This window comes from Labeo rohita, chromosome 23, assembly GCF_022985175.1.
Source record: "Labeo rohita strain BAU-BD-2019 chromosome 23, IGBB_LRoh.1.0, whole genome shotgun sequence".
In the NCBI taxonomy this organism is placed as follows: domain Eukaryota; kingdom Metazoa; phylum Chordata; class Actinopteri; order Cypriniformes; family Cyprinidae; genus Labeo; species Labeo rohita.
Genome location: NC_066891.1, coordinates 20,940,153 through 21,084,331, shown reverse-complemented (window position 1 = coordinate 21,084,331; position 144,179 = coordinate 20,940,153). Strand labels below are relative to the sequence as shown.

General features: G+C 36.5%; 1 protein-coding gene and 1 long non-coding RNA gene across 3 annotated transcripts; both read left to right on the top strand.

Moving 5' to 3' along the window:
* The first annotated feature begins 22,766 nt into the window (after positions 1-22,766).
* On the top strand, positions 22,767-69,738 carry LOC127155034 (uncharacterized). Its single transcript, XR_007825524.1, has 4 exons — positions 22,767-22,990; positions 23,470-23,529; positions 67,952-68,188; positions 68,320-69,738. It is a non-coding gene; the product is annotated as an uncharacterized LOC127155034 (long non-coding RNA).
* Positions 69,739-87,737: 17,999 nt separating this feature from the next.
* Positions 87,738-122,263, top strand: slco4a1 (solute carrier organic anion transporter family, member 4A1). 2 transcript variants are annotated; one of them, XM_051096121.1, is made up of 12 exons: positions 87,738-87,912; positions 107,025-107,596; positions 109,088-109,460; positions 110,156-110,246; positions 111,867-111,988; positions 112,083-112,194; positions 112,811-112,965; positions 113,715-113,967; positions 115,125-115,287; positions 116,083-116,258; positions 118,755-118,968; positions 120,321-122,263. In XM_051096121.1, exons 2-12 carry the CDS (start codon positions 107,189-107,191, stop codon positions 120,486-120,488), a joined length of 2,235 nt encoding a protein of 744 aa, XP_050952078.1. In that variant the 5' UTR covers positions 87,738-87,912; positions 107,025-107,188; the 3' UTR covers positions 120,489-122,263. The 2 variants fall into 2 exon arrangements, with proteins under 2 accessions (XP_050952078.1, XP_050952079.1); XM_051096122.1 differs by lacking the exon at positions 87,738-87,912 and adding an exon at positions 102,968-103,062.
* The last annotated feature ends 21,916 nt before the right edge of the window (positions 122,264-144,179 follow it).

Here is a 144,179-nt window from a genome sequence, read left to right as displayed (position 1 = left end):
CAGAAAGAACCACTCCTTTGTTACTGTTGCTATGTCCGACAAGCCGTGGAGCTCTCACGCCACACATCATGTTTTCACGTAGTGAAAAATACATAGCGGAGCAAAGAGGAACTGACAATGCAGCGACAAACAAGACTGTACAGGTTACTTTTGGTATTAAACAAAGTCTCAGCTTTTAAGCTGTCATTTTTTTAAAGGGGTCATGACATTAGAAATCAAATTTGCCTTGATCTTTTGACATATAAGAGGTATTTGTACCATTAAAACATACTGCAAGTTTCATAGCTTAAAACATTCTTCTCATTATAAACAATGCTTTTAATCAAACACCAAAAACAGCTCGTTTGGATCTGAGGTGCAAAGTGACGTCACCGGGCACAAACATTTGCATAAACACTGCCTCCGAAGCAACACATTGACAAATAGTCATCTTCTCACCATAGGCCCAGCCCACTGCCGTTCAGTAGCTTTCTGAGCCAGTCCACGCTCTTGAGTCTTTCATTAATAGGACAAGTTAAGTGAAAGAACGTTTGTGTGCTTTGATGTGTTTAAACACATTTAAACAGCTGCTTCGCATCTTTGTATAGATATCAGCAGGATCCCAGCGTAAGGAACAAGTTGATTGTTTATTTTTAATGGTGTTCCGGATTGTATCAGAGGACTGATCGGATGATTTCTTTTTGTAAACGTGTCACAGTGTCATGGAGAGTACACAGAAAACATTGATGAAGCGGTACTAGAACTGACTGCAGCTGCATCACAAACTGTAAGTAAATGATTTCATAATGCTTTGTCAGAAAATGACCGTTTTTCTTAATCATGTTGTCAAAACACCGACAGAGGTCCCTCCCACGATAGTTGATTGACATGAGCGTCTTACCTCAGACCTGCCCTAAATCAGCTGTAACAGTCCGACCGCCATTGTTTCGATGCCGGAGCAGGGATGTAAATCAGACAAGAATATGTCGGATTGAGCGATTGAGGTGTTGTGTTGCTGGATGTAATAATGAACATAGTGGTCATCATTTACTCCCGACATCTGAGCCGCTGAAGATGCAGTGGATTACGTTTGTTTGTGAAGGGAATGCGCCTCCCGATCTACATGAATGCGTGTATGTTCACGCAAATAATCTGTGATCCAGCAGAAGTGAGTTTAAGGTTTTTTTTTTATGAATCTCTGCAATCACCTTTCCTAATAACGTGCTTTAGCAAGTTTCGTGGCTAAACGCTAAATGTGGCCAAAGTAAAGGCTCGTCACTCCACAGAGAGAAGAGAGAGGCGGGCAAGCAGAGCTCATTTGCATTTAAAGGAACAATCCATCAGAATGAGTTGATTTTTGCAGAGCTCATTTTGACAAGGTAAAAAGGGTGTTGTTTTACACGACCATTGAGAATTTTTAACCAAAGAATATTATAGACTTTTCATTAAGACCCTAAAGAATCATATCAACTTGTGGAAAATGGGCATCCGATGACCCCTTTAAAGAACATGCCCTGTAAAAACAGCTTGTTTCAGACAGAGGGTCAAAACGAGGGTTGAAAATAATCATTTTTCTACATATTTTTTTGTGCAAAAAATGTTATTAATATTATAAGTTAACCTCAAGGAATATATTAATATATATTACATCAAACAATATCAATATCAAACAATATCAATCCATGTTATCAAACAATAAATATTGTTTTGTGGCTCTTCAAAGTCGTGACAGATCACTTTAGTGCCTCAGTTTCAGTGGCACGTGAACCGATCATCTCTTCTGATTTACTAGTTATAGCATGAAATAAACATGAATGAACATCAGAAGGTATCTAGTTTCAACCAGGGAACGAAGTTAATTCACACTGTTTTCAAGTTTAGGTCTGCCGAGTGCCGACATTAATCTATTCTTCTGTCTCGTTTGTTGGACACAAATGGCACATCCGGAGTTATGATTAGAGGTCGACCGATATTGGATTTTACCGATAACAATAACTAGGTTGGACCACACTGGCCGATACAGATTAATCGACTGATAGTTTTTGCAATAGATACTGAACAGAAAATAAATAGTGCTCTACTATTAAAAAAAAATGTAGCCTATGTTTGAAAAAAAGAACCATACTTTGTAAATGAATAAAAATATTAATATTAATTACATATTGATCATTACAGTTAGTTCATTGTTCATTAATGTTAACAAAAGCAACTAAAATTTAAAATATATCAGTAAATGCTGAAATTAACACACTCTAACAAGGAACAATACTGCTATTCTACAGCTTTAATCAATCTTAATGTTACAAATTGACTCATATTGTAAAGTGTTACCATTGGATCAACTATACAGCTATCTTTAAATATCTACACAAAGGCCACAGTATTGAAATTGCATACATATGGATATTGTGTACTTTCACAATTTAACTGCTTCTACTCTAGAAAATTTGTGGTTATCTAATCAAAATATAAAAATATGTTAGTCACGCAACGGACAAAAGTGAAGCGCTGCATCTATAAGAACTCGCAGCTATCCCTTGTTTCCCAATAAATAAATAAAAAATATTAAACTGATAAACTGCTTTCAACAATGATGATAATCAAAAATGTTTCTTGATGAGCAGCAAATCAGCATATCTGAATGATTTCTGAAGAATCATGTGACACTGAAGACTGGTGCTGTTGAAAATTCAGCTTTGACATGTCAGAAATACATTACATTTTAAAATCAAAACTTTTCCACAAAATTACTGTTTTTACTGTTTTACTGTTTGATCAAATAAATGAAGCTTCGGTGAGCATAAGAGCCCAAAAACAGTAGTTTGGCTATGCATCGTGATTGATGCAACCAGCCTCTAGGGTTTCAAAACATCTTTTGCATTATGAAATTGAGAAAATAACCTTGAGATGTTTGTTGTATTGTAACATAGTACCTGACATATTCACAACAGTACTCATAACACAAAACTAAAAATCTTTGAATCAGAAGTATAAAGCTGTCAAAAAAAGAAGCTGGTTAAAGAAGATAAACCATAAAGAAGTAGAGAGAATTTCTGTAAGATCCTGCAAAAAACTTGTCACCAGGGAAATCTAACCATTCTTTGTTCTGCCGCTCTAGGAAAGAGCCAAAGGGCTGACACACACACACAGTCTTTCTCCAGCAAGTCCCATTTGAGTCGTTCCTATATATGTAACACTGTACACTATCTCTGACATGCCCAAACTACAGTATATAAACTCTCCTGATACGGCCATCATTGGACATTATAAAGCTTGTTCTCATACTTCCATCTCTCTTTAGCTGTCTGTACCCTCAGCCCAATCTTTTAGACAACTTGTGCTTATTTTCTCAGACCTACAGGGGCTGTGATCTCCGGGAAGTGTCAAAGAGAGCATCATTCCAGCAATGCACTTCCAGCCCGTTCCCTTTCCACAGCAGAGCTCTCACCACTACCCTGAATCATTAATCATATTGGTATATCAAGACACCTGAGATTAAAGAACAGAAATAAAATGGAAATATATATATAAAAAAAATAATGAAATACACATTACATTTGCTCAATATCAGCAACTCCTGCATCCTGCTTTTTTCTTTTTCTCTCTCTTTTTTGCTATTTTTCCTCCACTTTGTCTGTAGTTTCTATCTCATGCTGCGTCTCACTAATTTCAGGACCTTGAATAAAATGTTGGTGATAAATCAAAGCTGCCATGGCAAAAACACACACAGATTCATCATAGGATTAGCGCTCTGCTTTTATTCATTTTTCTTTTATCACCCTCCCTCCTCCTCTCTCAATCTCTCTGCTCCTACAATACTGAAAATACACACACACAAACATACTGTAAAGTACACACAGACAGACGCTGTGCCCTGCTCTCACCTGTCTTTTGCTCGCTGCTGTTCAACTGTAAAGGTGCGTTCACAACAGCAGCGATTAAATCACTGGAGGTCACAAAGTCACTGTACTATTAGTTTCCAGCAGAGGATGTGAGCGGATTGGAGCGCCAAAGATGCTGTAATCACTCCACTCCAAAGCTACTCCAAGTTTTTTTATTTTCTACCTATTGTTCTATATGTATTATGAATGTATGGCAAGACTTGCCTAATAAAAAGAAAGAAAACCCTATTTTTTTCCCTATTCAATATGACAACAAAAACAGTAACAACAGTGTTATTATTTTATTTAGTAGTAATTAGTAGTACTAGTACTTAGTAGTATTTAAAACATATTTATTTCCAGTTAGTTTATTAAAATTAAACGAATCAAGGAAATATAAAATATATTAAATATATTAAAATAAATTTTATAAAACATAAATTATAAATGAGAAATATCACACAAGTGATATCGGTGCGATATGGTTGTTTTGGCTTTAGGTGATCACAGCATGCTGATAAGGACATATTGCACGGCTACGAGTGTGATATTGCATTTTATACAACAGTTCGATGGCACAAGTGAGTAAATACATAAGAAACAACAACAGTGTCTTTAAAAACCCTCTTTTATGCAGAACTACTTCCTTTCACCACAGATTCAAATCTAAAGTTGACAGTTTAACAGCTGAGCCCAAGCCTCTGTTACTAATTTGAAAATGACACTAAACGAACTAGTAATAAAGGAACACTGAGCTGCTTCATTGAAAGCTTATTGTATTACAGTATTAAAAGCTGAGCGAGTGTGATTACCAGCATCTGATATAGCATTCATTCTTCAGCTCAATCTCATATTCACAATAAAACATTCATTTGAATGTCCACTGAGGAAAGCGATATCTTTGTCATACTATACTTTTATCTGTTAAGGCCAAGACACACTAAGCTGACTTTAAAGAACTAGCTGCGCCGAAAGCCGATGGTGTTGTTGCCTTGCGTCAACAGCTTCTTGACCTACAAGCTGTTTGAACACACCACTCAACCGACTACAACCGACTGCAAACTAACACGTGCGTTCTGCGCCTGCGTGCGATTTAGCTGTCTATATCAGCAGCTATCAATAGTATATATTTGTCATTCAAAAGGACAAACTGAAACAAGAATATATGAGAAATATGCAGATATACGAAACATAAACATCTCAGCGTTTGCTTACTATTTTCAATATCTGTTATGTTAATAACTTTCTTAATTTTAAGCAGCTCTTGTTGTTATGAAAATATTTGCATATTGGAATGCTTGGGTAAAATTAGAAACATCAGAACAGCCTCCTGTCTGTGCTGCCTTCATTTACTTACTCGTTTTCATCACTTTCACTTTTTCAGGCACTGACTCGTTCTACCTTGTTTACATCCCTGTTTCAGTCTTTTCCAATAAAAAAAAAGTCTCTACTGCTGACTCATACAAACACTCTTGTAACCAACTGCACGTCCTGATATTGCTGAGTTAGACGTGTTCCAGGGTCAACAAAATATGACAACATTTAAATCCAAAAATTGAATCTTGACCACATCCCCACACCTAAACCTAACCTTACCCATGAGTAATGATAGATGAATGACACTGATCGACATGCACCAAACAGTTTTTTCAAAACTGACTGGTTAATCATAATGTTGTTCCAGGGTCAACAAAGATGTTGATCCAGGAACATGTTGCACTTGGTAAAATCAGGTTCTGCTAACCAACTAATGGCGGAATAATGTAACTAAAATCACCATCATGAACATACACACTCTTTCACAATACTAAATACTATTAATAAATACTACTATTATTTATATAAAATATTATTTATGGAATAAATATATTTAATAAACTACAGTTATCATAAGTTGGTAAGCAATTCAGTCAAAAGTACAAAGGCAGCGCTCTGATATACAGCATTAAATGTACATAAAATATGTGATGAGATTTTGCCTTCAGCCAAAACTAATCGCTCTGGAACAAATAATAGATTAATGAGAACAAAGACTTAATACAAACAGTGAAACGGTTGGAGCTCTTTATCACTAGAATATTGCACTCCTCTCAGCCAATCAGATTCGAGGACCAAAAATGAATGTTGTATCAATCTAATTATATAAAATACAAATATAATTAAATAAAAATATTTTTTAATATATTAAAATACATTCAAATATTTTATACTTTTATAACCACACTGATGTCTGACTATTATTATTATTTTTATTAACCTATTAAACCTATTAAAAGCAGAAGTTGCAATGGTCCATCTGTACTTTATTCACTAACAACATTTCAGCTTCATTAGGGCCAGAGCACTGGTGGTGCGAGGACCCTATTGTAATTGCTCAGATTCTCTTTAATCTTTTTCTCCAAAATCAATTGCATTTATGAGGGAATAAACATGCTCGAAAATTATGAAACTTTGCACACATGCCAAAAGTGGTGAAAATTTACATCTGATATGGGTTTCAGAAGTGGGCGTGACAAAATGGCTCAATAGCACCACCTATAAAATTTCAAGGAAGTGCCCCTCAAGCTATGTTTCACATACATGTACGAAATTCGGTAGACACATGTAAGTCCGCAACCCAACAGGAAGTCTGTTATTTTGAATTTTCTCTGCAAGTTTTGTGCTGTTTTTGCCATTTTTAATTAAAACCAACTCCTCCTAGAGATTTAAACAGATAAACACCAAATTTGGTCAGCGTAACCCAAAGCGCTTTGTGGTGTTAAATTGTGAAGATCTTGAGTTTTCGTTGAAGAGCGTGTCCGTGGTGGCCTGACAAACTTCGAAGGAAGTTATTATAATTCAGGCATACAATGTCCAATCTGCACCAAAATTCACTTGTTTGATAAGAGTCTTTTCCTGAACACATTGACCATATTCAGTAATAGCCATAGTGTCACCTGCTGGCAACAGGAAGTGGCATGTTTTATGCTCTAACAAACTCCTCCTAGAGATTTAATGACATTAATATTATATTTGGTCAGTCTACTCTAAAGGCCTTTGCAATGTTAAATTGTGAAGATCTTGAGTTTTCGTTGAAGGCTGTGTCTGTGGCAGCCTGACGAAGTTTGATGTTTCACCATGTGAAAGGAAATTGTTGTAACTCAGCCATACAATGTCCAACCTGCCCCGAACTTCACCCATTCGATAAGAGTCCTGGCCTGAACACATCTAAAGGCCAAAATCCTGTTGTAGTCATAGTGCCACCTGCTGGCAACAGGAAATGACTTGTTTTACACTAACTAAAACATACCATGTTCAGTCTGCACCAAACTTCATATGTTTGATTAAAGTCCTGGCTCAAAGACATCTACATGCCACCAGGAAGTTTGGCACATATAAATGACTTTGACATATGTCTTATATATTTACCACTTTAAATGCATATTGCTCACTTCGCTGTTTTCCTAAAGCCACCAGGTGGTGGTGAGCCTGGGTGCGAAGGCCCTTTTAACACTGCTTGAAGCTTTAATTTGACAAAGTGATTATATCTTAGTTTTTTACTTTTGTAATGAGCTAATTTTCACACGTTTGATGCAAGTCACATTTAAGCCAATTTGTGCACCTGTTATGAATATAAAAGAAGGGCATTATCATATTAACATTAACAGTGTGACCAGTTAATTCACTTCATATTATTACAGTAAACGGTAAAATGGTTTGCACTGCAAACCAGTGTGTTCATAAGATAATACATTAAAATAATGTTAAGACACACCAATTTGCAATATCAAGCAGCAAAACAAGCTGTTTCGTACAGCTAAAAATAGCTGGACGCAGATGAGACCAGAAGCCACACCCCTGGCTTTTGGGAAAAATAAGGTCACTGTAGTTTATTTAATTTATAATATGTGAATAAGCAACTGAGAATTACACACCAGATAAAATGTGAGGTGCTCTGTGTGAACACACCGCAGTCTTTTTGTTTATTTTATCACATTTATACACACACCTCACACTAAAAGATCTTTCTTGCTTCTCCACAAAGTGTTTATTTTTTCCACCTGGATTACCTTCTACCATATCTCACTAAATGAATCTCTGTGTCTCCAGTTCCACTTTCTTTTGACAGCCCTCTTCACCACATCTGCAAACTAGACCCAAACAGCATTTTAAGAAGCTGATTAACTATACTAACAACCACTACCCTAGCAACTGCATAGCAACGTGCTAAAAACACCCTAACAACCTAAAATTGAGTTTTGCACAAACAAATACCACTGACATTTTCTTCATGAAATTTCCAGGTTTAGCCCAATCTACTCTTTCTGTGGAAGACAGAAAGAGTCCACAAGAAATGGAAGGGGGACAACTAATGGGAGAGGAAGACAACACCTCCTTGTCAAATACAGCGGTAAGAGAGAAGTGCTGCGTGTGTTGAGTTACCACAGGGAACAGGAGTCTGCTGAAACCTTTGGGAAAGGAGAAGCCCTGGCTGTCACACTGAATTATAGTCTGATCAAAACAAATAGACCCAAAATCCCTAAACACACACACAAGCTCTCACGCATGTACACCAAAAAATGGCTGGTACATCTACTTTTACAGCGAATGCGGTGTGTACAAGAGTGCTGGTGCTGGAGTCAATGTCCAATCTGCAATGTTTCCACCACTGGAAAGCCAGAAAATTGGCCGGGGAGCGAGAAAATGCCCAAACCAAGGAAAGTGACAACAATAACAACTCAGTCTGGCATAAAATCACACAAAACTATATTGCTCCCCCTATGATAAACAAAACAATCTATGTCCTGTGTATTACAAAACAATTACTTACAAATGGTATGTGTCAGCTAATTTTAATGAGTTTTATTCTTTATAACTTTAGACCAGTGTTTCAATAGCAGCTTTTTATGACATAAAGACAATGAAGCAAATTATTTTGAATGTTAAAATATGCTTCCAAATATTGTATATACCATGAACAAACATAATGAGGCATGTTTACTTGTGGCCAGGTTATTTATTAGCTGTCAACTGCATCATTACCATGTTCTCAATAATCAAAATGCAACCAACAATATAACTGTGCAAAATAAGTACACTTAAAAAACAGAGGCCTAACTTTAAGATCTGTGTATTTGAATTGCGTAGGAAATGTACATCTATTTGGACTTCACAGTTTAAAACTAACAAATAAATTAAAAAACATTAATAAACATGATACATATTTGTCAATCATTAATTAATCCAATCTGATTTAATCTCATATATTACCTAATTGAATATTGCTTGTTCCACAGCTGGTGGCATTTGCCCATGTTCATATTTTTTTTTTTAAAGGATACATTTATTTTGTACAATTTTCACAATGAACAGATTTATGCTGATTCTAAAAAAAATAGTCAATAAATACATTTTTAAAAAAATGTAATGAATTTGAGTGTAGGCTTAATAAGAAATAAGTGTCTTGTCTAGCTAAACAAAATAATTTTCTTAAAAAAAAAAAAACATATATACATATATATATATATATATATATATATATATATATATAAAACCACAAATGCTCATCATGCACTAGCTCTGTGATGCACGTCTACGACTTCAAAATTTGAGTGTAGGCTTAATAAGGAATAAGTGTCTTGTCTGGCTTAACAAAATCATTTTCTTAAAAAAAAAAAAAATAAAATAATATATATATATATATACATATATATATACATACATACATACATACATACATACACACACACACACACACACACACACACACACACATATATATATATATATATACACATATACATACATACGTATATATATATATATATATAACCACAAATGCTCATCATGCACTAGCTCTGTGATGCACGTCTACGCCTACGTCACACGTGACCTTTCCAATGTGACTGCGTAATACGTGAGGTTGAGCTAGTACAAGATGCGCACTTGTGGTTATAAAGTATATACTTTTTTATTTTTTTAGAAAATGCCCCATCATTTCACCAGATAAGACCCTTATTCCTCGGCTGGGATCGTGTAGAGCCCTTTGAAGATGCCTTGCAACTGCAATTTAGATTTTCAACCCGTTGGTCACCATTAAAATCCACTATATGAAGAAATAGCCTGGAATGCTTTCCTCAAAAACCTTAATTTATTTTCAACTGAGGAAAGAAAGACATTAAAATCTTGGATGACATGGGGTGAGTAAATTATCAGGAAATTTTTATTCTGGAGTGAACTAATCCTTTAAGCCATCATGAGAACTAAATTGAAACCACTTTTTTTTTTACAGTGTAGCTACAGAATGCAATTGGAATTTCATCTTTAGAACAAAATCAATAAATTTTAATTTTTAACACCACTAAAGGAACATTAAAGTAAAATGTAATCAAGAAAAACAGTCTATGTTTGAGAGGTAACTCGTCTTATTCTTATCATATACCAGTAGTAATAAATACAACTTTATAATACGAATATGATAGATTTAATGCGTCTTTGAACTACAGAGAAACCGTGCTTTATCATGAGCAACACCAAGAACATAGACATCTGACACCACATTTATTTGTGTTAAAGCCCCTTTTCTCAACAATAATTTTGGTGACATTTGATTAGAATTAATGTGATTAAAGTTAAATGGAAAAAGATTGTCAAATTTAATCAATAAATGGCATTTCCATCAGCTATACCGGGAAATATTTTGAAGTGCTAAATCCTTTTTCGTAAATTTAAAAAAAAAAAAAAAATCCTTAGATGGAAAGCTGGCTATGGACAGCCCTGTTCAACACTATCATTCTAGGGGGAAGAAAAAAAAATTAACAAAAACACACATGGCAAAGTACATGTAACCTAGACTGCATTAAATGCCAAACTGATCTTATACGAAAACCTGTTTTTCGAATTGGCGAAAAGGTTTCATATGAATTTGTGCAATTTGTACAAAAAACATTTTTAGAGACAAATCACCATGCATAAAGATCCACCCCTAAACCTAACCCTCAGTGCAACGTAAGTGTATCATACAAAAACATATGTATGATAATGTATGAAATTTTTACACGTTCATCACCAATTTGTCAAAATGAAAAATAGTTACTCATAGCCATGAAAATGTCATTAAATACATGTTCAATTAGAACATAAATGACCATAGTTTGTTATGAAAAAAAACTAATATTGTGTTCTGAGAGCATAAAACCATCTAAAATTAAAGAGATGTTCACCCAAATTCATTTCACAAAAATTAAATTTCTGTCATTAATTACACACCCTCATGTCGTCTCAAACCCCGTAAGACCTTTAGAACACAAATGAAGATTTTTTTTTAATAAAATCTAGAGCTTTCTGATCCTGCATAGACATTAACACAACTGACACATTCAAGGCCCAGAAAGGGAGTAGTTAAAATGGTCCATGTGACATCAGTGGTTCAACTGTAATTTATGAAACTATGAGAATACTTTTTGTGTGCAAAGAAAAAAATAATGTCATTTTACTATTGTGAACCCACATCAAAAACTGACATGGAAAAGAAGATGATGTTGAATAAAGTTATTTTTGTTTTCTTTGCGCAAAAAGGTTGAACCACTGATGTCACATGGACTATTTTAACAATGTCCTTACTACTTTTCTAGGTCTTGAATGTGTCAGTTGCGAAGCGGTCTATGCAAGGTCAGAAAGCTCTCAGATTTCATCAAAATGTCTTAATTTTTGCGCCAAAGATGAACGAAGATCTTACGTATTTGGAATGACATGAGGGTGAGTAATTAATAACAAAATTTTAATTTTTACACAGTCAGTTTTCCTGTTCAGCACATGCCATGTTAATTATTTGGCATATTATTGGGGCTAGAACATTTATGTTTCACTCAGTTAAACAGTTTTAGTTGTGTTGGGTCGTCATTTGTTGTCCTATGTGAAACACCTCTAAAAACCACTGGAATAGTGTGGACATGGTTTACTATAAGAGTTAAAGGAAGGCTTGGTGGCTTATGATTGGCGGGATGAATTGAGAACTGGACGTATGAGGGCGTTTGGCTGATACAGACAAGTGCTGTCCCACAGAAACCAGAGAGCCCCAGTGATAGCCTGAGAGATGCCGTCCTCTGCATTACAGCAGCTGTTTCCCTCACACACACACACGCTCCTGTTACTGTCATTTACTGCACTTTGATTTATATACTCACAAACCGTCATCTGTCACATCTGAGATATGCATGCCCAAATATCAGGTGACACACACATTTTTGCTGTACCTCAGTTTACTGTACCTCACAATTCCTGTTGTGTACTTTGAATGGACATTCATAGAAAAATCTATTTTTTTGCTCTGTTACAGAAGCCAGGACTATATTTAGCTGTCTTTATTGATTCAGGTCTGACACATTACACTGTGCTATTCTCCATATCTCAAATACACTGTGAGAGTCCAGACACCCCTCACAAAAAAAGAGAAAGAGAAATGAAAAATGGTTACAAAACAGCATAGCCTTATTGATTCGATTTTGCAACCGGAAAGAGATTGCGGTAAGAGAGATGTTTTTTTTTTTTCATTTCGGTCTCTTTCCTTCCCTATTTCATACGATTATCACCTCCATGTGTCAGGGTGACATTTTTGTCCACTGAAATGCTTTGAGCTGTGCCGGCGTAGCCGAGATTTATGGCACTGATCAGAAGGCAGTTTGTGACAGGAATTTGTGAACGTACGGCTGTGTGATTGTGCCGCGCATCACACTACGGCAATTTACTGCTTGATCAACAAAGGAATGGTAAATATTATTGCAGGAGCAAACATAGCGTGCATTCTTGAAACTGACATTTTTACAGCCTATCAGTACGATCCTCCTCATCGCTTGATATTAAGTGACTTCAGGGCTTTCGCACTTGGTCCTGAGTTATCTTGCTTCATGTTTCACACTGGTCATAGTTTACCCTGGGTAGATGATTTATCTTGGCCAGTCAGGTTTCAAGATTTCACACTGTACATTTGAAAACCAATCCTACTGTAACTGTTGCCATTTGCCAGTTTGGAGTTTAAAATGTTTATTTTATTTTATATAAAGAATGTTTCAACTGATTTACCTCATACAGTAAAGGTCAATGGGGTCCAAAATATCAGTGACCCCACTGACTTTCATACTATGGACAAAAAAAAAAAAACAGTGAGACAATATATATTTCTTTGTGTTCAGCAGAAAAAAAGAAATGCAAAATGTCTGGAACAACATGAGGGAAAGTTGAGTTAAATGTTCTTTGTTCAGTCAGTCTACTGTTGTGAGATTCCCTGTAACTCTTTTACAGTCAGTCTCACACACACACACACACACACACACACAGGTCCAGTATTGGCCCATAGCAGCAGTCTTGTGCGGAGTATGTTCTCAGTGGTAATTCCTTGCTCGGCCGTGTCCTCCGGTCCTGGATCATGCCCAGTTTGGAAAGGCACCTGCCCAAACCTCACTAAAGGGCAGAGAGACTCACAGAACGGCTGCAGGCTATTTAACCTTTACTGTACCAACCCGCTTCTACTACACACACCAGCTGTTTCCTCAAGACCACATGCTCTGACAGGAGTCTGGTGAATTCTTTAATTACTGTTTTACTAAAAGAAAAGAAAAAAAAACAGCCCCTTAGCACACTACAAATTACAGCATATTCTCTCACCGGGTTTGTTTCTGTCATTTGAAATTAGTTATCTTACACCCCACTGAAATGAAGTGACAAGCAGAGTTTTTTCCCCCTAATTTATTATTGAAGAAGAAATTTGAAATAGGAACAAGATGTTTTAATATAAGGGGGAGGAGCACTCTCATTCCACAGAGCATTTGACTGGATAATATCTGTCTAGTGTAGGATGAGTCATCAATATTTTTGTAGTGAAAATGCCTAGGGCTGCCCTCGACTGCCCTTTTCTGGTCGATAAATAGTCGTTCAGTTTTGCATGTTATAAACCATATAAATCATAATAATGAGCCTTAATTGCCTACATAGCCTAATAATGCGCTCAAGCGCATGCAAAAAAAGCTTGCCACAGCGGATAGGCAGATATAATAATTAATGAATGTGTCTGGGAAAAACAGCAAGGAGACTGCATTAATGTTTTGATATTTTATTGATAAACTAGCGCTTTCTTTGTTTTTGGCTTAAGAGATATAGTTGGTGACACAGACTCATCATCTCCGCAGTAGTGATGCACCTGTATGCTTGTTTCATATGGATTGCATAATCTGAGAATATTTGTTTTCTCTTTGAATTGGTTCATTTGAAAGTCATTTCACTCACTATAGATATATGTTTCATGTCTGTAAGGCAAGTATACAGAGAGTTTCGCGCTCAAGTTCACAGAGACCAAGACGGCAGAAAATGCATTCTGTTTGCTTTAACTATTTTACAAAAGCACAATGTTTCGTTGTTATTGTGAGTGCACACAAATAAACGTAGAGTCTTTACAGATTCAAAAGATGTATTAATTTTATCTGTATGAGCAAAAAATTTTTTTAAGTGCACTACTGTTCAGCTTCCACACTTCACACAGACACTTCAATAGTGCACATTTTTTCTAAATTAACATTAGATTGAGCGGCCATGTAAAGTTGCTACTACATACATCTTTCAGATGAAAAGCCATATTTGATGTTGATGAATGATAGGTGAGCATTTGGATGTCCTCTACAATGTTCTGTATTACCACATAGACCAGCCGTTAACGATCTGTCTGTCACGGAGTGTGAGACTTTGTCATTTCCTGTGTCAGGGCTTTCTTTTTTGTTAATACAACTATATCAATTATTCTCTAATTATGTTTTTAAAGTCACCTCTTTATAGGGTAGGGTACAAAATTGTGTTAAAACAAAATTAAGCCTTTAGAAACTCTATGAGAAAATAGAATTAGCTTGAGCTGTTACACATACATAAACTTAGCCCATGCATGTGCTAAAGTCAAAGAGCTCTCACAAAACACAATAGAGCAGAAATTGTTTTCTTACATTAGAAAGTCTACGGCAAGACGACGCTAAAACTTCCTTAAGACACAGCTGGCAGCCTTGTACTTCAGTTTAAATTGTGTTGTACCAGACAGACTTTGAGGACATTGAAGAAAAAGCACAATATCATCAACGGGAATAAAATGTTCGATCAGAGCAACTGATAAAAACCCTGATTTACTGCCAAAGACTTGCAAGATGACCTGATGAAAGGAGGAAAAAAACATTTCAATAGAGTATAAGGAAAACACTAAACAAGCATGACCTTCATGTCAGGACACCTCACTGAATACCTTGCTCTATCGTGTTGGAAATATCCCCTACACCAAACACCAAACTTTTGATGGCCCAAAAGTATCAAGGGGGGTCCCCCTGTTAAAAACAAAAACAAAAAAAAACGCGTTCCGGGGAGTACAATACACGTTCTTTGGTGGGGTTCCCCTGGTAAAATTAGCATTCCAGCTGCTAAATATAATGTTATTGGGGTCGCTTTAACCCGCTGACATAAAAAACAACCCGCGACAACAGTTCTTGAGTGGCCTGTCCAGACTTCAAATTAAAATATTTGCTGATATTTGAAGAAATAGTGGCAACATGAAAACCAAAGATTATCAGTGATCTGGAAGCTTTTTCAAGCGAGAAACAGGCCAAGATTGCAGTAGAAGCCTGTAAGCACTTTAAGGCTTATTGGAGGTTCTAAAAAATAAAAGATTCTCTACAAACTTTGACTTTGGGGGTTGAATAATTTTGCACATGAATATTTTGAGCCAATTAGATTTTTTTTTTAGAACCTCAATACTCAATACTATTATAAACTTCTTTAATAGATTACTAATACCTTGGAGAACTTTTAATACAATTTTGTTCACAGTGGCAGAATGTTTTGCAGGTCAACAGGGTTGAATATTTTTGATTGCAAGTGTATGTAAATGAATAAATTGGATGACAATCTAATAATCTCATACTGCATGTATACAAAGCCTTAAAACCAACAAACAGTTTGGTTCAGATCTTTTTGGCACCGACCAGTAATGAAAGTGACAACTTGTGTATGAAATAATTTCTGCCAAAACACACAAACCCTCTCTCTCAGATTAGCTCAGAGGTGTATGTGTGTGTGTGTTTGGAAAAGAGTGAATGTGTGTATCCGCACTGTAATGCAGAGAGAGCATTCATCTCTTAGACCATTACACACAGTCACTAAAGTGACATTCCCCTGGGAAAGTTAACTGCACCCTGTGCAAAAACACACACACACTTAAGCATGTTGAAAAACACTTTGTGTTTGCTTCAGTCTCAATAGTTTGTCTCTCTCACACCGAGAGGCTGTGGCTCTTAAGCTTTTCGCATGTCTCACCTTCACACTCTCCTTCAGAGTCACCTGTGTCAAAGACATACACACGTGCAACCGTGCATAAATACACAGACAACCTGAGCTTGCATTCACATGCAGCAAGCTAAAATACAAACATGTCACATAGTCATATGGAGAGAATAAGGGACACTCCATTTTTTTATACCACATATATAATTTGAGATTCAAGTACACAACAATTTGTAATCAGTCAGTGATTTTCTAAAGTTCATACTGTAAATCAAGTGCAGAAAAATCCTAATTTTGACATGCTGAAAAATAAATGCGTTGTACAAAATACATTTATTTATAAAAAAATATGTTTATTATTAATTTGTGCAAACAGTCTGACTTGAGCTTTGTGAAATTATCCTAAAAATGCAAATTCACTCTCTGACAGCAGGTAGCGCTTATGGAACAGCCACAATACACCGCTGTAAACAAACCAGCAGGCTGCACTTATAAACACTATTTTAATATACAATAAACTGAGGTCAAATGAAAAGAAAACGCCATCTGAATTTTTTTGAAAAAGGTCTGAAAACTGTTTATGTTCACCTCTGCGGTGTAGAAAAAAAAAAAAAAACACAATCAGCGTGACGACTTACCTATCTTATGCCACAGATAAATTCTCTCAAACTGCAGCATTTGAATTTTAACTGTACTGCAGTGCTTTTCGATAATCTCTTTTCCACAGAGCAAAAAGAACAAATACAGAGAGCCGTGAGCAAAACTTTGATGAACTTTATTATTATGGAAATGCTCAGTGTGAAAAATGCCATGCACAGAATATATACAAATTTCTGAGCTGCTGATTTGGTTAGTCATTTAGCCGAGTCTTTCATTCAATGTGACTAACAGGACACTAATTACATAGACAGCCACCCCAGAGCAAACCAGAATTGAATGCCTCGCTCAAGGGCACAACAGCAACAACAATCCTTTGGTAACTCTCCAATTCATGAGTCACTCCCACCTGGGATCGAACCTATGATATTTGCATTTCTAGCCCAGAGCTTTAACCACTACTCTACCAGTATTTAAGACACTGGAGGATTTGAGAGCGTTTAAACACTCACAGAAGAACAGAATCAAGGAAATTAACTTGTGTACACTTAGTGCTGTAATTTAACACTAGTGATTATAGAAGCCAGGAACAGAAGAGACACGTTGTGTAATAATAAGAATAAGAATAGATACTGGCATTGATACCCCTCCATCTCTCTCTTTCTCTGTCACTCTTTCTCTCTCTAGATGTTGTATGATATTATTAGATGTTACTCAAGGTCTGAGTCATGCTACAGACAGACAGACAGAACAAACAAATAAGCGATAGATAGAAAGGCAGTAAAAACGATCGAATGGAAGACAGAAAGAACGAATGAGCAAACAAATTAATGATAGAAAGAACAAAGTGCTTGGTATTTTAATTAACAAGTCCAGTACAAATGTACAGCAAAGCCAAAGAAATGCTCAAGAAACTGGCTGAGAGTGGACTAACCGTCTTTATATTTTAACCTTTACAAAAAAAAAAAAGACATTCTGATTAACTGTACAATGAAAAACAGCAAGAAGCCAGCAGATGAAAGGATGAACGAGCAAATGAACAAACAAACAAACAAACAAACTCAATAGATAGAACCAGGGTGATGAGAACATTGTCCTGTGGGAAAACTGTGAGGCCACAAATAAAACAATAAACAGAACGATAGAGCATAAATCCATTAGATAGATAGATAGATAGATAGACAGACAGATAGATAGATAGGAACACTGTCCATTGGGAACACTGTAAGGCAGCAGGTTATCACCAACTCTTTCATAACAGACTCAACTACCTTCACACACACACTAAAAGATAGAAGCTCACACACTGTCTGTTTCCCCAAGAGCACTTGTGTGGAGATTGCCTTTTTAAGGTGGAAATCAATAATTTTCTTTTCTTTACCTCCTCCTGCTGCCCCCCCTCAGTTGTGAAAGGATCCCTCCCTTTTACTGTCTCTATTCATTTTTCTGTTTTCGTTCGCTCCTGTTCTCTTAGCTGTCAGTCAAACCTTTTCACACTGTACAAACAAATGAATTCAATAAAACTTATATTGTATGTATAGGTTGTAGTATAGGTTTTTAGGTTTTTACAATACCAATTGTTCCCCAGTACAGTGCCTTATAATCACCAGTGAGCAAAAAGGGTTACTTCATAAAATTAAGGTTGAACCACTGATTTTAATGATGTCCTTACTATCTTTCTGGGCTTTGAACGTGTCAGTTGCGTCTATGCACGGTCAGAAAGCTCTCAGATTTCATCAAAAATATCTTAATTTGTATTCTAAAGATGAACGAAGGTCTTACAGGATTAGAATGTAGTAATTAATTGGGTGAACTATCCCTTTAATGCCCTAAATGCCCAGTGCACTTTTTCTGATCACTAAAAGCTTAGACACATCAAATCAACATCAAAAAACAAACAAACAAACAAACAGCTGACTTTGAGGAAAACTTTTTGCCCAGATGCAAACACTATAGTTAACATTCAATCTCATTCAATACAAACAGATTCAATGAAAAACACAGATGAGATGAGCTTTCTGTGTTTGCTATGTTAACTTCATAGTTAACATTCATCACTTTCGTTTTTCTTTATCTGGCTTACTAAGCTAAACATCTCTCACATGACAGACTCCACTGTCAATTCAACATGCTCAATCAGCCAAAAAGCTATAGTTGAGGGTTCGACTAGTGCCAACAGTGCATAACACATTACAAAAAACACCTGACCGACAGACGCTCAACAATGGACCAAAATTTGGCCAGTGGTGGAACATTAGCTTGATGAGTCACAGCCTTTAGAATTACATAGCGAGTGTCTGAAATGTTGGATTGAAATTCTGCAGTATAACTGCAATTTTAGAACTAACAGCACAATGTTTGTGAGAGACACGTCATCAGAGAAGGATCAAAAGGTAATACTAGCTTGTCAATGTGATATGCAACATAAACACCTCATTAACTAGCGTTTTCTTCATTTTGCAAAAGTACTTTTGAATTTACAGCCCAGAATGACCAGCCCACAATTTCCCTCCTCCACCCTGCCACAACAGATACTACAACAGATACTCCTTTTTTAAGGAAAAACATTGGTAACATTTAGAGCTGCCCTCGACTAAAGATTTTTCTGGTTGACTAGTAGTCATTCATTTTAAGCATTAGTTGAGTATTAGTCACACGTTTATTAATATACCATATAAATCATAATAATAAGACTTTATAGCCTAATAAGCACTCAAGCGCAAGCAAAAAAAAAAAAAAAAAAAAAAAGCTTGCCACAGCACACCGGCAGATATAATAATTATGAATGTGTCTGGAAAAAACAGCAAGGAGACTGCATTAACATTTAAAAAATGTATTGATAAACTAGCGCTTTCTTTGTTTTTTGGCTTAAGAGATGAAGTCGGCGACACTGACTCGTCATCTCTGCAGCAGTGATGCGCCTGTATGCACGTTTCATATAGATTCCATAATCTGAGAATATTTGTTTTCTATTTGAACTGGTTCATTTGAAAGTAGAGATTTCACTTTCTATATTTTTTATGTCTGCAAGGCAAGTATACACAAGTTCACAGAGACAGCAGAAAGCGCATCATGTTTGCTTTAATTATTTTACAAAAGCACAATGTTTCGTTGTTATTGTGAGTGCACACAAATAAACATAGAGCCTTCACAGATTCGAAAGATGTATTACTTTTATCTGTATGACCAAAAATGACGGAATATTTTAAGAGCAAGTGACTGCATCGGCGCCTCCATCTGTCATGCAGAGAGCGCGCTACTTCAGCTTCCACAGACACTTCATTAGTGCATGTTTTTCTAGGTTAACATTAGATTAAGCGGCCATGCAAAGTTGCTACCACATTCATCTTTCAGATGAAAAGCCATATTTGAGGTCGATGAACAACTGGTGAGCATTTAGATGTCCTGCCTGATGTACTGTATTACCACACAGACCAGCCGTTAACGATCTGTCTGTCACAGACTGCGTGACTTCGCCACTTCCTGTGGAAATTTTTATTCTGCGACTCAAAAATTTTGGTCAACCAAGGCTCTTCTCATCAACCAATGGTTAGCTGTCTATTAGGGGGCAGCCCTAGTAACATTACTGCATTTTATTTTATGCATCAGAACCCCACTTCAGAAGTCTACTCTGAGTCTTAAGTCCTAAAACAGGGGTGTCCAATCCTGCTCCTGAAGAGGCCAACATCCTGCAGATTTTAGCTCCAACCAGCCCAAACACAAAGCTTGGAAGCTTTGACTATGCCTACTGCCCAACTACAGTACAGTAGGTGAAACCACTACATGAGAAGAGTAGTACATCTGGATTCATAGTATTCATGAAATAGTAGGTGAAAAAGAATGACCTACTACTTTCACATCAGTGCATCTGATACTTTACAATTCTATGAGGCCACAGGAGGTGAGTTGTGAATGACAGGCAAGTGACGCAACTGATACTAGTAGGTCAAGACAATGTCAACATGGTGAATGCAGAATATCTGGATTGCATTCATACTGCACACATTCATTCTATATAGAGTATACTTTTTAATGGTCATGAAATTCATTCCTCATTAAATGTACCAACTTAGTATGTGATTTCAGATCCAGTGGCTATTCTGAACACTTTGATTCGCTGGTTCAGGTTTGACGATTGGAGATAAACTCTGCAGGACAGTGGCCCTTCAGGAGCAGGACTGGACACTCAGTTCATCATGCAGTGTATCCTGGGATCATATTGTGCAATCTGACATCAATCATATAGACGTTTCATTGCGACAGAAATATCACACAGTATGTACTGAGTTTAAGCCGTTTAAGGGAACCTAAGACTTATATGGACTAATATATTGTAAATTATGTCTCTTACTGAAATTAGAAAACCCATTAAAGATTTATGTTATTTTTAAAAATCCACATCGCTTTATACATATTTTGGACTATGGGGAGCGCCATTATTTCGATGATTTGAAATGGTTGCACTGTGTGAGCTACTGATGCTACCTGTTGCTATTTTTATCGCAATACAACTCTAAAAATAAGATACTGATATGATAACGACCACTGAAAGAGCTTACAGGCAGTGATGGATATAAGCGTAGGCTTAAAACCAAATGCCGTACCATCGATTTTTTCCCACAAGGGGTCTCAACGGTTCAGGATTTCGAGTGAAACCCACGTTGAGAAACTCCTTCAGTGGCTGCGCCGTCATGATAAGCGTCAGCATGTTTACATCCTGCCAGGATGGCATCTACCAATTCTTGTCTCTGCCATTTGTAAACTCTTTCAGTAGCTGTGGTCTACTAAAAGCCTCAAAGACATCAGGGCTGAAGTAAATAAAACAAAGACGCAGGTTTTTAGGAAGTTTTATTCGTCCACAGGCATCTTCCCCATCTTGTATCGCTAGGAAAGTAGTGAAGACTTACATTGCTTCTCTTGTTGCCCTCTGACTGAAAATTATAACCAAAAGCCACACAATGTGGCATTGTATCAGTATTTTATTTTTCGAGTTGTGTTGTGGTAAGCAATGTAGCAACATGTAGCTGTAACAACTCACCGGGTGCAACCATTTTACTTTGCTGAAATAATGGCGCCCGCCATAGTCCAAAATATGTATGAAATGATAAATCTTTATGATAAATCTAAACGTAATCTTTCATGGGTTTTCTACTACATGTTTCAGCAAAAGACATCATTAATGCTATATTAAGCCATATGAGTCTTAATACCTAAGGTTCCCTTTAAGGTAAACTGAAGAAGAAACCTCAAGAGGAATCTGTAAACAAATATACACATTTACACTGCTCTGCTACAGAAAAGGACACACTACAGACTACAAAAATCACTATACAAACGATTAAACACTGCATCAATCAATTATCCAATGACTAAATTAATAAACACACAAACAAGATTCAGTGGGGGACTCAATTTCTGTAACAAACAAGAATTCCATTCCATCAATCTGATGCACAAAAGCACTGAAGTGACTCTCTACATCTGCGGCTCTCTCTTCAATCTCAGTGGCTGACCATAGATAGCAGAGCGCACAGAGCCACCAAACTACTGGGTGGTGCAGGGCAGGGCAAGGCAAGGCAGGAACTGAACGCACCTCTTTATTTGGCCTGCCTAAAAATACCTCCCGAAACCGAGCTGTAAGCCTGGAGGTGTGGGTAGACGGCGCGAGGGATTTAAGGTGTGCTGACGGAAGGACAGGGTCGGGATTGAAATATATTAGAAAAGTTTTTTGAAGAAGGGAGGGGGAGGGAAAGAAAATAATAAAAGGTAAGGAGGTGTTCGAGTGACAAAAGAAAGTACATAATTCCCATTTGACCATTAGCTCCTCCCCCAGTGGAGGCCCCACCCACTCCAGATCAGAGCAAGCCAGCACCACTTGAGGGGCTATTTTTTGCCCTGCTTCACTAAATAAGGCCAGGCAAAGTAGGGGAGTGGGTGCAGGGCCAGGGGGGCTCCTCTTTGCCTTGACCCTCCGGGTATAAAAGCTTTGGAGCAGTGGGAGGCTCCTCCGACCAGCCCCTTCGCACACTCCCCGTCCGTCCCGTCCAAAACGTTCGGCATAAAACACGTCTGAAGTCAACATTATGACATTTAAGTATTTTTTAAGCTAACATTTGTTTTTTTCGGTGACGTGGACTCCTATCGATGACGTCATTTTTGCCCTTAATGGCCGCCGTCTCTCATGTGATAGGACAAGGACGTTTTTGGACAAAGTATGGACAGAATGATCAGGCAGGATGGAATATACAGTAAGGACAAATGGGAAGAATAACAAAGAGCCTAATCTCTTGTGTTTTTTTCTGATTTCTGTTCACAAACGCTCTGATCTTTCGCTCTTTACCTCATATTGACTTCCTCCCTGCTCTGTCTTTCTGTCTCTCTCTCTAACCGCCTGTCTCTCATTTAGTCCTGTCAGCATACTGTCCATAATTTCTCCTACTCCTGTTTTAGCCGGTATTGTGGCGTAGCTCTATACGTAGCTCGCTTTCTCTCTCAGGACAGGTGGGGAGGTCTTTGGGCCATTTTATTTGACCTGGTCACTTTCGTCCAATATTTTTGGTAACTTGCTACTCTGTTTGCGCCGAGAACACTCCTGTATCGACGCCAACGCTCTGCTTTTCTTTTCATCCCCATCTCTTTCTCATCTGTCCATCCCTCCCCCCCCCAACCCTCTCTCTCTCTCACTCTCTATTTCCTCTCATCCTCAAATTCTCAAACGCTGAATCAGCTGCTTGGGAACGGACGCTCCCCCTGCCTCTTGGATCCACAAACAAGCAGCCTCTCCCCGGTGAGTATGTGTGTGTTTGTGAGTAAATACATATACATGCACGTACTGTAAGTGTGTTTTACCACGCTTCAGCCTGTCCGGGTCTCTGGTTTTTCTGTTGATGTATCAGCGCGTGCGTGAGGATGAAAGGGGAACAATCATAGACAGCATGTGCAGCCATCCAGCTCCTGTCAAAGTAGTTTTAGCAGCAGCGTTAGCATGCAAAGCTAGCAACTCCACGCTGAGAGCTGCGACCTTACCAAATCCGTTCTACGTTAAACTGAAATTTTTACATTTCTTTCTTGAGAAGACTTTTAAAAGTACACTGCAGCGCTTCCACCACTGTTGGCCGCTGACATTGATATTTAGCCATGTGGTGGGCCAGGGAGATGCTTACTTTTCTTTTTCTAATTTTACTTTGATGGCTCGAGGACAGGCTTTAGCCCCTGAGCTGTCAGTCATGTTTAAATGCGGAGCGGACAGGAGCTGGGATGGATCAGGTGACATCAGGATGGCAGCAGCTGTTGCTGGTGGTTGGAGCTTTGTGAAGCTCTGGATGTTCAGTTAGACGCAGGAATGGTACACCTGCTTCTGTGTATGTGCGTTGATTGGCGTACGAGCCTATTTCCCGGTAATGCTGCTATCTATGGCTTCGAGCTGCCGGGGCGACGACTTGTATGAGGAGCCGGCCATGACTCTCTGTGTCAGCGTAGGGTCACAGGGGTCGATTTACACAAACCACAGACTGATATCCTATAAGGAAGGGATGATGAGAGAGGTGGGTAAAAACGGGAGGAGTGGGTTTGATTTATGATGAGGACTTTTAGTTTAATTACTCTGAGGGCAGTGCTGATGCAGAAAGAAGAGCCACGATTTACTCAGCTATTAGCCGTTAGCGACCGAACGCTGCCTCTGGCAATGCGCTGTTAATGCAGCCAAACAGAAAATGAATTTCTAAACAAAATTAGTTTTTGCTGTTGTTACTAAACTGTAATTGTCTAAGTGCATTAACAAGACTTTGTTACTTCTCATGCTGGCCAATTTTAAAGTCACACTGTGTCTAACAGCTGAACTGAATTGAATTGTACCTGAATGTAAAACGACAAACACTCTAAATCATGTTATAAAACTGTAATTGCATTAATTGTCTAAAATTGTTACCTGTTTTCCCCTCCTATTAAAACCTCAGGTTTTTAAGTCTAAATTGAATGTAATACAATAGAATTTTAATTGAATGTATCGAATGTAAAAAAGGGCAAATGGTCTAAACTAATTCAAATTAAACTGAAATTAGCCTAATTGAACATAATGAACAAAACTAAATGTTTGAATCAATTAAAGTCACAGTCTTTTTAATAGTCTAAACTGAATTGAATCTAATTGAATCATGTTAAAAAAATTTGAACTGCATTAATTGTGTAAAACTTGTCACCTATTTTCCCCTCCTATTAAAACCTCAGGTTTTTAAGTCTAAATTGAATGTAATTCAATAGAATTTTAATTGAACACATTGAATATAAACATGCCTTAGGAAAAAAAAAACAAACAAAACATTACTGGTGTCCAAAGGCACTGATATATTTTAAGATCAGTAAGTGCAAGTTTCTTTCAGTTGAAACAGCTTAGATTTACATTTACTAGGCCTTGTCTGTGAAACCAGGGGTAAATCACGTTTATTTACTTACAAAATTGTAATTGCATTAATTGTCTAATACTTGTATCCTGTTTTTCCCTTCTATTAAAATCACAGGTTTTTAAGTCTAAATTGAATGTATTTCAATAGAATTTTTATTGAATCTATTGAATGTAAAAGGCCAAATGTTCTAAACTAATTTAAATGAAATTGAAATAAGCTAAACTGAACAAAAAGAACAAAAAACAAATGCTTGATTCTATTAAATTCACAGCCTTTCTAACAGTCTAAACTGAATAGAATTTTAACCCGAATTGTACCTGAATGTAAAACAATAAACACTCTAAATCACATTTATTTGCTTACAAAACTGCAACTGAACTGAGTTTAAATTGAATGTAATTCAAAAGAATTTTCACTGAATGTAAAAGAGCTAATACTCTAAACTAATTCAAATTAAACAAGTTAACAAAATTGAACAGAATTAATAAAACAAATGCTTGATTTGATTAGTCACAGTCTTTCTAACAGTCTAAACTAAATTGAATTGATTTGAACTGTACTTAAATGTAAAACAACAAACATTCCAATTCATTTTTATTTGCTTACAAAAATGTAATTGCATTAACTGTCTAAAACTTGTTGCCTATTTTTTCCTTTAAGTCTAAATTGAATGTAATTCAATAGAATTTTAACTGGGAAAATGTGCCAAACTAATCCAGATTAAATTGAAATTAACTAACTGAACGTAATGAATAAAAACAAATGCTTGGTTTGACTAAAGTCTTTTTAACGGTCTAATTTGAGCCAAACTGAACTACACTACACTACAAAATTAACTATACGTAAAAGGATAAAAACAAATGCTCTTAAAATTACATAAAATTTAATTATCTTTACTAAATTATGATCGGAAAGTCTGTGGCGTTCTGTGTTCGTTCTGTGACAGTATTTGTCTACAGTGCTTTTAACGGTATAAACTGAATCAAACCAAACTGCACTAAAATGTATGTAATTAATAAGATCAAATTACTCTAAAATTATATTTTATCCAAATTTAGGCCTAGTTTTACTAAACAGGGCAAATTAGCGTTAGAAGCACCGTTGGGAGGGGAAAATTCTGCGTGTGATTTACTAACAATGTGCTCATTAAAGAACCTTTCCAAAATGACCAGCGCAAATAACCTCCTGCTTTAAGACATTTTTTGGGGTGTTAAATAATGACGTGAATACCAGTAATTTGAAGAGCGCGGACGTTAAACATAAAATGCATTGCGTGATTCATTTGAATACTCTCCTCCCACAAATTTTGCCTCTGAAAGGGAAACACCTACAAATGCATATTCAATAAAATCAGGTGCAAAAACTGGCCCTTAAAGTACATTAGCAACACTTTCATGATTTGTCCTTGTTCTCCTATTAAAAACAATGCATTTCAACAGTCTAAACTGTTTTTTCATGAAAATAGCATCTCAATCCAGTCCCAGAACAAATGTACTGTCAGTGCTCAAGCAGCATATTGTAGTCGCACGGAGATGACTGTGTGAACATAAGACAGACAGTGTTGGATTGTGGGACATGTGTGATGGGAGAGGCTGCTCTGATCACATGCATAAATATGTCCTGCTCTGTATGCGCGCTATGACTCGCCGAGCGCCTTTGAATTCTCATCTACAGCGCATGCAGTATGTAGGCTAGTGTGTTTAAGATAGTATCAGATCACTCACCCACAATCCCTCTTGCTCTTTAATAGTAACTATCCATATTTTTCCCTTTTGCTTATCTATGATCAAAAGTAATTAACGCTCATTCCATAAAGGATTTATCCGTATGGTGTTATAAACCACATGGTAGCAATGGATCAGAGACGCGGTCTGTTCCTCCTCTGACTGCCCTCTGCTGTAATTATCAGTCACATATCATTCACACTATCTCTCTTTTTCTCTCTCTCACACACACACACACACACACGCTCAATGAGTACAACTGCAGCCATGTATTCCTGCAGTCTTATGGTTTTCCTCATAATTATCTTATTTTTAAACAGGATGGACTGGTAAAACACTTTTCCTCTCTAACACACACAGGCATATGCAAACTAACCCTCTGCAGATTTGTTTAACACTCCTGAGAAGGGCTTCATTAGTCGAGTGACATCAGCGACGGTCTAATTCATTAAAGGGGCGAGTCAGCTGAGCAGCATTTGCTTATAAATTGGTATTGATCAGAGCAGGAAGGAGAGCAGAGGGGATTTTCAGGTGAAAGAAGCTCTCTTAACACACACACACACACACACACACACACACACACACACACATTCCTCTACATAAGGACATGCTATACACTTCTGTCGTTTTTATATTAAATTAAAGATAATCACTTACAGGCTAACCTTAAAACCATATGTTGAAGTTGTGAAGTTCTGAATTCCAAAAAATGAAATGAAATAAAATGAAATAAAATGAAATAAAATGAAATAAAATAAAATAAAATAAAATAAAATAAAATAAATTTTTACTCTTAATATCACCAAATTTTAGTTTAATTCTAGGGACAATCTTGTCCCAAAAATTATAGCTGTGTAAAACCACTTTTGTTTATTGATTAAGCTAATTGTAATATATTTGTTTTAATGATTTAGATTACGATTATTAAATTAAATAAATTGAATTGTTTATTGAAATTGTCCAATTAAGTTAACATCTGGAGACATTTACATAAACACATAAGTGAGGATATACTGCACCCATACACTTCTATTTTATTTGAATTTATAGATATAAAGGATAGATAGGTATAAATAAATAAAGACACTTTTTTAAAGGATAGAAAAATATTTTATATATATATATATATATATATATATATATAATTTATTTATATATATTATATATAAATATTTTCTATATCTATATCTATCTATCTATATCTATATATATCTATATCTATATATATATATATATATATATACACACACACACAAAAACATTTAAAAGAACATTAAATAAATTAAGATGCTACATAGCTACATAAATGAGGATATACTGCACCCACAGATTTCTATTTTATTTTTATTTATTTTTTAAAGAATTTTTGCATTTTTACATTTTTAGCTAAATAAATAAATCTAATCAAGACATTTTGTTTAAACGATAGAAAAATATAATATATAAATATAAATATATAAAAACATTTAAATGAACATTAAATTAAGATTATTAAATTAAATTAGTCTGATTTAGTTCACTTCTGGAGGCATTTGCATAGCCACATAAATGAGGATATATTGCACCCACAGACTTCTTATTTATTCATTTATTTATTCATTTACTTATTTATTTATAGATTTTCAGCATTTTGAGAATTTTTAAAAAAGTTTCTAATAGTTTTTCATTGTTAATAGCATAATTAAACAATTTATTGAAATCATTTTTAATGCACAATTCATGCACAATTTATTTATTTTTTTTAAGTAACATGCAGTTTACACACGTCAGCTTAATACCACTGTTTGAGAAAGAATACATTTTTAAATTTCACCACATATATTTGTTTTTAGTTATTTAGGATAATTAAAGTACACTGTAAGAAAAAAAAATGTGCAAAATGACCCTAAGGTGTAATACATATCCTTTAGTGATAGATATTGTATATTTCTGTCACACCGTTGAGGATGTTGTACCTTTAAAGATACAATTTCTCAAACATTTTTATCCCAGTCTACGTCATCCCACACTATTTTTATATTTTCTTTGCCCCCAATTTAACCTGAAATCACCTAAGCACTACAAAGGTACATTTGTACTTGCCATGCCAATAAAGCACTTTATACTGTAAGTGACTGAAGAGAGACAGTAAAAGGGTAAGAGACAGTGTGTGCTTGCACGTGTCAGGGGTCAGAGAGACAGAGAGAGAGGGAGGGGTAAAGGTAGCGAGTGAATTAGGAGGAGGAGGAGTGTACTGGCTGTATAGGCTGTGCATTATAGATGATGAGAGAGAGAGAGAGAGAGAGAGAGAGAGACAGAGAGAGGGAGTTGGACAGAAGAGATGTAGAGAGGGCAGGTCAGGCACGTTTATTTCCCATTCATTTCCAGGCATCAGAAGATCAGGGTGCACAGCAGCCCTCCGCTACACCTAAACTTTCTCACTACATGCATGTGAGGAGAGAAGGAGAGAGATGGGGCAGAGAAGGGGGAGGGAACCAAAAGAGTGTAAGATAGAATGAGAGAATGTGAGGTAGAGAGAAATAGACTCAGAGAGAGAGAGAGAAAGAGAGAGAGAGACTGCAGAGGCAGCACCTGGGACACTGAGAGGAAAAGCTAGAGCACTTCTTCCTGTTTGCCCTTTATTGTTTTATTCCTCCTTGTGGTGCATTGGCCCATCTGAAGCAGGGGGACTCTACCTGACAGCTACCCACTAGGTAAGCACCGAATCTCTCTCTATCTCTCTCTCACTCTCTCTTTCTCTCCTCTCACTGCAGCTGTACCTCTCGGGCTGACAGTCAAGGTGAATCGTGTGTGGCTGCGCTCTGCGTAGACTAAGTGAAAAACTGCTCTTCCAGTAAAACTAGCACATGCTGCCTGGTGTGGGTGTGCGTGTGTGTGGGTGTGTGTACAGCAATGCAGTTTTTGCAGGGTGAAGAGGAAAGAAGAAATATTGTACGAATCTATTAAATCTTGAGCATTTCTGGAGTGTCAAAACAGAGAGAGCACTGATGTTATTTTTACGGACTTGGGCTGGCTTATTGAAGTGAAATGACGTGTAAAAACCCTCAACGTTAGTGACCTGACCTGTAAAGTCACAAGACCATGCAATTTCCCAAAATATAATTGGCGGAAAAAGACACTACAGCGGTGTGACGTGAAAATTAACTGCGTTGTCCTGTGACATTTGTATGCGAATCGGATGTAAAGTTTTAAAAGTGTAAAGGACACTATGTGTGTAGATTTGTGTGTCGTTCAGTTGGTAATTAATGGCCTATAAATGCTGGATTATTAGGATTGAATCTACTTTGTCCATGTGCCCATATATCCTGCTTGGTAGACATACTTCTTTATATGCCCATATGAACAAGAGCAGCTATGGAATGTAAAGAAGTATGTATCCCAGGTGAGAGAAAAAACGGGGCTGAGGAACACACTTCCTTACTGAATATCTCCAAGGACAAGGTTTTTACTAGATTTGAATGGTAAATTTGTTGGTAAATTTAGTTTAGCGGTTGAATGTGGAATGCAAATCGAAATTTGTCTGATATGCGGTTACTAAAACTACTCTTGGCCTAATAGTGACACTGTGTTAGTGTTAAAGTGGCTGTTAACTGGTACCGGGTGACGTGATGCGACGGTTGCAGAGGCGCTTGGGTTTCCATGGAGTAATCAAACGGTGGTCGCCTCATGTCGAAAACACGCAGACAGCAGTTCAGATGGTGCAGTGAACAAATGCTTACTAATGAATAAAATCGGGGTGGAAGAGAGAGACAGTAAAGAAGAGAGAAAGAGAGCTTTCACATGGCATCAGAGTGATACTGATGAAGCCGCTGGGGTGCAGAGTCTTCGAAATAATTTATAACAAAGTCCACTTGCTTTGACTGTTGGACATTTATGTCTGTGGTTTGTTGGTGAATGTGAACATTCCAGTTTTGACACCACTGGTTATGATGAACCTCTGCTCAGCACTGGAAGCACATTGGTCGCTGGTATTATAGTGTATTTATTCTTGACAGTTAGCTGGAAAGATTTACACTGAATTTTTTTTATAGTTTCTAAAATATGTAATGTTACGATACTCCAAAAAATGGAACGCAGTTGTGTATTGCGGTTACGGGCGGCTATGTTTTTAGAGTAAATCCCGCAAAGCAAAAAAGTGTGTGGCTGAAAAATAACTACATATAAAACAACTAACTCAGAGAAAAATGAATAAATAGATACATGAAAATTAATAAAAAAATGTATTAAAATAAAAAGTGTTACAACACAATACAATCATGATATATATATATATATATATATGTGTGTGTGTGTGTTTGTTTGTAAATATATATATATATATATATATATGTGTGTGTGTGTGTTTGTAAATATATATAAATATATATATATACATATATATATATACACATATATATATATATATATATATATATATATATAATCATATGTGAGGGTTGTAGCGTACATTTTGTGTAGTTTTAGAAATGTTTATCTACAGAAGTACTTAGAAAAAAATTGGTCCTAATAATAATAATAATAATAATAATAATAATAATAGAAAAAAAAAGTATTACTACACTTAATACAATCATGATTTATTTAAAAAAAAAAAAAAAAAAAAAAAAAAAAAAAAAAAAAAAAAAAGTTTTTACCTATAAAAAAGAAAACAAAAATTCTAAATATGTATACAATTTATTTTATTTTATTTGTTATGTATGTATACATGTTTTTATATGAAAAAAATGTTTTTAAAGAATCAATTAAAATGCATTAAATAAAACAAGTATACAAAACTACGTATGAACATATGTATTAAAAACGACCATATTACAAATAGAAAAATGTTATGAAGAATAAAATAAAACGGACATCATCTGTGAGGTTTGTAGAGTGCAATTTTTGTGTAGATGTAGAAATTTATATCTACAGAACTACTTAGAAAAAAATTGATAATACAATTAATTAAAAAAAATTATAATACAAGAAATATATATATATATATACACACACACACACTACTTATAAAACAAAGATGAATAAATATATAAATGAAAATGAATAAATTAATTAATTAATTAAAATAAACATCGCAGAGGCGCTTGGGTATATAATATATTATATATATACCCGGTATATATTGTTTTATGTATACAAAATGTTATTATATTAAAAATGTTTCAAAAGTAAAAAAAATAAATAAATAAAAATGCATTAAAGAAAACATGTTAAAACAATAATAATAATAAACTGTGAAACTGTGAAAATATGCACAGTTAAAAATGAAAAATGCAGTATTACAAATACCATATTAGAAACTATTTTTTTTTATGAAGAATAAAAAAAAACAGACATCATCTGTGCTGGTTACACAGGCACCTTCCCTTAAAATGGATGCGCTTTACCCACCACTTTGTCCTCTTAGCTTCTGGCAGTCCTGACACTTCATTAATAAATGTATATATTTCATCTCCACTGAGTCTTTGTACTCACAGAGGGACTAAGTACATAGATGAACTTTTGGACAGACAGGCCCAGCTGTCCTGCTTTTGTATCGAGTGTGTGTCAGTATGTGTGTGTGTGTGTGTGTGTGTGTAAGCGCTGCTGGGGAATATTCACTTAGCCTTTAGCAGCAGGGCAGAGCAGAGACTTGATGTCTGTGGACTGTGTTACGGGAAGCTGTGTGATGGTCAGAGGTGGTCAGAACCCGGTAAAGCACATCCACTGAGACCAACAATCACATCAGAGGAAGTGCTGGCTACACCAACAAGGAGCTGAGCAGAGCCTGTGTCGAGCGTAGACGAGAATCTAGGAATAATTTGAAAAGGAGATGTCGGAGAGATATATGCAAAAGGCGGGACATCTTTAAAAAGTTATAAAGGCTGCTACGCATTTGTCATTTGAGGCCTTCAGTGGGTCAATGCAGGAGAAAGTAAAGCGAGACGTCACAATTGAGAAAATATGGTCGAAGAGATGAAAGTGGGATAAGACTCCCTTGGGATGACTGGAAAGAAAGAGTGCCCGAGAATGGACGATATGTACGTAGACGAGCAAATCACAGGAGGAGATTCATGGGATAGACAGAAGATAGGTCAGGCTGTAAAGTGTGTGAATGTGAAATAGTATGTATATAAGGTGAAGATAGAGAGAGAGAGAGAGCGAGGGAGCGGCTGGATTGATGATGGTGGTGTTCCGGCAGACGGGCTGTGAAGCTGCTCTGGATGGAGGGATGGAGGGGGCTGGGAGGTGTATTGTTCTGTCACTTTTCCTGTGTCAGCAGGTGGAAGCGTTCATCAGGACATTAAATATGCAACAATGCTGACTGAGCCAGTGAGCTGAGACAGCCAAAGCCTAGCACTGAGGGGACTGTAGGGGCCAAGGGGCCCACTAGAATCCCCACACACTTACTAGTCCCAGTTTAAATAGAGGACAAACCCAGATGAACGTTGTACAAACGGTTTCCAACATGCTGTTTGTCAGCCTATGCTTATAAAGCAATTACAGCTATAGCAGGATATTTGATTTTGAGTGTGACTTGGGACCAGTGGGTTGTGGGGCCACCCAGCACAAAATTATAAGTATATGTGTTTATGCTAACATAATTCTCAATGTATAACATGTAGAAGGCACATATAGACAGATAAAGGGATAGTTCAACCAAAAATGAAAAATCTGTCATTCAGTATTCACTCTCATGTGGTTCCAAACCTGTAAGTCTTCCATTCATCTTTGGAACATAAATTAAGATATTTTCGATGAAATCCAAGAGCTTTCTGACCCTGCATAGACAGCAACGCAACTGACATCTTCAAAGGCCAGAAAGATAGTAAGGATATTGTTCCATGTGACGTTGGTAGTTCAACCGTAATGTTATGAAACAATTTTTCTCTTCTCAGTCAACACACATTCACAAGAGTACCATGATGCACATGTGCCCATCCCTGGTCAGTTGCGTTGCTGTCTATGCAGGGTCAGAAAGCTCTCGGATTTCATCAATAATATCTTAATTTGTGTTCTGAAGATGAACAAAGGGTTTACGGGTTCGGAACGACATGAGGGTTAGTAATTAATGACAGAATTGTCATTTTTGGGTGAACTATACCTTTAATGAGTTATTAGAGGAAATATTAGTGGGTAAAAAAGATGTAAGGCTTTAATTTTGCTGGTAGAGAGAACAGGAAAATATGGATAGAAGGCAGAATAATTATAGCATAGCACTTACAATACATTCAAATGTTTGGGGTCAGTACGTTTTTTTTTGTTTTTTTTTTTGATAAAGAAATTCATACTTTTATTCAGCAAGGACAAATTAAATTGATCAAATACATGCTGTTCTCTTGGTTCTATTCATCAAATATTCCAAAAAATCTTTAAACTTAAACTTTTTTTTTTTTTTTTTTTAAAGAATACTTTTTTACTCAGCATGGAAGGAACTAAATCGATCTACAGTCACAATAAAGGCACTTATAAAGTTATAAAAGATTTCTATTTCAAATAAGCGCTGTTCTTTTAAACTTTCTTATCATCAAAGAAAAAAAAAAGTATCACAGTTTCCACAAAAGTATTAAGCAGCTGTAATAACAAATGGTGGAAAAGTGTACACACTGAAGACTGGAATAATGGCTGTTGAAAAATTTAGCTATGCATCATAGAAATAAATTACATTAAAATAGAAATATATATTAAATTAAAATATAATTTAAATGTAAACAACGTTTCACAATAGTAGAGTTGGTTTTGGACACAAATTTCAAGATTTGATTCGATTCACAAGCTTACGATTTGATTCGATGTCTGATTCAATATTGATTATTTTGGGTATAGTACAGTACATGTCAAATTTTCTCGAGAAAAAAAAAATCTCTCAATTAATGCTGTAAAATATACATGAGAGTCAGTTGGGTATACATTTCTATAATATTGAAGGTTAAATTTACACACTGATTTGTGTAAAAACGCTTAAGTGTTTTATAATAATAAAAGTTACATTTAAATAATTATATTTCTACTGTAAACAGTTTTTTGAAATATAAACATTTAAATGGTGGCTGTCATAAAAACTTGACAGATTTATTCAAACATAAACACTGAAGAACAGTAAAAAATTATAATAAATAAATATGGTGCATATATTTAGCACTCTAGAGTTCATATTTCTAGCTGACTGAGTTTATGGAAACCAAATATATTATTTTCTGAGGTAAATGTGACATTACGTGACATTGTTTACAAGCTGTTATATTGAGGTCTTTGCACAGTTAAAACGCTGATTGAGCGATTACATTAGATTCAAGTGTAACATACCTTCGGATGTTTATTCATGTTTATTTCGAGGTATTAAAGCAGATGAGACGATCAGTTTACGTGTGCTTCGTGCTACCACTTCTGTTGAATGGAGATGCTACAGCCATCTGTCACTCCATATTAAACAGTGGCAAAATGTCATTTATTGTTTGAATACTGTAATAAAATAGACAGAATTTGACTTTTTCGTATCAAAAGTAAAAAAGCACAAAGCTTATTGCAATTTATTGGATGGGAGGTGCACTATAATGTTCCATTTATTTAATGAAAACAGGCTAGACTAATCGATTCTCTGGATTTGAGAATCAGAGTTTTGTAAAAATGAGAATCTCCTAAAATAGAGAAATCTATTATTTTTACCAAGCCCTGCACAATAGTACAGTTTTTACTCTTCTTAAATTAAATAGGCTAAATGTAGCCTTGGTAATCATAGACTTTACCAACCCCAAACATTTAAACAGCAGTGTACACACACATAGAAATGGAATTCGAAAAGAGATGAACATAAAATGAACTAATAAGGCAGCAAAATAAAAAAGTAAATAAACAGAAACAAAAAGCCTAAAATAAAAATATTAAATGTAGTAGGGAGAGAAGAGAATCACATCACCTGAGGAACAGCCCTAGAGCATGCAAAATAGCTTCAGAGATGCCAAAAGAAAACAAGTCATTAAATAAATAGACTAGCGTATAATGATATAACAGTAGATCTACAAGCAGTAATATCCCACTAAAAAAACATACACAAATTGGCTTGAGTGTAAAGTGGTAAATCATATAACCTGTACACGGGTAGTCGCGCCACGAGATAAAGTAATTTCTGAAAATGATTCACTTGTCACGTGTGCCAAGCGGAGAGGCAATAATGGTGGAGATAAAGAGAAATATTTCCGGGGAGGTTTGGGGATTTGTTAAATCATAAATCGGTGTCTGATTTGCGAGATTATGAAAAATATGTTGGCTGATGGTGTCAGGTCGAGAGCGGTGATTAAGTGCAGCGCAGTCTGGAAGTGATGCGGGTGTGACTGTGAGGAGGCAGATAAATCAAGGACAGTTTATCAAGACGGGCAATAAGGAGGCAGGTTACAGAGCATAACATTATTAGTCTTCCTAACACAAGTGTGCTGAAGGGTTGAGCTCAGTACTGACACGTAATGAAAGAAAAACCACAGCACAGGATGTGATGCTTTTGTGCTTCCACAGGGTTTCATTCAGCAGCACATGGAGAGCATATTTGATGGGCACCTGAGTGCAGGGGTGTACTGGGACAGGACCATCACAACCTACAATATACAGACTATGTATAACATATGCATATATATTATCTAATTAATACAATACCATTTAAATGTTTGGAGTTGGTAAGATTTTTTGAATGATTTGCTCACCAAGGCTGAATATATTTAATGAAATATACATTAAAAACAGTAATATTGTGAAATATTATTACAGTTACAATAACTGTTTTCTATTGGAATATATTGTAAAATCCAATTTATATCTGTGATGCAAAACTGGATTTTCAGCATCATTACTCCAGACTTCAGTGTCACACGAACCTTCAGAAATCATTCTAATAAGCTGATTTATTATTATACATGTTGAAAACAGTTTTACTGCTTGATATTTTTTGTGGAAAATGTAATACTTTTTTCAGGATTCTTTGATGGACAGGATGTTCAAAAGAACAGTGTTTATCTGAAATAATCTTTTGTAACTATAACTGCTTTTGTTGTCACTTTTGGTCAATTTAATGCATCCTTGCTGAATAAAAGTGTTAATATATTTAAAAATATATTTCTGGCCTCCAACTTTAAATCAGTGCATGATTAGATGCCACTGCAATATTTTAGCAAATTCATTACAAACACTGATTACACTGTTACTACATAGTAATAACTATGTAATAGGATATATGTTTATTTTATTATATTTAAAAGGCAACAATTACATAACAAATAAGATTTAATTGTTTTAATTCAGTGTGTGATAATGTTTCACTGCAATTTTTTTAGCAAATCCATTATGAACACTAATTACACTATAATACTACACTTAAAAATAGGCATATAAAAATATATTTTATTATAATTTAAAAGGCAACAATTACATAAATAAGATTAAATTGTTTTAATTCAGAGTTTGATTAGGTTTCACTGCATTTTTTTTTAGAAAATTTATTACGAACACTAATTACACTGTTACTATATAGTAATAACTCTGTAATAGGCATATGTTTATTTTATTATATTTAAAAGGCAACAATTACATGACAAAGAAGATTAAATTGTTTTAATTCGGTGCATGATTAGGTTTCACTGCTACTTTTTAGCAAATTCATTACAAACACTAATTACACTATAATACTACACAGTAATAACTACGTAATAGGCATATTTGTTTTTTTTATTATATATTTAAAAGGCAACAATTACATACATTGTAAAAAACAATTTGTTGAGTCAACTTAAAATAATTTGTAACCTGGCTGCCTTAAAAGTTCAGTCAACTCAAAAAAGTTTATTCAACTTGAAATGTTAAATTATACTAAGTGACAGCTTAGATATTTGAGTTGAATCAACTTATTTGAAGGCAGCTGGGTTACTTACCCATCTGTTAAGTTTAGCAAACACAAATGTCTAAGTTGTTACTTAGTACAACTTAACATTTCAAGTTGAATAAACTTTAGTTGACTGAACTTAAAATTTTAAGGCAGCAGGGTAACAAATTATTTTAAGCTGACTCAACAAATTGTGTTTTTTTATTTTTTACAGTGTAACAAATAAGATTAAATTGTTATAATTTGGTGTGTGATTAGGTTTCACTGCAATTTTTCAGCAAATTCATTACAAACACTGATTACATTGTTACTACATAGTAATAACTGTGTAATAGACATTTATTTATTTTATTATTTAAAAGGCATCAATTGCATCATAAATAAGAATAAAGTTAGTTCAGTACATGATTAGGTAGTTGAAAGATAAAATATATTTTTAATAAACTGAGAGTGCATTCCCAACCATGTTCAGTAGCAGATGTGGAAACTCTGCAAGCTTTAATAGGCGGCCTAATGATGGTGGAAATATTTCTCCTGGTCCATCCATCCTTGTTCGAGTGTGTTGTAAATTTATGAAGTTAGTTTCCAACAAAACGACCATATAAATCTGTGCTTTTTAATCAAACTACATTTATCAATGCTTACTCTGGAAAAATTTAAATGCACAGCAATTTGATTTTAAAATGAGAGTACAAGTTGACACCTTAAAGAGCATTTCTGAGTCTGTAAATCAGCAGTGTTTGGTATTCTGAGAGGTGGAGCTGGGGACAGAGGTCTGCTCTCAGGAGAGTGTGGCAGGATGAGATCAGTGTTTGATCCAAATCTTCTGTCCCTTTAGCCAACCTCAATGTCCTGTGCTACCACTGGGGCTCATCAAGCTGTCAATCAAACGGTGTGTGTCAGTGTGTCAATGCCCTCAGTAGGCCTTGCTGGCTACTGCCTTGTGAAGTGGAATTGAACCATGTGGATGACTGATTTTGAGTACTTGATATAATCTTAAACTTAATTCAAAATACTAATAGAGCTTATATATTATTCACCAAATCCTTGAAATTAAAATGATCAAAAGTGACAGTAAAGGTACATACAAAAGACAGTTAAAAAACATTTATGTTTCAAATAAATGCCAAATTAAAAAAAAAAAAAAATCTTAAAAAATATTGTATTAACCAGTGCAATTGTTTTCAACTGCGAAAATTATAAGAAAATGTTTTGTGAGCAGCAAATCAGCATATTAGAATGATTAGAAGGATCATGTGACACTGAAGAATAGAGTAATGATGCTGAAAATTCAGATTTGATCACAGTAATAAATTACATTTTAAAATGTATTCAAACAGAAAATTGTTATTTTAATATTTATATTATTATTTTATATGTAATTTTATTAATGTAAGTAATATTTATAAATAAGTAAAAATGAAAACATTTACATTTAGGGTAAAAATACCCTGTTTTAAAAGTTCTAAACTATTTTTCAATACTTTTCATAAATAAATAAATGCTAACTATACATATTATATAATAGAAACAATGGAATCCCAGATTGCCTAATTTCCTCAGCCTACATTACGACCTCACGAAATTTTTGGAATAAAGCAAGCAGTGAAAAGGTCTAGATGAATATTTCCACAAGGCAGCAATTTAAAACTATTTAACCAATTATATAGGCTATTATTCAGCTGCGACTGACTATGAATGAACAAAAGGTTGAATTAACCTAGAAAACAAATCAAGCTTTGAAATCTTTTTTCACATGCTTATGTCCTGTGTCAGTGTACGCAGAGCACCTCCATGAACCGGAAAAATTCCTGCGCGATGCAACACACAGGCCCACACACACACTCACACCTCGCTTCAGTTGCACTCGCATGGAACACTCGAACCGTGGATCAATGCGTTGGTAATTTGTTTCAATCAATTAAAGCGACATCTGCTAGCATTTAAACCCCAATAACAGTCAGCCTTATCTAGAACATGCTCCCACTGCAGAAAAAAAAAAAAAACACTAAGGAAAGAGAGAGACATGCTGTAATGTCCTGCGAATATAATTATAGAATATCACATTAGAGCTGAGTATCGCAGATGGACATATTATTATGGGTGGTAATTTTTCATTTAGCTGAGGTGAGGGCATTTTCTCGGTGGGAAGTTTGCTGTATGACATCATAATTACTGTTTCCTATCACACCAGAGTTGAGAAGAGTTAAACATTTCCTAACACCAGCTACAACAGCAAAACCATCCAGGGACGAACATAAAGTGCGCTTCCATCCAACTCTCCCAAAATGCCCTGATACCAAATGGATGTTCTTCCCAAAAATTAGCATGTTGGATAATTAAAATTCACTGGAGCTGTAAACCAGGAGGAAGTAATTAAAAGAACAAGGGCGCTCCGACGCAAAGCTTCATTCCATCGGCGACGAGGAAAACATTAATTCCTGTACTTTCTCTCTCTCTCTCTTTTTCTGATATGAAACAGGAGTCGTTCAGTGCTGCAGACTGCATGCAGCAATGTGGCTCACCCTCAGCCTGAGGCATCTTCTTCTTAATTGAAATAAGTTCATATTACAGAGCCACTGCAATTTCAGCTAATTCATTACAAACACTAACTACACTGTTACAACATTGTAATAACTATGTAATTGACATTTTAATATCATGAAACGGCCCTGAACGCTGTAGTATTTGAGAGTGGTGGGTGTGAGAGAATGGTAAAAATCTCCTGCAGTGGTCTATCTTTTCTCTCCCAGGGCACCCGCTCCTGCAGAGTCAAATTCACTACCTGAGAGTTCAACGCACATTCAGCAATACTGGCCACCATAAAAACACATTCTGTATTGTTCGCACTACCAGCAGGGACACAGAAAATATTTATGGTTGGAATAAAAAGTAAACATAATGTGAAGGGGAAAAAAAAATATGTGTGAAATAAAAAAAGTGAACATTTGTGAACATAGAGGAGACTGGTGACGATTGTATTTTTTTTAATTTCCTACATTAATTTTAACCCACTGTATCTCAATAAGAGCATATCTCAATATTATAATAATTTCCATCTATTACCTTATTGATTATTATATTGATTTAATAGTTTACACCTTATATGGTAGTAATCATTCAGGATTTCAGGATTAATCTGTGGCAGACATTTTAATTATTATAAGTATATATTAGCCGTTTCTATACTTCTGTAAAGTACATACTTTTAGGAAATAACATTTAATCTACATTTTGAACTTTTAGCTCATACATAATAATGTAGACATATATATTTATTATACACTACCAGTCCAAAGTTTTTGAACAGTAAGATTTTTAATGTTTTTTTTAAAGAAGTCAGTAATATTGTGAAATAATTGTACAATTTTAAATAACTGCCTTCTATTTTAATATATTTTAAAATGTAATTTATTCCTGTGATTAAAGCTAAATTTTCAGTATGATTACTCCGGTTCAGTGTCGCATGATCCTTCAGAAATCATTCTAATATTCTCGCTTGGAGTCAGTATACATATATTGGAAAGAGATTAAATAAATTAATACTTTTATTTAGCAAGGATGCTTTAAATTGATCAAAAGTAATAATAAAGACATTTATAATGTTACAAAAGATTTCTGATCTAATGCTCTAAATGCTGTTCTTCTATTCATCAAAGAAATCTGAAAAAAATTTACTCGGCTGTTTTCAACATAATATTAATAATAAATGTTTTTTTGAGCAGCAAATCAGAATATTAGAATTATTTCTGAACGATCATGTGACTGGAGTAATGATGCTAAAAATTCAGCTTTGAAATAACAGGAATAAATTACATTTTTGCAATATATTCAAATAGATAACATTTATTTTAAAAAGTACAAATGATTCAAAATTTTACTGTTTTTTGCTGTATTTTGGATCATTTTGGTGAGCAGAAAAGATTCTTTAAAAAAAACTTTTGACTGGTAGTGTACATAAATTTACACAATAACTTATATACATATATATTTATGAAATCCCACAAAATGTTTACATAAATGTATTAAAATATTAAATTACATATATAAGTCACAGTGTTAAACGAGTATAAAAATTTCAAAATGATCATAGATCTTTTAATCTATTAAGTATGAGCCAAATACGTTTTACCATGGTGTGATTCTCCTCTACACCATGTATAATAAATAGTGTTTTGTCCCCCCAAAATTAACAATTTCTGTATTTTTGTGAGATTCCACAAATGAAAAACTAATGAAACAGAAAATGTTTTTTGTCAATTTGATGAGTGAAGTTAGCAGTTTTACTAAGCACACATCAACTCCAGCAACTTCTATTTTGTGCAAATCTATACAGTTATCATGTGTGCATGATTCAAAAGTAGGTAATTGGAAAAGAATAGAAGTTTAAGTACAGGTGAGCAGGCTGTACTCACATATATAAGCAGCATCCGTGATCACACAGTCCTTTAAGTGCACATATATTTCAGAGGTGCAGCGTCAGGAAGAACCTAGTTAACATTCCAGCACCGCCGCGCAGGGTGTTAGCCAAGTGCTGAGAACATTACTGAGAGAGAGAGAAATGAGGAGATTGAGTGATAGAACGCAGGGTAATAAGGAAGGACATTGGGGAAAGAAGAGTAAGATGATCCTAAAGAACTTTCTGTATGGAGAGACCTCAAAAGAGTTCTCAGAGCTGATCTGTATATTCATCATATGCAGTGCAGTTTCACAGTCTACCACTGTGACATTACACCGACCTCATTGCATTTACAACAGAGCTGAAAATAGAGCTATTATAATAAGACCCTGTGTATGAATTAGTACAAAGTAGAACATATTAGTACAAAAAAAACCCACCAAAATTCTTCACAATGTAAATGGAAGGTTAAAAATATAAATCATCATGCACTTTACTGGGAAACAGACAGGGTTGCCAGGTTTTAACAATAAAACCCACCCAACTGCTACTCAAAACTAGCCCAGTGGCATTTCGAGGGGGGTCCCTCGCTACTAAATGCGTTCCGGGAGGTACCCCTGGTAAATTCGGATTTCAGGGGCTAAATATGACATTATTGGGGTCGCTTCAACACGCTGACATCAAAAACAACCCGCGGCAACAGTATTAAAGTAGCCCAGTTTCACGGTATAAACCACAGACTTGGCAACACTGGAAACAGCAACACAAATTGTTGACAATCTGGGAAACAAAATCTAACTTTTAAAACAAATGTCATGAGACACAAAAAGTCATTTAAGATTTAACACTGTTTTAGGTAACTAAACAAATAAGCACGTTTGTGTTTTTTTTTTTATACTGCATCAAGAGAATATATTTGGGTAAAGAAATCATAAATCGTTTGTACATAGAACTGCATGAACCAATTTACGTAAGAATATTTATAGAGCATGTATGATAATAATATAAAAAAATAGGTTATTGTGACTTTTTCATAATTGAGAGATATAAATGCACAATTGCAAGTTATAAAGTCAGAATATAATAATATAATATAATATAAACTTTCTTTTTTGAAGTTTATATCATGCAATTTTGACTGAAAAAAGTCAAAATTGTGATTTGTATAACGCAATTCAGAGAAAAAAGGTCAGAATTGCAAGATTTAAACTTGCAATTGTAAGAAAAGTTAGAATTGTGAGATAAAATGTTGGTGATTCTTATTCAGTGGTGAAAACAGGCTTCCATAGAAATCCATTCTGCTTGTTTCATGAATAAAGCCTGTGTGTTTAAGCATGTTCTTCTGTATGATTTCAGACGGCACATAGTCAGTCTCTCATAACATATGACCTCAGCTCTAAGTGTGTGTGTGTTTAAACATACAGGCAAGCTTAGCCCTCATCCGTTCATTATGCAGGCGTGCACACAACCCTTCCACCGGCCCCCTGGCCCCATTCTCACTGTCATTGTTTCAGGTGGACACACATTTAAACAGTCTCTAATACCAGGTTTTTCTCTTTGAACACAGAGAGAGAAGAGGCAGACACCACACAGCTCCGCTACAGTACAAATCGTTTCAGCCAGATCACTTTTCCACTTCAGTTCCTCTCCATTTTTTCTTTTCGTCACCTTTTATTCTTTTGTCCTTCACTGGTTCACTGGGACTTTTATTGTGAGTGAGTGTGTATCTAAAGCTCATGCTGTTTCCGCACAGCTTGTAAGCTATGTTTGTGTAACTGTACAACAGAAGCAGCAAGGAGAGTTAGAGATGCAATGAAATGACTTGAATTTTCTTGTGTTGGCATATAATACCGTTTGGGGAATATAATTTTTGGGGGAAAGAAATTAATACTTGCATTCAGCAAGGATGCATTAAATTGATAAAATTTTAATTTAAATTTTTATTTTGCACAACTGTTTTCAAAATTGATGATAATAAATGTTTCTTGAGCAGCAAACCAGCATATTAGAATGATTTCTAAAGGATGACATTGAAGACAAGAGTAATGATGCTGAAAATCCAGCTTTGCATCACAGAAATAAATTCTATTTTAAAACAGTAATGCTCAGTTTTACAGACGTGGCTTAGCTTAAGCCAGGTCTAGGTCTTAGTTAAATTAAATTATTTAAGCAGCTTTTATAAAATTGCCTTAGAAGAAAATGTTACAAGTGCACATCTTGAGACAGAACAATGGCACTGACATTTTATAAGATATGTCAGAGCAAGATATTTTCAGTTCACAGCTCAAATATGCATTTTAGTCTGGGACTAGCCTTATGCCTTGTCTGTGAAACCAGAAGTATAAAACAATACAGAAAAACATTATTTTAAAATGTAATAATATTTCACAATAAATCTTGATGTACTGTTTTTTTTTTTTTTAATCAAATAAACACAGCCTTGGTGAGCATAAGAGATTTCTAACCTAAATCTTACAGACCTCAAACTTTTAAAACATATATTCCACTCAAACAGGAAATTGGTGTGGTGAGACATACTTTTTGATAGCCATAAGTTAGTTTTCCTTACAGCTGTTAGCCATGATTTGAGGTGCTAGTCGGTTGCAAGTGGCATTAAGATTCTTATTTTAGAAAGCATTTGATTGGACGAAAGTCTGTGTACTGAAGGCCAAGTCATCAATATGTTTAGTCTGCTATTCATGGGGTCTTTAAAGAAAGTGTAAGATGAGAGCGAAAGAGCAAAAACTAGGAGGAAGTGGGAAAGCACATGTCTGAAATTACATGCTATCAGAGCATCTACTGAAGTATGTGTGTAGTATGAATACAATCCAAACATACATGACAATGCCAGCAGGCGAATGCAATGACTTATACCATCAACTGCATCACTTTTCCATGCCGTACATCAGAGGTGTCCAAACTTGCTCCTGGAAGACCAATGTCCTGCAGAGTTTAGTTGTAACCAGTCCCAAAACAACTGTCTGGAAGATTCCAGTAATCTGGAGACTATGATTAGTTGTTTAATTAGAGTTGGAGCTAAACTCTGCAGAATAATGGCCCTCCAGGACCAACACTGAACAACCTATATATGAATATGACAATCTCCCATGGCTTCACAGGATAGTCTGGGTATGTTTTTTTATGAATACTGCATATTAGTACATACAGCAGAAGTATGCAGATTCTGTGATATCAAATTTACAAACTAGTATAGTATTTATTAATATTTTGAACTATATTATTATATTTTTATTTAAATTTTAGTTTAAGCTTTAGAAATTATATGAGCTGGTCATTTTTTTATTTCAGTTTAAATTTGAGTAATTTTAGCACTTTAAATTATTTCAGTTAGTTGGCTGATTTTGATGAAAACGATCATTTTCTTGCCACTTGCCTATCAAATTACTGTTTTTTCCCCTTTCAACTCTCACGCATCCATTTTTTTTCTGTCTTCTGACTTTTGAGTCAGACCTCTAGGATATAATGAAGGTCATTAGTACATGTGTGCTTTCAATATGGTGGAGACCTTGCTTTAGCTGCTGCTTCTCCTCTTGCAGATGTTTAACGCTTTAACACCCCTCTATTCCAGATCCAGGGCTCCTCAGAAAAATGGACAGACAATGTGATAAAATAGAAAGGGAGAGAGGGAAAAAAAAAACAGTGCTGCAAATTAGAGAGGATAAGAACTTCCACGCAGCCACAATTTAGATGCTGCAATTAGATGAAAATGTTACACCCCGGAGTAAAAGCCTCTATTAAACCAGATTACAGTGGCCCAAAGGTAATAAGAATTTTAGACCCCCTACAGTAACAGAGAAAGAGCAAATGATCTAGACGATTCCCACTGATCCAACATCTGCAGAGAGAAGCATAAGTAAAAAGGGATTAAATAAATAATGATCAAAAAAAAAAAAAAAAAAAAAAAAAAATCTAAATTGCTATTGATTTCCTTAAAAGGTGTTCCCGTTAGATTAAAAGGTTAAGGAATAAAACCGCTTTGGGGATAACAACATTCTGAAATTAAATCAAAGATTTGCAAAACAAAGATGCCAGTAATCTCAGAGTAAACAGGATAAAACAGTGTTTAATTAGATGAAACTGTCTGAGCATATTGAGTGGTGCTGCTCTTATGTGGATGACGTGAGATTTAAACTGAACTCCTAATCATTTATAGTAAAAAGTGATCTTATTTTTAGTGTTACAAAATCTTAAAATAAGGTTTGTAGAGAGTTAGTACTGCTGCACGCCTTTGGACAAGTTGCGCAATGGCGCTTTTGTGACAGGAAAACCAGTGTTCCTCTCATTTACCGTCTCTGTCGATATAAATAGCATAAAGGCCAAACGAAACAATGAAGTATATGAACCAATGTGGGAATAAGGACCCTCAGGCCCACAGACCGCAATATACAACAAAATGCAGCTTCAAAACCAAAAACCAATTAACCGTTCAATGAACGGTGAATCAACCTAAATTCTGACACTTTGTTCCGCTAAAGGAGAGTCAAAAAGCTGACTACTGTCTACTGTATTTGTAGCGGTCTGCTGCCTGGATCAGCCAATCAGGGCCAGAAATAGTGCTGAGTAAGGGCCTACGCTAGCGCTCACGTCCGAATGCAGAGGGAAGGAGAGAAGCCAGCACTGCAAACACACTGCAGCACGCTCAGCACCTCTTCCCACATCCTCTACCTTATCCGAGGGCACCTCCAAAACTCTAGCCCCAGGCTTTTGCGCAAGGCCAGGCCCAAGCCACCAGCACTGGGATTGCTAGTTGCGCTGACAGTGTAATTCATTTCTTTTCTGAGAGAAAAGGAAAAAATAAATACGAACTGCTGAAGGCTCTCAGTAAGTTCACTGCAAAATAAACTCAAGTTCAGTGCACTGCTGCAAAGTGAATTAACTCAATTAGTAGGCTAGCTAATTAAAGTGTCCACGGAGGCTGTGCTGTGGCATCCACGGTGTGTGTATCTGATGGGGTCAGGTCTGCTAAACAACTCCATTACCACAAATCCTCAGCTGCTGTGTTTTTTTAAGAGCGCTCACACAGAGTGGACTGCGCAGTAAACCTTCCCGCACTGCTCTTTTTCGGCCTTCTTTTATGACCTCCTGAGTGGGAAACCTAAATGAACCTGGAATTTTTTTTTTTTTGGTCAAAAACTAGTTTGGGATAGCTTCCATAGCACTTGTCAAATGTGACCCTGGACCACAAATAGCCAAAAATACATTGAATGGGTCAAAATCATTGATTTTTCTTTTATGTCAACAATCATTAGGATATTAAGTCGATCATATTCCATATTTGTAAATTTCCTATTGTAAATATTGCAAAGTTTATTTTTTGATAGTAATATGCATTACTAAATATTTTCAAAAATTGACCCTTATGACTGGTTTTGTGGTCCAGGGTCACAAATGAAACAGGCCGCCACTGATGCAATGGTACAGGCATGGTGCTGCAGTCAATTTACAGGGTTATGGTCCTCGCACACTGAGTCCGAAATTCTCGTCCAAAATTTTCGCACGTTAAAAAATAAATACAACCTCACGTTGTGCCAATCACGGTTACACACTGTCTCCGAAAGTTTCGTCCGTCATAAAAAAAAAAAATGGATCTGCTTAAATTTTCTATTTTTCATATCCATAGCAAGCATTTTGAGAGCAACCGTGATGTTCTGTGAGTGACGAATTTTGATGACTACGAAAAAACACATATGAAAATTTCAGACTAGGTGTGCAAGGACCTTTACTCATTTACTCTCATGTTCTTACAAACCTGTATGACTTTTTTACTTTTTATTTTTGTTCTGTAAAACACAAAGGAGGATATTTTGAGAAATGTCCATAGTGGAGGTCAGTGGCAACTCAGATTTTTTTGGTAATCAACATTCTTCAAAATATCTTCTTTTGCATTCTGCACAAGAAAGTCAGACAGGTTTGGAATGACACAATGGTGAATAAAGATGACAGAATTTTCATTTTCGGGTGAACTAAGCCTTTAACGGCTTGGTTTTTGTTTGAGAGTCACTCACATGTTCAACCCGAAACACTTTTGTCCAGATATGGAGAAAGCAGAAAGAGATAGAGAGAGAGAAAAGGAAGAGAGGAAAGGGGGAAAAGAGAAAGTCATAAACTGAAATGCATTTTTGTAACACAATGTAATACCATGTATGCAGACACACTGAGCTGTTCGAACAATAAAAGAAATATGTGGAACATATAGTCCTAGAAAAAATGCATTATCTTTAAATCTGAGACACAATTTGTGTCACATGTAACTTGGTTAACATACAAGCAAATTCATCCAAAAGTCTTTCACAAAGCAGAATAAAATCTATTTTAAACTAAAATTCACACCACAAGCTGGTATTATTCTTTAGGGTCTTCATGAAATGTCTGGTTAAGATTCCTCAATGGTCGTGTAAAACAACACCCTTTTAACGTTGTTGAAAACAGCTCTGTTCATAGCGACCTGTTTTGATGCATGGCTCTTTAAATGATAATGAGCTCTGCTCACTCCGCCCCTCTCTTCCATGGAAGAGAAAAGGTGATTTGCAAGTAATCTAAAGTTTGAGAGTTTGCGCATACATAAATTTAGGTGTATTTGTGTATTCAAAAAGAATCCACTGCGTTTTTAGTGGCTCTTGTGCCAGGAGAAAATGAAGACTCACTTTTGCTCACTTTTACATCAAACTACAAAACATCAGCATTGCTGATATAGACGCTGTCACTTCACCTGCTTGAGTGCGTAGAAAATGGCAGACAGCATACAACTGGCTAAGGGTGGAAATTTGCTAATACGAGACAGTCCATCAGCGGTTGTGGGCGGGGCTTGAGCAATATGACGTCATACTGCTCCAAAAATCGAAACGACTTGATAATTGAACTGTTTTGGTTTTCTGGGGATTCAAAAAAAAGGATTTTTATCATTGTGGGGCGGTTGTGTCCAAACACTGCTAAGACACATGTATGCAAACCATGTAAAAGTGAATTTTGCATTCGATATCCCCTTTAATAAGATTTTTTTGGTTTCTTAAAAACATTTTTTTTTACTATAAAGGCTACATAATGTAGCTTTAAGCTGCTGAGTGCATGAACTGGTATTAAAATATGTGACAAAACATATCTTGATTCAGCACTCTTCTTCAGTACCCTTTCACTCTGTCCTCTGTGTGCGCTGATCCACAGAAACAACTGAAATAAATAAAATGGACATAAAGGACATTTAATGTTTAACATTATAAGTACTTATTGTTGGTATTTAGATACTAATTTAGCATTTAGATGTAGGCTTACATAGAAGGTCAAGCATTTATTATTACAAACAAAGGCAAAAATGTGTTAATAGAACAATTATGCAGTACATCTGCAGTAGGGCCATGTATTCACTCTGCCCTGCCTTGTGTTCTACTTCCTGTTTTCTTGTCATCCTCTTCCACCTCTCTTCTCTTGCACCGTGTCCCAACTAGGCGTACATTTTTATTCCACAGTCTGGTTCTATAGTTAGGATGAAGATGGCGTACACTATAAAAAGTGTTTGGAATACTTTTACAATTACAATGGTTTATTATTATAGAACGAACGAAAATCTAAATATCACAAAACATGCATTTTATTGTAAATACTAATTGCAAGTATAATACTATGGCTAAAATCATCCGTGTATGTATGTGACCATCCTGACCTTCTATACGTCACTCGTCCTCAAATATGAATTGCAGAGACGTGGAGGAAGAGCGAACGAGAGGAGAGGGAGGGGATAGTGCACTGGGTATGTGGGTTGCTCTGAGGTATAAAGCAAAAGCGAAGTGGATGCGGGAGTGATTTAACAAATAGCCCATCATAAAAAATATAATGCCACTGTTTCCTTAAGCCAGATCAAACACACACTTACACTATGAATACATGCTTTTTCTTTAGGCTATCTAGGGAGAGTGGCAGCCAACTTCCCTAATGGCAAAATTATTAGCTCATGCTAATTTAAAGATCCAGGAAAGGAGCCTGAAGGACAAACATAAAGAACCGAACACAATGAGTTGGCCTAAACTGCAAAGAGCTGCCTTGTAAAAGCACCGACTTCAGACAGAATGAGAAAACAGACAGAGAGCGCTTAAAAGGCAACGAGGGAGAATGAGACATAAAAAAAGACAAAGCGAGACAAAGGAAGAGTGGAAAGTGAGGGGGGTAAATGGAAGTTAATTCTAGCAGTGTTGTCGTCTTCTGGCTTCATTAGCCGTATTGACAGGCCTGTGATGAATTCATTTTCTCAAGATTGTCTGCAGCCATCATTTACATGGTTTCATCTGTCATCAGTGGTCACTCCTGTTTTCCTCTCCAACCTCTTCAGTTCATTTCCTGCCCTTTACCTCTGAACAATGATCCATCCACCTCCATTCTACAATTGTAAAACACTGTTATCCTGATCTGACTGCATTAATTCTTGTTTGCGTGTGTTGTCTAAACTGATACAGGCTGTAATAGAGTCTCTAAAGCAGTGGTGTCAAACTCATTCTAGGTCCCAGGCCAGAATGGACTAAAACGCCTGCTACAACTGGCAATTCGGATATAGTATACGGATAATAGGAAAAATAAAATCTGATCTATTGCATTTCCCTAATTTAGAAACATTCTCACATGCTAATGCAAATTAAAAAAACAAAATAAGGCAGAATATAAACTTTCTAGGCACAATGTGAAGTTTAAAATCACTTTATGCTGCTTTAATAAACAACATGGTTGTAAAACAACAGGCAGATGATTAAAGATAGGCTAGACTTCCGGTTCATTATCCGCAATAGAGAAATAATGAGAATAATTACAACGTGCAGTAAATGGTAAAACTGTTTGAACTACAAACCAGTGTGCTCATGATTAAGATAATACATTAATAAATCCTTGTAAAACACACTGATATTGTAATATCAAGCAGCAAGACAAGCCGCTTTTTACAACTGAAAATAACTGGATGCAGATAAGACCGGAAGTCAGATCTATAAAATGTACAAATGGCCGCGTCCACTCTTACGAGAAGAAAAGAGTGGATACAAGGTTCTTGGCTTAATAAATCTGTGTGTGAACACAAAATTAGCTATAATAAAATAAAGAAAAATTTCTCAGACTCTAAAAGCATTGAATAAGCAAAGCAATAATTTAATGAAATTATGTAGGGTGGAGACGTAATTTTATCCACTGGGATTTTATTGGACTGAAACGCACTACACTATGATATTATTGGTTAGTATTATTTTCCCTGCTGACATGGTCGAAAAATCAGCAGACAAGTCATTTCAGAGGTGGAAATTTAGTTTGTCACATAAACAAACACATTGAAATTAAATTTGGTGCTACTAGTGGTGCAAAAAGTCACCTTTAAAGGTAAAGTGTGTATTATTTGTCAATGTCAAAATATTGTCTGCAGTATATTAATTGTTGGTGTGTGTACAGTATACAGTATGTGTTTTTAATGGACGTTTTTGACCTTTTTTTTTTTTATCTTATGCCATGAGCAGCACTATATTTTTTTAAAAGTGCACTATCAAGTTTTACAAACACAAAGCTTTTTTTTTTTCCGGCTGTCTACATAGTATCAAAATTTTGTACCAAAAAGCACTGAATCAATATTAATGTACTGTTATTTTAGTTTAATTTATTTAATTAGACTTATTATATTTAGCTTTTATTTTATTTTGTATTTTCAGTTCTAATTCTATTTAGCTTTATTTTATTTTATTTTTAGTTATTTTAGTACTTCAACTTATTTTATTCCAGCTTAATTTTAATTAGCTAAAACTATTTTAATATTTTAAATAGTTAAAGACATTGAGAAAGGATGTTAATACCGCCAGCAGTTTTTTTTTTCTTTCTTTCTTTTCGCACCCTATTAACTGCTGTGGGCGACTCTGCGAGGAGAATGAACTGCATTGCTCTGGGACAGCTGTGTCACCCACATATCCAGTTTCAGCTGAAAAGTGCAAATTTGTGCATATACCCAAGTGCCGTATTCTGCATTAAAGCACATACAAACAGCTTTAAGATGAAGCTGTAACATACAAATTAAAGAGCTTTATCTATGAATATATGACTAAAAAAAATCTAATTAAATTGTTTTATTTTTGTCCTTTTTTTACTTTTATCCTGTTGGCCCGGACACCTCCTGCATTTGTGTTTGACACCTCTGCTGTACTGTATCTGTGCACTTGAACGAATTGAAAATCTGTTATTTACTTTTTTAAATGAAAAAAAAAGAGCATCCACTCAAGTTTTCTGTTCTTCTTCTACAGGCTCCACGGTGTCCTTTTCCTGTCCTGAGTTTGGAGTTCTGGCACACATAGAGGTATCATCCTAAAATGCTTTGCTAAAGCTGGTAAAATGGAACCAAATCAACTGTTTTATGGATTTGGTCCCCTTCAACCAGCTGTAGCTGTGCATTGATCACCCCGTAGAGCTGCGATGAAAAAAAAGAGGCACAACGTACAATATTTGCTCTGTGTGAAGTTCACAATGCAGGACTAGCTGTTGAATGCATGTTCCTTTAAGCACTAATATCATGATTAAACACTCTTTGTCCTCTTAAAGCCCAGGTGAGTATTATATATGCCATGTCACTTATTATTTATGAGCTATAATTGTTGATTATGTATTCAAGCCAAATCACTATCATTGGAAAGAGGGCTCTGGGCTCTTTATGGCCGCCCATTGATTTCTTGTCTCTCCGCTGAAAGAATGAAGGGGGGTTGGAGAAGCTGGGGCTGGATGGATGTAGGGAACGAGGGAGTGGGTGTGTGTCAAACTGTTGAATAAGTAAAACAGTCGTTCCTTTTCTCTCTCTTTCCTTCTACACTTGTCGTGATTCTTAATGCACATGGCTGATCAATAAAAGCTCATCCTGAAGTTCATAAACTGCTGAAGTGGTTTTTGCTTTTGAAGTGAAACAGACTATTCAGCGGGAAATAATGTAGGGCGGGGATGTGATTTCATCTATTGGGATTTGATTGGACTCAAACACACTACACTTTGATATTATTGGTTAGCATTATTTTCATCGCTCACATGGTCGAAAAATCAGAAGAAAAGTCGAGGTGGAAAATTTGATTGTCACAAACACATTGCAATTTGATTTGGTGCTGCGTGGTGTGTCTATGGGCATTTTTAATAGATGCTTTTTTTACGCCATGAGCAGCCGTCTACATAGTATCATAGCCATATAAAATAAGTGCAACTGAAGTCATGTGATCCACACTGGCCTACAGTATCAAATCACCATAGTATCACAGTCTGTAAGGTTGTGTTAACAATCGCAGCCTGTCAAAGCCTGGAAGACATTGCTTGATGGATGGTGTAAGATTTAAAAAATTCCTTTCCTATATTTCTCTTTTATGGCACAATAAAAAGAGGCCATTATAAAATAACTATGTGTGCAATCAAAGAGAAATTTACTCACTTATAAGGACGTGCTGGAAGAGATGAGTACAGGCATGTATGCTCTCTTTAAAGGTTTCTGAACTGCTGATACCACCAAATGAGAGAAAAAATAAGTTTGTGTAAACACCATCATATGTACACATAGTAATGTACACTGTATCAACCCATTCAAACAGACTGCAGTTTCATTTGAACTGCCACTAGGGGCACAAAAATGACATACTGCGCCCTTAAATAAGTCATAAACACCCTAATCTAAAATTAATTTGAGTTTAACTACACATTGTTCTTGCAGAAGACATTCCATCTCTAACAGGTGAACATGCAAACAAACATACACAGAGCCATAACATATTTATACTCTTTTAACCAATAAAAAATCCTCTCATTGCGTAGCATATTTTTCATTATTTGCGTGATTAAGGTTGTAGCTATAAATATCAGAATGGCTCTGTTTAACCTCAGCACGCAACCAGACACCACACTTACACACGCTCACAAACACGGCAACTCAGCCATAATATAATATGATAAGGCTGCTCTTTGCAGAACATGGATTTATGAAGCGGGTGACATTGAAGAAGCCGGGAGCGCTGTGCCAAGCAACATAAAACAATAGCAGACATTTTAATATTGAGATTGAGAGGGAGGGAAGGGTGGAACGGGACATTGTGGAGAAAAACAAAAACGTCAACATGGCAGACTGAAGAGTCCGGCCTCGTTACTTACACCGTATTGATGTTTGAACACATTCATCACCTGCATTACAGCACGGCCCAGTGAACCATGGGAGCATTCGTACACACATACACTTTTACTGTCCCACTGGGGTCTCAGATATTCTCCATCTCGCATATTGCCCGTTTCATGACCGGTTGTTTGTAAAAACACAAATGTTTAATGGCTAATAAAGAAATATTTGGGTTTAGTTAAGATCAATTGACAGAATTTGTGGCATTATTTTGAATTGTCCCATAGTCACAGTTGTGTACTTGCTATGGCAGTGAATGTGTAAACCTGTGTAAACATAACTGGAAAAAATGCTTACCAGGCTTTTCTGTGTGTGGTTTTATACAATATAGCGACTGGGTTGTTTTTAACCAGCAGTTGGGTAAAAACTCAACTATTGCTTAAAATTACTATATTTATATATATATATATATATATATATATATTTTTTTTTTTTTTTTTTTTAAATGAACCCAAAATAGGTTGGAAATTAACATTTATTACACTCTAAAAATGCTGGGTTCAACTTGTTCGGTAATTTTATTGAGTTGTTTTTAATAGTGCTGGGTAGCTTTTCTGTAACTAAGTTGCTTGGTTATTTTTAACGCTGGGTTATTGTTTTCTACCCAGCTGCTGGGTTGAGCCTGTCTCTGATGAAACAACCTATGAGTGAAATGCGAGGATGTGGTCTGAAGTTCGTAGTTAGCACTGTGAACAGCAGCCCTTCACCAGTTTAGTTTTTGGTACTTTGATTCTGGTACAAAAATTACCAATGTTTCGGTAAAAAGCGATTACAGAGAATGTTTTAATGCACTAAAATTAAAATGCTACTTTTAAATGTTACATTTTTTGTCTAAAATGCTTGTTAAATGAGTTTAAATGTATGTAATATTGTAAACTATACTGTATTCACCCAAATAAATTCAATTTGTCTTGTATTTTTTCCATGTGTTCTTGCTTAATAATAAATGTTCATATTTTGATTGTTGCTGTTGCCTCTAGTAATTCTGTGTGTGTGTTTTTTGTAAGTTCCAGTCCATTTTAAGCCAGCAATATAATCATTTTTAAACAATAGTTGACTTAAATAAAATAACCCAGCATGTGTTCTGTCAAATATTTACCCAGCGCTGGGTTGCCAAATAACCCAAGTTGAGTTGTTTTTAACCCAGCATTTTTTTAGTGTGTAATATGTTCAATAAACATTTATTAATAAGCTGAATAATTAGTAATTAAATAATAAACATTTTTTAATTGCTTATTAATAAATATTCACCTTCTGATTATTGCTGATGCCTCTAGCAACTATGTGTCTAAATTTTAATTTTACAAACTACACTGTGAAAAAAAAAAAAAATGTTGAGTCAATTTAAAATAATGTTACCCTGCTGCCTTAAAATTTTAACTTCAGTCAACTCAAATAAGTTTAGTCAGCTTGAAATGTTAAGTTGTACTAAGTGAAAACTTATATATATGAGTTGACTAAACAAAAAAATTTGATTTGTTAAACTTAAAAGCTGGGCTTGTTACCCAGCTGCCTTAAAATTTTAAATTAAATGAACTCAAATATCTAAATTGTCACTTAGTACAAATTAACATTTCAAGTTGACTAAGCTTTTTTGAGCTGACTGAACTTAACATTTTAAAAGGCAGCTGGGTAACAAATTATTTTAAGTTGACTCAACAAATTGTTTTTACAGTGTATTTGGGTTCATTTTAAACCAGCTATACAGCAATTTTTAAACATTTTTGAACTAAATAAAACTACCCAGAAGGTTGGGTTAAACATTTAATTCAAACGCCGGGTCAAAACAATTTGTCCATATTTCACCCAGCATTTTTTAGAGTACAGTTTAAAAATTACTACATGGCTGACTTAAAATGAACCCAAAATAGGTTGTAAATTAAAAATCAGACATATAATTACTAGAGGCATCAGCAATAATCAAAAGGTAAACATTTATAAATAAGCAATTTAACAAAAAATGTTAATTTACTTATTATTTATGCAACCTGTTAATAAATGTTCATTTATTGAACATATTAAAAATGATTAACTACCAACCTATTTTAGGTTCATTTTAAACAAGAAATATAGTAATTTTTAAGCAATAGTGGAGTTAAAAAAATACCTAGAAGAGTGGTTTCAACATTTAATCCAACTGCTGGTTTGTCCATATTTCATGCAGAGCTGGAATGTTTTTAACCCCAACATTGAGTGTATGCAATAAACCCTAAAATGACTGTACAAATTATGAAGTTTCAACAGAGGAACTAATGTAAGTCCTTTCATATTTTTTTTTTTTTTTTAAGCTTCATGTTTGTCGAAAAAAAAGGGCCGCAATTTACTGTGGTAAATCAACATTAACATTACACTACAACATAAATGCTGCTGATTGAGCTTGACTTTGACACAGGTTTGAGTTTCATCCGGCCTCCTTTCTCTCCCCAATAATTTCTTTACTATGTATCTGTCGAAATAAGATGGCTGAAACGTATCTTCATTGAGAAATGTAACTGTCAGCAGAATCTGATGTAAGAACTCAATTATCTAGAAGTCTCCTCACAGCTTCCTCAACAACTCAAAGTTAAAGAACAGCACTTCCACTGTCATAAAAGCAGGCCTGCTAGAGACCAGATCGACTGCCGCTCTGACATACCAGAGCAACAGAAATCAATGAAGTCAATGTTGTCAGAAGATCTTCTGCCCGTGTCAGCCCATATATGCCCCTTTTTTGTTCTCTCTCTCTCTCTTTCTCTTACTCACACACACAAACACACACACACACACACACAAAGACAATGTCTCTCTATGCACATTCTTTATCATATGTTTGGCTGCCTGAAAACGCATACCATGAAGTAATTTCTTTTCTTTTTTTTTTTTTTTTTGGCGAGAAATCACATAATTATTCCTAAAAAAAATTAAGTCATTAGAAAATCAATTACCAAGCTTTTCCCTGTGAACAAAAGCACATTAGGGAGAGAACAACATTGATGCTCTGTAAGCAAAACTGCAAAATAAAGAAAACCATTATATACCATCTGTTTTACCCACAAACACAAAGCCGTTTTGAAAATCTAATAAGATAAGCACACATCATAGGAATATATCTAGAGCTATTTCTCTAGAAATTAATACTGTGCAGACAATGCAAAAAAAAAAAAAAAAAAAAAAAAAAAAAGAAACGAATGCTTTTGGGTCTCACGAAGCAGTGGACGGGGCAGATAAGTGTTGGCATTTAGCTAAGGGATCAAATATCTTCAGCTGTGTCTCCTATTTGATCAAAATCATTTTTCTGACTCGTCATTGCATCGCTGGGTCTTCTGGGAAACATGAAGGAAAAAAAACTTTGAGCTCGGCCAATGAAATGGGGCGAAGTTGCTGATGTGGCAATGGTCAAATGCTCCAGTCATCATCACAACAGCATGGGCAGTTTGATTGCATTGGGGTCCTCTGATATTTGAAGGTAGGAACATAGTGGTCTCATAACTCTATGTCACTTCAGGATGGGAACTTCCCTATTTCTGCAAAGTTCAGTTTTTTTGCTATTCAGCAGAAAATGTACAGCATTACTGTAGATACATGGAGAGTCATGTAGGAGGTGGTTTATTGAAATAATACATCAGTTTTACCACATTACTCAGTGGTTCTTACAGGGGGGTCCAAAAGACTGAGACCACAAGTGCGAAACACTTCAATGTAATATTTATTATAATTATTTTTGGTATTATAAAAAAACTAAATTTTTAATGACCTAAAAATAGTGCATAATTTTTTATATCAGCTACTTGTTGATATCTATTCATCTGAAGACATCCCCAAACTATAAACAAACATTTATAAGTATTACAGAGGTTTATAGAGTCTTCCTTTACTCTGCAGTCTTTTGAGGTTAAGTACCGTACCCATGAGACTGTTAACTGTCCCAGTGCCAGGACTTCAAGTACACGGTGCCTCCTGGGATTTTATATAAATTGCATCAAAAGAAAGCCGACTAGTATGCAAATCTTACAAAAGTATGTTTAAAACCAACAGAAGTAAATACAAAAATGACTTCCTGCTTTAATTACCATCATTAACAGTTCCTTCAGTCAATTCTATTACTGTGATTAACCTCCGTTAGCCTCTCAGTGTGGCGGGCATGATGCTGCACGCAGTGTAATTTAGTACATCACATACGCTTTTGTTTTTTTTTTTTTTGCATGCTAGTGTAATTGAATGGTAACTGGAGTCCATATTAATTAATTAGGCATTAGCTTAATGTGAAAATAAATGAGGAGATTTAGGGGAGGCTGGATACAGCTTCTGTAACTCAGAATAAAATTCTTACAAAGCTTTAGGAACTACTTTCTTTCGGATACACACAAACTAAGATCTTTGTTTATTTATCGTTTAACGCATATCAGCATCAAAAGCTACATTCAAACAGTCAGTGCCTTGCAAAAGTATTCATACCCCTTCATTTTCACATTTTGGGAAAAGCTTTGTACATCACCATTTGGCAATTATCTGCCAATCTTTTCCTCACCTCTTCACCTCTCAAGCTCTGTCAGCGTGGATGGGGGCAGACAGACATTTTCAGGTTTATCCAGAATTTTTCATTGGGAACTAGCCCAGACTCTGGCTGGACCACTCAAGGACATTCACAGAGTTGTCTATAAGCCACTCTTGCTGTGTGTTTAGGGTCATTGTCTGAGGTTCTACATGCTCTAGACTGGGTTTTCATTAAGGCTATTTCAATACTTCGCTGTGTTAAGTTTTCCTTTTACTCTGATGAGTCCATCATTCCCTGCCACTGAAAAACAGCCCCACAGCATGAGGCTGCTACCAGCACACTTTACTTTTGGGATGATACTGTGCAGGTAATGAGTAATGCCTGGTTTCCTCCATACATGATGCTTGGAATTGAGGTTCATCAGACCAGAAAATCTTGTTTCTCACAGTCTGAGCGTCTTTCAGGTGCTTTTTTGCAAATTCCAATGTTTTCATGTTGCCACACTGCCATAAAGACCAGATTGGTGAAGTGTTGCAGTGATGTTTGTCCTCCTGCAGGTTTCTCCCATATCCACATAAGATCGTGGAGCTAAACTAGAGTGACCATCAGAATCATGGTCACCACTCTAACCAAAGCTCTTCTCCATCAATTGCTCAGTTTGTCCAGGAGGCCAGCTCTAGGAAGAGTCCTGGTTGTTACAGACTTCTTCCATTATGGATAATTGAGGCTACATGCTTCTGTGAGTCTTCAATGCAGCAGAATTTTTTTTCTGAACTCTTCCCCAGATCTGTGGCTTGATGCAATCCTGTCTTTGAGCTCTACATGCAGTTTTCTTTTCCTTGGGACTTGGCTTTTGCTCTGATATGCATTTTCAGCTGTTCGACCTTTAATTAAAGGGGTCATCGGATGCCCATTTTCCACAAGTTAATATGATTCTTTTGGGTCTTAATGAAAAGTCTATAATATACTTTGGTTAAAAATTCTCAATGGTCGTTTAAAACAACACTCTTTTTACCTTGTCAAAATGAGCTCTGCAAAAATCATCCCATTCTGAGGGATTGTTCCTTTAAAAGCAAATGAGCTCTGCTCGCCACACCCCTCTCTTCTCTCTGTGGTGTGATGAGCTGCTCTGAGAGATTGTTTACTTTAGCAGCATTTAGTGCGTTTAGCGGCGAAACTTGCCAACTGGATCACGAATGATTCGCGTGAACATAGACGCATTTATGTAGATCGGGAGGCGCATTCCCTTCACAAACAAATGTAAACCACTACAAGTCTTGTGCAAGTAAACTGCCCTCATTGGTCAACGTTCCACAGTTTATTGTTGCATTTTTTGGTGCTGTCGTCATACTAATTTATAATTTTGAGCAGGAGTCCAGCATTCGTACGGAAAATATTTTTAAAATACACCTACTACAAAGACAGCAATAAGACGGCATTATGAAATGAAAAGCCGCGCTTTGATTTTGAATGACGAAGACGTGCCCACACACAGACATTCACAGGTTCATTTTAAGCAGTATTAGCAAAAAAACGAAGCTACTGCTGTTCACGGAACTGTAATTACCCATTATACAATGTGATATAAACCTGGTTCGTTGGTCCATTGGATCGGATTTAACATAAGCAGCAACATAACAAAATGTGAAAAAAATTAAAGGGTGTGAATAATTTTGCAAGGCACTGCACTACAATTAAACTCATTTCCCCCTACTGTATATAGTATATAGTTCTCGCCCATCCTCGTGTTCTGTATTAAAAAACAATACTCCTTTTTTCCCTAATAAAAATTCAACCTTACTGCTAAGGTCAACACTAAACTTCTGTGCAACTTTGAGACAACATACAGCACCTGACAACACAAGGCTGACATCTTTATAACACGTGCGCACACACAAACATGCTGCCGAGCCTGTGTTTACTGCCTGTCACATCACAACTACACACGTAGCTGAAAACAAACCCTCTTGACTATGTCTAATGCAATCATGGAGTTGTACATCTACAGCTGGTCCTGACAGAGCAGAGAATCATGTGTCTCTCTCTCGCACACGCACACACAGCTCCTCCAGACTCCAGGAGAGAGAGAGAGAGCAGAGCACCACGTTACGCCCTTCAGCCGACCGCCACCGACAAAGCATCCCCTGGGACCAAGTGGGACAGAGAGAGAGAGAGGAAGAGAGAGAAAGCTAAAGAACTGAACAGTGACATTGGCAGGGACGCAGAGTGAACTCTGCAGCAGCCAAACGACAATACCGAGAAAAAGGTACAGAGAATGAGTGATAGAGACTGAGGGAGATTAATCTAGAACATTCGCAGAAATTTAGTTTTGAGGTTCAATGTAAGATAGCACAAGCACACTTTTCAAGCAAAACATTTCACAAAATCCTATTTGTAAAAATAAAATAATACAAAAAATATACAGTTTAAAAGAAGAAGTTCAGAAGTTTAAGTGATGAATTACAACAATGGCCTCCTAAGACACCTGTGAACTTGAAGAATGAATGAAACACATCCAAAAGGGTTAAAGGTGACATATCATGAAAATCTGACTTTTTCCATGTTCCATGAGCGCTATAAGCGGGTCCCTGGTGCATCTACCAACCCAGAAAACGGCAAATATAACAACTTATATTTTACATTTTTTGGTAAGCCTTTCTCTGGAACTTTGTGAAAAAAACGAGCCGCTCATAATTCGCTGCATGTTTCCACCCAAGGCGCCGACAATGTGTTTTTGCAAGTGACAACGGTGTACCAGTTCCATATCTAATACATACTATTTTTTCCCCAGCTGTTTACCTTCACAGACATAACCAACTGTTTTTGTAACTCATTTGTGTTTTTAACATAAACTTGTGTGTATTTGAGTAGTAAGTAATAAGACATGAAAGATAAGTTCAGTTTAGTACTCATATGCCATGTGACAGATGTTTTCTGTGTGCATGTTTTAGATATGTGCGCTCAGAAAGCTGTGAAAAAAAGCTTGAACTAATATGATTTAAAATGCATTATTTCAGTGTGATATACATGATAATCAAAACCAAACAGATGTTTTTTGGCAGAGTATCTGAGGTACAAGGTGTAAAGGGACAGCCCTGTTCTGGAAAAGGGGGTGGGGAACAGTAGCTCATTTGCATTTAAAGAGACATGCATGAAATCAGCGTGTTTCTGCTTCCACTCAAAATAGGCATTTTCAAATTATATAATAAATGATCTGTGGGAATTTTGAGCTGAAACAGACACATTTCGGGGACATCTGAGACTTATATTACATCTTGTAAAAAGGGTCATAATAGGTCTCCTTTAAAGGTCATTGCAAAAATGGTGCAGGAAAGTTTATTAGTTGTGAGAAAAGCTTATATGTTTCAAGATGCCACTTGGTTTTGACATTTTGACACTATTAATTGAAAAAACATACTTTTTGGGGCCCTGTGTGTGTGTGTGTGTGTGCGCGCATGGCTCTAGAAAAAATTCTTAAATTAGCATCTCTACATGTACAGCAGTCATTTAATTCCAGTGTCTGCTGATTTCTAACACAGGCATAACTCATTCTGCTTAATGAAGTACTATCACTATCCTCTTACAATAGGACCAGCTAGATGGCAAAAACAGTTCTAGTAGTAACTCAAAAGTAACTGGAATCAAATAATAACTATTGACCATGTCAAAGAGTTGAAAAGAACATTTTTGAGTGAGGAAAATAAGGGTTGGATTCTGGCAGAGGGATAAAGTGACCATCAGGTTGCTTCCATCCTTTCCAAGACAGTAGTTTAAGTTGCAGGCATTGGGGACAACAAAGCTACAGACTGGCAGAGGGGGAAATCGACTCTCCACTGACCGGGATGACTGACAACTCATTCGAATGTCACTCAACAACCATAAGATGACATTAAGTGACCTACAAAAAGAACGGCAAACTGCTGCTGGGGTGAAGAGCATGGTGAGGACAGTTCAAAGCTAGAAAAAAAGCCCCTCATTAATGAGAAGCAAAGAAGAGTCAGTCTGAGGTTTGCAAAGACCATATGGATTGGACCATAGAGGATTGGAGTAAGGTCATGGTCTCTGATGAGTACAGTTTTCAGCTTTGGTTGTCCAATGGTTAGGCGGAGACCTGGAGAGGCCTTCAAGCCACAGTGTCTCGCATTCACTGTGAAATCTGGTGGATTATTGGTGATGATCTGGGGGTGGTTTAGCAAGACTGGAATCAGGAACATTCATCTTTCTGAATGTTGTATGATGTATGATGTAAAAATGTTTACATACAGTCCACAAGAGAAAAATTGTTGAATTTATAAAAATGACCCCATTCAAAAGTTTACATATGCTTGATTCTTACTACAGTGTTGTTACCTGAATAATCCACAACTGTTTTCCAACATCTTTCAAGTATTTGAACCTTTTTCAACAATGACTGTATGATTTTGAGATCCATCTTTTTACACTGAGGACAACTGAGGGACTCATATGCAACTATTAAATGTTCAAACGCTCACTGATACCTCAGAAGGAAACACGATTCATTAAGAGCCTGGAGTGAAAAAATTTTGATTTTAAGATCAGGGTAAACTAAATTTGTCCTCTGGGAAACATACAAGTATCTTCTGTAGCTGCTGAAGGGCAGTACTAAATGAAAAAGTTTAGGCAAAATAAGAAAAATGTACACATCTTCATTCTGTTCAATAGTTTACACCCCTGGCTCTTAAAGCATCAGTGACCATTTGAACCTTTTGTAATAGTTGTGTATGAGTTCCTCAGTTTCAAAAGATGGATCTCAAAATCATACCATACTTCCATACTTTGTTGGAGAGTGTTCAAATACACCAAAATTTTTGGGACCTGAAGGACTTTTCTGAAGAACTGCAGGTAGTTTAACTGTAGGACAATGTTCCACGCCACACAGCAAGGACAGAGAACCATCAGATCAAGACCCTGTCACAGCCAGCCCAATCTCCAGACCAAAACCCCACTGAAAACCTCTAGAATAAGATCAGGAAGAATATAGATGGTCACAAGCCATCAAAGCAGAGCTGCTTGAATTTTTGCACCAGGAGTAACGCATGAAAACTGTGATTGAAAACCAGGGTTATTCCACCAAATATTGATTTCTGACCTCGTCATAAGTCATAATATTAAGCAGAAAAACTGTATTTAACATGATAAAAAAAGAAAGAAAAAAATGATTCTTGAGCTCCTAATCAGCATATGTGACCCTGGACTACAAAACCAGTCATAAGGGTCAATTTTTCAAAATTTAGATTAATACACCATCTGAAAGCTGAATAAATAAGCTCCCCATTAATGTTATTGATTGTTATTATGTTACTGATTGCCATTGATTGTTAGGATTACAACAATTTGAAAATCTGGAATCTGCGGGTGCAAAAAAAAAAATCAAAATATTCAGAAAATCACCTTTAAGGTTGTCCAGAAAAAGTTCTTAGCCATGCACATTACTAATCAGTTTTAATATATGTGCGGAAAGAAAATGTACAAAATATATTCATATAACATGATCTTTACTTAATATCCTAATGAATTAAAAAGAAAAAAATGATAATTTTGACCCATACAATGTATTGTTGGCTATTGCTACAAATATACTTGTGCTACTTATGACTGGTTTTGTGGTCCAGGGTCACATATTAGAATGACTTCTGAAGAATCATGTGACATTGAAAACTGGAATAATGACACTGAAAATTCACCTTTGTCATCACAGGAATAAAGCAAATTTAAAAATATATTCAAAAATAATATTTTACATTGTAATAAAATAAAACTCACAATTTTACAATTTTACTGTATGATTATATAAATGCAGCATAAGAATATAAAAAAAGAATTAACACATATGTCATACATGTATACAATACATATATAGTCCACATGTCAGTTTTACTTCTGCAACAGCATAATCATGTTGATTTAGTCCAGCTAGGGGTTTTTAATTTGCCTTTGCATGGTAAATTTCCTGAAGGTGCTGGAGGTGCATGGTTAATAAGCTCACTAAACTGCAGTTACACAGCGCTGCATTACGGAGGTTGGGCAATGTAAAAAAAAAAAAAAAAATCTGGATCAGCACTGCACTGACTCCCTCTCTGAGTCAGAGAACGGGACCCTAAAGGAACAGGAAGCAGAGAAAGGGAGATGCTGAAGTAACCAAGCACTAAATTCTATCGCTTCACTCCCCTAATGCTGCCAATCCTCTGTCTCCGTCCTCCTTCACACACCAGCTGCTCTCCGCCACTTCTTAAATCTGATTATGAATCTCAATAGTAGGCACTTTCCGTACACACGTGTCTGTGTATACATAGAAGCATAGAAAGAGTATGTGTGTATCGAGGATAGAGCTGCTTCGCTTATGTGTTATCTGTTCTTTCAGGGCGATACAGACCTTACACACACAATCTGAGGCCTATTTAGCAAGGACAGTGAAATATAAGGACAAGACAGAGGGCCACAGAGACCGGAGACGTCAGTGCATACGCATATATATAAACACCCTGACTACCCCATCAGTATGAAAAAAACATCAGTTATGCAGAATTAAGCAGGCTCCGTTACACCTGCATAGTAGGTGAATTATGAGAGTAACGCTTTCACACTCAACAACACACACACAGTTAGAGAGAAGACAAAAAAAATAGACATAGTAAACGTTCTTGTAAACAATTCCGACTTTGTGTGTTTTTGACAAACATAAGAGTGAGCAAATGCTGTTTTTCCACCTGTTCCCCCAATATTACTTCTTTAAAGTATCACACTTTTATTATAGGCGGTGTAGCTTCAATGCAGCTTCAAAGGGCATGATCCCAGCTGAGGAATATAGGCTTTATCTAGCAAAACGAAATCATTTTCTAAAAAAAAAAAAAAAAAAAAAAATATTCTTTTTAACCACAAATGCTCGTCTTGTACTAGCTCTGTGATGTGCATCTATGACTTCACATATTACGTAATTAGCTCTTTGTCTGTGTACTCTGGTTCATAAAGGTAGGGTAGGGATGACATGGAGGTGAGTAAATTATCAGGAAATTTTTATTCTGGAAGCAGAGGTTGTGCTAGACTTCAACATTATCCGTCATTTCGACAGACAGGGTCATAAAAATTGTGTCATAATTTATTACTACCAGTCATTTTAATTTTCATATTTTTAATTAGAATAACACATTTAATTGCTTTTATTTTTGTTTCCATTTTCGCTTTTAATCATGAACCTACAGGACGACAGCGCAGTGTTCAAAAACAACAAAATACGCTAGGGCTGTGTAAAAAGAAATAGAAATAGATAGATTAATAGATTCTCATTTTTAATGAACCAATATTGATTCTTAAATCACAATCTACCTCTTGGTCTATGCTGTTTTCAGTTGATGAATGGACAGTACATAGTGTGTCTTCCTTCCAATAAATATAAATAAAGATTTCAAATTCTGTAAATTTCCTTAGGAAATTCAAGCAATAAATATCGTTTTGGCGCTCTTTAATGTGGCGTGATAGATCGTTGTAGCTTCTGCGTACTCGCCTGTGCGTACTCAAACGCATAGGAAAATATTTGTGATAGTTTCTTTTTTGTTCTGGATCCCATGCTCTGCTGCCACACTGGAGCGCACTCGCCACCAACAGAACAGGGGTGGGAATTACAGCTACAATTTACAATAGATCACCCTCAGTGTAATCTGTCAAAATGACGGACTGCCTTCAGATTTTTCCGTCTCTGATAAAAAAAATCCGCCAATGACAGAGAATTTTCGGTTAACGTGATCTCTGTCTGGAAGTGAAGTAATGCTTTAAGTATTCTGTAACACAGAAAGGACATAATAGCAGCACAATATAAACCAAATTTCATTACTTTCTTCAGTAAAAGTTTAACCTGCCCTCAATGGGCAGGGAGTCGGGCTTGTAACCAAAAGGTTGCGGGTTTGAGTCCCATGTCTGGCAGGGATTGAAGGTGGGGACAGTGAATAACCAGTGCTCTCTCCATCCTCAATACCATGACTGAGGTGAGTCCCTTGAGCAAGGCACCCCCAACTGCTCCCCGGGTGTTTGTTCACTACTCACTACTGTGTGTGTGCACTTGGATAGGTTAAACACAGAGCAAAAATTTGGAGTATGGGTCACCACACTTGGCCACACATCCTTTCCTTTCCTTTAATTATTTTATAACAGAACACAGACAGAAAGCAAAAAATAAATAAATAATTAAAATACAATCTTCTTCTACAAACTTCTTCAACACTACAACTGATTTAGTTGACATTTAAATGGGTTGATATAAAGCAGACAACAAGTACATTACTCTATAGCAGGGTTCCTAAGGTACCAGAGCCACTTTTCTGTACTTCAACATACCAGGCTGTAATATTCAAATAAACCCAAAGACCTTTATTAGTTGATTCACTTGCTTTTAATTAGAGTCAGAACTAAATTCTGGGGATGAGGAAGCCTGTGCTATCAAGTTAGAGATAAGGATCATGCAAAAGAATTAAGTTCAAGCCAAGAAAACCCAACATGTTTAATCCCTTCATAGATCCCAACCTAAGGCTATAAAAGAAATTTAAACTGACAGCTCATGCTTTACTTCCAATTTCCTTCAGCAACTTCTAATTATTATCCATATACTACTAGACACCAGTGACAGCAGACTTGGCATTCACAGACTTACAGAAAACAAAACCGATGAAGGCAGCCATATACTGTACATATACTTCTTTCCTTAATACTGATCATTACCTTGAAGGAAACACCTAGATCAAGAGGTCCGCACTTTTTCCCTTCAGATTCCTCGGTGTAATGGCTTTGAGAACTGCTGATTTTATTAGCTGTGATCGGCTCACCCACTCTGAAAATTACCAATTGAGTTTCTCCAGTCCTGGGCAGGAATTCAAACCCGCAGCGGGTCACGATGTGTGTTTAAACTTTGTCACCCAAGCGCATCACATTCACTAATCTAATGATAAATTAATCAAGATTTTGAACTGACCCGCTATTTTAGCAGTTTCACCACAAGACTGCTGACTCCGGAGCTTTAACAGGCTCCGCTTCCCTCCATCAGGGAGCGGGCCTTAGTTACCTCACAGCTGTTGTGTGAAACAATATGATTGAACCTTTTCTTTTTGAGACAATTAACACGATAAATTAACTTAATGCTCACGTCAGGCTGTTTTACAACTTCCTCACGGCCTCTTTGTCTTTTCCCTTCAGCTCTTGTCAACACACACCAATAACCAGGAGACGTCTTGTATGTTAGTGGTTTTCCTGCCATGCGACTGTGAGAGGACAGGGGAAGGAGAGAAGAAGAAATCAATAGGGAGCCAAATTGGAGAAATTCTTCCCATTACTCTCCCTGTTTCCCATTCCACACACCGCATCACTGATACAGCGGCTGCCGCTGCTCTGGTCCCGGCTCATCCTCTTCAGACACACGCTCGCTGACAGGAGGTACACACAGACAGGCAGTTTGCATTGATATGTTGTCTCTTTTCTTGTACTGTGATTGTATTTAGGTTTTTAGGTTTGTGACATAACATCATGATTTATTTTTACCATCGCTCTCTCTTTCTCTCCAACAGACATCAATTGAGTTTGAATCCATTGAAAAGCCACAACGATGTGGTTCACACAGAGGTTTATGTCTTCAGCTTGTCCGCACACGCTCAGCCGCAGCAGTTCAGCTCCATCAATCAGCCAGAACAATTCTGAAGCTCATCAATTTCAATCTGGAAAGATTTCCAGCATCAAATCTAATATATTATGTGCGCTCGATAATGCAGAGACTCCAGCTTCGCATTAACATGGGCCTAATGATACTGATGTGCTATTCTCAAATATAGTGCATACACACAAACAGTACAAAGGTAGGAAGTCATCACCGATTAAACCGACAAGGCTGCTGTTACACCGACCACCCTCTGCGGTCCAGGACAAGATGTTTAAATGTTTAATATGAGAGAGCAGGGTAAGATTTATCAGTAGATATGTTCTGGCTAAAGACTAGTCATGAATTATTAAACAAAGCATTTTCCCAAAACGGTGAGTGTGGGGTAAAGTGTGACAAGTGATTTGGAGAAAGCTTGACTAATGGTGATAGTAAGCTTTTCTTTCAAATACTATTACACGTGTTATTATTCTAAGAAATACTATTAAAAATGTCAAAACCTTTTGACTACATTAAAATATTTAAAAAATTGTTCCAGTGGATTGAAAAAACTGAATATATGCTGAATGGAAATGTAAAATCACTCTGACAGATGGCACAGCCATTTATAAACACTACATTATTAGGCATTACACAGAGGTAAGATGAAAAGAAAATGTCACTGAAACTGAAGACACTTGGTTCCCATTCATTTACTCACTCATTCACTAGCCATTCAATTTCTCTCAGAATTAAGCTGTGAAAGGTTGTAAAACCTCTCACTGCCTTCTGCCATGTTTTTCAAATTACGCTAATCAAATACGGTTTGAATGAGAATTAAAATATGAATTCGGGAATTTTATTGTGGTTTATCGCCAAACTGGTAACCGTTTCATCCCTGTTAGTTTTTAGTGGGCAGAATGGTTTGCTTTTACTCTGTAAAAAAAAAAAAAACCTATTTTAAAGCGATAGTTCACCCAAAAATGAAAATTACCCCATGATTTACTCATCCTCAAGCCATCCTAAGTGTATATGACTTTCTTCTTTCTGACAAATACAATTAGAGTTAATTAAAAAAAAAATGTCCTGGCTCTTCCAAGCTTTATAATGGCAGTGAAGGGGTGTTGAGATTTTGAAGTCCAGTAAAATTCATCCATCCGTCATCAAATATACTCCTCACGGCTTTGGGGGGTTAATAAAGTCCTTCTGAAGTAAATCAATGTGTTTGTGTAAGAAAAATATCTATATTTACAACTTTAGAAGCTGTATTCTCTAGCTTCCACTAACTACGTGCGTTCATGAGAAAGTGGTGTTCCAGCCAAAAATGTAGTAGGATGTAAGCATAGCGTATGCACCGGTGCACCAGAGGAGAACTTAAGTAATACTGGCACATCTTACCCCATTCTGCCCCTACAACCCGTTTGCGAGCAGCCACTTCCACTCATCCATTCTCGAAACTGATTGTGAAGAAACTGTAGCCATCTGCCTATCAGTTCAGCCTGAGGACAAGAACAACAAAAGAGAAAGAGTGAATTAATATTTTATTTTGAACACATTATGAATTCAGTTAAGACATGTAAATATACTCATGTTTATTTAACAAAACATGATTTGAATATCACAAGACATAGGCCACATTTTGCACATTTTCCACATTTTTTCACATTTTGTGTTTTGCTAAAAATCTCATGAACAGGTTCAACTTCATGATGATAAAGTTTTCTATTGATGTTTAGAGGAATCCTGTGCCATAAATTGTGTAGTTGTGCCACTTTAAAAGGACTGCTTCACTGGGTGGCTCTTATTTGGAAAGTAAATCCAATCTATTTCTTAAAAAGGCTAAAGAGTCCACTGGAACAAAGTAGGGGTCGACCGATTATTGGCATGGCTGATTATCAACACCAATATTAAACATTTTTATGGTTATCAGTATTGGTCATTAAACAAAACCTATTTGCTGACAAAATAAACTATCTGTTCAAAATATTGATTATCAATCTATATATATCTATATATATCTATATATCTCTATATATCTATATGTATCTATCTATCTATCTATCTATATATATATATATATATATATACATATATATGTGTGTGTGCGTGTGTGTGTTCAAAATATTGGTTATCGTTCTCTATGATCTGTAATACTCAGTATCGGCATCAGCCCTGAAAAACATCGGTCGACCCCTAGCTCACACTGCTTCCTCTGCTCTGCTTTCAATCCCAGAGTCCCGCTTCGTAGGCCTTACTACTGCATGCCTAACTCCAATACCAATTATTACAGATCAAGTAGACAGATAACCGATATTTTGAACCAATGTATGTGTTTGGTGTAAAAAGGAAAATTAATTTCAAAATTAAGAAGAACAAGGGCTCTTATTTTAAACTTTTTAAAATGCTTTTAACTTATTTTAATCAGCAAATCTGATCTGAAAATAACTTACCGATAACCATAAAAATTCGTAATATAGGTGCTGATATTTGGTTGACCCCTACACTGTCAAAAATAAAAAATACAATTTGTTGAGTCAGCTTAAAATAATTTGTAACCCTGCTGCCTTAAAATTTTAAGTTCAGTCAACTAAAATAAGTTTAGTCAACTTGAAATGTTAAGTTGAAATACTAAGTTAGATATTTGTGTTTGCTAAACTTAACAGATGGGTAAGTAACCCAGCTGCCTTAAAATTTTACGTTGATTCAAATCAAATATCTAAGTTGTCACTTAGTTAAATTAATGGAATAATTTCAAGTTGAATAAACTTTTTTTGAGTTGACTGAACTTAAACTTTTAAGGCAGCCAGGTTACAAATTATTTTAAGTTGACTCAACAAATTGTTTTTTACAGTGTAGTGTGAGCATTTGCTCTGTGACAGTTACACTTCTCTGAATCCAAAAAAAATATTAATTTCAGAAAACAGTGTCAGTATTTTGTGAATTACTGGAAGAGAAAGAGAGATGACGAGGCTGTTTTGGCCACACTCTCAGAAAAAAAGGTACAGTTCTATCGCTGGAGCGGTACCCTAAGGTACAAAAGTGAAAAGGTACATCTTTGTACCTTACCTACCCCTAATCAGAACATACTGGTACCTTAAAGGAGAAGTCCACTTCCAAAACAAACATTCACATATAATGTACTCACCCCCTCGTCGTCCAAGATGTTCATGTCTTTTTTTTTTCAGTCGTAAAGAAATTATGTTTTTTGAGGAAAACATTTCTGCATTTTTCTCCATATAATGGACTGGTATGGTGCCCCGATTTTGAACTTCCAAAAGTTTAAATGCAGCTTCAAATGATCCCAAATGCGGTTGTAAACCATCCCAGCCGAGGGAGAAGGGTCTTTAGCGAAACGATCTGTTAGTTTAATTTAAAAAAAAAAACAATTTAAATACTTAATCTCAAGCGCTCGTCTTGTCTTACTCTACCTGAACTCGGTGTATTCTGACTCAAGACAGTTAGAGTATGTCGAAAAACTCTAATCTTATTTTCTCCCTTAACTTCCAAAATCATTTCAAAATCATCCTACATCGCTGCAGAATTTCCGACCCAGTCTTTGCAACGTGAACATGCAAAGAAGATCAAACACCCTCAACAAAAAAGGTAAAACAGCGATATAGGGCGATTTTGAAGTTGAGGGAGAACATGTTTTTTGACATACCCTAACTGTCACGAAACGGAATAAAAACAGTCCAAGCAGAGTAAGACAAGACGAGCGTTTGGCATTAAAAAGTATATAAATTGTACCCTTCTTTCTCAGCTGGGATCGTTTACAACTGCATTTGGGATCGTTTGAAGCCGCATTTAAACTGCATTTTGGAAGTTCAAAATCAGGGAACCATACCAGTCCATTATATGGAGAAAAAAGCTACAATGATTTCCTCAAAAAACATAATTTCTTTACGACTGAAGAAAGAAAGACATGAACATCTTGGATGACAAGGGGGTGAGTAATTTATTCGTAAATTATTGTTCTGGAAGTGGAGTTCTCCTTTAAAGGTACATATTAGTACTTTAAAAATACATATTTGTACCTTTTCACTTTGTACCTTAGGGTACCGCCCTAGCGATAGAACTTTTTTCTGACAGTGCAGTGATAGAGAAAAATTCACTAAACAATTGTGTTATTTCAGCAGTGCAGTACATCATCATGGTTGTCCGCTGTGTCCTTCACAACCTAAGATTCAGAACTGGCCCACAAGATAAATGGTGCAGTGCAAATTGAACACAGTTTTTGTTTTTCTCAAAGTTTCTGACCATGTTTGCAGCTGATCTGTATGTTTTTAGTGAATTAGGTGCTGAGACAAAATACACATCACAAATAAACACTATCAATGAGCACAATTCATTATTTTGATTTACCCGCCTGCACAAAAAAAACAGAAAGAAAAGGGTGAAAAGGGAGGAAAGTCAAATACATTGTAGAAAATTCAGCAAGAAAGGCTAATTTTGGAAACACTTGATGGTAAAGTCACTGGGCACTGATCCAAACTCACAACTCTGCCAAAGAGACTCCAAAGCGCTCTGTTCCTCTCATCCATTGTTTCTTTATTTCGTACAAATGATGAAAAAAAAAACATTCTAAGTCCTAAATTTATGGCAATCACACAGAACGTAATTTTGACCCTTAAAATCCATGAAAACGTTCACAGGAAAGAGATTATTATGAAAATGTACTAAAGTTAATAATATTAGATTTCAATAACAGAAATGAGCTTCATGAGCCAGGCAACACAAACAACAATTGATAAAATGGTTTCAGGAGCTACTGTTACTTTTTAAACCCTAAACGCTATTAGTATACGTGACTAAATATGTGTGTCATATTTCAGCTCACACACACAGAAACTACAAGCTGTAATAAAATCATTTAGTAATAATTGTTTCATTTGTGCTATCGGCAGGCACATAAATATATGAGAAGAGCCTAGAATTAGCACAGGATCAATGAGGCAGGACACGGAATTAATTAAACCTGCTCAGCCAACATTCCCGTATATACACACACCATCTGATTTATACACATGGACAGATCCAGAAGTACGAGAAAAAACACACATGTGCTACACAGCGTCCTTCAAACAGCTCTTCAAGTGTAACACATTAGTTTTAGGAAATGACAGGGGCAATAATCAGACAGGTGGATGTTTCTGCTGACGGCGCTGTCTTAAAGGTCACGGTGAACTCATACACTCAGACTAATCAACATGCTGTTAGAGCTAAATAACAGCTCTACGCTTTTGTCTCTACAGAGAGAAGAGTGTTTACTACCTGTATTTAAGTATTTAAACATCTGTTAACTAGCTGAAGGTTTAAAACTATAAAATTAGATTGTGAGCCATGTACACAAATAGACTACAAGTCAATTCTAGATTCTAGAAAACCAAACACTGAATGATATTACTTTGCTGTAATAATTAAACTGATATTTTGGCAATGCAAGGATGTATACAGCTGATGACAGTGACAGTTAAGATGCCCCTATTATGAATTATGAAAGGTTCACATTTTGGTTTTGGGAGTCCCCAACAACAGGTTGACATGCATGCAAGGTCAAAAAAACACTTTCATTGTCTTATAATATGCATTTATTTTGACCTTATTTGCTTAACAACTCTTAAACGATTCGTGCAACGATTCTTTTCTTTCTTTGCGTGGCGCTAATCTGCGGTGAATGGTCCGATGACCCAGTCTGTAGTGATTGGTCTACTGCGCGCAGCGCATGTTTGAAACTAAATGCCCATCACCATTACATTAAACACCCAAACAGCCATGGTATATGTGTTAGCCCAACGCAGAAACATACTGATAAATCACCACAGTTTGTACACCAATGTATTGCTCCATTCTTTATCAGAACTCTGAGTAATAACAACAGCAAACATTCACTATTCATTGACACATTTGTAGACAATTGTGAGCGAACAGATATTGCTGTTAGCAAGTTAGCCAGAGACATACAAGCTGCGTGGAGTGAACACAACCCACACAACTAAATATGGATTTTGCATGCTACCAAGTACATGAGAGCAACAATTTTTAAAGGATTACTCCACTTTCAGAATAAAACTTTTCTGATAATTTACTCACCCCCATGTCTTCCAAGATATTTGTGTCTTTCTTTCTGTTGCAAAGAAATTAAGTTTTTTGAGGAAAACATTCCAAGATTTTTCTCCATATTGTGAACTTCAATGGTAATCAACAGACCGAATGTTAAAAATGCAGGTTCAATGCAGCTTCAAATGGCTCTAAAACGATCCCAGCCGAGGAAAAAGGGTCTTATCTAGCGAAACGATCTGTCAGTTTCTTAAAGGGGTCATCGGATGCCCATTTTCTGCAAGTTGATATGATTCTTTAGAGTCTTAGGTCTCTAATATACTTTGATTAAACATTATCAATGGTTTTGTAAAACAACACCCTTTTTACCTTGTCAAAATGAGCTCTGCAAAAATCATCTCATTCTAAGGGGTTGTTCCTTTAAATGCAAATGAGCTCTGCTCACCCCGCCCCTCTCTTCTCTCTGTGGAATGATGATCTTGATTACTTTAGCCGAATTTAGTCGTGTTTAGCCGCTAAATTTCCTAACTACCATGTTATAAGGAAAGGTGATCGCAAAGATTCATAAAAAAAAACGCTTATACACACTTCTGCTGAAAGTGAAGCTGGATCATGAATGATTCACGCGAACATAGACGGATATATGTAGATCAGGAGGAGCATTCCCTTCACAAACAAATGTAATCTACAGCATCTTCAGCGACTCAGATGTCAGGAGTAAATGACAACCACTATGTTTATTATTACATCCAGCAACACAACACCTCCATCGCTCAGTCTGAGATATTCTTGTCTAACTTACATCCCTGCTCCAGTATCGAAAGAAGGAAAGTTACTGGACTGTGACAGCTGGTCTGAGGTAAGATGCTCATGTCAATCAACTATCACGGGTAGCGGCCTCTGTCAGTGTGACGGCACACCGACAGGCATCTGAGAACGGCTCGATTTGAAAAAGTAATATTACTTTAAAAAAGTAATATTTATACAGTTTTTAACCACAAATGCTCATCTTGTCTGGCTCTGCCATACGCATGTCTACTCTGTGCACTCCTCAAGACAGTTAGGGTATGTTCTTCAATTTCAAAATCGCCCTTACAATGCTGTAATACCTTTTTCTTTTCTTTTTTTTTGTAAAGGGTGTTTGACCTTCCTTGCATGTTCACTTTGTAAACACCTGGGTCGGTACTTCTGCTACAATGTAGGACGATTTTGAAGTTGGAGGACAAAAAATGAGATGGGAGTTTTTCGACATACCCTAATGGATTTACCCTCACAGTGCAGAGCACAGCGTCTTCCCAACATGATGCTATCCATAGGAATCCGCTATGGTGTTTAAGGGAGGGGGAGGTTCAAGATTTCCCGCATCTGCGCGGGCAATATGCTAATACACATTTAAAACTACTTTTGTTGACCAAAGTGCTGTACATAATGCATAAACCTAATTACAGCATTTAAAAATGCACAGACCTAATTGCTACATTATTAGTACTGCATAGGCTTAACATCCAGTCACATATATTTAAATTCAGACACTTTGTATTACTGTTTTTACAGTATTTTGATTAAATAAAAAAAGACGTCCTCAAAATAAAATAAATTTAAATAATTTTTTTGAATGGTATAGTTTAACGGCCAGTGGCAATATCAATATCTATAAATCTTTTTTCTCTTTCTCTCTTTTTTTCTTGATTCAGTGTTTTCTGTTTTCATTTTTCTGGATTCTGGTTTATCCATCTTAACTTTTTCTGGACTCTGTTTTAATAGTTAAATTAAACTTTATTAATAAAAAAACATGTCTAATTAATTGAAATCATAAAACTTACACAATTTAACTGCAATTTATTAAATGTTGCACCGAAATAAAAATTTTTGAAATCTTTTATTTCTTTTTTTATGGATTTGTTAAATTTTAATAACCAAAAGCATCTCTAATTTATTGATTTAATAAAAAATGTATTATTATTTTATTTATTTTTCTTTCTTTCTTTAGTTTTCTGCTAAATGAATTCTGGTCAATTATTAAAATAATGTTATAATAATGTTATATATATATATATTAGTAGTAGTAGTAGTATCATTACATTAAAGTAACATTTCTGTCACAGTTTCAAGTTGAACTTTTACTTTGACGGACTGCTGTAAAGACCTTTAAGTTTCTGTTTGTAAATGATATGATGGTAGTTTTTTTTTTTTTTTTTAAAGTCATGATCTAGAGATCATGTCTACGTAATCACATATTGCGATCCAAATCACAGGTGTCCTACAAATGGTTAATATAATGTATTAAACAATAGCAAATTCTAGAGTTGTGGCCAACATTATTAGTGGCATGAGAATAAGTAAATAACAAAATTCAAAACACAATTTATGACATGTCGGCACATTTATGCTTAAGGTCACTACTGAACACATTGTTACCGTTTCAGTACATCCACACTTATTCACCTCTGGTACACTGGACACATATTATTCACTTCATCTGTTGGCGTGTTTGATAGTGTTTTGCGTTTGCATGTGTGAGTATGTTTGTGTCATCCCGCTCTTTATAGAGCCCAGTGTAATCTTTTGATTTGCTGGATTGACCCCACTTAATTCAATGGAACAGAATTGCTGTGACAGCAGCACTGAATGGATTTTCAATGCACTGCACCTGCACTAATAAGTTTAAGGATAACCTCCTTCCTTCAGTGCAGACAGAGCGAGGAAAGACTGAGAGAGAAAGCGACGAGGGGACGAGACATATTAGCTCACAAGTCACTAACACACTTTACATAAACAAAGGTAACACATGCTTCAAAGGGAAACAATCAAATTTATCCATGCAAAGACGCTGAGACACACATATCTACACTGGCCAACAAACACTTTCAGAGGCGAGGACATAAATTCTCTTGTAAAGGCAAACACAATTCTCTCAATCTGAATATGTGGTACTGAAGGCCTATCAGTTTAAAAGACTGCAGCAGAGCTCTGGATCAATGTCTGCCTTTAACAGCACACCGTCCGGCCTGAAAGAGGACAATGCTACTAGCACACTCTAAATGACAGAGTGACGGATACAAGCAAATACAACAGCCAAGTTGGAACAGGCAAAGCAATCTGAACACAAAACACACAATGATGTTCTCACCCAAATTATTATTAGCCCCTCACCAGGGGTGTCTCTAACCTTTCATCTGAACTGGGTGACAGGCACTCATCAAAATACGCTCTTTCAGTCTTATAAAGTATCCCATTACTATTTTGGTGTGAGAAATTATTGAAAAGGGCAAACAGAAATTATGAGGAGTGCATGTATGAACTGTCTGAAAAAATAAATAAAAAAATAAATAAACCTAAGAAAAAAAAAAAAAAAAAAACATTATGAGGAGTGCATGTATAAACTGTCTGGATAAATGAAAAATAAGTGAACAAACAAATAAATAAAACCAGAAATTATGAGTGCATGAATGAACTGTAAATAAATAAATAAATAAAACAGAAATTATGAGGAGCGCATGTAAGAACTGTCTGGATAGATAAATAAATACATTAAAAAAAAATTAAATTATGAGGAGTGCATGTATGAACTGTCTGGATAAACAAACAAACAAATAAATAAATAAATAAAAACAGAAATTATGAGGAGCACATGTATGGACAGATAAATCTGGATAGATAAATAAATAAATAAACCTAAAAAATAGAAATTATGAGTGCATGTATGAGCTCTCTGGAAAATAACAAATAAATAATAAACCTAAAAAAAAAAAAGAGGAGTACACATGAACTGTAAATAAAACAGGTAAATAAATAAACAGAAATGATGCGGAGTGCATGTATAAACTGTCTAGATAAATAAATAAATACTGAGGAGTGCGTATTCTGTTTTATTTATTTATTTATTTATCCATCCAACTGTCTGGATGGATAAATAAATAAATAAATAAATAAATAAATAAAACAGAAATTATGAAGAAAGCATGTATGGACTGTCTAAATAAATAAATAAATAAATAAATAATTATGAGGAGTGCATGTATGAACTGTCTGGGGGAGAACATCCATAATTAAAAAAAATTTAAGATGTACTAAAATTACTAAAACTGAAACTGGAAAAATCAAACTACTCTAAATGCAAATATTACACATAAACTGATAAAAGCACATAAAACTGTCAATACTAATACTAAACCACTAAATTAAAACTGAAATAATTAAAAACCCAATTAAAATTAATAAATACTGTAAAAGTACGCAAATGATACTTTATACGTTTATTGAAATGGCTGAATTTAATATAATAACAATTTTAATATGTTGTAGTGTTAATGAAATAAACAACTGTATAAAACATGTCAGGGGTATATCTATATATAAATATGAATATATACATACACATATACATAACAGAAGCAGAGCAAATTAGGTACAAGCGATTTAATTTCCCAAGACTGGTCTTGGCCACTTCACTCCCAAAAGTATTTCCATCTGTTCAGCCATACGAAAGGCCTTCTTTAGTTATATTTGAGCACTTCTGATTTTGACACTTAATTGTTCTTCTTTCCAAAGATAGCATTTATGCTGTTCAGAATGCCCTGACACTCTGTGCAACTGCAATTTGCATTTTGACATTCAGTTGGTGTGAAGCAGGAGTTTAACAGCATGACTGACAGAGTTTATTTCGGCCTCTAGTTAGTAATGCAGCCACATTACATGCACTTTAAAGATGGCTTTCTGACTCACAAGAGTGAACAGTTTTAATAGAGAATACACTTAAGTTATTAGCTTTCCCTGTGCGAAGCTTTCGCATCCAGTAGCGTAATAGGCCAATGGAGTGAGCCCTCTAGTGGTTACTACACAGAACAACACGACAGTCACAATGCAGATCTTGCGGTTACAAGTAGCGTGCGAACTACTACTGAAAAAAAGCTGTCATGAGCTGTCATTAACACAGAAAGAAAGAAAGAAAGAAAGAAAGAAAGAAAGAAAGAAAGAAAGAAAGAAAGAAAGGCCTTGTTAACATTCAATGTAGACCAGTTCATTCCTTGCTCCAACTCTTTTCACTACAGCCTACAGGCGTTTTAAGTATTTACACAAATAATCTTAATGCACATATTTCAGTACACAGGTTGTTTTGCATAAACAGCAAAAACTTAAGGTGTGCATATCAGCACTACTAAACCGATGATGCCTTGCTGATAACGCCCTCTAGTTGTGAAGAGTTGAAGCGCAATCTAATTCGACTGATCTCACTCCCCTAAAAAAACAGGTTTTACCACTTTACATTTACATACGTTTTACATTTTTACTTTGGTCATTAACTGACCTCGACCTTAATATGTGTCTGTTATTGTGTTGTTCAAACCTGCGCACTTCAAGCAACTTTAAGCAAATCGATGGGAAATTTCAACAAAATGACAATCAATGAAGTCTCATGAAGTAACAAAGCAGTCAATAAGTGGACGGTAGAGCATGTTCATCAGTAAAGTCTCTTTATGTGCAGTAAATTAGAAAGTGAACATGTTTTACAATTAAATCTTACCGTTTGTTGGCGTAGTTTTTGGCGAACCGTCCAAAAGTCTTAGGCCACTGGTCATCAGCTAAAGTCAGTCTTTTGCTGTAGTGTATCAGTAGGAAATATCAGTTTACATTTCTAAACATTAATTTTGCCATTAATTGTAATAAACAATGAGATTTTTGTGTGGAGCACAGGCTGTTGTCAGACTCCTTGTGCAAACAGAGATCTGATCTCTCCATCATTCAATCCAGTCTGTCTTAAGAAACAGAAAAAACAGAGACAGACTAAATCCAACATCTGGCAACATCTCCAAGATGCTTTAAGAGACCTGTACCTACAAAGCTACAGTACTGTTAACATTTTTAGGCAGTTAGGCACATAAATTGAGGATGCTGTCCAGGGCCGGTGTTTTAACAAATAATGCTACCTGTCAGATTGTGCTACCAGCACTGTGTTTTTCATACTGTAATGTTATGTTTAGGGTTGGGGTAGGTGTACACGTTAATAAAGCCTCACACAATATTAATATCATGCTGGAAGCAAAATCTGATAGGTAGCATTTTTCGCTGTCGAATTATGCTACCATCTGTTTTAATGGGAGGTAGCAAAATCTGACAGGGTAGCACAAATTGTCAGAACACCGGTTCTAGACAGGCACATATGGGGGGGCAGTCAGAAATGTGAAGGGGGCATCATGTGTACACATCATGTTCGAGCACTGTTTTTTTCCCCTGTGCTTATAGTAACAGTATTTTCCTTGCTGAATTGTGTTGTTAGCTGTGTCCAAAGCCTGGAGAAGTGGATTGCACTTTGTCAGGCCTCTACCTTCAGACCTGTCCAATTTGGGTGTCCCACTTGAAGACTAAGCTCCTGCTGGTATAGCTTTTAAGGTCACTGAGGCACGCAAACCCCCTGACCACAATAAGGTGGCAATCCCTCAGGGGGGAAACTGAAAAATAAAAATTAAATAAATAAAGCAAAATAAAATAAAATATCCTTAATCCAGATTTTATCAATCAACAACATAACATTTATTTTAGCTGGGTGGTCTAATTCTCAAAAACGTTTAACCTAAAGTAAGACTTAACACTATTACTAGAATATTTACAAAACTGAAAGGCTGTCTTATGAATAATAAAAAAAAAAAAAAATATATATATATATATATATATATATTTTTTTTTTTTTTTTTTTTATAAAAAAAACGCTGCAGCTTCTTCAAAGTCTTTCCACTCCGTGACCGCGCTGAAATCCGACACAACACTACGTTAGCCTGCTTCTTGACTCATTTGCATACGGACGGTGATTGGATGTTTACCGAGGGCTAAGGGGAGGGCTTTTTCCGCTACCGCAGATCATTTTGTCAACTTGTAATATATTCATTTTGTGAGTATATTAACGTGCTTTCTCAAGTTTTCAAAATTTTGATTTGAGGGGGCAAGACATTTATTTGAGGGGGCACTGCCCCCTCTTGCCCCTGCGTAGAACCGGCCTTGATGCTGTCACAATGTCATAAATAGATTTTCTTTATCAATGAACTTATATTAACTAAAATAAATCAGTATTTAATGTGACCATCCTTTGCGTTTAAAGCAGCTTTTGCCCTATGTGCACTTGTGCATAGTTTTTCAGGTAGCTTTGCAGGTAGGTTACTTTTAACATCTTGGAGATGTTGCCACAGTTCTTCTGGATTTAGTCTGTCTCAGTTTTTCTGTTTCTTCATGTTATTCCAGAGACAGACTGGATGATGGTGAGATCAGATCTCAGTGTGGAGCACTGGCTGTTGTCAGACTTCTTGTGCAAACAAAAATCTCACTAGATTATTACAATTAATGGCAAACAGAATGTTTGGAAATGTAAACCGATATTTTTTACTGACACACTACAGCAAAAGATAGAAATAGCTTACTTTAAACCATTTTTTAGCTGGTGAAAATACTAGTGGCCTAAAACTTTTGCACAGTACTGTATATAGTCCATATTTTGGGCACCATTATGCCGTGAAATGGTTGCAACACAATTTAGAATACACAACTAAAATGAAATACTAATAGAAAGACCACAGCTACTGAAAGAGCTTACAGGTGGAAAAGGATGTAAGTGTAAGCTTAAACAAAATGTCATACCATCAATTTTCCCCACAAGGAGTCTAAATGCCCCAGATATGGAGTGAAATCCGCACTGAGAAACTCCTTCAGTGGCTGCGGCGTCATGACAAGCATCGGCATGTTTACATCCTGCCAGGATGGCATAGCATTTTTTGTCTCTGCCGTTCATAAGCTTATTCAGTAGCTGTGCTTATAGCCTCAAATATAGCATCAGGTCTAAAGTGGAGAGAACAAAGATGCGGATCTTTAGTAAGTTTTATTCGTCCAAAGGCATCTTATTGTCTTTTCTCCATTTCTTATCACTAGGAAAAGCACTGAAGACTTACATCACTCTTGTTGCCCTTCAACTAAAAGCCACACAATGTGGCATTGTGTCAGTGTTTTATTTCCTAAGTTGTGTTACGGTTAAAATATCAACAGGTGCAGCCATTTCACATCATTGAAATAATGGGGGCCCCCATAGTCCAAAATATGTATGAAACGATGTGGATTTTTAACTAGGTTTTTCGTGGGTTTTCTGCTACATATTTCATTAAGAAACATAATTTATATTATATTAAGCCATACAAGGCCTAACACCCGGGGTTCCATTTTTATTAAATTTTATTACTGACTAGTTCATTCTATTGTAGTTGTGAACCTGTTGCATGGGTTTTAGTCTTACTTTGTATAAATAGATTGTCTTTGTTTAGAGCTGTCTGTCACTTGAGGTACAAAGCTGCTATAAAACTAACAAACACGACAAACCACACGTTTTCCCCTCTGTGCGCTGCAAACAACATAGGCTATAGACTGTAGGAAACAGACAACGTTTTCTCACCAGTCATCTGCTCGCATCAAGTCAGTAATAAGCACTGAGAATAGCTCACTTCCTGAGAAAAAAACCTAGTGAAATGTATAGTGAAACCACGGAATCTCTGATAGACCACAGAAGCAGGTCACGAACCTCCAGAAAATAAGCATCAACTTTTTGAGTTACAACTTACAATAGCCAGCCTTCAAACATTATTCATTACAAAGTGAACAATATATTAAAAGTGAATAATAATTTTAGTATGAATGCTCATGTTTCACCTTAATTATTAAATATATAAAATATAATTATATAAAAATATCAGATATAAAATAATAAAAGAAGCATTGTTAAAGCATCCTTTTTGCATCTATGTAAATGTAACGTGTCCTATGCTAATTTCTTTGTAGCTGTACAGTTGATCAAGTAGTTCATTGTTTTTCAGATAGCTTGCTGTAATGCCCTTTTAGCCAGAGTTTATAAATCCACAACAAGCTGCAATATGTACAAAACTTGCCACTAGGATCCTGACTGGGACAAGGATATGCAATCATATTATTCTATTTTTCATTATGTATCTGTATTATTAATTCCTTATACCCCCAATCACAGATTGTGCAATCTAATTTGCTGGGTGTATCTCAAAACCTTCTAAAATCTATGGGTGACAGGGCTTTTTCTTCTGCTCTTTCAAACTCTTTTGACCTATGACATTTTTAAAGCTAAACTCTGATATATTTATAGATGTATCAGGTGTGGTGTGGTGGTGTTTTGAAATGAGGAGGTCCTTAACTATATTTAAATTTTTTGAATGATCAGTCATCAAAGCTTGGTAAATATTGGGTCACAGAGATTTCCTTTAAATTTCACCAAGCTGATTACGCAATAAAAATTCACACAGATCAAGTTTTCATGCCATTTTAAATCTTACTTTGATGTAACAAAGTGATTATATCTAAGTGTGCGAGTTTTTTTACTTTTTTAAATGAGTCTTCCCATTAACGCCATTATATTGTTTATTCAGACTGATTCTGAATGACACAAGAAGGGGGATTTATTGCATGAACCTATCACAGCCGAACATATCCAGTCATATTCAATCATATCACGATGGAGGCATTTCTTCCTCTCACGTGACTTTCCCTTATTCATTTTTAATAACCTGCCACCAAACTCACCACACACTTTATGGGGTGTCTGTTAAAACACTGGTGGGCATTGGTAGCAAGCTACCATTGAAACAATGTTAAGTCAGTGTTGATGTGTCAACGCTAACTGCATTGAATTAATGTTGCAAAGTGATGTTGGTTCAATATCACTATTGCACCCACAATTAAGGTTGAAAAAGTTGAGATTTCAATAAAGAAAATCAATGAAAATGTCATTGAATCAACGTTATGAAACCCGCAATTAATATTAAAACAAAGCTGAGATTTCAACTGAGTGTGTTTTCTGTGTTGCGTCTTGTTGTTTTATGTGAAATGCTTGTCTGCTGCAAACAAATTACCTTCGGAAAATAAATAAAGATGAACTGAACTGAACTAACAACATCTTTGTTAATTCAAATAAATACAAACTTGCTGCTATTGGAGCGACTCTTCCTTCCCTGTATTGCTATAACAGATGTTTTATGAACTGAATTACTGAAACATACATTTAAAATCTAAAGGAAGCTGATTTACTTGTTTTCATTATAGTTGTTAGTTTTTTAAACAGGTTATGTGGATGTAATCTTACTGCTCAGTCTTGTGGGAGTTTATCATCAGTTTTACAATCCTCAAACTCTGTCCTGAGAGACCTTGATGTGAGTAACAATGACCTGAGACATTCTGGAGTGAAGCTTCTTTCTGATGGACTGAAGAGTCCAAGCCGTCAGCTGGAGATTCTCAGTTTTCAATCAAATAAATGAACAAAATATGTAGTGTTTAAACTGTAAAGCCTATGTTGATTTACATGCAAGCAGCTCATGATCCAGTGTTTTTATTGTCTCTCTGGATCTGAAAAAGGAAACATGCATCAAACATCTGTTTTATTTAAATCAAATATTATTTTATTTGATTGGCCATCCTAATCACTTAATCACTAGATGATGATGATGATGATGAAAATGATTATAACTATTATCATCATCATCATCTTATCACTGTAGAGAGAACAAAGCAAGAAAAGAAATTACCATGAGCACATTTAGGGTTTATGTTACATGTGTACAAACAATCAATCAAAAAAAAAAAAAAAAAATTAAAAAACTGTTGACGACTTTGCAGATGCACACTTATGCTCATGGTGCTCTGGTAATGGTGTCACAGGCTGTCTTCACCCAATAGACATGTTGTGTTTAGGCACATGCTTCAGAAACCAGTAGCGCTAATGATGTTCCTCATAGTGTCAATCCCAGATGTATTGTCTCATTTCACTCCACAGGGAATCATGATTACAGATGAAACCTTCCTTTAATAACTTCAAATTAAACACTTAAATCATGGGGAAACACCCCAGTATGATTGTTTTAGTGTTTGTTCTTTATGTATATGTAGCCTACTTAGCGATATGTGGTTTCTTTCAGAGTATTGGTAATGGATTTGGTAATGTAAATCTTTGATTGAATCTGAATTATGAATCACTGTGAATCAATGAATGATTCTGATCCACATTAAAACTCTGAATATGGCAGAGCTAGGCAAGACAAGCATTTAAAGTTAAAAAGTGTATTATTTTTATTTAATATTTTTTAAAAATGACCAATCGTTTTACTAGATAAGACCCTTATTCCTTGGCTGGGATCGTTTAGAGCCCTTTGAAACTGCATTTAAACTGCATTTTGGAAGTCCAAACTTGCGGGCACCAGTCCACTATATGGAGAACATTACTGAAATGATTCCTCAAAAAACATAATTTCTTTACAGCTGAAGAAAGAAAGACGTGAACTAATATGAATAGTAATAATATTATGATATAAATATACTAATATACCAATATTAATGAACATAAACCATCATTAAATGATTATTTATAACACCATTAAGGTCCTATATCGCATTTTTAAAGCATGGTTCTTCATGGAAACCTATAAAAAAAGGTTCTATTTAACACCAAAAAGGGTTCTGCTATTGATACAAGCTTTTTAATAAGAGTGTAAAAAGAGCCTGTTAAGTCCAGTATGGTTTTTCAGTGGTTCTTTGGAGTGGTTGAGGTGTTATATAGCACCGCTACTATATAAAGAACCTGTTAAGCCCAGTGTGGTTTTTCAGCAGTTCTATGGAGTGGTTAAGGTGCCATATAGCACCACTGCCATACAAAGAACCCGTTAAGCCCCTGTATAATTCTTTAAAGTTTCTCTAACCCCCTCTTAGTTCCTTAGTTTAGTTGGGGAAAGAATTCAAACAAACAACATTAAAATACAGTGTATTTCTTGACGATAATGTGGTTCTCAACCTTTTTGCCACCAAGTCCCCCCATAAGGAAATATTCCAGGGCCTCCACACAAGACTTTTTGACCTCAGAAAAGTATAAAAGTGATTAAAACTGCTTTTGCCATTGTAGTAAATTCCCCTTCATAGCTAACATACTGTATGAGAGTGGAGAAACATATCTAAAGTCTAAGGAGGAGAATGGGGTTCCTCTTATGGTTCTACATAGCACCATTTGACAAATGAAAAGGACATGTCCCACACTTGGAATTTCACTTATCCAAATGCACACACACAGCAGTGAGTAGTGAACAAACACACACACATGTTTGTTTTTGTGAATTGTGGGGACTTTCCATAGACTTCTATAGTTTTTCTATAGTTTTTAGTCTTCTAGTATAGTTTTTATACTGACCAAACGATATTGTCTATCCCCTAACCCAACCCAACCCTAACCCTACCCCTTACAGAAAATATGTTTGCATTGTTACATTTTCAGATAAACATTATTTACTATTTTTAATCATTGTGGGGACCGCAGGACATTTGGTCCCCACAATGTAGCAAAAACAAGTACAAACACACACATGTTTGTTTTTGAGAACTGTGGGGATTTTCCATAGACTTCTATAGTTTTTATACTGACCAAACGATATTGTCTATCCCCTAACCCAACCCTAACCCTAACCCTACCCCTTACAGAAAACATGTTTGCATTGTTACATTTTCAGATAAACATTATTTACTATTTTTAATCATTTTTTTTACATTGTGGGGACCGCAGGACATTTGGTCCCCACAATGTAGCAAGAACAAGTACACACACACACACACATATTGAGAGTGGAAGATAGCGCTGGTCATTCACTCCCCACACCTACCATCCCTGCCGGTACCGAGACTCAAACCCGCATCATTTGGGTTACAAGCCTGACTCTCTAACCATTAAGGCCATGACCCCAAGGTTTAAAGACGCTATATAGCACTTAAAGTGGTTCCCCTATGATTACGAGCCAATGAACCACTTTTAGTGCTATTTAGCACCAATTTTTAAGTGTATTTACTTTTAATAAATGCATTAATAGAACTAGCATTAACTAGTATTTTCTTGTTATCTTATTTACAGCGCTTATGCTATTTTGTGCCTACAGAAGCCGTTTCAAAGGCGTTTTACAAAAAAGTTCTAATTGTTGTTAATGTAATTATTATTATTATTATACACTAAATAGTAAAATGAACATAATAACTTATAATACATATTATTACCATAGCCTACGCTACAAAGGAATTCATATTTCTTCTAAAATACTTTATTTTTCAGTGTTTAAACTTGATTAATTTTACATGGAAACTAAAGTAGCCTAAACCTTCTGATTTACTGAGGATGCTGCTTATCAGCGCGGTGAAGACGGTTGTCACATACGTACGCACCGCCGTTAGTACGGATGACACTATTGGTCCAGCAGCATAACGCCATGGGGGGCGGATTCTCATTGGGTGACAGCTGCTTAATCCGAGAGCTCAACATTTTATAACATCTACAGCTTAAGCGTTTATTCATGGATTTACGCTGGGAGAGACAATAAACGCGAACGTGAAACGAAATGACAAAATCTGTGGGGAATGGAGGAGTCGTCTGAATCCTCAGTAGCGTGAGAACGTGAGTAGCTTTCATGACATTTCCATGTTGAGACAGTGATGAATGAACAAGACCATGTGAGAGTATGATAACTAGGTATGAAAGGATACAGTAAGGCAGTAAGGTGACAGTAAGGCGAGACATATGGCTGATGAGACGCACACTGATGTCTGTCTCTGTAGGTCTGGTTATTGTACTGTAAATGCTCAGACATGAAGTGCAGTGCAGACGACAAAGACTCATAAATGAGTCTGGACTGCGTATTTCCTCCACCTGTTTCTAGGATGCCTATAGAGACACATGCTTATAGAAACACAAACCACAGATCACATAATGACACACATCCTAGAATATAGCTGTTATTATTATAGCTCTTTACAGTATATTGTTGATAAATGGACTGGCGGTTACTTTAATGTGTTATTATGTCACGAACACAGCAACACTACAGCAAATTGTCCAATCAAGATGCTTCAGTAAGGGCCGTGATAAATGGCAGAGAACAGTACATTTTAACCGTTTGTTTAACAGCGTCAGTGCAGTTAACATGCTTAAACATTTAAGAACAACATTTTGCGAATCTTAAATGAAACGTTCTGAGCCGAATCTTCTCTCATTTGAACAGGATCGCCCAAACGGTCTTATTCACCTGGTGACGTATAGAACCGCCGAATCGTTTTTTGAAATGAACTGTTCGAAAGAATCGATTCGGTCGGCGGAATTCCAGTCACTAATATAATCCTGTATTCCAATTATAGAATATAGTTTTGTATTCACGATGTAACGTACAAAGCTCCATGTTATGAGGTATATTTTTACATTATATTATATTTGTTATATTACAGTTACATAATACACACTTAGGCGTCGTGTAACATTAGGATTATAGTAAGTAACCTCAAATCCACGGGTAAATTACGCATCAATGAAGGTGCTGAAGAAGCAGTTCCATTTTTATCTTTAAAACAAACACAGATCGTTCACGTAATCTTTAGGATATGGTTCCCCTTTAGGGAAGCAAATAATAATTTTCTAAGAACGTTTTCTGTAAACAGAAGTAACCAAAACCTAAAAATTATCTAATAAATTAGCATTAACACAACTGAAAATAATAATGTTTATGGCCTTTTTTGTAAACAAAGTTACTTAAAACAATTTGAGAGGCTGTTTAATTTTTTTGACAGGTGTATACATTGTTTCATTCAGTTTGTATATTTTAATTTATTTTATATGTAGCCAAAACAAATTTAATATTAGACTTACAGGACTATAATTATGAAACACAAGGGTTAAAATGAATTAATGAATGCTAAAAGTCAACTAAAATGTTACATTACTACCCTTTCTACATTCAGAATCTTGATAAAAATAGAAAAAAGAATGACTCTTTATCACAGTCATTCTTCACTTCCTGTGACTAAGCCTTGAATGCATTCTTCTCCTCCAGAAACCATTCAACAGTAATGATTAAGTGAAAAATGAAATATGAATCGCCTGACATATTGCAAATATGATGGATGAGATTACATTCATTAGAAATCCCTTATGACTCTTTCTGCTCTAGCTCCTCTCCCACTATACCACACCCTCCACTTATCTGTAAGCCGGTTTAAATGGTATGTATGATCAATTTTAATCAGCCTTTTAGTTAATATAAGGCTATTAGAAGGCTTATAATAACTAAAACCTCACAGATAGTACAATGGTATTAAATATTAGAACATGTAGGTGTTAGATTGAAAATCTATCTGAAATCAATATATCCCAATCATTATAATTACATTAATTTCATAGTGTTGTCATGTTTCTAGTCTGCTGCTCTTGTTGTGCTTGTGAAGAACTGGTGATAATGTGCGTTTATCTGAATGATGGAAAGAGGTTTGCATGTCAGTGGTGATGTTACCATAAGACACTTCAGTTTCTCCTAAATTGGAAACCCACTTCCTTTTTCACACTCAGTTCTCTTTACTGACAGGTCATCTGATATTGACTCTAATACATCGCTGTATATTTGAGTGATTTATTATAGGCATTAAAACACACACGATTCATGTAATTCATATTATATATATATATATATATATATATATTTTAATGACAACAAAAATGACTAAAATAAAATACAATTAAAAATAATAATACCAAACACATTTTATATAAGTAAAGGCAAAGGCAAAATTCTCATTCTTTTTTTTTTTTTTGTTTACCTAAAATAACTAAAACTAAAATAAACAATAATAAAAATTATAAAACCATTTTGAAATACTAATGAAATAATAAAAACAAGCAACAAAATGACAAAAACTTTTAACTTAAATTAAAATGCAAAAAGTATATACAAAATATACATTTACTAAAATATTAAAAAAAAAAACAAAATTCAAAATATGAATAAAAACCATCTCAGTGATTGTAAAATAACACTGTAATTGTAGATTACATTTATATATATATATATATATATATATATTTTTTTTTTTTTTTACACTTTAGGCCAAAGCTTGCAACTGAATGTGATCGCATGGCAATCCATGTAAATCTATTTACTGTCTTGTTATGACAGTCTGTTAACCCACATTTTTCTGTGCCAGAGGCAAAACATGGAGTGCAGAGAAGCTGATTGGCTGCTTCTGTAGGTCATTCATTCCACTTGGTTACACCTATGCACAGACTAGTTTACAGCTAAATGTTGAGACAAGGCCCTGGAGATATGGGACAGTTTGTCTGCACGCATGCCTCTCAGAGCACATATACGACACATGTGTAGTAAATGATATGGTTTAAAATCATTCTTTCCATTCATCCAACCAACCAACCAAACAGGTTCAGGTCAGGAGATACAGTCACACATTGTGTAAGGACTGATAGTTTTGTAGCTGATAGTTTGGCACGGTTACCTGCTTTGCATGCATGACATTATATTTGCATGTTGGTCTGTTTGCATGCATCTTCCTCTGTGGTCAATGCATGAAATGAACTGTTTCCTTATCTATGCAGGATGTAGTAAGATCAGCTGTCACTACTGGGTCAGAGACTTCCCTTGTCTGCTTCCATCACATTAGGTCTGGACTGCATTGCACGAGGCCAGTGCTAGTCTCAGTGAAACATAGAAAGATTCTCTTTTATATTCAGGCATGAATGTAGTTGTTATTTAAATTACTTCCCTGTTCAGTGGAAAAACTCCTAATCGTGGTGGCTGGTTACTAGAAAATAACGCCACAAAGCTAGTTCGCTTTAGCTGTTATCTCCCAACTGATACTGAGTTGTTTTTATAGCTTTCCAGCCTGTGATAGTGCAAAATAACAGACAAGCAGGACTCTGACTGGTTGACCTGTTTTGCCATATAACTTGAGAGAGGTGAATATGTTGTATGACGCTTTTTCGCTGGTGGAAAAATGCTTGCAATTTCAGTTTTCAGGTTTGTGATTATCATATTCTTTATTCATTCTGTTTTCAAATGTTGTCTGAGATGATTTCTTGCACTATACTGTACTGGCTAGAATTCTGTTCTATCAGTTTTTTCTCCAGCCTTTTAGTTATTATAAGGCTATAAGAACCTTCACTTATAGCAGACAGTAGTATTAAATATGAGAATTTGTAGGTGTTATATTGAAAATCTTCCTAAAATCAATATTACCCTATCAGTAATAGTTATTTCATCAATGAAGTCAAGATGTATACAGTGCCCTCCACTAATATTGGCACCCTTGGTAAATATGAGTGAAGGTGGCTGTGAAAATAAATCTGCATTGTTTATCCTTTTAATCTTTCATTCAAAAAGTTCACAGAATTCCAACCTATCATTGAAGCAAAACAATGGAAAGCAGGGGGGAAATCTCATTATGAAATAAATGTTTTTCTCTAGTTCATGTTGACCGCAATTATTGGCACCCAATTATTGTAACGTCCTTTATTCAAGATAACAGCTCTGAGTTTTCTCCTTTATTGCCTGAAGAGTTTGGAGAACACCTGACATAAGATTAGAGACCATTCCTTCATACAGAAACTCTTCAGATCCTTCAGTTTCTCAGCTCCATGCTGGTGCTTTTTCTCTTCAGTTCACCTCACGCATTTTCTATAGGGTTCAGGCCAGGCAACTGGGACGGCAATGGCAGAAGCTTCATTTGATGCTCAGTGACACATTTTTGTGTTGATTTTGATGTTTGATTTGGATCATTGTCCTGATGGAGGATCCAACCACAGCTCATTATAGAACTTCTAACAGATGCAGTCAGGTTTAGATTTTTTATCTGTTGGTATTTGCTAGAATCCATGATGCCATGTATCTGAACAAGATGTCCAGGACCTCTGGCAGGAAAATAAGACCACAACATTAAAGATCCAGCAGTATATTTAACTGTGGGCATGGGGTACTTTCTATACCAAAACCATCTGGTGGGTTTGCTGCCAGAAAGCTCTTTTTTTAGTTTCATCTGACCACAGAAGCCAGTCCCATTTGAAATTTAAGTCGTGTCTGACAACTAAATACGCTGGAGTTTGTTTTTGGATGAGCAAGGAGGATTTTTCTTAAAACCCTCCTGAACACCATGTGGTGATGAAGGGGCTGTTTGAAATTTTTTTTTAGTCTTTTGACCCCAAGACTCAATTAATCTCTGCATTTCTCCTGCTGTGATACTTGGAGAGTCTTTGGACACTTAAACTCTCCTCCTCACCATGCATTAGGACGATATAGACACACATCTTTTTCCAGTTAGATTTGTAACATCTTTAGTTGATTGAAATTCTTAATTATTGCCCTGATGGTGGAAATGGGACTTTTCAGTGCTTTGGCTTATTTCTTACAGCCACTTTCTATTTTGTGAAGCTCAACAATCTTGTTCTGCACATCAGAACTATATTATTTGGTTTTATTCCTTGTGATGGATGATTAAGGGAATTTGGCCTTTGTGCTCCTCATATTTATATTCCTGTGAAACAGGAAGTCATGGCTGGACAGTATCATACTCCTAGCCATTCTAGTGTGCTAAATAAATGCAAATATGAATGGGAATATACTTCAGAGATATTTTACTCATTATAATTTCCAAAGGGTGCCAATAATTGTGCCCACCATGCGTTAGAGAAAATATTTATTTCATAACGTAAGTTTCCCCCCAATTTTAATTGTTTTGCTTCAGTGAAAGGTTAGCATTTTGTGAATTTTTTGAATGTAAGATCATAAAGATAAACAAAGCAGATTTATTTTCATAGCTGTCTTTGCTCATATTTACCAAGGGTGCCAATATTAGTGGAGGGCACGGCATATAATTATATAAAATATATGTGATTTTCAGTTTATTGAAAATTAATTAGTTAATTGAATATTCACAGTTAATAGCATACATAATTTTTTTGCTAAGAAAAGACCTATAGACAACACATTAGTGTGACTGATAAAAGCACTGAATAGGAAAAAGAGTGGAATTTATTATATTGTTTGTTGTATTTCCATATTACTAAACATAAGCCTATCACTGACTAACCTACAAATTGCATTTATTTTTTCATTTCATTTTCTTTATAATAAATCACACTTTAGATTGGGGAACACTAGTCACTATTAACTAGTTGCTTATTAGCATGCATATTACTAGCATATTGGCTGTTAGCATAAAGCACATTTATGGCTTATTTTGCATGACCATATTTTAGATACCTCAAACCTACCTCATATATGAGTATACCCTGTGAAATCCGTTTTATTTTTTCCCAAATTCCATTTTATTTTTTTCCAAATTCTGGTTATAAATTTTCTGGATTCACTGTTTTCCATTTAATGTTTTAAGCATGTCTAATTAATTGAAATCATGAAACTTACAATATTAAACAGCAATTTATTAAAGGTTTAACTTTTTAATTGCATTTTTAAGGCCCCATGAAATTTTTTTTTCTCTCAAATTTAGTTTTATTTTTTACCAAATTTTGCTTTCATTTCAAATTTCATTTTCTGGATCTGATTATCAAAAACATCTGTAATTAATTAATTGAAAAAATAAATAAATATAACACTAAATTACATATATATATATATATAATTTAGTTATTTTCAGAAATACTGTGTTGTGTATTTACATTTTTATGCTAAATAAATTCTGGTAAACATTTTTTCCTTGTAAATAATGTTTTAATAATAATTCTATTAGTACTACTATCATTACATTAAATAATATTTCTGTCACGTTTTTTCAAGTTAAACCATACTTTTATTATTTGACGGGTTGCTATAAAGACCTTTCTGTTTGTATGTGATACGACCATAGTTTTGCTCAAAAGAAACTGTAAAATGCTCATGAAGTGGCTCTCAGGGCAGTTCTAGAGATTATGTTTATGTGTTCATGTACTTATATTTTAAGGCGACAGAGGCTGAAAATATCACAAACATCATGCGCGCTTTAGCATGTGTGTAGTAAAGGAAACTGTGCGTCTGTGCCATTCATTCACACAGAGACGCGCAAAACATGCCTATTCAAATGGTATTTTTGGGCTTAATATTAACAGACACTATGTCACGAATCTGGTCGGTGTCCCGTTGTCCGCTTACCACCAGATGTCACTCTCACCTCACCTACACACTCTGACTGTTGCACCACACTCCGGACTGCATCTCCCATCCTCCACCGCACTGATTGCGTCAGCCCCCGTGACCAATCAGGCGTTCTATAAAAGCCCCGGTCCTTCCCAGTGCACTTCACGGATTGTTGAATTGTTGTATTGTTAGCGTTTGCCTAGTTTCTTGTTCCTAGTTCCTAGTTTTTGTTCTCCCGCCTGGTTATCTCGTTATCGTCTGTCTAGCCACCTGCCTTTTCGGACTATCGCTCGTCTTCCTGGACTATTCTCTCGTCTCGCCTCCTATATTCCTGTTTACTGTTGTTTGACCCTGCCTGCACGACCATTTATCTGTCTCGTCCATGTAATAAAAGCTTGCAAGTGGATCCGCTCGCCTCTCATCGTTTACTCCCTGTAACAGAACAATCCGTCACAACAGGATCCAGCAGCTTCACCCCCGGACAATCTTTCGATATGGACACTGACAGAATTCTTTGCAGAATCAAACAAGGACCGCACACACTTGATCAATACATCCATGAGTTTCTTTCGATTGCCAACTATTCCACTCTTTCACGTTTGCCGCCTGGATCGCTCGTGAAATGGCGGCCGTGCAGGAGCGCGCTCAAGCTATGGCGGCGACAGCGGTGCCCGTTCACAAGATGGCGGCAGCGTCGGCGTGCGCTCACAAGATGGCGGCGCTTCACAAGATGGCGGCGGAAACAGAGCTCCGTCACGTCACAGCTGCCATACCAGAGCTATATGGAGTTACAGCTGCATTTCCTGAGTCAAGTCAAGTTTCCAAGTCAAGTCAAGTTGCAGCTGTGTTTCCTGAGTCAAGTCGAGTTTCTAAGTCAAGTCAAGGTACAGCTGCATTTCCTGAGTCAAGTCAAGTTTCCAAGTCAAGTCAAGTTGCAGCTGTGTTTCCTGAGTCAAGTCGAGTTTCCGAGTCCAGTCAAGTTGCGGCTGCATTTCCTGAGTCAAGTCAAGTTTCCAAGTCAAGTCAAGTTGCAGCTGTGTTTCCTGAGCCACTGCACAAGATGGCTGCCATGCCAGAGCCACTGCACAAGATGGCTGCCATGCCAGAGCCACTGCATAAGATGGCTGCCACGCCAGAGCCACTGCACAAGATGGCTGCCACGCCAGAGCCACTGCACAAGATGGCCGCCGTCTCCAAGCAACTGCACAAGATGGCCGCCGTCTCCAAGCAACTGCACAAGATGGCCGCCGTCACCAAGCCACTCCACAATATGGCCGCCATTACAGAACCTGTGGTCAGCACCCAGACGCCACCTGTGGTCATGATGGCCCACGTGCTGGACACACCTCTAGTGGCGGTATGGGCAGCAAAAATGGTGCTCCTTCATGCCGCAGCGGCTACCCCAGAGTCAAGTCAAGACACAGAGTCAAGCCAAGTCACAGCTGTTCCCCACGAGTCAAGCCAAGTCACAGCTGTTCCCCACGAGTCAAGCCAAGTCACACCTGTTCTTCACGAGTCAAGTCACGTTACAGCTGTTGTTCCTGAGTCAAGCCATGTTGTTCCTGAGCCAGGCCATGTTGTTCAGGAGTCAAGTCCCGTTACAGCGGATCTCCATGAGCCAAGCCAGGTTACAGCAGATCCTCATGAGCCAAGCCAAGCTGCTGCTGTTTTTGCTGCTCCAGAGTCAAGTCAGACTACGGCTGTAGATTCCAGGTCCAGTCAAGCCTCCAGGTCCAGTCAAGCCTCCAGGTCCAGTCAAGCTTCCAAGTCCAGTCAAGCTTCCAAGTCCAGCAATGTCAAAGCGGTCGTTTCTGCGTCAAGCAACGCCAAGGCGGTCGTTCCTGAGTCAAGCAAGGTAACAGCCATGGTTCCTGAGTCAAGTGAAGTCAATGATCTTCTCAAGCCAGTTCAAGTCACCGCTGGTCTTCATGTGTCAGATCAAGTCACTGCTGATCTCCATGAGCCAAGTCAAGTCACCGCTGGTCTCCATGAGTCAAAGCAGTTCACTACTGTTCACGAATCGAGTCAAGTCACAGCCAATCTCCAAGAACCAAGTCAAACCACAGCTGATCTTCATGAGCCAAACAAAGTTATTGCTGCTGCTCCAGAGTCCAGTCACGTCCCGCCTGATGGCCCAGAGTCCAGTCACGTCCCGCCTGACGGCCCAGAGTCAAGTCACGTCCCGCCTGACGGCCCAGAGTCAAGTCACGTCCCGCCTAACGGCCCAGAGCCTCGCCATGTTTCGTTTGACTGCCCAGAGCCACGCCATGTCTCGTCTGACTTCTCAGGGCCACGGCCTGTCATGACGGCCAGTGTGCTGGACCCACCACTAGTGTCAGTGAGTGCTGCAAACATCCCAGTGGCATTAACACCTTCTAAAACCACCATTAAAGAGGTCCTGCCACCCGCCGCTGCTCTTCCCTTAATGGCAGTTGCCTTTTGGTGTGTGTGGGCTGCACACTCAGCTCCTGAGGTCACGTCTGTTCCCGAGTCTGCCCCTGAGGTTACGTCTGATCACAAGCCAGCTCAAGAGCTCCCGCCTGATCACAAGCCTGCCCCAGAGCTCCCGTCTGATCACAAGCCTGCTCCAGAGCTCCTGTCTGATCACAAGTCTGCTCTAGAGCTCCCCTCACTTGGAGAAGCCATGCCAATGCCTCCTGAGGTGTCAGCCTTGGCTGTAGATCCTCCCATGGAGGCGGCATCCCTCTACAACCTCTCTGCTTCTCCCCTTATTCTGTCTGCCTCCTTTGTCTCTGCCGTTCCTAGGTCCCAGGCCATAACGCGGTTTCCTGCTCCAGAGGTCCCGCCTGGTCTCAAGTCAGCTCCAGAGGCCCCGTCTGGTCTCAAGTCTGCTCCAGAGGTCCCGTCTGGTCTCAAGTCTGCTCCAGAGGACCCGTCTGGTCTCAAGTCTGCTCCAGAGGTCCCGTCTGGTCTCAGGGCTGCTCCAGAGGCCTTCCCCATCAGAGAAGCTGCGCCAATGCCTCCAAAGGTGTCAGCGTCGACTGTAGAACCTCCTATGGAGGCGGCGTTATCCTGTGGTCTCTCTGCTTTTCTCCCTGTTCTCTCTGCCTCCTCTGTCCCTGCTCTCCCCAGGTCCCAGTCCATGACGCGAGTTCCTGCTCAGCCCTGGAGGGCTCTGGCGCCTCCTGTTCCGCCCTGGAGGGCCTCGGCGCCTCCTGTTCTGCCCCCTGTTCCGCCCTGGAGGGTTCCTGCACCTCCTGCTCCGCCTCCGGTTCCGCCCTGGAGGGCTCCTGCTCCCCCTCCGCCCTGGAGGGCTCCTGCGCCTTCTGCTCCGCCTCCGGCTCCGCCCTGGAGGGCTCCTACGCCTCCTGCTCCGCCTCCGCCCTGGGGGGCTCCTGCGCCTCCTGCTCCGCCCTGGAGGGCTCCTGCTCCGCGTCCGCCCTGGAGGGCTCCTACTCTGCCTCCGGCCCCGCCCTGGAGGGTACCTGCTCTGTCGGTCCTGCCTCAATCACTGGGCCTCCCACATGGACCTGGCCCTCCAGCCCTCGCCCTGTCTCGCTCCCACCCCACCGCTCCCCTGGACTGTTGTTCCCTTCGAGCGTCTGGAAACCCGCTCCTTGCGGGGGGGGCTATGTCACGAATCTGGTCGGTGTCCCGTTGTCCGCTCACCACCAGATGTCACTCTCACCTCACCTACACACTCTGACTGTTGCACCACACTCCGGACTGCATCTCCCATCCTCCACCGCACTGATTGCGTCAGCCCCCGTGACCAATCAGGCGTTCTATAAAAGCCCCGGTCCTTCCCAGTGCACTTCACGGATTGTTGAATTGTTGTATTGTTAGCGTTTGCCTAGTTTCTTGTTCCTAGTTCCTAGTTTTTGTTCTCCCGCCTGGTTATCTCGTTATCGTCTGTCTAGCCGCCTGCCTTTTCGGACTATCGCTCGTCTTCCTGGACTATTCTCTCGTCTCGCCTCCTATATTCCTGTTTACTGTTGTTTGACCCTGCCTGCACGACCATGTATCTGTCTCGTCCATGTAATAAAAGCTTGCAAGTGGATCCGCTCGCCTCTCGTCGTTCACTCCCTGTAACACACTAGTCTATATTGTGCTTTGATTTGTAGTTGAGGTCAAAAGTCTGCATCCCCCTTTCAGAATCATTAAGAATATTAATTTTATCAAAATAAGAGGGATCATACAAAATGCATGTTATTTAGTACTGACCTGAATAAGATATTTTACATGAAACTTTTTTACATATAGTCCATACATATAGTCCATAAGAGAAAATAATAGTTACATTTTAAAAAATGACCCGGTTCAAAAGTTTACATACAGTTGATTTTTAATACTGTGTTGTTACCTGAATGATCCACAGCTGTTTGTTTTTTAAGTGATAGTTGTTCATGAGTCCCTTGTTGGTCCTGAACAGTTCAACTGTCTGCTGTTCTTTAGAAAAATCTTTCAGGTCCAACAAATTCTGTGGTTTTCCAGCATTTTTGTGTATTTAAACCCTTTCCAACAATGAAACAATGTAGGATTTTGAGATCCATCTTGTCACACAGAGGACAACTGAGGGACTCATATGCAACTATTACAGAAGGTTCAAAAGCTCTCTGATGCTCCAGAAGGAAGGGGGGTGAAAACTTTTGAACAGAATGGAGATTTTTTTCTTACATTTTTTTTATTTTACCTAAATATACTACTATTTTTTACTAAAAAAATATGTAAAACTGCCCTTCAGAGGCTACAGAAGATGCTTACATGTTTCTCTGAAGACAAAATAAGTTAAATTCACCCTGATCTTCAAATTCCAAAAGTTTTCACCCCTGGCTCTTCTGGAGCATTGGTGAGCATTTGAACCTTCTGTAATAGTTGCGCATGAGTCCATCAGTTGTCCTCAGTGTGGAAAAAAAGAACCTCAAAATCACACAGTCATTGTTGGAAAGGGTTCAAATACACAAAAAACCAAAGAATTTGTGGAACTTGAAGGATTTTTCTGAAGAACAGCAGCCAGTTTAACTGTTAACTGTCATATAGGTAACAACATGGAATTAAGAATCAAGGGGATGTAAACTTTTGAACCGGCTCATTTTTAGAAACGCAACTATTATTTTCTCTTATGGACTACATGTAAACATCTTTTATGTGAAGTATCTTATTCAGGTCCATACTCAACAATAACATGCATTTTGTATGATCCCTCTTATTTTGGTAAAATAATTAACATTTTTAATGATTCTGAAAGGGAGATGCAAACTTTTGACCTCAACAGTAAGTGTACTGACTAACTTTTGATGTATCCATCCAATCCATGGCATTCTGCTTTAAACAGTAAATTTTGTTTTTATGACTGGATTCATAGGGCCCTACCAATATCTAAAAAACTACAACTACCTTACTTACTATCAATAATCAGCAGTTTAGGAGTTTATTGAGGGAAAACATTTTTTGAAATTGTAAATAAAACAAAGATTGCTGGAGTATTTTACAAGAAAATTCCTTTTCAGTCTTTCTACCTAAACGTTTCAAGATTAATTCAATGTGTTACTTGCCTTTTCTTTTTGTAATTGTTTGTCAAGGTTGCTAGCAATTGTTTTAGAGTAAATCCTATGTATTTTTAGTGTACTTAAAATAATTTAAAACAAATTTGATACAAGTGTGCTCCTACTTGTTCCTGTACTGTAGCTCACACAGGAGAAAAGTGCTTGCAACATCAAAGTCATGGCCTTGATTCCCAGGGAATGCATGAATGTACTGATAAAACGTGTACCTTGAATACAATGTTTTTGGATAAAAATATAAATTAAATATAAATGGACTTTGGAGAAAGATTTATTAGTGGTATTATTTTAGTTACATTTTGTAATGCATCTAAGATTAACCATTCGCACCCAGCACCTGAATCAGCTTTACGCAATTTTTAAAAATAGATGTTTTGTGTGAATGCTCTACAGATAACATTTCCTTCCCAGAAATCCTAAAAAAGAGTGAAAGTGGCGTTCTCGTGGTCTTGCTTTGTTTCCTTGTTTTTTTTTTCTGTGTAATTCATATCACACCATATGACCATCCAGCGCAGTTCAAAGAAAAGGGAAGGAACCTGCACTCCACAACAAACATGTTCCCACAATGAGACTCTAAGTTCTCACTGATGTTATCCTTCCCTCCGTTTGATCGCACATTTAAAATTAGAAATGAAAGAGTTCATAGAACACAAGAACAAATAATTAGGCTATTTTATTAATCTCATTGTAACAAAGCATGGACCAGAGCTCTTTTGAAGACAGAGCTGAGAAACGATTCCCTCACACAGCCTCAGCTGCACCACCAATACTCTTGACACTATAGTAACTCCACAGCTTTTTTAACCATGTGTTCATTATTCATAGATGCATGCAAATGAGTCAGAAATAAAACCCAGGGATTGCAACGGCATAGACTCAGGTTCTCAGTTTTTATGACAGTACTGGTATTCTGATATTTGGTTTCACTGCATGATATCTATAAAGAGCTTGTGCAAACTCTGTTTGCATCTTATTATATCCACCAGTGTGTAATGCTCTGTTTTTAACATTTTCAGCTAATATTAATAAGTAAAAACAAAAATTATTTCTAGCATTTAAAAACACTTTCAAGTTAAATGAAAAATATTTAATTAAATAAATGTATTATTATTTAACATTTTACTACAATTTTTTTGTGGTAAGGCACATTAGTATGGAAGCCCATTTCCACCAAAAAAAAAAAAAAAAATTTGCAACTTTTTATCTCACGATTCTGACTTTTTTTTTTCTCAGAACTGCAAGTTTACATCTTGCAATTATGAGAAATAAATTTAGAATTGCAAGATATAAACTCACAATTATTTATATCTTGCAATTCTGACTTTACAACACACAATTGGTCAGAGTTTTTATCTTATCTTTAAGATTAAAAATCTTATCTTATCCTTATTTCTCACAATTGTGACTTTATATCACGCAGTTCTGAGAAAAAAGCCAGAACTGGAAGTTTTATATCTTGCAATTCTGACTTTATATCTCGCAGTTGTGAGTTTATATCTCACAATTCTGAGAAAAAAAATATGAATTACAAGTTAATATCTCACAATTATGAGAAAAACATTGGAACTGCGAGTTTATATCTCCCATTTCTGTCTTTATAACTTGCGATTGCGAGTTATCACAATTCTGACTTTATAACTAGCAGTATCACAGTATATGTATCACAATTCTGACTTTATAACTAGCAGTATCACAGTATATGTATCACAATTCTGAGAAAAAATTCAGAATTTTGAGTTTATATCTTGCAATTCTGACTCTAATTCACAGCTTCAAGTTTATATTACATAATTCTGAGAAAAAAATATGAATTATGAGTTTATATCTCCCATTTCTGACTTTATAACTTGCAATTGCGAGTTCATATCACAATTCTGACTTTATAACTAGCAGTTGTGAGTTTATATCTCACAATTATAAGAAAAAAAATCTGAATTGCGAGTTTATATCTCCCATTTCTGACTTTATAACTTGCAAGTTTATATCACAATTCTAAGAAAAAGTCAGAAAGTTTATATCTCACAATTCTGAGAAAACAAGTCAGAATGTTGAGTTTATATCTCACAATTCTGAGAGAAAAAAATCAGAATTATGAGTTTATATCTCCCATTTCTGACTTTATAACTTGCAATTGCGAGTTTATATCACAATTCTGAGAAAGAAAAGTCAGAATTGTGAGTTTACATCTTGCAATTCTGACTTTATAATAACAGTTGTTTATATCGCACAATTCTGAGAAAAAAAAGTCAGAACCGTGAGTTCATATCGCAATTCTGACTTCATAACTAGCAGTTGTGAGCGTGTATCTCACAATTATGACAAAAAAATCTGAATTGTGAGTTTATATCTCACAATTCTGACTTTACAACTTGCAATTGCAAGTTTATATCACAATTCTGAAAGAAAATCAGAATTGTGAGTTATATCTTGCCATTCTGACTTTATCACTCACAGTTGCGAGTTTGTATCTCACAATTCTGAGAAAAAAATCTGAATGAGGTTATATCTCCTATGTCTGACTTCATAACTTGCAATTGCAAGTTTATATCACAATTCTAAGAAAAAGTCAGAAAGTTTATATCTTGCAGTTCTGATTTTATAACTCACAGTTGTGAGTTTATGTTGCACAATTCTGAGAAAAAAAAGTCAGAACTGCAAGTTTATATTCCAATTCTGACTTTATCACTAGCAGTTGCAAGCTTTTATCTCATAATTCTGAGAATAAAGTCAGAATTGTGAGATAAAAAGTCACAATACGCTTTATTTACGGGCTTCCATACATTCTACACAAGTGTTAGCAAGACAAGTGAAAATCTGAACTGAACTTTTTTTCTCATTGGTTTTCTATATAAATAGATTCCTGCAGTGTGAATGAAATGTGATGAGTTAAAAAAAGACATCTGAAGTGCTGATCATCATATGCCAGGTAGACAGAGTGGGCCGGACTGTGTCAATACTGCCTCAGTGATAGATGTGAAGCAGTGAGAGGCTTGAGTAACGCCCCATTTTGGGGCTGTCTTGCTTGCTTTTAGTCTCTTATGCTGCTTGTTCTCTCTCTGATTTCTTGTACAATCAAACTCTCAGACCTTTATAGACCAATGAAGTATCTGTGGAACCGAGGTAGGCAAAGTAACAGTCTTTTGCTATTCTTTCAGTGTGACAACTGTAGTGCAGTTCTTGGGTGTAGTATCTCATGTTTTTTATGTTTTCTAACATTTTGGTCACAAGTTTCATTTCTAGGGAATGCATGTACTCATAAATTGCACAGTATAACTTTATTGCACCGGAACTTGCTTTGGAATAAAGTGCCTGCCAGGTGTAATAATAGCAAAGTATTTGCATTTGTCTTGTTTGTTTTGCAGGTGGGTGCAATTCCAAAGAGTGAACTTTGCTCAAATAATAGTCATAAATTACTTTACAATGCCAGGGCAAGAATCAAAAAGCTGCTGGTTATTATGTGTCAAAAACAAAATCTGAATCCGAGCAGAGATAAGGTTACTTACTGGAACTTTAGTCGAGTTAAAGGCGTGTTTACAAGATCTATTGTAGCCACAATTAAAATGTTATTAAACTACAATACTGTAATAATGCAATGCAATAAATGATAAATGCAAAACTATATATACTATAACCTACACACAAGTAGGTCTAAAACTGACTAGTTAGGAATAGGTGCGTATAAATACATTGTTCTAAATCATATATTTCGATAGTATCTATGTTTGCATGAAGTCTTTTAGAAAGCAGCTTAACTTAAGCTGAGCTTATGGTTAAAGACATACAACTTTAAAAATCTCTTAATTGCCTTAAGCAGGTAAAACTTGCCTAAAATAGTGCACCTTACGTTTGTACTCCTGTGCATTTAACAGCACTCTCAATGTATTTTTTTTATTCATTAAATTCTTCAAAGCTTCTATTAAATTAAGTGAGCACTTGAGCCAAGGATAAATTGACTACAGTGATAAATAAGAGTTTTTCCCCTTTCTAATTCTTTCCATTTAAACTTAACTGTGGCTTTTAAAGACAACAAAGCCAATTTTGAGCTGGTGGTGTTCTTCCACATACTTTATCACATTTAAAGGTCTTGTACTATTTGTTTTTGTACTTTGCTAGCCACTGGCTGCTGCCAGGATTTTTTTTTACATCTTATTGCATAAAGCTGAATATTTCCTGACTTTTTAGAACCACTCAGGTGTCCATCCATCCTCCTAACAGTCCTGTGGGCTACCGTAGGTCAGCTGCACTCTGGAGAAGGTGACATAAAGGGTCTGCCACGGGGCATGAGCACAGTGTGAGTCAGGCATGCCAAGTGTCTATCCCACAAGAGTTTTTTTGTGGACCATAAATGGCATGCAGAACTAATATCCCTGCTCATTAGAGTTTGTAGTGTGTTTGGAGGTTATGGTTGATTGGATAAAGACAAAAAATGAGTTTGTGCCTTTTAATTGGTGGACTGTCAGAAAGGGGGCATGTTAGTACCTTAGAGTAGTAATACGTACCCTTAAGGTAGTAATACTCTCGTGGTATTATTATGAACCCTTTAGGGGTAAAGAACAACCCTTAAAGGGAACCCTGGGTATTAAGACTTGTATAGCTTAATGTACCGTAAATTATGCCTCTTACTAAAATATGTAGTTGAAAACCAATGAAAGACTTATGTTATTTAAAAAATCCACATTGTTATATATATACTTTGGACTATGGGGGGCTTCATTATTATGATTACATAGAACAGCTGCACTCGGTGAGCTACTGGCGTTACATGTTGCTAATTTTACCGCAACACAACTCTGAAAATAAAATACTGACAAGATGCCACATTAGCTATGTTTCCATCACCCTGTTTTTATGTGCATTTTGAAATATCGCATCAGAAACTAGTGATGGAAACGCCACATTTCAAATAAAAATCCTTTAATTCGCAAAAAAGTTTCTACGTTCGCTTGAGGTGGTTTTTGACTTGTGGAAAAAAGAGTTAATGCGAATAATAGGAGATGGAAAAGCATTTGCCGAATAAATTGCTCCATACACATCAAAAAAGTCATGTGACATTGCGCTTTGGGATGGTAAAACCCGTCTAACCAGTGGTTCGATCTCGTTCCGCAGCATCTGAAATGATGTTATGGACCTGGTCATTCTGAAATGCCGGAGCAAAGTCTGTCATCAAAGTATTTCTGCATAATTGCCTCCCAGAACTGTCTTACATGACTGCATTCCCAAACAGCAGGCATCCACCTCTGAAAGAAAAGATCTCATTTATTGTGTCTCATCTGCTTGCTCTTGCTCAAGCTTGAGGCGGAAGTAATTTATTATATAAGAAAATTACTATATTCAGTGGCTTCTTCTACTTTTCTTAGTAATATATAGTGTCAGTTTATCAGGAAGTGACCGTTTTGTTCTCTTTTACTTTACGGTGCTTATTCGCAAATGTTTTATACGATATTCCAATTTTTGAGCCCAAGTTAAATTTGGAACTTTGGATAGAAACCTGGCTATTTTTCAGCTTTTGGTTGTAAATTTGAGTCAAAGGGTAACAAGAGAAGCAATTTAAGTTTTTGCTGCTTTCTTAGCGATAAGAAGAGGAGAAAAGAATGAAAACACTTGTGGATGAATAAAACTTCCTAAAGGGGCAGTCATGGCCTAATGGTTAGAGAGTCGGGCTTGTAACCCAAAGGTCGTGGTTTGATTACTGCACCAGCAGGAGTTTAAGGTGGGGATTGTGAATGAACAGCACACTTTCCACCTTCAATACCATGACTGAAGTGCCCTTGAGCTAGGCACTGAACCCCCAATTGGGTGGGTGTGGGTGTGTGTGTGTGGGTATGGGTGTGTACTCGTGATGGGTTAAATCCAGATGACCAATTTTGAGTATGGGTCACCATACTTGACAATATGTTGTCACTTTCACTTTTTCACTTTCAGACCCATGTCTTTGTTCTCTCCACTTGAGCCCTGATGCCTTTGAGGCTTTTAGTCGATCACAGCTACTGAAAGAGCTTACTAATGGCAGAGACAAAAAATGCTAGATGCCATCCCGGCAGAATGTAAACATGTTGACACAGCCACTGAAGGAGTTTCTCTGTGCCGATTTCACTCGATATCTGGAGGTTTAGACCCCTTGTGGTGTAAAATCTATGGTACAGAATTTGGTTTAAGCCTACGCTTATATCCATCGCCACCTGTAAGCTCTTTCAGTAGCTGTGGTCATCGTATCAGTATTTTATTTTCGGAGTTGTGTTGCGGTAAAAATACCAAAAGGTGGTGCCAGAAGCTCACCAAGTGCAAGCATTTTACATCATCAAAATAATGTTTTGTTTTTTTGAGGAAAGCATTTCAGGAATTATCTCCATATAGTGGACTCCAATGGTGGCTGTGAGTTTGAACGTCCAAAATGCCATTTAAATGCAGCTTCAAAGGACTCTAAACGATCCCAGCCAAGGAATAAGTCTTATCTAGCGAAACGATCGGTTATTTTCTTAAAAATAAAAATGTATATACTTTTTAACCTCAAATGCTCATCTTGTCTAGCTCTGCCATGCGCATGTGTACTCTGTGTAATCCGGGTCAAGACAGTTAGGGTAGGTCTAAAAACTTCTCATTTTCTCCTCCAACTTCAAAATCATCCTACATTGCTAAAGAAGTACCGGCCCATTGTTTACAAAGTGAGCATGCAAAGAAGGTCAAACGCCCTTTACAAAAAAAGAAACCCTACCCCTAAACCTACCCCTCACAGAAATTGCACAAAATCTTACAGGTGAGGTTGTATGAATTCGTACGAATCAGCCACCTCATAAACATAAACATAACATACGAATTGGTCAAACATGAATGTGTGATGTTAACTCAGAATTCTGAGAAAAAAAGTGAATTGCATGATTTAAACTCATGCTTTTGAGAAAAAAAAAGTCAAAATTGCTATAGTTTGTGTTCATATCTCACAATTCAAATTTTTTTCTTGAAATTGTAGAATAGATTTGGGCTTAATTAGACTTGCTTTTGGAGTTTAATAACTTAAATCATTTACTGTGAATTTACTTAAGTTGGTGACAGTCTTATTGTCTCTTTCCCAATCTTCTTTGCAGAATTTTGTTTCCCGAAATCCGTATGACTTCAGTTTAAACTGTAAGAAACCCCGTGAAGGGATCCTTTTCCAAAGACTGACATTTTTCTGTGGAAACTTTTCCTGTGGGAAAGTTTTGTTTTTTTACCCTTCACAAAGTCTGTCACAGTGCCCCCTACTGGGGCCATGCCCCACCTGCTGAACAATGACACTTCCTTTAGCTCCAAGCAAGAGCTTTTGGTCCTACATGACAGTCCATTGGGACCCAGCCTGGACACTCCCAGCCCAGTGGAGTCCCAAGGCTCTGGTCCAGGCAGCCCATCTGGAGATGCCCACACTGTGCTCCACAAGACAGGCAATTCAGGCCTTGATCATAAAGAACCGCCCACTGGGGTGAAGTTTGTCCCGACGGACTCAGAGAATCTTTGTGGATGGGGAGCACTGACCCCACGGTGTATCCAGACCTTCAACACCCCACGCTGGGTTCTCTTTTTCCTCTGTGTGGCCTCCTTCCTCCAGGGCATGATCATCAACGGCTTCATCAACACTGTCATCACCTCCATCGAGAGACGTTTTGACCTGCGCAGCTATCAGGTCAATCTTGTACCTGTCTTTTGTATAGTGAAGAGGGCATGATATATAGGAGAGTTTTAATTTTTGCTAGGGTTGATTGATATTGGATGTTGCATATTTAATTGTGCATGCGCAGTTCCTTTATTTTTACATTTAGATTACTTTTGCCATTATCTAACATTCATTTAAAGTTAATCTTTAAAGCTTCTAGTAATTTAACGATACTCACATGCAATCTTAAATACATAGTTCACCCAAAAATGAACATTCTGTCATCATTTACTCACCTTTAAATTGCCCCAAACCTGCATGAGGTTATTTTTCCTACTGAACATAAAAGATATTTTGGTAACCGAACAGTTGGAGGTAGCCACTGACTTCCATAATACAGAAAAAAAAAAAATACTGTGGAGGTCAATGGCTACCACCAACTTTTGGTTATCAACATTTTCTAAAAATGCCTTCTTTTGTGCTCAGCAGAGGAAAGAAACTTATACAGAAGTGGAGGATGAATAAATGACGACATAATTTTATTTTTTTGGAGGGTGACTTATCTCTTTAAGCAAACATAAATATCCATTTTTCTTACGGTACATTATAATGTTGTGATACCTAAATTCACTTATAGCATTTAAAATGATTGATTTTAGTTTTTAGTGTTTTATTTTGACCATATTTATGCAAAATAATCTAATTTATACAGCATACAGCATACATACAGTACACATACAGCACAACCTGAAATGAAACATTACATGTTCAAAAGACTTATAGTTTTACTCATATTATTTACTAAGAAATGTTGCTGTTCACTGTTCATTCGACACATTTTTGTAGTATAACAGATTAAACAATTTTTTTTAATAATACAGTTCAAATGTTTGGTAAGTATTTTTTTTTTTCTTCTGCCCATTAAGGCTGCATTTATTTAATCGAAAATACAGTAAAACCAGTAATATTTAAAAATATTATTACAAATTAAAATAGCATTTTCTGTTGTTTTAATCTGTAATTTATTCCTGTAAAGGCAAAGCTAAATATTTTTCAGCAGCTGTTACTTTAGTCTTCAGTGTCACATGATCCTTCAAAAATCATTTTAATATGCAGATTTGATGCACATTTCTTCTTATTATATGTGTTTAATATTACTTAATTTTTTTTTTGGAAAACGTGATACTTTTTTTTTTCAAAGATTCCTTAATTCCTGAATATAAAGTTCAAAAGAACAGCGTTTATTTGAAATAGAATTGTTTGGTAACATTATGTCTGTACTGTCACTTTTGACTTTTGACCCCAGTGCGGTTTGAATAGCAGTGTATGTACTGTCAAGTATAAAGTATAATGCAATAAAATTGATTATTAAATCAGAAAAGCATCACAATCCGACCATCTTGCATATTGCAATGGTTTATGGGTACTATTAGTCTCACACATTATAGTATAGACAGTGTTCAAATTGTAATTTATGTACTCCTCAGCGTTATTAAAGTGTTATTTGTGTTGCTGTTGCAGGCGGGACTCATTGCGAGCTCCTATGACATTGCTGCTTGTGTGTGCCTGACATTCGTGAGCTACTTTGGTGGTACTGGTCATAAGCCTCGATGGCTGGGCTGGGGTGTGCTCATCATGGCACTGGGCTCTCTGGTCTTTGCCCTGCCCCATTTCACCACACCACCCTATCAGGTCAGAGTACCAGAGCGCATGGGACTGTGCTCAGCCAATCACACCGAGACGTGTGTCGGCGAGGAAGGTGGGCTCTCAGCATACCGCTACGTCTTTATGCTGGGCCAGTTTCTGCATGGAGTCGGAGCAACCCCATTGTACACCCTTGGGGTCACCTACCTAGATGAAAACGTCAAATCAAACTACGCACCAGTATATATAGGTGAGTGTGATGATACCATAAAAAACATGAAAATATGTACAGTATTAGGCTGATATTAGATATTTTATTCTGCTTAGCCTGCTTTTCTCCTGTTTTTACATTTAGATGATCTTTGCTTTCGTCTAACATTCAGTTATAGCTAAAAGATTGAGATTAAGTGGTTAATTAAAATATGTATATATATAATTTGATTAGTAATTTTTACATTAATTTTGCATTAGAGTATTAAAACAGAATTCAGAAATAATGAAAGCAGTTGGGGCCCTAATATTGGTGCATCCCTGTATATTAAATGGACTATATTCTATATTCTGAAATATTTTTGAGTGATTTGTCTTGTGCATTACAAGGAAAACACTCAAGATTTGACATTTGCCCTTACTGAACCCTGTCATTTTATCTGACTCAGGCTTTGACACACCTAGTCATTTTCTTTTGTTGTTATCAGTAAGAGCCACTAGTTTCCACCTCAGACATCAATAAAACCTCCTTCCATTGTCTTTCTCCCCAACGTCCAGTTTTCAAAGGCCATTGAGGACAATCGCTACCCTGCTTGCCCCCTTTCCAGACATAGGCACTGGAAATACAGACTGCATCTTACTGTGTCTTTTGATCGAAAAAAAAAAAACACAGACCAGCTTTTATATGACTCAGGGGAGACTTGATATTGATATTGCTTTCTTCTGTTTTCTCAGGGATCTTCTACACAGCTGCCATTGTAGGACCTGCGGCTGGATACTTGCTGGGTGGATTTTTTCTCAACATTTACACAGAAATTGACCAAACGTAAGTGGCTAATGAGTACAAAAATAAACATTTTAGCATATCAATAAAAAAATTAACTTTAAATAAAATAATTAATATACATGTAAAGAACAGCTCATGCAAAAATGAAAAAGTCATTTTTTGAAGTCATGTTTATCTATAAATCACAGACGTAGTATACAGTGTTATATAAGCAGTGACAAAATTTGCATTTTTAGATTAATTATTCATAAAAAAAGGTTTTCACAAGTGTTACACTGCTAGTGATTTATAGATCACACAGCATTTTCTTGAACACTAAACTTCACTGATATTGTCTTTTATAAACCCAATTACATATTTGTCTAATACACAAACTAATACTAAATACTTATACTAAAACTAATACACATATATAAATATTAAAATTATTTAAACATAATAACTGTTGCTGACCGCTTACAAATGTCCTGTATGTATCCAAAATATAAATATTGCAAAATATAAATATATAAATAGGACACTCGATAGCAGAAATGCGGAATTATTTTGAGGGTTCAATTTATAGGGCCCTATGAAATCCATTTTATTTTTTTCCCAAATTCCATTTTTTCCGGTTAAATTTTTCTGGATTCCATTTTTTTTTCTGGTTTAATTTTTCTAGACCCTGTTTTAATGGTTAAATTAAATTGTTTAATTAATTGAAATCATGACACATACATAATTGAACAGCAATTTATTAAAAGTTTAACAAAAATTAGATTTTTAAGGCCCAATGAAATACTTTTTTTTTTACCAAATTATGTGTTTTCCATTCATTTTTCTGGATTCTATTTTAATGGTTTCATTAAATTTTAATAATCGAAAGCATATCTAAATAGTTAATTGTTATTCATATATATATATATATATATATATATATATATATACATATATTTTATTTTTTTCAGAAATACTGTGTTGTGTACATTTTTCTGGTAAATACATTTTCTTACAATATTCCTTACAAATATTTTAATAATAATTATCACAATATTACCACCATTACATTAAGTCATATATTTTTGTCACAGTTTATTCAAGTTAAACCGAACTTTTATTTTGACTGGTTGCTGTGAAAACCTTGCTGTGTAAGTTTCTGTTTGTAAATTATATGACAGTAGTTTTGTTTTTTCACACAAGAAACAGTAAAATGCTCATGAAGTGACTCACAGCGTAGTTCTAGAGATCATGTGTTTATGTACTCATATATTGAGGCGGGAGATGCTGAAAACACCATGAACGTCACATGCTTCAGTATGTATATTGCAAACGAAACCGCGCGTCTGCCCCATTCATTCACACATGCAGAACATGCAGGATTCATATTTAAATAGTATTTTGTTGCTTAGTATTCACAGACAATAGTCCTTATCACATTTTGATTTAAGTGTACTGACCTACTTTTGATTTATTCATCCAAAATTGAGCAAATTCCGTGACATTCCGCGTAATACAGTAAATTCCATTTTTACGACTGGATTCCGTGATTAATACAGACTGAAATCTGACATAAGCCCATAAAAAAACAAAAACTTGACCATTTGATTTAAACCAAACTTTGCACAATTTCAGTCACCGCAATACTTTCTAAAGCAAAAATTTTCTCTCTTTCGCTCTTAGGACAGAGCTGACTCCTGAAAACCCACTGTGGGTGGGAGCTTGGTGGATTGGTTTCCTGGCAGGAGGAGCGGCAGCTCTGGTTATCGCTTTGCCTATATTGGGTTACCCACGGCAGCTCCCAGGTGCTACCCACAAGTGCGATTTAAAAGAAGTCAAGTGACTGCAATACAGTATAGGATTAGAGTGAATAACAGTGTCACTTTCTGTATCTGGTAGGCGCTCAGCGGTATGTGGCCATGCGGGTTTCAGAGGCCCACCAGCTGAAGGATGGCAGTCAGGTCACTGCATCTGATCCTCAGTTTGGCAAAACAGTAAAGGACATGCCCAGGTATGAACACATCACTGGAGAGGGGAAGGTTTGTTTGCTCTGCTATGTATTAGATGTATTAGAAGTATACATGTGTGACTGTATATTGCATTTCACAGTCTGTTATCATGTGCTGTGCCACCATGTTTATATTTAGACACTTGGTTTATTGGAAGTAGCTGAGGTTTTAGTTTTCTTGTCTGGCAAGTTCAGCGAATTCAGATGGGTGATCGGTCCCTAGACGATTTTTAAAGATCCAGGAAATTAGCACTTTTTACTGACACTTTACTTTTAAAGATCCAACAAACTGCCACGCACCAGTTATTGGGTTGTCGTTTTTCATTTGGTTTGCTAGTTTTCATCCTGCTGTAAGATTCCACTAGATATCATTAAAACCTTCAGTTTTTTCTTCTCCTCTGTTCAGTTTTTTAAAGGTCTTTGAAAGACAATTGCTGCTATTCACAAATGGGTCTCTTGACCAAAACAAAAGAAAAAAACACAAAGCAATGCTTGTATGTTATCCATAAACAGTTACCTGTATCACTGAAATGTTAGAGTAGATGTCAACTGAACATCATATGACATTTTAACTTAAAATACTAGGTAATTTAAAATAGATGTTACTTTTTCTCTATAGATCAATGCTGCTTCTTTTGAAAAACCCTACCTTCATCTTTCTGTGTCTCGCTGGTGCCACGGAGGCCACGCTCATAGCCGGGATGTCCACGTTTGGCCCCAAATTTCTAGAGTCTCAGTTTAGTTTGAGTGCTTCAGAGGCAGCAACCTGGTTTGGTAAGAATCACATATCAATAAAACAAACTGGCACACATCTTGCTCAAATTACTCTTAGATTTTTTGGTTCATTGTTTATTAAATAATTCTCCCCTGCTCACCAAGCCTGCATTTATTTGATCCAAAACACAGCAAATGTTGTGAAATATTTTTACTATTTAAAATAACTGCTTTCTATTAGATTTTATTTTAAAATGTAATTTATTCCTGGGATCAAACCTGGTGCTGATTTTTCAGCATCATTACTCCAGTCTTCAGTGTCACATGATCCTTTAAAAATCATACTAATATTCTGACTGCTGTTCAAAAAAAAAAATAATAATAATAATTTAAATAATTCAAAAGTGATGATAAAGACCTTTATAATGAACTTTCTATTCATCAACGAAACCTGAAAAAATTCTACTCAGCTGTTTTTTAACATAATTATAATAATAATAAATGTTTTTGAGCAGCAAATCAGAATATTAGAATGATTTCTGAAGGATCATGTGACGAGTAATAATGCTAAAAATTCAGCTTTGAAATCACAGAAATAAATTACATTTTTAAAAATATTTTATTTTAAATAGTAAAAATATTACAAAATATCACAGATTTTGCTGTACTTTGGATCAAATAAATGCAGGCTTGGTGAGCAGAAGAGACTTCTTTAAAATAATTACAAATAATATTGTTCAATAACTTTTGACTGGTAGTGTAAGAAACAACTAAACTGAGTTGTTTTTAACTCCATCTTCTCATACCAGGGTATATGGTAGTACCAGCTGGTGGCGGAGGCACCTTCCTGGGCGGCTTCATTGTAAAGAAGCTGAACCTTCGCTGCCGCGGGATCATCCGTTTCTGCATGCTGTGTGCACTGGTCAGCCTGATGGCTATCTTCATCTTTTTGATACACTGTCCTAATGTGCCCATGGCAGGAGTAACCTCTCCATACTACAACAACTTTACACACAACCACTACAGCGCCTCCTACCTGCAAACAGAGATCCATAACAACAGGTATGAAACCCTTTGAATTTATTACTGTTACTCATATCTGTTATTCATCCCTACCTTTTATCAGGAAGGTCATATTATACAAACAACAACAACAGTCATATCCAATCCTATCCACATACCTTACCTTATAAGGATAGGAAGAAATATAATTGTTGATCATAAGGTGTAAGTAAGATGTGCTTATCTATTTAGCTCTCTAGGGATGGTTTCAGTTCCTCACTTGAAACACCATCAGCACAACGTGTATGTGTAAAAGAGGAAGTACATGAAGTACATCTATTTGAAAGATAAAAGGACAGAAAGTGAAGCCTTGAAATAATATTAACAATGGCCACTTTGAATCATTTATGATGCAGTGGTTCACTCGGAAAATATGCTGAGGCTGTTTTTTTACTTTGTGCCTTTCCTCAGTTCTTAGTCTCCTCAGTGGTCTTGGTGTGTTGGCCCAGAATAACTAATGAGTTCCCACACAGAGATAATGCTGTGCGTTCAGCTCATTTACCCCTGTTATGTTCACTTTAAGCATATAAACTGCAAGCTATACTCATATAGAAGGCCATTAAGTTTATTGTCAGAGCAAGAGGTCAAAATCTGCATGAAATCAGTTTTAGATTATTTATTTACAATAAACGAGTAGGTTTAACTACTTAATGCTAATTTAACACATTTATTATTTAATGTAAAAATGTCATTGTCCTATAAAGTAAAGGGGGACAAATATATTAATTGAATATTAATTGAATAAACATCTGTTTTATGTTTATGTACCTTTTAAGACCTGAATGGGCTACTTTTTGACCAAGCTTTGTCATGATTTACTCAGTGCAGGTTTTATCAATACAGATAAAGAGGCTTGACAGATAATATATTATTACTGACTTGCTGAGTCATGTCCAGAAATGTCACATTAATATTTTAACAAAAAATGTTAGAAATCCAGATGATTTGATATTAATTTAAACAATGAATTCAAATGAACTTTTTAGTCATCTTTAGGTATTGATTTTTTTACAATCATGTCTGACGTGTTGCATGCTTGTTTTATCGCACAGCTAATGGTTTACATTAATACCCAGAGTAGGAACAAGGACATTGACTGACTGATTGGTTGAGGTGAAATGAAATTTAAAACTAAAATTCTTCTCTCTCCCTCTCAGCTTTTCAGATCTGGGCAACCTGACCGCAAGCTGTAACACTGGCTGTCACTGTGTTAAGGAGTTGTTTAACCCTGTGTGTGGTGCGAATGGAGTGATGTATTTCTCTCCCTGCCATGCCGGCTGTAGCTCCCTCAACCACACTTACAGCCCCAGAGGCAGACAGGTACACAGACCCCATGTTCTACACTTTCTCAGCGTCACATGCACTTTTTTAACAACACGATCAGTCAGTTAAAGGGATAGGTCACCTAAAAATTAATACAATTCTGTCATTAATTACTCACCCTCATGTCGTTTCAAACCCTTAAGACATTCGTTCATCTTCAGAACACAAATTAAGATATTTTTGATGAAATCTGCGAGCTTTCGGGCCCTGCATAGACAGCAGCACGAACACCATGTAGTAAGGTAGTAAGGACATCAGTAAAATAGTCCATGTGACATCAGTCGTTCAACCTTAGTTTTATGAAGCTACGAGAATACTTTTTTTGCACAAAGACTTTATTCGACAATTTCATCTCTTCTGTGTCAATGTTCCGCGTGCGTTCACGAGAGTACCACAACCAATAGAGACGTTTTTGTTTTTGAATGTGGGGGTTCCATTGCCGTCTATGCAGGGGCAGAAAGCTTTCAGATTTCATCCAAAATATCTTAATTTGTGTTCTGAAGACGAACGAAGGACACACGGGTTTGTTTGAGGGTAAGTTATTCATGACAGAATTTTCTTTTAGTATCTTTTGGTATCAATATTTGTGAGTTTGTACTATGAATACAAATTGTACATTTTGAAACATAATAGCAAACAGAAGTATTACAAATAAGCTGCATAAATTTTTGATTATGCGTTGTTTTAGTGCAGTGCAAAGGTTTACTTTTATAAGAGGTCTCTATAAATCTATAACTTATTCTTGGTTATGAATTGGTCCTTATCGGTGTGCTTGTGTTTATGCATTCATAGGTGTTCTCTGGCTGTAGCTGTGTGGTAGGGAATATATCATGGGGAGAACATGGTTTTGCTGAAGAAGGGAGGTGTGTGTCGTCCTGCAATCACATGCCAGCCTTCCTCACCTTCCTTTTCGTCATCATCTTCTTCACTTTCCTCTGCAGCATCCCTGCACTTACTGCCACACTCAGGTATGACCACTGCATAAACTGTACCAGAGTATGTGAGCGGAGTGGAGCGGCAACAATTTCCCCTCCGCACTCCAAGCATTCAATAATCACTCCGCTCCAGCTCCGCTCCGAGGAAATTTACGGCTAAAGTATTATGTTTTGAAATATCACATAACATATATTACAATAAAATAAATGACTAGGAGAGAAGTTTTGTGGCTTATTGGACCACTAGGGTGCAAACTATTCCTACCACATTCCTATCAAGCCTATTACGTGGTTGTCAGCATTAAAAAGTATCATCTGCTTTTTTCAGTGCAAATTTTGTTTGTAAAGTATGAAAATAATAGTTCATTTTTGCCAGTCATTTTATCTACGGATCACTGCATTTCCTACAGATTTCGGCTCATTCGAAATCGGATACAGATGAAGCAGCGCTGTAAGATTACATTTGATTGAATCCATTATTGAGATAGCAACTGCATGTGTAAATAAGTGTTGTACCTGTTTATATCATGCTTTCATCCGAAAATATTCAGTATCTAGAAGGAGCAAAAAAAATCCTCGAAAACTATCCTCCTAAACCTCCCACTCATGTGTATTGCTGTCAATATAATCATGACATTCTTTCTGATCTCAGTGATCCATATCAAGCTAGATGACTATGTTTAGCATGTGAGTTCTTGCTAAATATGCAGTTATATTACGGGCTGTTGGGATGAATTGTACTCGTGATGGAGCGGTAGTGGAGTGCTCTTGGAGTGAGTGAAAACCACGACGCTCCGGCTTTTAAAAAATTAGCTCCTCGCTCCGTTCAAAATCACACCATTCCACTCTGTGCTCCGCTCACATACTCTGCACTGTACACTATGGTTCAAAAGTTTGGGATCAGTATTTTTTTTTTTCTTTTTAAAGAAATTAGTACTTTTTATTCGGCAAGGACACATTGATCAAAATTTACAAGTAAAGACCTTTATAATGTTACAAAATATTTCTATTTCAAATAAATGCCAAGTTCTGTCAAGAAAGTCTACACTGTAGATGGCACAGGCTGATGGTTCATTAACGCAAACTGACGATATTATCACATAGCATTAAACTACTCTAAATTGGTTCATACACAGCCAATAGGCTTGCTGCTTTACATTTACATGTCTGGTTAGCATTTGCTAGAGCATCCTCTGAAACCCTCCACATCCCCAGCTCCACCTGTCTGCTAGATCTGCTATTGGTAATTATATATGTTACTTGTGCAGCAGCAGTATGTCTTAAATGCTCACAGCACCGTATCTGCGTATGTATTGCCAGTAGCAAGTTCCTGTACTTGCTTTGCAAGCAATAACCAACAGCAGCAGTAATTCAGCAGCATTTTTCACACTGATAATAAAAAGAAATGTTTCTTGACCACCAAATCAGCATACTGCAATGATTTCTGATGGATCATCTGACATTGAAGACTAATAGCTGAAAATGCAGCTTTGCTGACATTAAACAGTTAACCATATTTAATGATTTTACTGTTTTTACTGTATTATGGTTCAAATAAATCCAGTCTTGGAAATCATAAAAAAACATAAAAAGTCTTAAAGGAAAAAAAAAATGTAAGTTTTCGCCAATAGAGGGCGCATATTCAAAACAAACAATGAAACAAAGGCGTAGTTTGATGACGCCGTGATTGAGTGTGGAATCACGTTGTCCTCATCCCTACGGCCGATGTCCATCGAGACTTGGGTAGAAATTATGACAATAGATGAACTAATGTATTAAAGATTTATTAACGTCACTAGTATTAAGCAGGGTGGGGCTAAAAAAAAGTTGTGGAAGTGAAACGAGGACACTAAAGCGATTGCTAATGAAGGTCAAGCGCAATACACGGCTCGAAAGCACCGTAGCTTTTATTATGCCACAGTCGACCGCTTCTGCTCCTTCCGGTCATGCATATGTAGAAAAGCAGTGATGTTTTATCATACTAGATACATTTGACTGTGTTAAAAGTTCTTTTATAAAGCTACTCTGTGCATTCGTCACCTGTCTAATAAAATGCATAACATATTTCCATGTTTTCTACAAAATAAATCTGGAAAATTGAGGGTTTATGCCACCATTGGCAGGCAATGCAATGACATGGCCAAGTAACTCTAGTTAAAATTGCTAATTTCTCTGGATTTAAACTTTGTTCGAAACATCTGGGATAATGTAAGTACACATGTCAGCAAAATATATAACATTGTTCTAATGGTTTTTGGATTTTTTAAATCAAAAAATCTTACATATTGTGCCTTTAAAAAATGCAAAATAATATGTAATAAGGTCATGTGACAATGTAGCATACTACTCTTTCAAATCAGAATTGTTCCTTGGAATAATGCCTACTCTTTCACTTTCTATTTCTTAAAAAAAAAAAGTATTAAGACAGTATTTCATTACAAACATAGATAGTTGGATCGCTTATGGCTTACCTTATAATACAGATGTTTGTCATTGTAGGCTAATGTCATTGTCTGTCTTCTCCTGCAGGTGTGTTCCTGACAGTCAGAGATCATTTGGACTTGGAATCCAGTGGATTGTAGTAAGGACTCTCGGTGGGATCCCAGGCCCCATAGCGTTCGGCTCTGTGATTGACATCTCCTGTCTGCTGTGGGAGGAGCAGTGTGGGGAATACGGCTCCTGTTACCTGTACCACAACTCAGCCATGAGCCAGTACTCGCTCATCGCAGGCATCATCTACAAGGTAGAGAAAAACACACTTGAGAATATCTGAAAATTATGCAAAAATGTACCCAGAGAAACCAATGCTGACTCATTTCACATTTAATACAGTTTAGCTTGTATGAAACTCTTGAAACTAACTTCTCAGTTTACCACAGGAGGCCTTTATTTTGCAGCACTAAATGGCCTCCAGTGGTATGTTGACAAGTCAGTTTCAAATATTTTATAAAAGCTAAAGTATAATACATCAGATAGGGACCAAAGGTCTGAAACTATTAGTGAAAATGCTTCCATTTTGGTATTTTATTAAAGTGTTTCCGTTACAAATTATGTCAGCATAACAGTTTGAAAAATTTAACGTCATTATGTCTTAATATTTGATTCGTTGCCATTTTTAATAGTAGTGACCAAAAAGAATAATTTAAAATGTTATTTTCGATAATATTGCTTTTTGCTTGGATTTTTGAACATTATAAACCTTAAAATTTATCATAGTGCCACATGATCCTTCAGAAATCATTCTAATATGCTGATATAAGAAACATTTCTTATCAATAATGTTGAAAACAATTGTACTGCTTAATATTTTTGTACACATCATGATACACATTTCTTTCAGGACTCATTGATGAACAGTAAGTTCAAATAAAACAGTATTTATTTGAAATTGAAATATTTTGTAACATGATAAATGTTGTTACTGACACAAATATTATATTTCAGATTTAAATTAAATTTGTAATGTAAGAATTTTAATGTGACCTCACTTGTAATACATAATTCACTTTAAGATCGTGTTCACATGAACTACATTAACTTTTTTTTCAAATACAAAATTCACTTTTATATGGTGTTTGCATATAAATGTGCTTGCATATAAAATCCATTCACTCGTTTTTTTTTTTATCCCAGAAACACCTAAACAGTCTCAGTTATCAAGCCGTTTTGATTTTACAAGCAGAATGATGTCATATTGCTCAGGCCCCGCCCATTACTGCTGATGTCCCATATTAGCATATTTTCGCCCTCAGCCAGTTGTATGCTGTCCGCCGACAACAGTGTCGCGTAAGCAACGCAGGTGTTTTGTAGTTGGATGTAAAAGTAAACATAAGTGTTTTTAGAGAGGGGCTGGGTGAGCAGCAGCTCATTATCATTGAAAAAAACATGCCCTGAAACAGGTTGCGGTAAACGGAGCTGTTTTCGACAAGGTAAAAAGTGTGTTGTTTTACAAAACCATTAAGGTAAAATGTTGAAGACATTTCATGAAGACCCTAAACTTGTGAAAAATGGGCATCTAATGTCCCCTTTAATGAACTTCAGGATAAATTTGTTCAATTTTGTTTCCACTTATTCAATTTCTCCCTTTCTTCTCAGGTTTTAGGCACTACATTCTTTTTCCTGGCTGCCATGCTCTACAAGCCGCCTCCTGAGTCTCCTCAGAGCAGCTGTGAGAGCACAGATGTGGGAGGGGGAGATGTCAGAGACCTGCCAATCAAAGACCTCCCCGCTGAAATCATCTCCAACCCGCACGCCAAATTATGACCTCAGTCTACAAATACACGACACCTCACCTCAAAGTGTGCATGTACGCGTCTGTGTGCGTGTGTGTGTGTATAAGGTCAACACCATCACTTTTCACTGTGCCCCATTCCACCGACTATACATCATTCCTAACATGCATTTGTGATATATTCTCATTGGCCCACCAGTCTGAAACTTGGAGTCCACTGACCCAAACACGAGGACTGAAAGCTTCCATCACAATGAACGACCAAAGGTCAGAGGTGAAATCAAAGCATATGAGATACATAACCAGAACCTACCAAAAGCCAACATAATCTTAATTTGACAGTAGATTATTTATGCGTATAATTTGATATTATTTCTATCATTTGAATGGAAATTTACAGCATTTTTGTAAGGAAGAAGCCATAGATTATATAGAAAAAAGCACTTAATATAAATATGAAACAGAAAGAGAGTAATATAACTGTGCAGATGTTATAAAATGTTAAGATGTTATAAAATATTAAGATGGTGGATTCAAATGCTGCTCAGTTATACATAAAAAACAGACAATTAAATATAAACTGTGCCTTTGAAGAGTTTTGCATTAGTCAGCACAGTTAAAAAGAGATATTACAGAAAAACAGAAAAAAAACTATCCATTTAAATATTCAACTCTCAAACTCTTAAATCTCTTTAAATTGCACTTTAAACTCACTTCACTGATGGAAATATACATCTGAACCATGTACAGTAGTGAACTATGTGCCATTAGACCAAGTTTTGTCCTGCAACGCAACATTACACAGTTCTAGTCCACATTATGATACCATCTAAAGCATGTATGACTTGTGATTCTTGTGTTTGATTTTCATACATTTTAAATATTTTTAACATTTTAAAATGTGCCAAAATACTGTAGCTCAGGACTGAGCAGGACAGAGAGGCTTCAAGGTATGAGCTCACATAGAGATGCAAGTGAGAGATGAAGAGGGAGCAGGTTTACAAAATCAACTTTTTGCAACTGTATAACAGGTTGAAAAATACTTACCTGAAAAGCACTTCACTTTGAGATTACACTGAAAATTATTCTTGCACTGATTTAGGATGGCATATTGTAAAACATAAACAGACACTTTCTCGGTTGCTTATAAAATAAGCATGCAGCATTTTTTATTTTTTCAGAATTTAAAAGTACCCCAAGCTGCTTAACTTCAAATATAAAAAGAATAAATATCTGCCACATAAACCTAATTTGCTTATATTAAGTGCTACTAAAAACATCTCACCAATGATACTTTATGTAGAGGTTTTTATTTATTATTAAATGCATTTGTTAGGATTAATTGTCTAATGTTGTATCAGAACTCTGAAGTCTTTTATTATTATTATTATTGTTGTTATTATGTTTTTTTTCCTTGATGTGATGGATTTTGATGGATTACATCGACTCTCTGAATGACAACGATGCACTCGGAAACTGAAGATTTGCACAATGAAACTGAACATGCAACAACAAAGAGTAACATGATGTTTGTATTTGACTTTGTGTTGGTTCATGTGTATTTTTTACTCCGATGACTGAAAGAAATGTGTCTTGTGTCACAAAAGGAACTTGTGAGTGGGTCTGTTATTGTCTTTATCGATATTTGTTTGTGCATTTTTTTTACCACTGTGTTTCTAATCACTTGCAATGTACTTCATTTTGGTACTTTCTTTGTCAAGTAATTTTTTATGCAGACGTTTCGATAAAAGTTAAGCAACAACCCAAATACAAACAAACAAAAGCAAACTGTCATATTTTATTCCGAGCTATATCTATATCTACACACACACACACTGTCTACGCAAAGTCACATTTAGAAATCTAAGTGCCCAGTTTTATTTTGTCATAACATTTCTGTGCTTTTAAAATCCTAAAATGGATTTATTTTGAGTTTTAAAGTAAATGTGAATCCTATATTTTTAAAACGGCATCAGACATTTGGGTCTCAGTGTATATTTTAAAGCACCATTGTTATTTAGTCATTACACAACTTAATTGGAATAGAAAATATTTTACACATAGGTTCATGTTTTTCATTTAGAATTAATCCACTTATTGTCAAGATGCCAACATAGTTAAATTAGGTCAATTTAAACAATGTACTAAAGCCATTTAAACATTTAGCCACTGTTCAGATTCATCAGACGTTACTTTTAGATTTATTTATTTGTCCAATTTCTTATGCAGTATCTACAGTTGCAATCAAAATTATTCAACCCCCCAGAGACGATAGTACTTTACAAATACAAGCTTTTCTGAAGATTCAGGACTTTATAAAAATTGCATCTACAACACGTTAATGGCATATTAAAAGTTATAATGTCAATATAGAATGTAATGTTTTTGAGTTATAGGATTTTTTAATATCACACCTGTGTCATAATTATTCAACCCCTGTTCAACATTGCCATTTTAAGTCACTTATTTTTTATGGTAGGGAACAAAATTGTCTTAAAACACAATTAAGCCTTTATAAACTTTATTAAAAAACAGAATTAGCTTGGGGTGTGACATACATACGGTTAGCCCATGCATGTGCTGAAGTTGAGTCGCTAATATGACACATTAGTCAAAAGAGCTCTCACAAAAACTATAGAGAAGAAATTGTCTTATTTTATTAGAAAGTCTAAGGCTACATTAAGAATTCCAAGACATAAAAAGTTCCTAGAGACGCATCTGGCAGCCTTATTCCTTAGTTTGAAGTGTGTTGTACCAGAAAACCTTTGAGGGAGTTGAACAAAAAAAGCACAATATCATAAAATGTTTGATCAGAGCAACTGAGAAAAACCTGCAATGTACAGCCAAAGACTTGCAATATGACCCAACAAAAGGAGGAAAAACATTTCAGTGCAGAGTATAAGATGAACACAAGACAAGTATGGCATTCATGTTGAGGCATCTTGCAGAATACCACTCTTGCCCAAGAAGAATAAAAAGACAGACTTAAACATCCTAAAATTCATCTGGATAGACCTGTGGAGTTCTGGAAGAATGATTTATGGAGTGATGTGACCAATCTGGAACGTTTTAGACCTGTGGATCAGCAGTATGTCTGGTGCAAAAAAGGCAAAACTTATTAGCAGAAGAACACCATCTCCACTGTCAAACATTGAGGTGGATCAGTCATGTTATGGGGTTGTTTTACTTTAGCAGGAAGTGGAAAACATGACTGTATGAAGGACATCCTGGATTCTTTGAAGTATCAGGCCATTTTGGCAAGAATTGTGATGCCTTTGATGCAAAGACTGAAGCTGATGATCAGTGGACTTTCTTGCAGGACAGCCATCCCAAAGTATACATCCAAATCTACTTACGCTTGGTTCAGGGATCAGTCATAAAATGTTCTTGAGTGGCCTGTTCAGTCTCCAGATTTAATTCTCATTGAAAATATTTGGTTGAATTTGAAAAAAGCAGTGGCAATGTGAAAACCAAAGATTATCAGTGATCTGAAAGCTTTTTCAGGGGAGGAATGGACCAAGATTGCAGTAGAAAGGTGACAGAAGCTTCTAAGCACTTCCAAACAGCGTTTATTGGTGGTTTTAAGGAATAAAAGATTCTGCACCAGATTTTACTTTTGGGGGTTGAATAATTTTGAACATGAATGTTTAGAGCCAATTTCATTTTCTTTGATTAGTCATCAACTTACGTTCTCAAAATTACTCAAATGTGTATGAATAAACTTTCTCTACTAGTGTACTGATGGCTTTGTTGAATTGTTTTCACAAAATTTTGTTCTCTGCAGCAAAATGTCTTGCAGGTCAAGGGGGTTGAATAATTTCGATTGCAACTGTAATTAATTAGCATAAGCTCCCTTCTTCAGCACAATGGTAATCACATAAATTCATAAGACATATGTTTTGATGCTGGGATGCTGGTTAGGTAGGTTTTGATGCTGGTTTAAGCTGGTCCTTTGCTGGTTTATGTTGGTCCTTAGCTGGTTTATGCTGGTCCTTTGCTGGTTCATGCTGGTCCTTGACCAGAAACATGACCAGCAAAAACCAGCAAAGGACCAGCTTAAACCAGCATCAAAACCTACCTAAACAGCATTCCAGCATCAAAACATACCTACCAGCATATGCTGTTTTTTTCACCAGGGTAATGCCATCAAAAACGATTCACAGCACCAACACAAATGGAAGAAGTTTTAAAATGAAGTTACATAAAGTGTACTGAACATAAAGAAAGTTTATGGAAAAAGATTAAGAACTGTGTTGCTTCCGCTTATCAAATTAGTAGAACAAACAGCAAAAATCGCTTTACTTACGAGCGTCTAGTCATTGTACTGTTTGTTGGTGCCACCAGATGTCACTAGCGATACAGTGTTGAAAATTTGTCCCGCCAACTGAAATGACAAAAGGTCATTCTTAGAAAGGGATGAGATAAAACGAGGTAAATAAGAGATAGAGTTTGTTCCATAACATGTTACTTGTGTGAACACACAGATAAAGATGGTTTAACATCATGCTCTATGATGTTCAAAACATAAGGACTTAAGCTGGAAAATGTCATAGTTAAATGTCTTTGGAATAAGATGTGATGAACTACACTTAATATCAAAATGTTAAAACTAAAGATAAGAATTCAGAGTGGAATATAGCCCATATTAATACATAAAAACAAGAGAAAAAAGAGGCTTTCTGGCAGTGAAGGAAAGATAAACAAATGAAAATCCTCAGAAGGAAAAGGCAGTGCTTGAATTGAGATTTGCATAATGAACGCATGGCATTATGTGAGGTCAGGATACAGTGAGTGTGAGTCAGAAGACAGGGAATACATGACAAGGCTATTTGTCACAGATCATCATATTGTAAAATAAGATTAGTTTGCCATGAGAATACGTCTGCTTAAAAGAATCGTAGTGCAGCTAAATAATAAATGACGGTTGTCATTACAGCTCAGCAAAAGATTAAATCCAGGTGGATTTCAATTTCCTTCATAGTGACTCCACAAGCACAATATCCTCACAATTTCAGGAAATATTGTTGTAATCACCTCTAAATAAGAAGCTTACCTGAAAGGCACAGGCACTGGCCGGCTCTATATCATCTATGCTTAGCATCACTGCTCAAGGCAGGCATTTAATGAAGAACAATCCGTTATCTTAATGCACACAGTCTGTGTAACAGTCATCATTAATGATGCAGACTACTCAGTATTTGCTAATTAATCTTCCCTTGGGGAATTACTATGCAGTCTTCTGCAATTCTGCTTGCAAATCTGTTTGTATATGCATGTATTATTTGATCTTCGCATGCACTAAGTACAGTCTGTTCTACTTAATCACGGACAGTCAATTTGATGACGTTTAGAAAGTCTGACCCAATTCAAACAATCTTATGTGCCTAACACCAGAATGCACAATGAAAATTAATGTGTAGTAAGCACATAATGTAACAATGTAAAAGTCTTTGTCACTTTGCTTATCCAAAAAAAAAAAAAAAAAAAAAAAATGGTCATTAATTACTTCTCCTGATGTCATTACAAAGTCTTAATATTAAGATATTTTTGATGAAATCCAAGAACTTTCTGACCCTGCATAGACAGCAACGCAACTGACACGTTTAAGGCCCAGAAAAGTAGTAAGGACATCATTAAAATAGTCCATGTGATATCAGTGGTTCAGCCGAAATTTTACGAAAGAATACTTTTGTGCACAAAGAAAAAAAAAAAACGACTTTATTCAACATTTTCTTATCTTCTGTGCCAGTCTATGGTGCTTTCATAAGAGTACCACGATGGTTGAACCACTGTTTGCATGAGACTCAAGAGTACCTAAAAGTAGATGCAGAAGAAATGAGAATATAAATGAGCAGTAGTTTATGTGAGGAGCTTAAGCATTTCTCACTGGTGTCATGATATCGCTGAAACATTAGCCTGAAGGCCACGAGTCACATATACAAACACACACTCAGTGGTAAGAGATAAGAGCCTTCTGTGTGTGTTAGGGGATTGAGGCAATATGGTTGGACTGACATCTAACTTTCCTAACCTCTTGACCACCTCGCAAACGGAGTCATTTTTTTTTTTTTTAGATAATTCACTCAGCCATCTGTTTTACCCACTGTGTAAACTATCCCTGCTGTTGCCGGAGGAGAGCGGAGAGCAGAGGTGATTGAACAGAGATCAGCCCCTCTCCCTCAACACGATGAGGCTTTTTAGCCAGCACTTACAGAATAGAATATAGAGTAAATATCAAACAGAGAAGCAGCAGACTATTTCCTGTACACAGACAGGAGGATTTTCCATTTTCCTAGCAGAATTGTCCAGATTTGTCAACCGCAGTCAAGCTGTCACAGGTAAAATCAAGGCTTCCTTGAAAATGACAAAACGTTTTAGTTATGCACAAACTGTGCTAACACTTGTATTTCTGTAATCCATTTCAAGTATACAGACAGACATAGGTAAATGTCACTCCCCATAAAAAGAAAGATGGACAGATGATGAAATTTAATACAGCTGAGGACACAAACAAACACCTATTTCAGAGGGTCACCGTCAATGCAGCTTTTGTTAACGGCATTAGACTTCTCTGGTGGCTGTGAAGCTGGCTGTGAAGGTCAGGTCTTTCATGTCAATCTCACACAGGACAGCCTCTCCATATGTCACTGAGTGATCAAGATTAGAGAGCATCAAGAAGACAGTCAGTTCCCCTCTGACACCAGATCTCAATTCACACACACATACACAGTCTAGTCAGCTATCCTTGAAGGGACTCTCTGCTGGCGTAATAGTTTTTATACTGTACAAACCATATATTATATAGCCCTACACCAACCCTAAACCTATCTGTCACAGAAAACTTTCTGCATCTTAACTTTTAAAAAAAACTCTTTCTGTATGATTTATAAGTTTGTACCCATGGGTCCCCACCGTGACACGAGTCCCCATGAACGTGTGTGTATTGGGTGTGTTCACACTTGTCCTGTTTGGTTTGATTGAAACGAACCCTGGGGTGTATTCCAGAAAGCAATGTTAACTTACCATCTGCTAAACCCTGAACTCTCAGTTGATTAACCCAAACCTTGGTTCCAAAAATGTGTCCGCGAGTATGTTCATTCAACTCAGAGTATGCCATACTGCTTCTTTCTTCTTCTATCGTCCAAAAGGTCATTTACATACTTAGCGCATATCACCACCTAATTGGTGGTTGTGCAATCTTTTTTTTCGTTTAATCTTTAATCCTATAGAGAATAAGAATTATATTGTTTGTTTGATGCTAATTATATAATAAGTTGTATCGGATATGTATTTTTATGATAAAAATACATTATAGAAAATGCAGATCCATGATGTGTCAGATAATAAAATATAATAAACATATATAATATAAAATAAACATTACCTTGTCATAATAGTGTTTTATAATTTATACAGAGAACTATTATAAATGCCAACAGAATAAATATAATAAACATATTAGAACATATTATCATACAACTATATATATATACAGTTGTATGATATGTAAATTATAAAGCACTAATATAAGTAAAATATAAGGTAATATTATATTATTCTAATATGTTTATTATATTTATTCTGTTGGCATTTATAATAGTTCTCTGTATAAATTATAAAACACTATTATGACAAGGTAATGTTTATTTTATATTATATATGTTTATTATATTTTATTATCTGACACATCATGGATCTGCATTTTCTATAATGTATTTGTATCATAAAAATACATATCTGCTATATATATATATATATATATAACGTTATTGTAGCTATATATAATATAGTGCGCAATCTGTCACGCCCACTGGAGTAGAGGGAGCAGTTTCAGACACAGTTATAACCTACGGAGCAGGTTGCTATGGCTACTTACACACCCTGAAAGTTTCCTTCGTTTTAGGACCACCGAAGGTTAAGGTTATCCGCTTACTTACCCTTAAACATACCTGGGTATGTCACATAACCTGCTTTCTGGAACACCCCCCTGGTGCAATTGCTCTGTGCGGTTCGTTTGAGTAAGTGTAAACACTGCCATACGAACCCTGGTGCGCACCAATCAAGCGGGCCGAGACCGCTAAAAAGATGGGTCACGGTCCACTTCCAAACGAATTCTGGTGCGGTTCGAATGATATATGAACGCAACAGGGACCAAATACTTCTAAACGATCCAAAAACAGGAAATGACAAGATGTGATGCTATGCAACGTGATTTCACAAAGGGAACAAGCAGTGTATTCAAAACAAAATGAGCAGAGGGCAAACGTGGAGCAACAAGGAGGTAAAGTGCCTTTTATGAGCTCTTTGTGAGTTCGCAGGTGGTGAAAATAAAATTATATGCATGCAACAAGTGCGCTTAGTCCAGCAGACGGCATTGCGTATGCTCGACTTAAAGCCATCAGTGAATGAGTACTTTGATGTAATACACACGCAGCGCCGCTTTAAGTCGAACGCGCCTTTTCTTTTTGTTGTAAGTGTTCGGTGAGTTCCGTCATGAAATATATGTCATTCAACCCGACCAGTCAGGTTGTGAATGTATTACTATGCCTTTAGGTTCGGTATCTTTAGGTTCGCTGTCAAAAATACCAGTGTGACCAAATGTATAACGGTGTTTTCACACCTGCCGCATTTAGTTCGGCTGAATCGCACTAGAGTTCGTTTTCCCTCTTGGTGCGGTTCGTTTGGGCAGGTGTGAATGTAGCAATCGCACTCGAGTGGGCACCAAAAGTGGACCAAAGAAGCGTACCGAGACCTCCTTGAAGAGGTGGTCTCGGTACGCTTTCAAACGAACACTGGAACGGTTCGGTTGTAGTGAGAAAGCAATCTGATCCAGTGTACCAATGAAACAGGCTTTATCACACTGTATAATGGGTAATTACAGTTCCATGAACAGCAGTAGCTTTGTTGTTTTGCTAATACCACTTAAAATGAACCTGTGTCTGTCTGCGCCATTCAAAATCAAAGCACGCTATTTCATTTTATAATGCTGTCAATTGCTCTGTTTGTAGTAGGTATGTTTTAAAAATGTTTTCCTGACGAATCCTGGACTCCTGCTCAAAATTATAAATTAATATAATGATACCCAAAAAGGTATTGTAAAGGTGTTGTTCCATTCTGACAGATGACAGCTGAGTGGAATCCCAGAAAAAAACGTGGAACTTTGACCAATGAGAGGACAGTTTACTCGCGCGAGACTTGAATTAACACATTTGGTCCACTGTAACACAGCAACACTGTAATAATTTTAACTCCTGTTTCGGAACAAAGCAATCGATCTACAGGTGTGAAAGCACCCTAATTTTCCTTTTTGGTCCGGACCAAATAAACCAAACAAACCTAAACTACAAGTGTAAACACACGCTAAGTCCCCACCAGTATATATAAACCGAATCACACACAGTCACTCACACATACATCTTTCACACCTATATCAGCATAAGCAATCAAAGTAAACCAACAGATTTTAAATGATAAACTAACCAAACCAAAAATATCAAGGGTGTAGGTTTGGTTGTAACATTTGTAGGGACATTTTAAGATATTAAAACTTAGAGTTAATAGCTAACATTTGAATGAGTGAGTGAGTGTGTCCCAGCACTGGGGTTGCACGAGTTAGTGCACTCTCAGGGCTGGGTTGCGGCAGGAAGGGCATCTGGCGTAAAACGTGCCAAATCGGCTGTGCGGATCACCCCTCTGTGGCGACCCCTGACAAAAATGGAGCAAGCCAAAGGAGATAGAGTGAGTTTTAATAGCTAACATTTAACTATTTTTGAATTTTCGGATCATCGGTCATCATATTGGTCACAGACACGGAAATTTACCTTAAATTTCACCAAGGTGATTACTCAGTAAAAACTCCCACAGATCATGTTTTAATGCTATTCCAAATCTTATTTTGGCGTAACAAAGTGGTTATGTTAGTTGTTTACTTACTTTTTTAAAATTAGTCTTCTAATTAATGTCATTATATTGCTCATTCAGAATGATTTGTTAAAGGAGAACTCCATTTCCAGAACAAAAATTTACAGATAATGTACTCACCCCTTGTCATCCAAGATGTTCATGTCTTTCTTTCTTCAGCCGTAAAGAAATTATGTTTTTTTGAGGAAAACATTTCAGCATTTTTCTCCATATAATGGACTGATATGGTGCCCCGATTTTGAACTTCCAAAATGCAGTTTAAATGCGGCTTCAAACGAGCCCAAATGTGGTTGTGAACGATCCCAGCCAAGGAAGAAGGGTCTTATCTAGCAAAGCAATCGTTTTTTCATTTTAAAAAATACAATTTAAATTCTTTTTAATCTCAAATGCTCGTCTTGTCTTGCTCTCCCTGAACTCTGTGTATTATGGTTCAAGACAGTTCAAAATCATCCTACATCGCTGCAGAAGTACCGACCCAGTCTTTGCAAAGTGAACATGCAAAGATCAAACACCCTTAACAAAAAAGGTAAAACCGCGATATAAGATGATTTTGAAGTTGAGGGAGAACATAAGATGGGAATTTTTCGAAATACACTAACTGTCATGAACTGGAAAAAAAACAGTTCAGGCAGAGCAAGACATGACGAGTGTTTGTCATTAAAAAGTATATAAATTATATTGTTTTTATGAAAATAACTGATAGTTTCGCTAGATAAGATCCTTCTTCCTCGGCTGGGATCATTTACCACCGCATTTGGGATCGTTTGAAGCTGCATTTAAACTGCATTTTGGAAGGTCAAAATCGGGGCACCATAGCAGTCCATTATATGGAGAAAAATCCTGAAACATAAGTTTCCTGGGGGCAATAATGTTCAACAATGAAAAGAAATGAACCAAAGGACTGTGCTGAAACTGAGTACAGATAATAGGAACAAAATGATAAAACAGAACATGCTAAATTTAATATTAGAGTAACAGACTTTACATGACCAACATGCCAGTTTAACTTTAACTTTTTTACTTTGAGATTTTAATTAAATTTGACCAAATTATACAAGTAATAATAAAAATGTAGAGATTTTAATAATGGATAATACAAAATAATCTAAATGACCGCCAGCATCGAGTGTGACTGTGTTAAAGCTCTTCATGTGTTTATATTTAGAATCTTCCTTTCATAATTAATTATTTTATTGCTTACATGAAACATGCTTGCAGAAGCAATCTGAGGAAACAGGAAGGAGATATAACAGTAGTACCATAGAAAAACAATTACAAGTTACTCATGTACCTTCTTCTCCTGAAGAATAGTCATTATGGAGTTTCTGAAAGATTGTTCATCAAAACAGGAAGTCTATAACAGCAGCACAACACAATGATAGGGGAAATAACATGCCAAGATCTGCCATACAGGCAAGATGTGATCTCAGCATGGGCGAGAGAGCAGAGGAGAGACTAGGAAAAGCTGGGAGGCCTTGTCTAATCTGTGTGACTAAAAACACTCTTTCATTTCATGAAAAGAGAGTGTGAACTCACTTCCATCTTCCTGAATCTAGCAATCACTACCGCAGGAGGCAAAACAACTTAATAACAGGAAAAAGTGAGATCAGAAAAGGATTCCGATTACTCACAAAGCAGTGAATGTCAAAGGACTCATTAAAAGCTCAGCTGAAAAATCTGTGAAGAGTAAAAATGGTGAAGGATGGATAATTTTACCAAATATTAAAGCAGAAATCTCAGCTCTTTTATGAAGTCAATGACACTGTGGTATTGATTCCTCACATAGCTTGATGTTTTCCAATAAAATCATAAAATGAAGTCATACCAGAAAGGAAGAACACTTATATTCTCAGTCCAAATAGCATGCAGCTTTCTGTGTTTTGTAATGTTTTGTATTGATTTAAAAAGCAGAAACTCAAGAATTTAGTTGTTTGTAACCTGATGTTGCTGATAGACTGATCAATACAGATATCTCTTATGTATTAGTTAAGGCAATTTTAAGTTCATTCTTGACTACTTAAGGGTTACATAAGGCCATAAACACGCTGTTCTGTCTTTAACAAGCAAACAAGTAATTAAAATATTGGCATTTATGTTTATTGTTAATGCCAAAATGCTGTGGTTGACAGCAGTTTCAAGAGTGACTCCTGTATTAAGCTGGAGATTCAGCCTTTATTTGAAACCAAATAAATAAAATATGGTTATTGCAAAACAAGTTTAAGACAAGCTCCATCATCTTGTTTCTATTAATCCTCATAAAGCTGTTTTCTCTTTAAATTTCTCTGTCTTGTTTACAAAACATCTAGAGCTTTATGGTGCTCAACAGAATAAATTATCTTTCATTCTGACCAACGGGACACAGGTAGTCTGTCATAAAGAGGGGATAAAAGGGAGTGATAGAGCGGAGATAGAGGAATCTAATTACAGCAGGCTGCAGATGGATGTCAGTGGACCTCTTTTGTTAATTTCGCTTTCAAACAAAGGCGAACAAAACACTTTGTACTGTTGAAAGGCACAAAATGAGAGCTTGCGAGGTAGAAACACTCATGTAACACTGTTCATTCTGCTTCCAAAACTGAACTGTTTAGGCACACAGGTGTGGTGTTACTTCTAAAAGTTAACAGAATAATTATGCTTGGAATAGAAATTAATCTATTTCAAAAATATTGATATTATTGTGAATTATTCATCAGTAAATTTCTTTTTTTATGTTAATATACATGGGCCATTCTACAGAATTGGTCCAAAGTCAGAGTTGGAAACATGTTAAAAAATGTGTCTTTTTCCAAACAACAACAACAAAAAAAAAAATACACTGACCAAAATTATAAACGCAACACTTTTGTTTTTGTCCCCAGTTTTCATGAGCTGGACTCCGGGGGGGGGGTCTGAAAACCAGTCAGTATCTGGTGTGACCACCATTTGCCTCACGCAGTGCAACACATTTCCTTCACATACAGTTGATTAGGTTGTTGATTGTGGCCTGTGGAATGTTGGTTCACTCCTCATCAATGGCTGTGCGAAGTTGCAAGATATTGGCAGGAACTGGAACACGCTGTCGTATACGCTGATCCAGAGCATTCCAAACATGCTCAATGGGTGACATGTCCGGTGAGTATGCTGGCCATGCAGAAACTGGGATGTTTTCAGCTTCCAGGAATTGTGTACAGGTCCTTGCAACATGGGGCCGTGCATTATCATGCTGCAACATGAGGTGATGGTCGTGGATGAATGGCACAACAATGGGCCTCAGGATCTCATCACGGTATCTCTGTGCATTCAAAATGCCATCAATAAAATGCACCTGTGTTCGTTGTCCATAACATATGCCTGCCCATACCATAACTCCACGGCCACCATGGGCCACTCGATCCACAACGCTGGCATCAGCAAACCGCTCACCCACACAACGCCATACACGCTTTTTGCCAACTGCCCTGTACAGTGAAAACCAGGATTCATCTGTGAAGAGAACACCTCTCCAAAGTGCCAGACGCCATAGAATGTGAGCATTTGCCCACTCAAGTCGGTTACGATGACGAACTGCAGTCAGGTCAAGACCCCGATGAGGACGACGAGCATGCAGATGAGCTTTCCTGAGACGGTTTCTGAGAGTTTGTGCAGAAATTCTTTGGTTATGCAAACCGATTGTTGCAGCAGCTGTCCAGGTGGCATGTCTCATATGATCTCGGAAGTGAAGATGCTGGATGTGGAGGTCCTGGGCTGGTGTGGTTACACGTGGTCTGCAGTTGTGAGACCGGTTGCATGTACTGCCAAATTCTCTGAAACGCCTTTGGAGACAGCTTATGGTAGAGAAATGAACAATTCACGGGCAGCAGCTCTGGTGGACATTCCTGCAGTCAGCATGCCAATTGCACGCTCCCTCAAAACTTGTGACATCTGTAGCATTGTGCTGTGTGATAATATATATGTATATATATATATATATATATATAAAATCATCATTTATTGGGTACTTTCAATTAGTAGGTGACTGTCCTGAACCCTAACCCTAACAAAATTAAACTTCTAAAAAATGATACTGAAATAATTTTTCCATTGTTTTCAAAAGTATCTTTTTGATTCTTTTAAAAAGTGAAGTTAAAAAAAAAAGTAATTTTATATATATATATATATATATATATTTTGTAAATGATGAAACTTTATGTAAGAAAAAGTCACAACCTTGTTGCATATATATATATATATATATATATATATAAAGCTTTCTGATATTTTAAATATTATTGTGGGTTTCAATAGATAATAAAGGCATCTTAGTATACACATGTAAGATTTTAATACTTAAATGCTTTTTAAATGTGCTTTTTGATTGTGGGACAGCAGTTTGGAGTAATTCTGTAGAATGGCCCATATATATATACAACCCTAGACCACAAAACCAATCTTAAGTAGTATATTTGTAGCAATAGCCAAAAATACAATGTATCAAAATTATGAATTTTTCTTTTATGCCAAAAATCATTAGGATATTAAGTAAAGATCATGTTCTATGAAAATATTTTGTAAATTTCCTAATTTTTTTTTCACTTCACAGTTCTTGTGTTTGGATTTTTTCCTTAAACAATCCTTCTTTTGCATCTTGTGAAAGGCAGGGTTTACCATTTATGGTCATGACAGGAGTTAAACAGACGAAATAAGCGGGCTTTTCTATCGCACTAATCTCATAACATGGACAATGTTTAAGTTTTGTAGCTATGCTATTATACCAGAGTGAATGGGCTAGTTGTTTAATCTGGTGTAATATTTCTTATGGTTTATTTTTAAATGTCAATTTCTGTATAAACCAACCTAGGCTCAAAACTTGCCTGTAGTGACATTTCTGCAAATTGAAATGTCCAGTGAGTGATGCTAAAAGTGTTTTCAGTTTTATCCAAAATAGAAGAATGTGGATTTAGCAATGTTATATTATGTTGGTTGTAATACATGCCATGACAGTTCGGAAATTATGACGGTAGTGAGTGGTGCTAAAAGTGCTAAGTGCTCTATCATGTTTGAAAGTAACAAACCACCTAAACTCCTGATCAAAAGTGTAACCAAAAGCAAATAAAGATTAAAAAAGAAAAAGAGAAAAATACATTTTCTAAAACATTCATGCTATTAAACCCATTAAATGTATTAGTTAGTTAAATATTAGTGCATAAATAATGCCCACTGATTTCACTTTGAGTCAAGATGCCTCAGTATCCTGGGTATATCGTCACACTATATGGGGTAAGTTGCCATTACACAGCCTTAAATAGGTTTTTCTGCCTGTAATTTATCTTCTGTTGTACTGACATTAACATTAAGCCACAAATGCTGCCAAAAGAGACTAAATTGTATCGGAACTCTTTAAAGTAAATCACAGACAGCGAGAGTGGAAAAACTGTCAATAAGTGTTCTTTGAAGAGCTCTTTATTTGCACTCTGAGCCGAACTCCAAACAGACAAAAGCAGCTCGGTCTGTTTCACAAGTTAATTAACTTCAGCAAAGCATTAGCCTATAGATATTTTTCACTTCCAATCACAACAGAGATGCAAACGGCGACAGGCGTGCAGATGAAGGTCAACAGGGTCCAAAACAATTATAACTAGATGCCTGGAAGACTGAGAGAGACAGAGAGAGAAGGGAATGTGATGAGATGAGTGTTTGTTTGTGTGCTAATGAGTTTTCAATACGTTCACATGTGGGATGTTTTAAAGATCTCAGGTAATGAATTGCTGGTAAAGAGAATGAATTCAGGGCAGAACTGGGTTCTGGTTATTGTTATTTTGAAAGAGGCCTCAGAAGTGAATGGAAAAGCCATAGGGAATCACCTGTAAGACCATTCACACCCCCAAATCAAGGGAAGCTGAGACGACCAGAAATTTTGAACGGTATAAAACAGCGGAAATTGATGTCCATTTCAAGTTGGATGAGTTAAAGAGTGTGGCCAAACAAGAACTGGGTAAAACTAACAATAACAAATAAATTACTGTAGTTTAGCAAAAAAAAAAAATTCACTTATATGCAAAGTACATTTTTTTTTCTGATACACATTTTTGTAATTTAAGTTCAATACTGTCAAAAATACAAGGGATCATAATATATTTTAATTTTGCCATACAGCACCACAAAATGTTCACCATGCTATTTTCAGAACCTAAATATTTACACTAAATCTACTGATATATTTAGTAAATTAAATGATTTTATATTATTACATTATATATATATATATATATATATATATTATTCATTTATTATATTTTATTATTAATATTTTTCAAAAGATTAGTTGTAAAGTGAAAGTATTAAATATAATTTATTTAATTATATATAATGAATCATCTACTGTAATGTATATAGAGAGTATTACAATAAACTGATTATTATTATATTTTCTTTTCCTATATTATTTCCTATATATTTATTTTCTTTTCTTATATTATTCCTCCTTAAAATTAAAATGACACTTATTTTTTTTGCTTCCTCAATTCAAATTGAATTCAGGAATTGAACTGAAACTGAATAATCATTTCAATTCTGAGTGTTGCGCAAAAAAGGCTTCATAAATACAGTGACAGGAGAACCAGACAGGCAAGAAAAATCACTTGTGTGCAAGAAAGTGATGAGGAGAAAATGTCAGACAATTAATATACCCTCTAAACCAGTTTATAATCACCTCTGCTTCATCTCTTCCCTCTGTAGCTGACATCTGAGCGCTCGTGTCACGGTACAGTAAGCCACGGCCCACTAAGTTCCTCCGATTTCATGCACCACAATCCATTTCATTATCTCCCTGCTAGCAGATGTCACTGGATTTACATTTAGCATAAACAAACAAAAACTCATAAATAATTATTAGAGATGCATTTTTGTTTATTGCTTTTTGTTTGTGATGTGTCTTTCTGTCTTCCTCACACCTTTTTTTCTCTCATTCATGTGGGAATTTGTCATTTGGCCAACCCAAGTTGTTTGATTGATGAGCTCCATTTATTTCCTCACAATTGCAAAGCAGGACAATAGTGTTCAACTGTCCTTTTTTTGCCAAACACTATTGCCAGACTCATTTGGGGTTTGTACCTGTGAGTCACGGATGAGGCTTTCATGAAGCTTCTGCCAAATGAGGTGGAGTGTCTGACCAGCACCAGTATGGCACAGACTCAAATGGAGACTGCATTCCTCTAATGGATCCTCTCACTCTGAAAAATTGCAGAAGAGTTTAACAGTTTGAAAGCCTACCAGTGCCTGAGAGCTAAAATGACCTTTCCAAGAAAGATAAAGCCATTTTCAGTTTGAAGTGAATTGTGTGATGTTTAGTTCTTCAAAAGAAAAAGAGAGTTAAGTGAAGTATAACAAGTCAGCAATGCTTGACGTTGCTGGGCCTTGAATGTAGTAGTACTGTTGCTGTCTATGCAGGGTCAGAAAGCTATTGAATTTCATCAAAAATATCTTAATTTGTGTTACAAAGATGAACGATGGTCTTACAGGTTTGGAACGACATGAGGGTGAGTAATTAATGACAGATGTTTTTTAGGCGACCTAGCCCTTTAAGTCCTGTGTTTAATCTTGAAAAGAACCTGCAACGTGAGTTTGTATCACAGGATATGATATTAAGATCTTTTTCATGCAAAGCATGATTTATGGCCCTAGACCAACAAGCAAGCCAAGGCAAACAGCATATCTGATTCTGGCCTTTGCAACCCATGTGGCTTATGGATGAATAACCTGTCATCTGAAGAGACAGAAAAGCATCATGAGTCATGCTGCTGGAGGTATGTCACGTTTTCATTGACCGCTCTGAGCATCACAGATTGGTGTTTCTGGACCCCCTGTGTTACAGCGTTTCTCTGTGGTTAAAGAGCAGAGAGTCACGTAATCAGATCAAGTGGTCGGATCAATTACTTTTGTGTCAGGGCTGCTAACAGAAACACACACAAACAAAAGCATTTTAATAGGTACAAGCCTCAAGCTGTTGCTCCACTAGATTCCTATGGGAATTTTAGAGATGTGTTCCTGCTTGACACTTTGATGGCGGTAAATGTCTCTGTGAATGAAATGCTTCATTATCACTTATGTGCCATAAGAGGACATCTTCTTAAGAGATCACTGGATCTCTGCTAAAGGCAAGCCATGTGGAAAATCCAATACTAGTCTTTTGACTCTTAGAGAATGGACTCATGCTCAGTCACACCATGTTTAAATCAATCAAATGGAATCCAAATGACAGAGAGAAAAAGCAATCAAAAAGAAACAGGGAAAGAGAGAGAGAAACTGGTTATAGGCTTTGCAAGGTAAGAGTTTAGTTTTGTAAGTACAAAAATATTTGACATTAAATTCTAAAAAAAAAACAAAAAAAAAAAAAAAAAAAATGCGAATGCAAATTTGAATATGAGCATAAAAAAGACAAAGAATGGACAAAGGAAAGAGCTGTACATAATAAAATAAAAATAAAATATGAAATACAATTTATGTCAAATCTTCCCACACTACAAAAACATGCTTAATCAGCAGTTTTTTTTTAGTAAAAAAAAAAAGGTACCTAAATATCCTTAAAACAAACAAAAAACATACCTCCTGGTTAATATCACGCCACATGCTTTAAAGGGGTCATCGGATGTGAAGTTCACTTTTACATGTTGTTTGAACATTAATGTGTGTTGGCAGTGTATGTACAAATCTACCCTATAATGATAGTTATTCATGATCCAGCTTCACTTACAGCAGAAGTGAGTATAAGGGTTTTTTATGAATCTTTGCAATCGCCTTACCTAATAATGTGCTAGTTAGCAAGTTTAGCAGCTACGCGGCTAAAGTAAACAGGCTCGTCAATCCACAGAGAAAAGAGAGGGGCGGGGCGAGCAGAGCTCATATGCATTTAAAGCAGCCTCGACCAGAATGAGATGATTTTTGCAGAGCTTATTTTGGCAAGGTAAAAACGGTGTTGTTTTACACAACCATTGAGATTTTTTAACCAAAGTATATTGTAGACTTTTCATTAAGACCCTGAAGAATCATATCAACTTGTGGAAAATGGGCATCCGATGACATAAAATCGCCAAAAAGATTTGTGCAAAAATTTGGCGATATTTTATACGTCAATAAAAAAGTATTGCGAAATGACAACGTTTCCATTAACCGATGTTATGCGAATAAAACTTAATTTGTTCCTCTCGCGATAAGTCATGGCAACGGATTTTGGTGGGATTTGGACTGATTTATTTAATCGACAGAGGCGTATGCGTGTATCTTTATTGAAGCAGCACGGAGAGCCGCTTCAGAAATGTGTGCGACGCTGTATAAACACAACATCAGCTCCATTGACCGTGTCGGAGCCGTTACGTGCCACAGATGCAGCAAACGTAGTCTAAGCATTAATATCAGGGAAAGCCCCTTACACTTGAGAGTGGTGTATGAAGTGTTTCTTGGAGTTTATTGTACATTGAAGAATGATCATATGACTTTTTACATACGCCATGTGATCTGTAAATGCGAAAAAGCCGTTTCCAATGCAGTTTTGCGAAATAATTTCCTTTTTTGAATTGCCTGAAAAACCACCTCATGCAAGCTTAAAAGCTTTTTTGCAATATATGAGAGTTTTGCAAAATTGACGTGTTTCCATTAGGCATATTTTCAATTAGAAATTTAAATTTTCGCATCTTGAAAGGTAATGGAAACGCAGCTATTGATAGGTAAAACCAAATAAGGAAAGGCTGGTGACCCGCGTAACACTGACGATACCCGACAAACTCAAACTGAACAGACAGGAACTTAAATACACAGACCAAACTAGGATACTTAACAAGACACACCTAAACATAGTCAAAACAGGTGTGGTCCAGCAACAGCAAACAACGACAGAGGCCAGGCAAAAGAGTAATCCACAAAACAAGCAAAGGTCAGGGCAGGCAGCAATCACTCAAAAAGCCGAAAGAGTGTATTGCTGAGGTGAGAGCAGGCTGATGACTGACCAAGGCAGAGCCAGAAGGACGAGGGAGCCCGGTGGAGCTGGTGGACTGATGGGTGACGGTGGAAATGAGGGATCTAGGAGCCACTGTGGAGCTGATGGACCGACAGGCCACGGTGGAGTCTGGATCTCGGAGGTTGGAGGGGGAGACTGGGGATCCTCCAACCATGATGGAGCTGGAGACTGACAGGCCTCCGGCGAATCCCCATCACAGATGACAAGCTGAGGATGAGCTGAGGGACTGGCAGGGCAGGCAGCAATCAATCAAAAACAACAAAAATAGTCCAAGGTCAAAAACATGAAGGCAAGGGAACAGAGAAACTTTGAAACAAAGAACACGGAAACTAGGAATACAGTAGTCAACATTTGAAGTGGATCAAAATATTTGATCAAAGTTGTCCTAAAACAAAACCTGATGAACTTTTTTTGACCCACTTCAAATGTTGACTACTGTAGGCTAAAGGCAAACAAACATTCATACATCAGTCAGCTCCGAATGAAGAGCAGAGTGCAGCATTTATAGTCCTCTTGACTGACAATGGGAGGAGTCCATAATTGGCTCCTAGGTAGGTGTTTCTGGGAAATGCAGTCCAATTGAAAACAGTCACAGTGGTGATGGAGTACTCTGGTGGTGAGTGAGAGGGACAACAGGGATCAGATTTATATCAATGCAGAGATGGCGGGGGTATTGTGAAAGGGTCTGGAGGAGGAGGCTCTAGAGAAGGACGGACGACCGACCAGGAGGAGAATGACAAACAGAGTGCAGGGTGGAAAATGACACACTACCAGGAGGAGTCATCTCATCTCAACAATTCACGTGAAGGGATGCAAGCGGAATTGGTCTACCTCGGGGGTTCTCACCCCATCTCATGAAAGTGCGTGGGGTAGATGCGTGCGAAAACGGCGTATTATACGCACGGCAAACACACGCATATCATATGAATATGATACGCCAAAGTCAATTTCAGCATATGAATAACATGCCAAATAGAAACAGAAAATCTTGATATTTATATGCATTTTCATGAGACCGGGCTCTCGAATCAATGCATTATAACAAAAACAATACCTTAAAATGAAAAGAAGCAGGTTTTCGTGATCACATAATTTTAAACCGGTAAACTTCTGGTTCTGAAGTCCAAGGTTAGTAAGTGAAAGCATTCATACTAAAAAGTTCAAAATAGCACTAATACAGAGAATAGTGACTTGTGTCCAGATGCCGGTAAATTATTATTTTCAGTGTGTATTTGGCTTAAAAGCAGGAGTGTTTTATAGTGAATGCTGGCTGAAGGAGTTTTAGATTATGTGGTGGTCAGAGGTGTAGTGATTATAAATGGATCCATATATATTAACAGTCAGGACTTGCTTATTTGTATTGAAAACATGTATGTAATTATTGATTTATTGATTGTGGCACTATACATACATGTGAATTATGAAAATTAAAAAGTACTTTTTTATTTATTCAGGGGGCGTGGAGTACCAGCACTTCTTTTTTTCCACTTCAAGCACTGCTTATAACCCAAAGGTTGTGGGTTCGATTCTCAGGTCTGAGAGGGACTGTTGTCGTGACTGGACAGACAGACGATGATGGCGGTAGAAGAATAGGCGTATCTGCGTATATTTCCATATTTTCCTCTGAGCTCACCCTCAGAGGTGGAACAGTGGGCAAGGCTCTCCTCCGCAACTTCGATCTCCACTGTATAATCCACCGTTGCAAGCGTTGTTGCTGGCTCACGCACCTGGTTAGAAGATTGATGAGGCTCTGGCTCCAAGGCGATCCTTAGCTCTGTTGCTCCTTCTGGCAATGTTGCTCATTGATCGTGGCGGGCTTTGGTTGTCCATCTGGGATAAACTCTGGCTGACGCAGCAGAGCGGTGACTGTTGTGTTCTGAAGATGGTCTTAAGGGTTTAGAATGGCATGAAGGTGAGTAATTAATGACAGAATTTTCATTTTTGGATGAACTATCACTTTAAAGGTTCTTCTTTGAACCACGGTTGTCAATAAAGAACCTTTATTTTTTTAGGAGTCATCTTTTTTTAAAAGCTCTAGATGCAAATATTGATCAAACAGCCTCTTAATTCTGAACAATCACTGAAGGCTGATTTTATAGCCATTATATCCTGTTTGAAGCTCTCTAGGAAAACAACACCACAATGATTTTCATGAATCTTGTTGATTTTAACCTGCATGCCTCAGAGCAGCTTAATGGATATGCCATTATGAAGAAAGGCAGCAGTGAGAGTAAACAAAATACACTGCTGGCTGCTGGAGTGTTAATACAATTTGCTGTATAAATCACATTTTCACTCATTAATCCTGTGGTTGGAGCTGTGGTGCAGCATATTTGCTGCACATAATGGAGCGTTAACTCTGACAGACTAAGAGTCATCAATCAACAGGGTGTCATTCATTTTCAATTAGAACTGAGATTTGAAGCAAAAGAAGATCTGAATGCTTTAACCCTGGTTCTAGAAACAACGGTTTCATTCATGTTTTTCAAGACTGTCTGTTCTTGTTTTGCTTTTTTCCATAATGTGATTTAAGCGGATAAACAAATACCACAATCCCCTCCTCCTTCACTTTCTCTGTATAGCATGCACCTGTAAACAAGCACAAATGTAATGTACCTTATGACGTGTGTGAAGTAAATATCAGATATAAATAAATTCTCTTGTTTGGAAGCCTGAATCAATAGAGCCATTAGAGCCCAGACAACCCTATGGCATACATATGGACACTGTTACTCATCCTTCACCTGATGAAACCTCCTCCACTGCTGACATTTTATATGCAACATGAAATTGGTCTTTTACTCAGTGCATCAAGTCCACCTTTGTTTTCATCCTTTATGCACCAACAACAGTATGTGGGAAGAGAGAGACAAGGCTTGAAAGGAAGAAGAGATATTAGGATGAAAGAGAAAAACAGCTGAGAGTGTGGGGATGACAAAGAAACTCAAAATGAGCTTTTCCTTCTTATTTCCTCTTATTTCTTTCAGTGTCTCTCCCTTTTTCTCTCAGTGATTGCTCTCTTCTTATCAGCACTCGTTTACAAGAGCCATTCTCTTTGGACAATAAGAACATCTTCTGTTCTGCGCTTCCAAAAAGAGACTCAAATACAGAAGAGAATTAATTATTCAAAAGCTTTTAAAAACAGCTCTTTCACCCGGGGTTAAGGATCTCTTTAAAAAAAAACTCAAAGTCACACAATTGCCACTTGAACACAGGAACCTCTCATTTAACCCTCTTTTCATTATTCATAGTTCTTATGAGGATGGGGAGTGGAGGGGATTTATTCAATCAATGTATCAGATTAATGCAACTTAAAGGTGAAGTGTATAATTTCTGAGCCGATTGCAACACTAAACAGAACGCAGAATTTTTTAAAATTAATATTCTATTTTCAAAGGTGTATATATCTGTCTTCAGAACTTTTGTACTTCTTTAGCTGTACTGAAAATATTGCCAATTACTTCTTCTGTTTTTGCTCCATCACTAAAAAATGGTTCCAAACAAAGTCAAAGCATCAGCCACCGAGCCTCCAAAAAGCACACAAAAGTGATGTTCCATCCCTAAATGAATCAGTGTTTTTGAATCCTTAGTGTTTGACTAGAGCTTGAATTTTATAAGGGTATTTTGTCATCCAATATCTGACTCTAATAGACCCTCCCACTCTGCCGTGTAATGAAAGCTGTGACAGTTGAGTGCATGAAGTGCACTCATTAATTACTCACTCTCATGTCGTTCCAAACCTGTAAGACCTTCATTCATCTTCAGAACACAAATTAAGGTATTTTTGATGAAATCCGAGAGCTTTCTGACCCTGCATAGACAGCAACACAACTAC

Coding starts and splice junctions, on each gene's coding strand:
- slco4a1 (XM_051096121.1), top strand. CDS start 107,189: ATGCCCCACCTGCTGAACAATGACACTTCCTTTAGCTCCAAGCAAGAG. Junction 110,247..111,866: donor TACACAGAAATTGACCAAAC/GTAAGTGGCTAA, acceptor TTTCGCTCTTAG/GACAGAGCTGACTCCTGAAA. Junction 118,969..120,320: donor TCGCAGGCATCATCTACAAG/GTAGAGAAAAAC, acceptor CTTTCTTCTCAG/GTTTTAGGCACTACATTCTT.